Consider the following 107,030-nt stretch of genomic DNA (forward strand, 5'->3'; position numbering starts at 1 on the left):
AGAGAGAGAGAGAGAGAGAGAGAGAGAGAGAGAGAGAGAGAGAGAAAATTACATATACTACGTGTCCTCGTTAAGAACAGATGCTGTTGCTCTTGCACACCTGTATCACAGGTGTTCCCCACCTCGCGGATGCCATGTGATGCCCTACTCTTTTTAAATGTAAACATTTCCACTGACCCCTACATACGACCATTTTCTATGAAAGCTGCACTGACGTCATTCGATAAAGAGGAAAAGAAAATGAAATGCTGCTGAGGTTAGTGTAATTGCAGGGGCAAGGAAAGGGAATAATGGGTCAGGACATGACAGCACTTTGAGCCATCCAGCAGCAATACCTGTGGTAAACAGATGGTCTGGTGGCCATGCATCCAGTCATAGTCTTTCCCTAGTGGTGATCACAGTGGTTGGTGAGGGTTAGGTGTGTTGGTTGACGGGGTTGTTGGTCAGGATAGTAATGCTTGGTGTAGTGGTCTGTGCTGGGGTTTGTAGTGGTAGTGGTGGTGTGTGCTGGGGTTTGTAGTGGTAGTGGTGGTGTGTGCTGGGGTTTGTAGTGGTAGTGGTGGTGGTGCTGGGGTTTGTAGTGGTAGTGGTGGTGGTGCTGGGGTTTGTAGTGGTAGTGGTGGTGTGTGCTGGGGTTTGTAGTGGTAGTGGTGGTGTGTGCTGGGGTTTGTAGTGGTAGTGGTGGTGTGTGCTGGGGTTTGTAGTGGTAGTGGTGTGGTGCTGGGGTTTGTAGTGGTAGTGGTGGTGGTGCTGGGGTTTGTAGTGGTAGTGGTGGTGGTGCTGGGGTTTGTAGTGGTAGTGGTGGTGGTGCTGGGGTTTGTAGTGGTAGTGGTGGTGGTGCTGGGGTTTGTAGTGGTAGTGGTGGTGGTGCTGGGGTTTGTAGTGGTAGTGGTGGTGGTGCTGGGGTTTGTAGTGGTAGTGGTGGTGGTGCTGGGGTTTGTAGTGGTAGTGGTGGTGGTGCTGGGGTTTGTAGTGGTAGTGGTGGTGGTGCTGGGGTTTGTAGTGGTAGTGGTGGTGGTGCTGGGGTTTGTAGTGGTAGTGGTGGTGGTGCTGGGGTTTGTAGTGGTAGTGGTGGTGTGTGCTGGGGTTTGTAGTGGTAGTGGTGGTGTGTGCTGGGGTTTGTAGTGGTAGTGGTGGTGGTGCTGGGGTTTGTAGTGGTAGTGGTGGTGGTGCTGGGGTTTGTAGTGGTAGTGGTGGTGTGTGCTGGGGTTTGTAGTGGTAGTGGTGGTGGTGCTGGGTTTGTAGTGGTAGTGGTGGTGTGTGCTGGGTTTGTAGTGGTAGTGGTGGTGGTGCTGGGGTTTGTAGTGGTAGTGGTGGTGTGTGCTGGGGTTTGTAGTGGTAGTGGTGGTGTGTGCTGGGGTTTGTAGTGGTAGTGGTGGTGTGTGCTGGGGTTTGTAGTGGTAGTGGTGGTGTGTGCTGGGGTTTGTAGTGGTAGTGGTGGTGTGTGCTGGGGTTTGTAGTGGTAGTGGTGGTGTGTGCTGGGGTTTGTAGTGGTAGTGGTGGTGTGTGCTGGGGTTTGTAGTGGTAGTGGTGGTGTGTGCTGGGGTTTGTAGTGGTAGTGGTGGTGTGTGCTGGGGTTTGTAGTGGTAGTGGTGGTGTGTGCTGGGGTTTGTAGTGGTAGTGGTGGTGCTGGGGTTGTAGTGGTAGTGGTGTGGTGCTGGGGTTTGTAGTGGTAGTGGTGGTGTGTGCTGGGGTTTGTAGTGGTAGTGGTGGTGGTGCTGGGGTTTGTAGTGGTAGTGGTGGTGTGCTGGGTTTGTAGTGGTAGTGGTGTGGTGCTGGGGTTTGTAGTGGTAGTGGTGGTGTGTGCTGGGGTTTGTAGTGGTAGTGGTGGTGGTGCTGGGGTTTGTAGTGGTAGTGGTAGTGGGGTGTGTGCTGGGGTTTGTAGTGGTAGTGGTGGTGGTGCTGGGGTTTGTAGTGGTAGTGGTGGTGGTGCTGGGGTTTGTAGTGGTAGTGGTGGTGGTGCTGGGGTTTGTAGTGGTAGTGGTGGTGTGTGCTGGGGTTTGTAGTGGTAGTGGTGGTGTGTGCTGGGGTTTGTAGTGGTAGTGGTGGTGTGTGCTGGGTTTGTAGTGGTAGTGGTGGTGTGTGCTGGGGTTTGTAGTGGTAGTGGTGGTGTGTGCTGGGGTTTGTAGTGGTAGTGGTGGTGGTGCTGGGGTTTGTAGTGGTAGTGGTGGTGGTGCTGGGGTTTGTAGTGGTAGTGGTGGTGTGCTGGGGTTTGTAGTGGTAGTGGTGGTGTGTGCTGGGGTTTGTAGTGGTAGTGGTGGTGTGTGCTGGGGTTTGTAGTGGTAGTGGTGGTGGTGCTGGGTTTGTAGTGGTAGTGGTGGTGTGTGCTGGGGTTTGTAGTGGTAGTGGTGGTGTGTGCTGGGGTTTGTAGTGGTAGTGGTGGTGTGTGCTGGGGTTTGTAGTGGTAGTGGTGGTGGTGCTGGGGTTTGTAGTGGTAGTGGTGGGTGCTGGGGTTTGTAGTGGTAGTGGTGGTGTGTGCTGGGGTTTGTAGTGGTAGTGGTGGTGTGTGCTGGGGTTGTAGTGGTAGTGGTGGTGTGTGCTGGGGTTTGTAGTGGTAGTGGTGGTGTGTGCTGGGGTTTGTAGTGGTAGTGGTGGTGTGTGCTGGGGTTTGTAGTGGTAGTGGTGGTGTGTGCTGGGGTTTGTAGTGGTAGTGGTGGTGTGTGCTGGGGTTTGTAGTGGTAGTGGGGTGTGTGCTGGGGTTTGTAGTGGTAGTGGTGGTGTGTGCTGGGGTTTGTAGTGGTAGTGGTGGTGGTGCTGGGGTTTGTAGTGGTAGTGGTGGTGTGTGCTGGGGTTTGTAGTGGTAGGTGGTGGTGTGTGCTGGGGGTTGTAGTGTAAGTGGTGGTGTGTGCTGGGGTTTGTAGTGGTAGTGGTGGTGGTGCTGGGGTTTGTAGTTGTAGTGGTGGTGTGTGCTGGGGTTTGTAGTGGTAGTGGTGGTGGTGCTGGGGTTTGTAGTGGTAGTGGTGGTGGTGCTGGGGTTTGTAGTGGTAGTGGTGGTGTGTGCTGGGGTTTGTAGTGGTAGTGGTGTGTGCTGGGGTTTGTAGTGGTAGTGGTGGTGTGTGCTGGGGTTTGTAGTGGTAGTGGTGGTGTGTGCTGGGGTTTGTAGTGGTAGTGGTGGTGTGTGCTGGGGTTTGTAGTGGTAGTGAGGGTAGTGGTGGTGAAGGGAGAGATGGTAAGGATAGTGTTGAGAGTAGTGGTAGTGGTGGTGAGGTTAATGATGAGGGTAGTGGTTATGAGGATGGTTTTGGTGAGTGTGATGGTTGTTAGGGTAGTGGTGGTGGAGATGGCGAGTTGTAGTGGTGGGGGTATTGGTGTTGCCGGTACTGGTGGTGAGGGTAGTAGTGGCTATTGGTGGTGAGAGTAGTGGAAATGAGGGTAGTGGTAGTGAGAGTAGTGGCAGTGAGGGTAATGGTGTTCAGGGTAGTGGTGGCGAGGGGAGTGATGATGGTGATGGGGGCATTAATGGGAAGATCGCATGTGGTGAGGGGCATTAGTGAGGGGTAATGGTGGCGTGGTGTGGTGAGGGAGGGGTAGTGGCTGTCGTAGTAAAGGGTCGTGCAAACCTACGTTAAGACGCCATTACCCTCCCGTTTTCTGTGGATGCCGAGCTGAGGCGAGGGATAACTAAACAGAAAAATCCAATTTTTTTTTTTTTGCGACTCATAGTGAAGACGCAGCAGAAGGAGAAGAAGAAGGAGGAGCAGGACTCTCATCCTCCTGCGTCACGAGACATCCATGAATGCCGTCAACAAGTTCCTGCAGCTTGGGGACGCCAGCAGCGACGAACGCCGCCCCATCATGACGCCGCCCACGGAGATGGCGGAGCGGCAGACGCACGGCGCCATCAGCCAACACCACCACCAGAAGCCCCCAGCTGGGGACGGCTCAGCCCCAGCGATGATGACCTACGAGACGCTGTAGGTGTGCCTAGCCCCTCCCGGCTCTTCATAGCCCCTCCTGGGTCCTCTTGGGTCCTCCTGGATTCTCCTAGCCCCTCCTCGGTCCTCTTGGGTCCTCCTGGCTCCTCCAAGCCCCTCCTGGGTCCTAGGTCCTCCTAGGTCCTCCTGGCTTCTCCTAGCCCCTCTTGGGTCCTCCTGGGTCCTCCTAGCCCCTCCTGGGTCCTCTTGGGTCCTCCTGCCTCCTCCTATCCCCTCCTGGGTCATGGATCCTCCTAGGTCCTGGGTCCTCCTGGCTCCTCCTAGCCCCTCCTGGGTCCTGGGTCCTCTTGGGTCCTCCTGCCTCCTCCTATCCCCTCCTGGGTCCTGGGTCCTCCTAGGTCCTGGATCCTCCTGGCTCCTCCTAACCCCTCCTTGGTCCTGGGTCCTCCTAGGTCCTGGGTCCTCCTGGCTCCTCCTAGCCCCTCCTGGGTCCTGGGTCCTCCTAGGTCCTGGGTCCTCCTGGCTCCTCCTAGTTCCTGGGTCCTTCTGGCTCCTCCTAGCCCCTCCTGGATCCTGGGTCCTCCTGGCTCCTCCTAGCCCCTCCTGGATCCTGGGTCCTCCTGGCTCCTCTTATCCCCTCCTGGATCCTGGGTCCTCCTAGGTCCTGGGTCCTCCTGGCTCCTCCTAGCCCCTCCTGGATCCTGAATCCTCCTGGCTCCTCCTAGCCCCTCCTGGATCCTGGGTCCTCCTGGCTCCTCCTAGCCCCTCCTAGATCCTGGGTCCTCCTGGCTCCTCCTATCCCCTCCTGGATCCTGGGTCCTCCTAGGTCCTGGGTCCTCCTGGCTCCTCCTAGCCCCTCCTGGATCCTGAATCCTCCTGGCTCCTCCTAGCCCCTCCTGGATCCTGGGTCCTCCTGGCTCCTCCTAGCCCCTCCTGGATCCTGGGTCCTCCTGACTCCTCCTATCCCCTCCTGGGTCCTGGGTCCTCCTGGATCCTGGGTCCTCCTGCCTCCTCCTAGCCCCTCCTAGGTCTTGGGTCCTCCTGGTCATATGGCTGGCAGGGGCAGGTGCTGGTGTGCCTCTGCTCACATTACATACCCTTCTTATCACTACTGTATCTACTTCTACTTACACTACTACTACTACTACTACTACTACTACTACTACTACGACTACTACTACTACTGCTACTACTACCACTACTACTACTACCACTACTACTACTACTACCACTACTACTACCACTACTACTACCACTCCTAATGCTAAAATAGTACCCCAAAAGTATGATATATTTTTGATCTTGTTTACGACTGCTTGAATGAGCGACTCTCTCTCTCTCTCTCTCTCTCTCTCTCTCTCTCTCTCTCCTTGAGCTCCAGACTTTGGTGATGGTGGTGATGGAAGCCAGACTTTGGTGATGGTGGTGATGGAAGCCAGACTTTGGTGATGGTGGTGATGGAAGCCAGACTTTGGTGATGGTGGTGATGGAAGCCAGACTTTGGTGATGGTGGTGATGGAAGCCAGATATTGGTGATGGTGGTGATGGAAGCCAGATATTGGTGATGGTGGTGATGGAAGCCAGACTTTGGTGATGGTGGTGATGGAAGCCAGACTTTGGTGATGGTGGTGATGGTGGTGATGGTGGTGATGGTGGTGATGGAAGCCAGACTTTGGTGATGGTGGTGATGGAAGCCAGATATTGGTGATGGTGGTGATGGAAGCCAGACTTTGGTGATGGTGGTGATGGAAGCCAGACTTTGGTGATGGTGGTGATGGAAGCCAGATATTGGTGATGGTGGTGATGGTGGTGATGGTGGTGATGGTGGTGATGGAAGCTGATTTTTTCCTCCTGTTCCGCGTTCCTTGTTCCTCTCTTGCTGCCTCGTCATCATCTGAGGTATGGTCTCGACGATGGTCTCGACGATGGTCTCGACGATGGTCTCGATGATGGCCTCGACGATGGCCTCGACGATGGCCTCGACGATGGCCTCGATGATGGCCTCGACGATGGTCTCGATGATGGCCTCGACGATAGCTGTGGTGGAACCAGCTCCCGAAGGAGAGAGGACATTCAGGTGGTCTCAGGTGTGACTTCCACAATCAGGTGGCCTCAGGTGTGAATGGCACAATCAGGTGGCCTCAGATGTGAATGGCACAATCAGGTGGCCTCAGATGTGAATGGCACAATCAGGTGGCCTCAGGTGTGAGTGGTACAATTAGCCAGCCTCAGGTGTGTCTCACAATACCTGAACGTCTTACAGCTTCAGCTTAACATAGTATAGATAAGCACGACACTGATAAAGATGATAAGCCAAGCTTGGGTATAAATCCCTCTTGATCTACACGTCTTAATGATGATAAGGACTTAGGTGTAATAATAATGTCAGGAGCCAAGTAAGCATTGCAGAGGAGGAGGGGAAGCAAGAATGAAGTAAATGCTTGGAGTGAATTCATTAGTGTGTGTGTGTGTGTGTGTGTGTGTGTGTGTGTCCCCACCTTGAAAACTGTGTCAGTTCAGTTTTCAACTCAAGAATGGAGCTGGTGCAGCGGCGCGCAACGAAAATGATTCTCAAGCCGAGAAACATGAGAGCGGGACGACTCAAACTTTCCCCAGCTTACGAGGGAGAAGTTTAAAGAGTTGATCTAACGCAGGGATTCAAATATTCTATCACAGACTTGGATATTCCCACCGAATTACCTCACTAACTTCTAAGTTCCTGAGTTTCTGTTGATGTTCGAATTTCTTTGTGTTATTACCTTTGCCAAAGAGAGCTTCGACAGCGTCTGGCATGCTGATGGTGTACATGATGATGTCTGGCACAATAGGGGTAGCCCTGGTTCAGTCCACTGACGGCACGTCGACCCCAGTATACCACATCGTTCCAATTCACTCGATTCCATGCACGCCTCTCACCCTCCTGTATGTTCAAGGCCTCAATTGCTCACAGTCTTTTTCACTTCATCCTTCCACCTCCAATTTGGCCTCCCGCTTCTCCTCGTTCCCTTCCACCTCTGACACATATTATCCTCTTGGTCAATCTTTCCTCACTCATCCTCTCCATGTGACCAAACCATTTCAAAACACCCTGATCTGCCAACATCATTCTTTTCATGACCACACATCTCACCCTTTCATGGCTTACTGGATCAAACCACCTCACATCACGTCCTCAAACATCTCATTTCCAACACAGCCACCTTCCTCCTCCGCACAACCAGGATGATATACAGTGACAGAAGGCCAGGATGATGTCTGATATATTGTGGGAACGAGAGGGTCATATGTCTCACATGATGAAGAGGGTGGGAATCCTGGAATGATCAATGGTGTGATATCCTCTAGACACAAAATGTTAAGGCTTCTGTCGAGTTGTATTTGCACACATCCTCAACACTTGTGGGGAAAATAGCATCAAGTCTTTGAACCCTACGCGAGTTCAAACCCATTAGTATTTTGTAGACTTTTATGTATTTCTAACTGCTATCTAAGATTTTCAGCCAGTTTACCACCTCATATTAGTGCGTGTGTGTGTGTGTGTGTGTGTGTGTGTGTGTGTGTGTGAGTGTGTGTGTGAGTGTGAGTGTGTGTGTGTAAAGGGAGGGAGTTCTACACTCGTGGGTCCACCAGCTATTGGACGTCGTCCACTATCAAATGACTTTCTAAACTTCTATATATATTGTTTGCTCTCAACAGTTTCATCTGGCAGCTTATCTGTTCCACAACTCTTGAAACTTTACTCAAAACTTTTCTCATAATCTAAAGAAAGTTTCTCATAATCTGTAGAAAGTTTTTCATAATCTATAGAAAGTTTCTCAAACTGCTGTATGATCCATTACATTATGAATTCTCTCTGCTTTGGATTACAGTGTGAGAGTGATTGCAGCTTCTGCATAAGAACTAGGGGTCCTCACTGCCTTACATACAGACATTTCAGTTAGCAGCTAATTTCATGTTAGCGTAAACTTCACTGCGTCAATGAATATTTGTTGCCAGACTTGGCCAGGTCCGCTGGGATGGGGGTTCAGTTTCATACTGACAATTACAAGTGCCTGTATCACATCACCGGCCAAGATGGCCTACCCCGTCTCTCATGTTCTGCTTTCCAGATATCTACTAACCTTTTCCCGAGTCATTCATTTCATTCAGTTTTGTCCATTATTGTTCGTCCACGTCCTCCCTATAAGCTAGCGCAATCCTCCTTCCTCACTTATTCAATGACTTAAGCATCATCAGCGAACACGTTAAGGCAAGTGTTCACTCGTCAGGTGAATCACTTACAAATACACGAAGAATAGAAATAAACAGATGACACAAACTGGTTACCTCCTCCCCGGTCCATTTCGAAAATGCTTCCCTACACTAAGCTAATCTTCCATCTACTGAGGGAATGCATCCCTTATTCCTACCTGTGGCTCTACGTTCTCAGTGAACTTCCGATGGGGCACAGTGTCAAAGGCTTTCCATCGGTCCATCTTTCTGGTTTGAGCTGGAGGTCACCTTCCACAGATCACCTTCCGCAGGCAACTGTCCCAAGTGGAGGTCGACCTTGACCACTTAGTCTTCTCAATCACAAGTCGTTCTCCCAGCCTACCCAGGCCAGTGGAGGTCGTCAGTCCTCTTCCCTACATCTCTGTTCTACCTTCGTTCGAGCTACGCTTAGGAAAGTACCTTGCTGTAGGGGTAGACTTTCATTCAGATATATGTACATATTGACCCTAATGGTCATCCCAGTTTCCAACAGTCCTTTACACATCAATCACGAGCATTTTCTAATTCGATATATGATACAGAGGATTCTTGACCAATGGTAATTGTTGTGATTCACTTGTTTCTCCTAGTCTTTCTGTACGTCCATTTACACATTCCATTGCCGCACATCGCCGTAGGTAGTGGCTGTGTGTACCAGTGTGACTGGTGTATGTGGTCCTTGTTGAGGTACTGAGAGACTGTATATGTGTCACTATCTCTCCTTATCTCTCACTTGTTCACGACGATGCGGGTCTCTCCCCAGCTCCGAGGCGAGGCTCCAAGACCCCGGCGGAGGGTACGTGGGTCCCGCAGGGCTTCCAGAGGTGGCCTGTCACCCTGAGGACGGACCCAGTTCTACAGCTCACCATCCAGATGGCAGCCAGACAGGGCGCACCCCGGAGAACACGACAGCGAGGTGGTTCTGGTGAGTAGCGTATCCCGCGTCTCGTGTTGCGTCACGTGTTGCAACGCTCAGTGTTCAGGTGAAGTGTCGCAGTTACGACACAGCGTCGGTACGCATGTCTGGCCCAGCCACAACCCTTGGAACGTTACGACACAGCGTCGGTACGCATGTCTGGCCAGCCACAACCCTTGGAACGTTACGACATAGTGTCGGCACGCATGTCTGGCCCCCCTGGCCCCTGAAATGTGACTGCACCGAGTCACTATGCATGTCTGGACCAGCCACGACACCTGGGACCTGGCCCGGGACATTGTCCAGGGACATTGTCCAGGGCGGGTCATGACTCACACGTCACCTGTGGTCATTTGAGATGATCAGCTCATTATTAAAACGGGTCAAAAGAAACCTATTGACTTTCAACTTAAGTCTTGAGAAAAGAGTATTCACGTCCGTCCCCCATATAGCACACAGATTACTGCTCCCATATACATACCTATGCATTTCAACGTATACATATCTATACATACACAGACATATACATATATACACATGTACATGATTCATACTTGTTAACCTTATTAATTTCCGTCGCCATTCCGCCACACATGAAATAACAACCCCCTCCCCCCGCACGTGCGCGAGGTAGCGCTAGGAAAAGACAACAAAGGCCACATTCGCTCACACTCAGTCTTTAGCTGTCATGTAATAATGCACCGAAACCACAGTTCCCTTTCCACATCCAGGCCCCACAAAACTTTCCATGGTTTACCCCTGACGCTTCACATGCCCAGGTTCAATCCATTGACAGCACGTCGACCCCGGTATACCACATCGTTCCAATTCACTCTATTCCTTGCACGCCTTTCACCCTCCTGCATGTTCAGGCCCCGATCACTCAAAATCTTTTTCACTCCATCCTTCCACCTCCAATTTGGTCTCCCATTTCTTGTTTCCTCCACCTCTGACACATACATCCTCTTTGTCAATCTTTCCTCACTCATTCTCTCCATATGGGCAAACCATTTCAAAACACCCTCTTCTGCTCTCTCAACCACACTCTTTTTATTACCACACATCTCTCTTACCCTATTGTTACTTAATCGATCAAACCACCTCACACCACATGTTGTCCTCAAACATCTCATTTCCAAAACATCCACCCTCCTTCGCACAACCCTATCTATTGCCCATGCCTCGCAACCATATAACATTGTTGGAACTACTGTTCCTTCAAACATACCTATTTTTGCTTTCCGAGATAATGTTCTCACCTTCCACACATTTTTCAACACTCTTAGAACTTTCGTCCTCTCCCCCACCCTGTGACTCACTTCCGCTTCTATGGTTCCATCCGCAGCTAAATCCACTCCCAGATATCTAAAACACTTCACTTCCTCCAGTTTTTCTCCATTCAAACTTACCTCCCTATTGACTTGACCCTCAACCCCACTGAACCTAATAACCTTGCTCTTATTCACATTTACTCTCAGCTTTCTTCTTTGCACACACTTTACCAAACTCAGTCACCAGCTTCTGCAGTTTCTCACACGAATCAGCCACCAGCGCTGTATTATCGGTGAATAACAACTGACTCACTTCCCAAGCTCTCTCATCCACAACAGACTGCATACTTGCCTCTCTCTCCAAAACTCTTGCATTCACCTCCCTAATAACCCCATCCATAAACAAATTAAACAACCATGGAGACATCACACACCCCTGCAGCAAACCAACATTCACTGAGAGTCAATCACTTTCCTCTCTTCCTACACGTGCACATGCCTTACATCCTTGATAAAAACTTTTCACTGCTTCTAGCAACTTGCCTCCTACACCATATATTCTTAATACCTTCCACAGAGCATCTCTATCTACTCTATCATACGCCTTCTCCAGATCCATAAATGCTACATACAAATCCATTTGTTTTTCTAAGTATTTCTCACATACATTCTTCATAGCAAACACCTGATCCACACATCCCCGTTTCCCGCAGGAGGCAAGTGGGTGGCAGGTGTTGCGACAAGAGGACAGAACATGAGCCGGGGCTGCTGATGCTGCTGGCCCTCCTCCTGCTGCTGGTGGTGGCCGTCCTGTGCCTCATCGTCACGTCAGGTGGGTGCTCCAGCCCCTCATCGTCCCTCCCACGGCAGGGGCGGGGAGTCACTCAGTCGACCGTGGGGCGGAGTGTGTGTCTAGATGGAGGAGCAAGAAGTGTGTGTGTGTGTGTGTGTGTGTGTGTGTGTGTGTGTGTGTTTCATGAATATGCTCTAATATATCCTCTTTCACTATCAGTTAATCAATATTGCACTTGATATAACTCCACATCAAAGATTAGCAGCAAAATGTAAGTTCCTTGTTGTACATCAGCGGAAAGAAAACTGAATGAATGGCTTCAAACAAAGCCAAGCCTCAGGTCGGTTGGACGTGACAAGTGGCGTGTCACAGGGATCAGGCTTCACCGGGACCAGTTCTCTTAGAAATACGTCAAGGGTGTTGGCAATGGGCAATGCAGTGTCACCAGTGGCAGACGGTGCAACGCTGGGAAGCAGAGCTACATCGGAAGATGAAAGTTACAGGTACAAGTTGACATATTTGATAGATCGGGTTCACAAGTGGCGAATGGAATTATATATCGATTTGGAGACTCATACTCGTCCGTAGAGAGAAAACGGAAAGTCAAGCTACAGTATGAACTATGTTGTACTACATTACGTAACTGGGGATAAAATGCTCCAAGTTTTTACGTCTCCAATGACCTAATGCCACGTACGCCGTGTTGACAAGCAGTGAGAAAGGTGAACAGAATCTTAAGGAAGTCGAATATAAGTCTATTGAAATATTTCTGTGGTGTCATTTGATGCGTCCCCAGTTAACTGTTGAGGTAACTGTTTACTTTTGGTCGTGTTACTTGAAGACAAAAAGAAATGCAGTAACAAGTTACTTAGATGATTCTTGGATTCAGAAACAATATCTGTGAAAAGTCAGGTACTTGAAATTTGCTTATTCAACTTCGAAGAGAGGCTGGTTAAGAGGGGGATTTCGTACCAGTGTTCGGTTTACTAACGGCTCTGACAGTCTTGATTGCTCCAGCTGTCTAATTGTAGCTTAGTTTAATATCATTCATAGCAAAGGCCTCGTACGAAAAGGGAATGTAAATGTTTAGGAAAGTGAGAGTTAGGAAGAGTTTCGTAGACTTTGGAGTGATGGGGCGATAATGGGAGGGGGCTAGAGCAAACTTCTTTGTTAGAGATGGGTTTCATACAGCAGCCAGAGAACTGAAAAAAAAGGAGAGAGAGAGAGAGAGAGAGAGAGAGAGAGAGAGAGAGAGAGAGAGAGAGACTGTGATACGCAAAGCAGATAAAAATCAAACACCCACGTCATCGTCAACAAAGAAAGCTACAAACACACAAGCTTGACAACAAACTGGACGACGATACAAGACTCAAAGACATTCCCACGAGTCTCCCACACAACGACCCAGCTGAACAGGCTCAGAGGCTCCGCCAAGGTAGTCAGAGCGAACACCAACCTCACACCCGTCGCAGGACACCACACACACCTGGATACATATATGGCAACGTCAATACACACATACCTACGTTCTTACAGACGCCACCATCAGCACCCTCTGTGAGAAAGTACACCGCCACCCAGAACTACACCCGCTAAGTGTCCCCACACACCGCGCTACACCGACTTCTGAAAGCCTGCACCACACAGGCCTCACCCCGACACACAGACGGCACCATAGACTACCAGATGGAGGGAGCGGCCATGGGCTCGCCATTTAGGGGCACTTCTGCATTATTCTACATATGCCACCTTGACCATAACTACGCCCACCTACATACTGCAAATACGTCGATGGCATTTACACAGTCGCCAGAGATGAAATACACACCTCAACCATCTTGAGACAGCGAAGATGAAACACACACCTCAACCATCTTGAGACAGCGAAGATGAAACACGCACCTCAACCATCTTGAGACAGCGAAGATGAAACACACACCTCAACCATCTTGAGACAGCGAAGATGAAACACACACCTCAACCATCTTGAGACAGCGAAGATGAAACACACACCTCAACCATCTTGAGACAGCGAAGATGAAACACACACCTCAACCATCTTGAGACAGCGAAGATGTAACACACACCTCAGCCATCTTGAGACAGCGATGGAAGATAACTCTGTTCTGAAATTAATTCATGAACAGAGCGTCAACAACAAGATGCCATTCTTAGATGCCATGGTGAATGGCAACGGTGAATGGCAACTCTGGTGGCTGCTTAAAATCCATTCACAAGAAACCAGCAGACCTCAGCAGATGTATACACACAAGTTGTGATTGTCCTCAACATCCAAACCTGGAGTCACCAACGCAATGTGACACTAAGCTCACAAGACTGACATCGAACTGGCATGACTGACATCGAACTGGCACATCTTCCACAGAGAAACACAGTGCATCAAACAGACCGTCATCAACAGCAGCTACAAGAATACTTGACTTCGACAGAAAACTGAAATACGTCATGACAGACCAACTTAGAGCCACAGAAACTCCAAACAACACAATAACAACGCACAATATAAATAACACTGAAACCAGATGTCAACTGCCTACAAGACATGATCGTGTGCTACGAGGCTTCGTGACAACGTAGTATACAAACTGGTACGACAACAAGGAGACTATGGATACTACTACTACATGCTCTAGCATCACACAACAGCCAATGAGCACACAGCGCGACATAGTCATCCACATAATAGTTATTACCCAGCCTCATCCGGCTACCCGTAATCATTCCCACCCACTAGCCTTACCCCTCCACACGCCAGTGAGGATAATCTGATACATTCAAATTAACACGTCGAGAGAAACCTGTGGGTTGTCTTGCACAACTTCGCCCTAGTCATGTTAAGCGAGATACGAGAAAACTTGGAAAACATTAGAAAAAAGTTTATTTGATTATATATATATATATATATATATATATATATATATATATATATATATATATATATATATATATCATATTTTGTCGCTGTCTCCCGTGTTAGCGAGGTAGCGCAAGGAAACAGACGAAAGAGTGGCCCAACCCTCCCACATACACTACCACACACGCACATATACATACCTATACATTTCAACGTATACATATATATACATACACAGACATATGCATATATACACATGTACATAGTTCATACTTTCTGCCTTTATTCATTCCCGTCGCCACCCTGCCGCACATAAAAAGACAACCCCCTCCCCCCGTATGCGTGCGAGGTAGCGCTAGGAGAAGACAACAAAGGCCCCATTCGTTCACACTCAGTCTCTAGCTGTCATGTATAATGCACCAAAACCACAGCTCCCTTTCCACATCCAGGCCCCACAAAAACTTTCCATGGTTTACACCAGACGCTTCACATGCTCTGTTTCCGTCCATTGACAGCACGTCGACCCCGGTATACCACATCGATCCAATTCACTCTCTTCCTTGAACGCCTTTCATCCTCATGCATGTTCAGGCCCCGATCGCTCAAAATCTTTTTCACTACATATTTCCACCTATTTGGTCTCCCAATTCTCGTTCCCTCCAGCTCTGACACATATATCCTCTTTCTCAATCTTTCCGCACTCATTCTCTCCATGTGACCAAACCATTTCAAAACACCCTCTTCTGCTCTCTCAACCACACTCTTTTTACTACCAAACACCTCATACCCTATTATTACTTACCCGATCAAACCACCTCACACCACATATTGTCCTGAAACATCTCATTTCCAACACATCCACCCTCCTCCGCACAACTCTATCTATAGCCCACGCCTCGCAACCATATAACATTGTTGGAGCCACTATTCCTTCAAACGTACCCATTGTGCTTTCCGAGATAATGTTCTCGCCTTCCACACATTCTTCAACGCTCCCAGAACGTTTGCCCCCTCCCCCACCCTGTGACTCACTCCCGCTCCCATGGTTCCATCCGCTGCCAAATCCACTCCCAGATATCTAAAACACTTCACTTCCTCCAATTTTACTCCATTCATACTTACCTCCCAGTTGACTTGTCCCTCAACCTTGCTGTACTTAAATATCTTGCTCTTATTCACATTTACTCTCAGCTTTCTTCTTTCACACACTTCACCAAACTCAGGCACCAGTTTCTGCAGTTTCTCACCCGAAACAGCCAGCAGCGCTGTATCATCAGCGAACAACAACTGACTCACTTCCCAAGCTCTCTTATCCACAACAGACTGCATACTTGCCCCTCTCTCCAAAACTCTTGCATTCACCTCCCTAACCACCCCATCCATAAACAAATTAAACAACCATGAAGACCTCACGCACCCCTGCAGCAAACCGACATTTACTGAGAACCAATCACTGTCCTCTCTTCTTACTCGTACACATGCCTTACATCCCTGATAAAAACTTTTCACTGCATCTAACAACTTGCCTTCTACACCATATATTCTAAATGCCTTCCACAGAGCATCTCTATCAACTCTATCATATGCCTTCTCCAGATCCATAAATGCTACATACAAATCTATTTGCTTTTCTAAGTATTTCTCATATACATTCTTGATAGCAAACACCTGATCCACACATCCTCTACCACTTTTGGAACTATACTGCTCTTCCCCAATCTGATGCTCTGTACATGCCTTCACCCTCTCAATCAATACCCTCCCATACAATTTTCCAGGAATACTCACAAACTTATACCTCTGTAATTTGAGTACTCACCTTTATCCCCTTTGCCTTTGTACAATGGCACTATGCATGCATTCCGCCAATCCTCGGGCACCTCACCATGAGTCATACATACATTAAATATCCTTACCAACCAGTCAACAACACAGTCACCCCCTTTTTTAATAAATTCCACTGCAATACCATCCAAACTCGCTGCCTTGCCGGCTTTCATCTTCCGCAATGCTTTTCCTACCCCTTCTCTGTTTGCCAAATCATTCTCCCTAACCCTCTCACTTCGCACACCACCTCGACCAAAACACCCTATATCTGCCACTCTATCATCTAACACATTCAACAAACCTTCAAAATACTCACTCCATCTCCTCCTCACATTACCACTACTTGTTATCACCTCTCCATTAACCCCCTTCACTAAAGTTCTCATTTGTTCTCTTGTCTTACGCACTTTATTTACCTCCCTCCAAAACAACTTTTTATGCTCCCTAACATCTAATGATACTCTCTCACCCCAACTCTCATTTGCCCTCTTTTTCACCTCTTGCATCTTTCTCTTGACCTCCTGCCTCTTTCTTTTATACATCTCCGAAGTCATTTGCACTATTTCCCCGCAAAACTCGTCCAGATGCCTTTCTCTTCTCTTTCATTAATAATCTTACCTCTTCATCCCACCACTCGCTACCCTTTCTAATCTGCCCACCTCCCATGCTTCTCATGCCACAAGCATCTTTTGCACAAGCCATCACTGCTTCCCTAAATGCATCCCATTCCTCCCCAACTCCCCTTACGTCTTTTGCTCTTACCTTTTCTCGTTCTGCAATCACTCTCCTGGTCCCTTCTCACACAAGTCTCCTTCCCAAGCTCACTTACTCTCACCACTTTTTTCACTCCAACATTCTCTCTTCTTTTCTGAAAACCTCTACAAATCTTCACCTTCGCCTCCAGAAGATAATGATCAGACATCCCTCCAGTTGCACCTCTCAGCACATTAACATCCAAAAGTCTCTCTTTCGCGCGCCTATCAATTAACACATAATCCAATAACGCTCTCTGGCCATCTCTCCTACTTACATACGTATACTTATGTATATCTCTCTTTTTAAAGCAGGTATTCCCAATCACCAGCCCTTTTTCAGCACATAAATCTACAAGATCCTCACCATTTCCATTTACAACACTGAACACCGTGTCACATTATTCACCTTTGCATTCAAATCACCTGTCACCATAACCCGGTCTCGTGCATCAAAACTACTAACACACTCAGCTGCTCCCAAAACACTTGCCTCTCATGATCTTTCTTCTCATGCCCAGGTGCATATGCACCAATTATCACCCATTTCTCTCCATCCACTTTCAGTTTTACCCATATCAATCTAGAGTTTGCTTCCTTACATTCTATTACATACTCCTACCACTCCTGTTTCAGGAGTAGTGCTACCCCTTCTCTTGCTCTTGTCCTCTCACTAACCCCTGACTTTATTCCCAAAGCATTCCCAAACCACTCTTCCCCTTTACCCTTGAGCTTCGTTTCACTCAGAGCCAAAACACCCAGGTTACTTTCCTCAAACATACTACCTATCTCTCCTTTTTTCTCATCTTGGTTATATCCACACACGTTTAGACACCCCAATCTGAGCCTTCGAGGAGGATGAGCACTCCCCGCGTGACTCCTGTTTCCCCGTTTAGAAAGTTAAGATTCAAGGAGGGGAGGGTTTCCTGCCCCATGCTCCCGTCCCCTTTAGTCGCCTTCTACGACACGTGAGGAATGCACAGGTCAGAAAGTTTCTTCTTCTCAGGAAACAAAGCGAAGTATTGCACTTACCAGCTTGGATCACCGTTCCGGTATTTTCTATCCTAGCTGAACTTGTCATCGTCAGAGCTGAGTGGTCTGGCTGGATACACGGCTTTCCCTTGATTCTTCAAACCCACAAGGATAAGTTTGCTGGGTTATAGAGAGTATCTCAAAGACTAATTCTTGTCTCTCTTGTACATCTATGTTAGCGGTGGAGTTGTGAGCTGAATTCAGCTTTCAAATCGACAGTAAATCACAGATTGTCAACTCTACACTGTCACGAACCGAGCTGCGCAGAGAACTCGGTTCGTTGTTTACATCATGAGGGAGGGTCGGGGCTGATGGCAGGCAGCCTCCATCTTCTTGTCACACTGTCCAGTCACACACTACGGCCCCGCTGCCCACGACACCACTGGATGAACGTGTGGACGAGATGAGGCGCGTGATAAACTCCTCGTTAACTACTGAAACAGCGATTAACCTGGAGCGATAGGTGGACGTATGTCAGGCGATTTGAGGCCATTTCTGACGGTTTATTGTCATTCAAACGTAGATAAACACTCCATGAATATTGCAGGAGTAAATACAATGCTTCTAATACTCACTAGGAGAGTGCATGTTATTCATATAATACATACTTGATGAGTAGATGTATGTATACACTGTGGAGTATTATCATACGTATGGTATTGACTGGGGAGTGGAGATTATTGATGACAATGGTGCTATACGTGCAAAAAAAAGTTTATATGAAAAAGGTTTTAAATGACTGGAAAACAGAAATATTATTTCTTTAAACATACAGTTATCGAGCGTTCGTTTGATTCGATGCTAAAGTTACGGTTCTGAACATTCTATGGCCCAAGCGCACTCGACTAGGCTTTTAAAAAGACGGCTTATAATACTTAACATATCACATAAGACTAAACTGTTTACTTGCTTAGCTGTACACTGGTTCATGGATGGTTTACGTGGTCCACTATGGTAGGTATTGTTAAATCTGTCTTTACGACCACTAGTTGGTGCAAGGTGATTGTGGTACGGACAACAGTCCCTGGAGAGGTTTTTTAAGGGTAAGTAGGTCTTGGTGACGGGGGTGTATCAGCAGTTTACTGTCACGCTGCCGTGTGTGAGGTGCCGGAGTTGGTCGGAAAAGGTGGACAGGTTTAGTACGATGAAGGCCTCTTGGTAGGTGGTGTAAGGTGGGCCCAGGATGATCTGTACGGTTTTTTCTCCACTCTTTCCAGCCGGCATCTCTGTTCAGCCGTGAGGGAGAAGAGCCAGGCTGGGTAAGCGTAAGTGAGCTTAGTTAGAATGAAGATGGTACAGACATTCCTGGGCTCAGATGGTGGGCCGCCGAGTGATCTCACTCAGAAGAGAACGTAGAGACGGTATGAAAATTTGTTTACAGTGCTTACATGACTCTTCCACGTTAAACCGTCGTCTGCAGTAACGCCAGGAAGCTTGATGTCTCTGGCTACACTGGAAGACGTCAGGGCCTGGTCACGGGGCCAGGATGTCTACGCCCAAATTGATGTGCATCAACACGGTGTGTATGTGTGTGTGTGTGTGTGTGTGTGTGTAACCAGTACATAAGGTGTTTACAATGTGATCATCCCACACAGGTGTTTGGTCGGCCACAGATGTCACGTCCCAGACTACGTGCACCACCGCTGCGTGTGCTGAAGCAGGTGAGACCTCACACACACACATACCTCGTTGCCTACACAGAGGCAGGTCAGCCCAGTTATTGATGAACTTCCTCAGCAACATCCCTCACCCTCCCTCGTGTCACTCCTGCACCACCTCGTCATTCATAACACTCCGTCGTCTTCCACATCGGGTTCGCCTCGAGAGCTGTGGTTCATCCTCAGAAACTCGGTCACACAAAGTACTTAATCTTCAGTCACAAAAAGTTATCCACCACATCGCTGGGACACATCAACAACACCAGGACACTCCTTCCACACCAGGTCCTCCCCACAATACACCTTCTGCAGCACCAGGGCACGTATACAATGCTACGCCATCATTAAGTCATCTGCAACACATGGTCATCCATCAGAATGTCAGGTCACACTACAGGACACTAGGTTATTCCTAGAACATCAGGTTAACCCACATGACACGAGGTCACCCCCCACAATTCATGCCCTGAAGCACCAGGTCAAACTCATGCACAAGAGGTCACTTCTCATACCATCATGGGTTACCACACTGGACAGTCAAATCTCAGCACCTGACCGTACCACCATCGCGCCATCTCCATAGCACTAAGTCAACCCAAAGACCATGTCTTGCCCTAGCAACACAGGGCGACTAGCTAAACCCTGAACTTGAAGTCTCTCGGCAGCAAGTGACATCCTGAGGTCACTGAACGAGGAGGTGGAGCCGTGTGAGGACTTCGCAGAGTTCGCGTGTGGGGGCTGGAGGCGAGGACACTCCATCCCAGAAGGAAAGTTTCAGTGGACAGTCTTCAGCGCCCTTGATGAACACTTACGTCAGACTCTTAAGGGTAAGAGATGTCTCCTTGTTGTTCATCATGAACACCACTGTTCTGCGTACCACCATCACAACCACTACCACTATCTCGGCTACCACACCGTCTATAGCTGGTGTGGTAGCCGAGGTAGTCATCACTACTACCATTACCAACCACCAAAACCCTAGTCAATCACTAGTACCCTTACCGCCACATTCCTCCAACACAACTACCACTATTCCAGCTATTACTATCAACACTACCAGTCTCTCTCTCTCCCTCCTACCACCACTACCACTCTCTAGGCTTCATACATCTCCACCACCACCATCCCAACTACCACTTAGTGTACCTCAAAGAGCATCTTCGTTATCGTCAAGTCCCCTCCAGAACCCTCTGGCCAGACGTGAGTGGAGATGGAAATGTCTTCCGATTGGAGACTCTGCCCATTCCTGTGACGTGGACCACAAGCAACTCCCACAGGTGAATCAAAGTACCATTTACTGATTACCTGTTGGTCCCACCAGCTGTGCAGTAATTCACTGTTGACGACACACGTCTGTGGTGCTCCTCTACCATCAACTGTGGCAGTGTTGGTCCCACTCGTCTGTGGTGCTCCTCTACCATCAACTGTGGCAGTGTTGGTCCCACTCGTCTGTGGTGCTCCTCTACCATCAACTGTGGTAGTGTTGATCCCACTCGTCTGTGGTGCTCCTCTACCATCAACTGTGGCAGTGTTGGTCCCACTCGTCTGTGGTGCTCCTCTACCATCAACTGTGGCTTACAAAGCCTAAATTACCTGATCACATACTTACATGACAGGCTGGTGGAGAATTCGTCTCTTCACAATTACGATACTTCGAAGTAAACTAATGACGCATCAATAGCGGGAATACCCCAGTGAACCATGTGATGAAATGACGCGACATTCTCATCACCTGGTGATGGATTATAAAGCCTAGGTCACATACATCCACACAACTTCATATATATCTAAACCTACAGATGTCTGACGTTAAACTGGTTTAAGAGTTTACTTTAAAGCCCCTCTGGCGACATTACAGTGGCGTGGCGGCCTCGAAAAATCAGTCTTCCTCAGCCTCCACCGATTCTCTCAACACCTCTTCACAAACGAGCAAATCTTTTGGCCTCCTCCTTGTGTCGCAAGCCAATTTGAACTACTGAAGGTGTGGGCGACGGAGGACGTATACCTAATTTACTTCTCAAAGGAAGTACGAGGAGGTCCTGTGTCTACCTGTACTAAGGTAACAAGGAGGACTTAAGTCTCTTGCCGTGCAATGACTGGCGGTCCTGGTGACGGACAGCGCCTACGACTGTACCTTGAGCCACCTGATGTAGGGAATGACTTTACCTTATACAACGTCGTTCAGTACGTTGCCTTATACAACGTCGTCCATTACGTTGCCTTATACAACGTCGTCCAGTACGTTGCCTTATACAACGTCGTCCAGTACGTTGCCTTATACAACGTTATCCAGTACACTACCTTATACAACGTCGTCCAGTACGTTGCCTTATACAACGTTGTCCAGTACGTTGCCTTATGCCACGTCGTCCAGTACGTTGCCTTATACAAAGTCGTCCAGTACGTTGCCTTATACAACGTCGTCCAGTACGTTGCCTTATACAACGTCGTCCAGTACGTTGCCTTATACAACGTCGTCCAGTACGTTGCCTTATACAACGTCGTCCAGTACGTTGCCTTATACAACGTCGTCCAGTACGTTGCCTTATACAACGTTGTCCAGTACGCTGTCTTATACAACTTGTCCAGTACGCTGCCTTATACAACAATGTCTAGTACGTTGCCTTATACAAAGTCGTCTAGTACGTTGCCTTATACAAAGTCGTCTAGTACGTTGCCTTATACAAAGTCGTCTAGTACGTTGCCTTATACAAAGTCGTCTAGTACGTTGCCTTATGCAACGTTGTCGAGTACGTTGCCTTATACAACGTCGTCCAGTACGTTGCCTTATACCACGTTGTTCAGTACGCTGCCTTATACCATGTTGTACAGTACGCTGCCTTATACCACGTTGTTCAGTACGTTGCCTTATACCATGTTGTACAGAAAGTTGCCTTATACCACGTTTTACGGTCCACTGCTTATACCATGTCATACGATACCCTCCCTTATTACAAGCAATACAGGACACTGCCTTATACCACGTTTTGCAATCCACTGCCTTATACCACGCTACATAGTCCACTGCAATGACATAATGCCACTTGCTAAGGGCTGGCTAGCGCGTAGCGCTCACCGGCCTCTCTAAGCCCTGACCAATCACAGCGTTACCTAACTTCTGTGATCGTTTAAATATGAATAACTTATTTGTTTTTGTATATTGAACTTCCCTTCTTTAGGATCCATTAGAACGTATGATCATACATTAATCTCATGTCGTTATCGCCTTGAGTCTGGTCACATAACCCGTCGTAAGTCAGTGGCACAACGTTACACTTACGACACGAATTTCATTATTACAGAAATGCTAGAGACGCAGGAGACACCTGAGGAACCAAAAACCATCAGGACAGCCAAAATTTTCTACCAAGCCTGCGTTAACGACAGTAAGTGTAACGTCCAGGTAATCTGTGCTGTTTGGAACCGCATCAGATCCCGACCCTCACCACCCTGATGGTATGTGGGTCATGCCGACCCTCACCACCCTGATGGTATGTGGGTCACGCCGACCCTCACCTCCCTGATGGTATGTGGGTCATGCCGACCCTCACCTCCCTGATGGTGGGTGGGTCATGCCGACCCTCACCTCCCTGATGGTGGGTGGGTCATGCCGACCCTCACCTCCCTGATGGTATGTGGGTCATGCCGACCCTTACCTCCCTGATGGTGGGTCATGCCGACCCTCACCTCCCTGATGGTATGTGGGTCATGCAGACCCTCACCTCCCTGATGGTGGGTGGGTCATGCAGACCCTCACCTCCCTGATGGTATGTGGGTCATGCAGACCCTCACCTCCCTGATGGTATGTGGGTCATGCCGACCCTCACCTCCCTGACGGTATGTGGGTCATGCAGACCCTCACCTCCCTGATGGTATGTGGGTCATGCAGACCCTCACCTCCCTGATGGTATGTGGGTCATGCCGACACTCACCTCCCTGATGGTGGGTGGGTCATGTCGACCCTCACCTCCCTGATGGTATGTGGGTCATGCCGACCCTCACCTCCCTGATGGTGGGTGAGTCATGCAGACCCTCACCTCCCTGATGGTATGTGGGTCATGCCGACCCTCACCTCCCTGATGGTGGGTGGGTCATGCAGACCCTCACCTCCCTGATGGTATGTGGGTCACGCCGACCCTCACCTCCCTGATGGTGGGTGGGTCATGCCGACCCTCACCTCCCTGATGGTATGTGGGTCATGCCGACCCTCACCTCCCTGATGGTGGGTGGGTCATGCCGACCCTCACCTCCCTGATGGTGGGTGGGTCATGCCGACCCTCACCTCCCTGATGGTATGTGGGTCATGCCGACCCTCACCTCCCTGATGGTATGTGGGTCATGCCGAGGATGGGAAGAGAAAGGAAAATTTTTGTTATGTTGGAATTAAAAATAAAAATTATATATTGTTTGCACTTGTTGATGAGGCGGATTGTCTGCGTGAAACACGTAGTGCTGCATGTATATGATAATTACAGGTTGAATATAATCATCTGAAATCCGACTGAATTGCGATTTCACACACACACACACACACACACACACACACACACACACATATATATATATATATATATGCAAGAGTTTTGGAGAGAGGGGCAAGTATGCAGTCTGTTGTGGATGAGAGAGCTTGGGAAGTGAGTCAGTTGTTGTTCGCTGATGATACAGCGCTGGTGGCTGATTCATGTGAGAAACTGCAGAAGCTGGTGACTGAGTTTGGTAAAGTGTGTGAAAGAAGAAAGTTAAGAGTAAATGTGAATAAGAGCAAGGTTATTAGGTACAGTAGGGTTGAGGGTCAAGGAAATTGGGAGGTAAGTTTGAATGGAGAAAAACTGGAGAAAGTAAAGTGTTTTAGATATCTGGGAGTGGATATGGCAGCGGATGGAACCATGGAAGTGGAAGTGAATCATAGGTTGGGGGAGGGGGCGAAAATCCTGGGAGCCTTGAAGAATGTTTGGAAGTCGAGAACATTATCTCGGAAAGCAGAAATGGGTATGTTTGAAGGAATAGTGGTTCCAACAACGTTGTATGGTTGCGAGGCGTGGGCTATGGATAGAGATGTGCGCAGGAGGGTGGATGTGCTGGAAATGAGATGCAAATTTGAGGACAATATGTGGTGTGAGGTGGTTTGATCGAGTAAGTAATAATAGGGTGTGGTAATAAAAAGAGTGTGGTTGAGAGAACAGAAGAGGGTGTGTTGAAATGGTTTGGTCACATGGAGAGAATGAGTGAGGAAAGATTGACCAAGAGGATATATGTGTCAGAGGTGGAGGGAACGAGGAGAGGTGGGAGACCAAATTGGAGGTGGAAAGATGGAGTGAAGGGGATTCTGAGTGATCGGGGCCTGAACATGCAGGAGGGTGAAAGGCGTGCAAGGAACAGAGTGAATTGGAACGATGTGGTATACCGGGGTCGACGTGCTGTCAATGGATTGAGCCAGGGCATGTGAAGCGTCTGGGGTAAACCATGGAAAGTTCTGTGGGGCCTGGATGTGCAAAGCTAGCTGTGGTTTCTGTGCATTATTACATGACAGCTAGAGACTGAGTGTGAACGAATGTGGCCTTTGTTGTCTTTTCCTAGCGCTACCTCGCACACATGAGGGGGGAGGGGGTTGTTATTTCATGTGTGGCGAGGTGGCGATGGGAATGAATAAAGGCAGACAGTATGAATTCTGTACATGTGTATATATGTATATGTCTGTGTGTGTATATATATGTATACGTTGAGATGTATAGGTATGTATATTTGCGTGTGTGGACGTGTATGTATATACATGTGTATGGGGGTGGGTTGAGCCATTTCTTTCGTCTCTTTTCCTTGCGCTACCTCGCTAACGCGGGAGACAACGACAAAGCAAAATAGATAAGATATATATATATATATCTTTCGTAGTCCCTATTAACACATTTCAACCTGGTCTTCCCAAACAAACACTGGGAGCAGGGAGACCCAGCCTGGGTATATGGGCATTAGGACGCCCATTTAGGGTTGGCTGAGCCACAGCTCAAAGATACTGACAGTGATCCACTGAGACTCATCGAGGGGTCAGCTGAGATTTCTCACTCGTGCGCTGAGATCCGTGGGTTGGTGGAGAGAGAGAGAGAGAGAGAGAGAGAGAGAGAGAGAGAGAGAGAGAGAGAGAGAGAGAGAGAGAGAGACCCTTCCCCGCCACAACGCCTAACTTCATCTTTTTCTCTTTCTTTTCTCCGTGCGACGTTGAGGTGCCTGGGAGCAGGTGGGGCTGGCGCCACTCCTGCAGCTGCTGGACGAGGAGGGCGGCCTGCCCATGCTGGACCCGGACTGGGATGACAAGAACTTCCAGCTAACGAGGAGCCTCGCGAGGCTACAGAGGGGCTTCGTCACGAACTCCCTCGTCACCCTCACCGTCGAGCCAGACAGTCTTAACACCTCCGTCCGCGTCATATGCGTGAGTCATACGCATGATTCTCGGCTCCTCATGCGTGCCATGCGTTGCCATGCGGGGTCAGGTGTTGCCTGTGTGTTCCACCAGTGTTACGTGTGCTGTTTACGCCCGCCACACATGTTGTTGTTTAGTGCTTGTGAGGTCATCGCCCTGTGTGTATGCTTCGTCATGGGGGGTATGTGAACGTAGCTTGCTCAAGGTGGGAGACAGGTTTAAGCTCCTTATTTCTGTCTGGGGTTTTGAGATTAGTTATGGAGCCGTTTGGATCAGTGTTGTTGCAAGGTAATGTTTCCTGAGCATGTTAAAATGGGATTGAAACATGTTGAAAATGGGATTGTAACATGTTAAGAAGGGATTGTATCATGTTAAGATGGATTGTATCATGTTAAGATGGGATTGTATAAGGAGGATCTTTGTTTTCTTGTGCACTTGCGTGTCTGTGGTGGCTAGACAGCCACTGGCTGATGTGAATGTTTCATTCGGTGAGGTGTGCAGCTTTGGTGTAGCTGCCTTTTGAGAGGGAAGACAATCAGGAAGGTGAGGCTTAGTTCAGGGTAGAGCGGGTGAACCGTCTGTTGGGGATACTAAGTGATTCTTCTTGTCCAAATCCAATACCAGTTGATGTTCTGAGGGCATTAGCGATGTGGGGCGTACATATCATGTGTTTGTCGCATGTGATGGCCAGGAGTAGTCAGTGTTTTGGCGAGTGGGTGTTGGTCGTTCACTCAGGGTGACTCGAGGTGTACAAGATGGTTCATGTATGTTTGGGATGGAGAGGGTGATCGAAGACTCAAGATGGAGACATTCCGTTCTGGCAGAGCAATTGTTTCAGTTGTGTGGTGTGATGTTGCATGATTGACGTTGCTTCTGTTGTGTCAGGCTGACTGTGAGGTTATTGTGAGGTTGTCCACATATGAGAGGGTCTTCATAACATCGTTTGCTGGAGGTAGCGGGAGGTCGTATAGGAAGAGACTGAAGCGGGTGGAGAGAGAACCGCTCCTTGGGGAACTCCACTGCGGAGCTTGAAGTGAACGCGTTGAGCGACTTGCATGGCGGTCGGGTATACAGTCAGCCAACCACTTTTGGTCACTGTTGTCAAGGTTGATGTCGAGTATCGTTTGTGTGAGGATATGTCCCAAAAGTGTCCCATGCTTTGAGATGTCTATTTGTACCAAATATTGTGGGACGAGAGTTGTGGTGGGTTGGAGCCATCAAGGACATGTTGTGTGAGGTCGATGTATAATGTCATGTCAGTTTGGTTAGTTCTAAAGTATGTCGTACGTGAGAATGAGATCATTTGCTTATTTTGTTGTGCATCAGTTTTTCAAGCAATGTGGACACTGAGGAGAAAAGTGATATAGGGAGGCAGGAGGAAAGCGAGCGAGGTTGTCTGGAGAGTTTCAAGGTCTGTGTTACGAAGGCAAGTTTCCAGATGTTAGGGATTTGACCGTGTCACCAGGAGGGGTTGAGGGCATGGCTAAGTGCTCAGACTGCCACTGGATCATAGTGGTCAAGGTTCTGCCAAGAAATCCTTTAAGGATCTAACTGCGTTGCTCGCCTCAGTAGGAGAGATGGGCGGGTGAGCAGCTGTGTGTGTGTGTGTGTGTGTGTGTGTGGATTCTGTGTCGTCTTTCACGGCTCTCGTGTTTGAGTGTGAAGTTTGTTTGGCGCTGATTTCTGAGAGGTGTTGGGAGAAGGGATGTCTCTGTATTTAGTGTGAAGTTCTTCATGAGCGAGGGATGGGTTGGAGTGGGAGGTGTGGATCTTTAGAGTGGGTGCGCCAGAGGAGCTTGCTGTGGGTGCTTCTCTCTCTCTCTCTCTCTCCAGTGACTGACTCCTCGCTTTTACATTCTCAGATGTCGGAGGGCGCCCTCCCTGTCAAGAGGGAGTACCTGATCCATGATTCCCCCACCAGCAAGGCCCTGAAAGTCACCCACATCAGGCATATGACACTAACTGCACGGGAACTCCTGAAGGAAAGGAAGCAAAACCAGAACCGAACGCGGCTGAACACCCTGGACAAGGACATCGAAGACCTGTGGCATTTTTACGTCGAGGTGGCTAAGGTGAGGGTGTGGAGAGATGGAAACCTCCTGCCGGGGCAAGGATACGAAATCTGGGGTCCTCCCGCCCGGCAAGGGAAAGGGAGGGGGTGTGTCTCAAATCACTGACACCTTATGGGTATATCTTTATCATTCATTCCATGTGTCCCATACATATTCACGATAGATAGATAGATAGACAGATGATGTGTGTGTGTGTGTGTGTGTGAGAGAGAGAGAGAGAGAGAGAGAGAGAGAGAGAGAGAGAGAGAGAGAGAGAGAGAGAGAGAGAGAGAGAGAGAGAGAGAGAGAGCTCTTAACCTTAAAAACCTCTTCACCACCACCTGACTGGCACCTCCCTTCACCACCAGCTGTCTGGCACCTCCCTTCATCACCAGCTGACCAGCACCTCCCTTCATTACCAGCTGACTGACACCTCCCTTCACCACCAGCTGACCAGCACCTCCCTTCATCACCAGCTGACCAGCACCTCCCTTCCCCACCACTTAACTACCACACACTAACTACCACCCACTAACTACCACCCACTGCCCCACCGGGCACTTTCTCCCATCTCGCACCCAGATCACCAGCCCATCGCAGAAGCGCCACGACCCCTGGCTGATGTACAACCCCATGACGGTGGCGGAGCTGCAGGCCATCACCGACGCCGGACACTCCTCCCTCAGGGTGAGCAGTGAAGGGAGCGCACTCACATTCCTCAAAGTACGTAGTCGTCACTCAGTGAGTTGGTCGAGAGTGCTCATAATCATGGCCCTCCACAGCACCTCACACGATCCACCCTCCTCCTCATCCTCCTCCTGCAGGTGGACTGGCTGGAGTACCTGAGGGAGGTCTTCCGGGATACGAACATCACCATCACTGGCCAGGAGAGGATCATCGTGGACCGGCCGGCCTACTTCTGGCAGCTACGCCTCCTCCTGCAGGATACTCCAGCGCGAACTATCGGTAAGAGCCGTCGTCAGGAGGAGCTGCTGCTGGTGCCGCTGCGCTCCAGCAGACCCTAACCTCCTCCTCCTCCTCTGTGATCACTGTTGCCCTTCTGTCACTATTTCTGTGGCCTCTGTTGCCCTTCTGTCACTGTTTTTGTGGCATCTGTTGCTCATCTGACCCTATTTCCGTAGCCTCTGTTGCCCATCTGCCATTTTCATTTGTTTCTGTTCCCCATCTACCATTGTTTCTCTGATCTCTTGCTTCCTCACCCTTTATTTCATAGCCTATCAAAACCATTCCACTTCCCCTTGTGTATCTTTCGATATTTTTCTTTCAACACTACTATCTTCTTGTCGACAACCTGCATCTGCACTTTTGTACACACTTTTGAACATGTTCTAACCTTTGAACCGATTCCATTTTCTTTCTTGGACCACATCTCTGATGCGGACCCCACAACCAAGTATATCTCTGGCTCAAAACTTTTCTGTCTACTTTTTTCTTTCTTCTTTCCCGTCGCAGTGGATCAAAACAGTACTGTAATCCTTTTCAGAACAGACTCGATGAGTACTTCGCTTCAAGTTCACGTCTTTCATTCTTTGATCCTCCTCAGCCACAATGATAATATGCAAGTGATTATTCGTCTCTCTGAATTGTCTATATACCTTCCAGCCTCTTACCCCACCAATCTGTGAGTTTCTGATACATTCCACTGTCACAGCTTCGAAAGAACCCAGCGATCAATTGCTGTTCGAATGTCTTCATACATCTTTGCATCCCGTTGTGTTTGACTTGAACTATGATTGACCCTTAAAAACCCTCGTCTCACCTTTGACCTAAGGAGAGGAGGGGATCATGCAACCCCCCATTCCCTCCTCCTCTTTTTTTCTTAATCCCTGACTGACCTCTGACCTCCTTAACCCGCAGCCAACTACCTGCTCTTCCAGCTGGTGAAGGACGTAGGCGATGAGGCAACCTCGCGTCAGCTAACACATTTCCAGAGTGGACACATCCACGCGCCCTCCTCACCAGGTGAGGTGTGTGGTGTGAGGAGCTGGCAGTACGGTTCCTACGGTAGTGTGTGGTCATGAGCTGTGTGTTGCGGAGAGGGAGTTATACACTCTGTGTTGCCTCGTCTCTTAACCTGGTACATATGTACGATGTCTTTACACACACACACACACACACACACATCCCAGCCTAAGCCAGGGACCCATTTCTCGAAGACCCCGAGGGGAGGATGAACTGCCGCGTTCGGTATAGGCCGACTGCCACGCCAAAGATTCGAACCCATACCCGTCCAATCCCAGTGCTGACCCCCAACTGGCTCATCGTTAGTCACGCTGACCACTACACCACGGAGGCCCAATTTTCTCATCATCCCAATTTTCTTCCCCTTTGCCCCCTTTTTTCGTGTAGTTTGGGACTGAATGGAGAGAGGTGTTCGGGACCCAAACCTAACCTACCAATTTGGGAACTCGTAAGATCACGTCCACCTCTCGGTGGCGCCTCTCCGCTCCCTCGCCAACGCTCCCGCGCTCTACGCGAGGAAACGAAGATGATGAAGCATATACCGACTTGAGCTTAACACACGTTGTTCAACATACACTCTAGGCTGGGGTTCACAGTGTAGGCTGGAGTTCACAGTGTAGGCTGGAGTTCACAGTGTAGGCTGGAGTTCACAGTGTAGGCTGGGGTTCACAATGTAGGCTTATATACGTATCTGAGGCTATCATAATTTTCATTTCTTTCAGGTTCCTCGGGCGAACCACATCCCGGCCGTAAGTACTGCAAGTCGTATTACCGTATCATTAATGAATGGTTTTGTAGCCTTATCCCTATCACACACACACACACACACACACACACACACGAAGTGAAGGACATCGGGCGAGAATGGAGAATTCAGAGAGCTACTTGATGAGACGAAACTAATCACTGAAAGAGACACAAAACGAGCGCTCCTTCCCCAGCGCAAAGAACCACAAGGCCCACAGCAACCAAATCTGGCACAGGTTATACAAGACCCACACTCACCGTACTAATCTAGCCCCCTTCACCCTTGAAGCACTCCTGATCTATGCCAATGACGTCTCCCGTCTCCCAGAGAACACACGAACGTACTCATGAGACGCTATTCAAAGTGCAGCAATATACCAACCTCATCCCGAAACAGGAAAGTCATGAAAACCCAACATAAAACTATTTCAGAGACAACTGCTCACACACCCTACGTTCGCAATGATACAAACAATGCAATTAAAACCTTAAACAACTCCCGTGCTACAAATCACGTCAAACACTTTGGTCCATTTGCAATCCAGTCCCCTAACAGATATCTTCAAACACTCCTGATGACGCAATAAAATCCCTAACATCTGGAAACTTTCCAACATAATATCAATCCTTGACCCTTCCATACCACCCACCTCCCCCTCCTCCTACCTCCCTATTTCACTTCTTTCATTATCATCAAAACTGTCTAAAAAATAAATGATCCACAATGGAACACTCCACTGCCAAGCTACGCGCTGACCTCAAACATAACGTCCTAGGTAGTTTCAGCCACCCACAGTCCCCTCCCGCATAGTACGGGTTGCAATAGAGATCAACAAAGCATTCGTCACTGCCTCGCGACACATCCTCACAAAAAAAATACCTAACACCACACCCCATAACACTGACACCATATAGTCACTCACATTAGCTTTACCTCTCAAAAAACTCTACATTGGACTTCCCCCAAAGACAGTTCTCTCTCCAACACTGTCCAATTTCTTCTAACTCGATCTCCCATTACCTTTAGCAAACTACAACATGGAAGGTCCTTTCGTAGGCAGAGGACCTCACAATCACATCAGAGCACTGAGGCAAACATGCTTGTAACAAGGGTTCACCCACAACAGAATGTCTGCATCTCCACAGAAAATTTCAATCACTCTTTCATCCCCAGACACACACAAATCCACCTCACACACTCCACTCACTTTGAATGGACATTCACTCTCATGAACAGATCACCAATCATTCTAAGCGTCACATAAACACATGACAGTCACTCCCCACATCAATAACATCAAACATGAAAGCAACACACATACTAAATAACCTCAGAACACCAGCTGCCATCAAATATGAGAAAGAGAAAAATCACTCAACATTCTTTAAAGTCAATATATTCAGTCCACAATAAGCTCATCCACCTGGTCCTTTGTCCTCTCAAAAGCAAATCTAACAAAGCTGCAAACCGCACAAAAATTGTGAAATAAAGATCCACATCATGAAATAAAGATCCACCCAATAAGGTCAAAACTCATCATGCTCTGCACTTCAATTCTGTGCAACAGTGTTTGACTCCTCCCACTCCGTAACTAATCACAAACTCCGAATGGGAAATAAAAGCTTACCCTTGTCTTTCATTTCAGTAACCTCTACTCACAGACCCCATCACCCTCAGCAAACAAACCCCTGACAAAACATATACGTACTGAAACTTACCCACTAAGCACCAAACCATCGCCTCACCAACCCAGGTCTTAGACTTCAGTCCAACAGAAACCACACTCCCTAGACAAGCACGATTCACACCTTCCTACCTACTACATGCACGGCATCACCAATCACGACAAACAATGTTTCAAAATTATCCAAAGGTCCTTCATGCCCACAATGCACCTATCATAAGGAGGACACCGAGAGCACCGTCTGCACACACACACACACACACACACACACACACACACATATACTTTGATATGTGTATGCACTATTCTCTACATGTATATAGATGACTACAGTTTTAAGTTATCTTCGTATGTCGTGCTGATGCCCCAGATGGTACGACTGCAGCTGGGAGACGATGAAGGTTCTGCCTTTGGCGGTGGCCAGCTTATACGTCCGCCACCAACGCAACAACCCCAGTTCCATCACCATGGTGGGTGCTCACTTGACTAACAACTGACCTGGTCTGACCCCAACCCCCTAAGGACTGACGGTAATCTAACATTGGACTTAAAAATACTACTGCTGTTCTTTCCTAACTGTGCCTCATCCCCGATGTGGAAAATATATCAGATCGACTTTGGAAGATATAGAAAATCATAGGAAAAAAAAGAGAATATCAACATGAACAATGTGAACCCTCATTTGACTCTCGATCGACACCGATCATCGAACCATTTTACCCTAGCCTAACATCACTAACTCTTCCAATGTGTGTTAATATTAACCTATGATTATCATCTAACGAGTGAATGAATGGACAAAAATCATTAGACCAACATGACCTAAGCTGATTTCTTTCTCTCTTGACCTGACCCGACCCCCAAGGTCAGGGAGATGGTGGTGGCCGTGTCCAAGGCTTTCAGAGCCATGCTGGCCTCAACCACCTGGATGGATGAGCCCACGCGGGAGGCGGCGCTCAGGAAGCTGGACGAGATGAACCATCTGGTCGCCTTCCCCGACCTGGTCCTGGACGACGACCAGCTGGAGGACTACCACAAGGGGGTGAGTCAGATGGTGTACGGGTGAGTCAGATGGTGTACGGGGGAGTCAGATGGTGCGAGATGAGTCAGATGGTGCAGAATGAGGCAGAAGTAGCTAGGTGGGTCAGACGGTGTTAGGCGAGTCAGGTGGTACTGGATGAGTCAGACTGAGTAGGGTTAGTCGGTGCGGGGTGAGTCAGATGGTGAGTCAGATGGTGTAAGGTGAGTCAGATGGTGTAAGGTGAGTCAGATGGTGAATGAGAGCTTAAATGGACTGTTGATGTTGACAGTGTTGATGTAGTTGTTGTTGTCACTGCTGATGTTGTTGTCAATGTTGTCAATGCTGATACAAGTTGCTGTTGTCAATGCTGATACAAGTTGCTGTTGTCAATGCTGATACAGTTGTGGTTGTAAGTGCTGATACAGTTGTTGTTGTCAATGCTGATACAGTTGCTGTTGTCAGTGCTGATACAGCTGCTATTGTCAGTGCTGATACAGTTGTTGTTGTCAGTGCTGATACAGTTGCTGTTGTCAGTGCTGATACAGTTGTTGTTGTCAGTGCTGATACAGTAGTTGTTGTCAGTGCTGATACAGTTGTTGTTGTCAATGCTGATACAGTTGTTGTTGTCAGTGCTGATACAGTTGTTGTTGTCAGTGCTGATACAGTTGTTGTTGTCAGTGCTGATACAGTTGTTGTTGTCAATGCTGATACAGTTGTTGTTGTCAATGCTGATACAGTTGTTGTTGCCAATACTGATACATTTGTTGTTGTCAATGCTGATACAGTTGTTGTTGTCAGTGCTGATACAGTTGTTGTTGTCAGTGCTGATACAGTTGTTGTTGTCAGTGCTGATACAGTTGTTGTTGTCAGTGCTGATACAGTTGTTGTTGTCAGTGCTGATACAGTTGTTGTTGTCAGTGCTGATACAGTTGCTGTTGTCAGTGCTGATACAGTTGTTGTTGTCAATGCTGATACAGTTGCTGTTGTCAGTGCTGATACAGTTGTTGTTGTCAGTGCTGATACAGTTGTTGTTGTCAGTGCTGATACAGTTGTTGTTGTCAGTGCTGATACAGTTGTTGTCAGTGCTGATACAGTTGCTGTTGTCACTGCTGATACAGTTGTTGTTGTAAGTGCTGATATGATTGTTGTTGTCAATACTGTTGTGGTTAATGTTGCCCCTGAGAGTTACTGTTGTTACTCTTACTGTTGTAGTGAGTCCTGTTGCCGTTTCACTGAGTGTTGTCACTGCTGTCGACACTGTAAGGGTAGTGGCTGTGGCCACATCTGCAGTGTAATGTGGGGTAGTATGATGTGATGACATCTATTAATGTTGAAATGAGTATTGTCTCTGTTGTGGTGAGTATTGTCTCTGTTGTGATGAGTATTGTCCCTGTTGTGATGAGTATTGTCTCTGTTGTGGTGAGTATTGTCTCTGTTGTGGTGAGTATTGTCCCTGTTGTGGTGAGTATTGTCTCTGTTGTGGTGAGTATTGTCTCTGTTGTGGTGAGTATTGTCTCTGTTGTGGTGAGTATTGTCTCTGTTGTGGTGAGTATTGTCTCTGTTGTGGTGAGTATTGTCTCTGTTGTGGTGAGTATTGTCTCTGTTGTGGTGAGTATTGTCCCTGTTGTGGTGAGTATTGTCTCTGTTGTGGTGAGTATTGTCTCTGTTGTGGTGAGTATTGTCTCTGTTGTGATGAGTATTGTCCCTGTTGTGGTGAGTATTGTCCCTGTTGTGATGAGTATTGTCTCTGTTGTGGTGAGTATTGTCTCTGTTGTGGTGAGTATTGTCTCTGTTGTGGTGAGTATTGTCTCTGTTGTGGTGAGTATTGTCCCTGTTGTGGTGAGTATCACCTCTGTTGTGGTGAGTATTGTCCCTGTTGTGATGAGTATTGTCTCTGTTGTGGTGAGTATTGTCTCTGTTGTGGTGAGTATTGTCCCTGTTGTGGTGAGTATTGTCTCTGTTGTGGTGAGTATTGTCTCTGTTGTGGTGAGTATTGTCTCTGTTGTGGTGAGTATTGTCTCTGTTGTGGTGAGTATTGTCCCTGTTGTGGTGAGTATTGTCCCTGTTGTGGTGAGTATTGTCCCTGTTGTGGTGAGTATTGTCTCTGTTGTGGTGAGTATTGTCTCTGTTGTGGTGAGTATTGTCTCTGTTGTGGTGAGTATTGTCTCTGTTGTGGTGAGTATTGTCCTGTTGTGGTGAGTATTGTCCCTGTTGTGGTGAGTATTGTCCCCTTGTGTGTTGCTGTGTGTAGTATTGTCTCTGTTGTGGTGTATTGTCTTATGTGTATGTCTCTGTTGTGGTGAGTATTGTCCCGTGTTGTATTGTTGTTGTGGTGAGTATTGTCCCTGTTGTGGTGAGTATTGTCCCTGTGTGTGGGAGTGTTTGGAGTATTGTCCTGTTGTGGGTGAGTATTGTCTCTGTTGTGGTGAGTATTGTCCCTGTTGTGGTGAGTATTGTCCCTGTTGTGGTGAGTATTGTCCCTGTTGTGGTGAGTATTGTCTCTGTTTGTGGTTGTAGTATTGTCTCTGTTGTGGTGAGTATTGTCCCTGTTGTGGTGAGTATTGTCCCTGTTGTGGTGAGTATTGTCCTGTTGTGGTGAGTATTGTCTCTGTTGTGGTGAGTATTGTCCCTGTTGTGGTGAGTATTGTCCTGTTGTGGTGAGTATTGTCTCTGTTGTGGTGAGTATTGTCTCTGTTGTGGTGAGTATTGTCTCTGTTGTGGTGGTGAGTATTGTCCTGTTGTGGTGAGTATTGTCTCTGTTGTGGTGAGTATTGTCCCTGTTGTGGTGAGTATTGTCCCTGTTGTGGTGAGTATTGTCTCTGTTGTGGTGAGTATTGTCCCTGTTGTGGTGAGTATTGTCCCTGTTGTGGTGAGTATTGTCCCTGTTGTGGTGAGTATTGTCTCTGTTGTGGTGAGTATTGTCCCTGTTGTGGTGAGTATTGTCTCTGTTGTGGTGAGTATTGTCTCTGTTGTGGTGAGTATTGTCTCTGTTGTGGTGAGTATTGTCTCTGTTGTGGTGAGTATTGTCTCTGTTGTGGTGAGTATTGTCTCTGTTGTGGTGAGTATTGTCTCTGTTGTGGTGAGTATTGTCTCTGTTGTGGTGAGTATTGTCCCTGTTGTGGTGAGTATTGTCCCTGTTGTGGTGAGTATTGTCCCTGTTGTGTTGAGTATTGTCTCTGTTGTGGTGAGTATTGTCCCTGTTGTGGTGAGTATTGTCTCTGTTGTGGTGAGTATTGTCTGTTGTGGTGAGTATTGTCTCTGTTGTGGTGAGTATTGTCTCTGTTGTGGTGAGTATTGTCTCTGTTGTGGTGAGTATTGTCTCTGTTGTGGTGAGTATTGTCTCTGTTGTGGTGAGTATTGTCCCTGTTGTGGTGAGTATTGTCTCTGTTGTGGTGAGTATTGTCCCTGTTGTGGTGAGTATTGTCCCTGTTGTGGTGAGTATTGTCCCTGTTGTGGTGAGTATTGTCTCTGTTGTGGTGAGTATTGTCCCTGTTGTGGTGAGTATTGTCCCTGTTGTGGTGAGTATTGTCTCTGTTGTGGTGAGTATTGTCCTGTTGTGGTGAGTATTGTCTCTGTTGTGGTGAGTATTGTCTGTTGTGGTGAGTATTGTCTCTGTTGTGGTGAGTATTGTCCCTGTTGTGGTGAGTATTGTCCCTGTTGTGGTGAGTATTGTCTCTGTTGTGGTGAGTATTGTCCCTGTTGTGGTGAGTATTGTCCCTGTTGTGGTGAGTATTGTCCCTGTTGTGTTGAGTATTGTCTCTGTTGTGGTGAGTATTGTCCCTGTTGTGGTGAGTATTGTCTCTGTTGTGGTGAGTATTGTCTGTTGTGGTGAGTATTGTCTCTGTTGTGGTGAGTATTGTCTCTGTTGTGATGAGTATTGTCTCTGTTGTGGTGAGTATTGTCTCTGTTGTGGTGAGTATTGTCTGTTGTGGTAAGTATTGTCTCTGTTGTGGTGAGTATTGTCTGTTGTGGTGAGTATTGTCTGTTGTGGTGAGTATTGTCCCTGTTGTGGTGAGTATTGTCTCTGTTGTGGTGAGTATTGTCTCTGTTGTGGTGAGTATTGTCTGTTGTGGTGAGTATTGTCTCTGTTGTGGTGAGTATTGTCCCTGTTGTGGTGAGTATTGTCTCTGTTGTGGTGAGTATTGTCTCTGTTGTGGTGAGTATTGTCTGTTGTGGTGAGTATTGTCTCTGTTGTGGTGAGTATTGTCTCTGTTGTGGTGAGTATTGTCTCTGTTGTGGTGAGTATTGTCCCTGTTGTGGTGAGTATTGTCTCTGTTGTGGTGAGTATTGTCTCTGTTGTGGTGAGTATTGTCCCTGTTGTGGTGAGTATTGTCCCTGTTGTGGTGAGTATTGTTAGAGATCGTCTAGTAAGATGAGCCACTGCTGTGGGCGACGCCCTAACACTGTTGTTGATGACGTAAGTGATCGTCTAGTAGTAAGATGAGCCACAGCTGTGGTCGACGCCCTAACACTGTTGTTGATGACGTAAGTGATCGTCTAGTAGTAAGATGAGCCACTGCTGTGGTCGACGCACTAACACTGTTGTTGATGACGTAAGTGATCGTCTAGTAGTAAGATGAGCCACTGCTGTGGGCGACGCCCTAACACTGTTGTTGATGTTGCAGTTGCCAAGTGTCTCCAGGGGTGACCACTTCGGCAACGTAGTGGCGCTCATGGCCTGGCTCAGCCACCGTGTACTTGTCTCCCTGCGGCTCACGACCAACATGGACAGGTGCGTCGTGTGTGTGTCTCTCTGTCTTGTCCCATTTATTTACTCATATGTACACACACACACACCAGCTCGACCAGCCCCGAGGGGAGGATGAACACCAGCGTTGGATGGTCCCTTTGCCACGTCCAAGATTCGAACCCACGCGCGTCGCAAGCCGGGCAGGTCCGTGGTGACTCATTCTCTAACCACGACACCACTACGGCCCTTGTGTGTGTGTGTGTGTGTGTGTGTGTGTGTGTGTGTATGTGTAGTTTTACACTCGTAATATATGGAGTCTGCATTAACTATGTCCTCAGTCCTTCCCTTCCATTTAGCCACAGTTATTATCATACTATTAAGTACGTCTTTACAGTTTCTTTTTACAAATTTCTCGCTTAATTTCATGTATTCTCTGGTTGTTTTATCCCTCCGTCTCTCAAAGTATTGCTCAGTGTCTGTATCATCAGCTCAGTGTTTCTATCATCAGCTCAGTGTCTGTATCATCAGCTCAGTGTCTGTATCATCAGCTCAGTGTCTGTATCATCAGCTCAGTGTCTGTATCATCAATCCATTTTGTCTCTTCCAAAGTGGACAAATTTAAAGTCTTTTGCCTTTTCTTTTTTCTCTGAAGCTCTCGTCTCTTACTTCTGGCACCATCTTTGATGCTCTTCCTCTGGACCTTCTCTATTAGCTCTGTGTGCTTCTTTAGGAGAAATGGCCAAACTTTTAAGAATCATATTCTAGTTTTGGCCTTATGTAGGATAGGAACAGCTTGCTAAACATTTTCCTTTCCATAGAGTTGAAAGGTATTCTGATATTTGCCATTTAACTTTTCTCCTTTATGTGGTATGTCAGCGACAGGCTGTTATGTCGACTCCGTATGTCCTTCTCATACTCAAAACCTGACACCTTTTGTTTTTCATAGTGTCTCATCCCCCTAAATTTCCATTCGCTCGGGTTAAAATTTCGTCAACCAAGAATCGAACCTAAGTCTGTTTAGGGTCCACTTGTAAGTTACTACAATCTCCTACGCTTTCCACTTTTCCCTTATGACCTGAAGCATCATCTGCAAACATAATCTAGGAAGGTTTCTCTGACATGCGTCCTTTCTGCTTCCCTCCGCTGTTTCAGTCTCCTATCCATCGAAGGAGCTTCCTCTTCGCCATTACCAGATAATCCAGCTTCTTAATCAGCTCCCTTTCCCTCACCCCAACATACAGGACTGCGTCAAAGGCTTTCTAGCAGTCCAGATACAAATAAATCCACCCAGCCTCTTCTTTTGTCTAAGGCAGAGCTCACTCTCTCGTAGAAATCTAAAAGTTTCGTTACACATGATCTCCTTTCCCTATAACCTCGCTGTAAATGTCATCCATTGCTTTCTAAGTATCATATTCTGATCCTTACAGACCACACTCGTTAGTGGGGTGGGTCTTGTAGCTCATTCCCTGTTCCAAATCTTCTCTCTTATAAAACGGTATGATATCTGGACTTTCCAATTCCCCTGAAATTCTTCTACTCTTTATTGACATCTTGAATAACACTTAAGACGTGTGTGTGTGTGTGTGTGTGTGTGTGTGTGTGTGTGTGTGTGTGTGTGTGTGTTTGTAAAACATTGTCCAAATGTAAGCAACAGATTAAGTAACACAATAGCATTCCTAATGACAGTTATAACAAGGACCAATTTACCAGGGCACATGGTTACGTCCAGAGCTGAGGCAGTAACCCCTGGAATTACCTTTAACTACCCACCCAGCTAACGAGACACGTTTAGACTGAAGAATTAACTTCTAATTGGCCAATTACTACCTTCACCTAGCTAGTGCGTCAAAACCGCCTAGCCCCAGCAGCTAATTTCTTCGACGAGGTAGACGTGGCTGCCCAAAGTCATGCCCCTGCCGTCTCTCTCTCTCCCGCAGGTGGCTGAAGAGCCCGCTGGAACCCAACGCCTTCTACTCTGCCCTACAGAACGCCATATGTGAGTCTTGCCCACCTTATGGTCACTACCTGACGAAGCTGAGGTCAGACCTTCAACCTCGCCCGAGTTGTGACCTAATTTTCATTCTTTGACCTTATGACCTCTCGTGTCTTGTGTCATGACCTTATGACCTCTCGTATCTTCTTGTGTCATGACCTTATTACCTCTCGTATCTTCTTGTGTCATAACATTATGGCCTCTCGTGTCTTGTGTCATGACCTTATGGCCTCTCGTGTCTTGTGTCATGACCTTATGGCCTCTCGTGTCTTGTGTCATGACCTTATGGCCTCTCGTGTCTTGTGTTATGACCTTATGACCCGAGGTATTCTGTGCTGTTACCTTACGACTCGTGGTATCCTGTTTGATGACCTTATGATCCGTAGTATCCTATGTTATGACCTTTCTACCCATCATATCTATCATTATGACCCTATGACCCCATCCCTCCAGTGTTATGACCTTATGACCCCCATCACCTCCAGTGTTATGACCTTACGACCCCATCATCTCCAGTGTTATGACGTTATGACCCCATCACCTCCAGTGTTATGACCTTACGACCTAGGATTTTCTGTGTTATGACCTTATCACCCATCATCTTCAGTGTTGTGACCTTATGACCCCCATCACCTCCTGTGTTATGACCTTACAACCCCATCATCTCCATTATGATTTTTAGACCCCGGATCTGAAGTGATGCGATTTTACAACCCATCATATCCAGTGCTGTGACCCGAAATAGTGTTGTAAGGACACATTCTCTGATGTGATTTTATGGTCATCTCTCTAGTGTTGTGAGCCTACAACACCTTCTTCGGTGTTTTGACCTTACAACACGCTTATTAGTGTTGTGAATTTAAGACATATTGTCCAGTGTTCAAACGACACAACACGCTTTCTGGTGTTCTAACATCACAACACCCTCCAGTGTTGTGACTTTACAGCACCCTCTCTACTGTTTTGACTTAACAACACTTCACTATTGTGACCTTACTACGAAGTAGTGTGGCAACCTTACAACACCCTCTGCTATGTTGTGGTCTTGTAACACAGTCTTACAACTGTATGTCACCCCGTTTTGTGATATAACACATTCTCCAGTGTTGTGATCATACAACACATTCTCCAGTGTTGTGATCATACGACACACTCTCCAGTGTTGTGATCATACGACACACTCTCCAGTGTTGTGATCATACGACACACTCTCCAGTGTTGTGATCATACGACACACTCTCCAGTGTTGTGATCATACGACACACTCTCCAGTGTTGTGATCATACGACACACTCTCCAGTGTTGTGATCATATGACACACTCTCCAGTGCAGTGATCATACAACACACTCTCCAGTGTTGTGATCATACAACACATCTCCAGTTTTGTGATCATACAACATACTCTCCAGTGTTGTGATCATACAACACACTCTCCAGTGTTGTGATCTTACAACACACTCTCCAGTGTTGTGGTCTTATAACACATTCTCCAGTGTTGTGGTCTTATAACACATCCTCCAGTGTTGTGGTCTTATAACACATCCTCCAGTGTTGTGGTCTTATAACACATCCTCCAGTGTTGTGGTCTTATAACACATTCTCCAGTGTTGTGGTCTTATAACACATTCTCCAGTGTTGTGGTCTTATAACACATTCTCCAGTGTTGTGGTCTTATAACACATTCTCCAGTGTTGTGGTCTTATAACACATTCTCCAGTGTTGTGGTCTTATAACACATTCTCCAGTGTTGTGGTCTTATTACACACTTCCCAGTGGAATCCACTGTAAACATGCACTCCAGTGTCACTGGTGTGTCATATCTGTGTCTGGTATGTGTCAAGTGTCACTGGTGTGTCATATCTGTGGCTGGTATGTGTCAAGTGTCACTGGTGTGTCATACCTGTGTCTGGTATGTGTCAAGTGTCACTGTTGTGCGTTGTGTGTCAAGTGTCACTGTTGTGTGTCAAGTGTCACTGTTGTGTGTCAAGTGCCACGGTGTCGTATTGCCTGTGTAGGTCTTGTGCTGGTCACTGTCGGGCACCGGACAGTGACGTGCGAGTCACTGCGCCCACCTGGGTGACCCAGCGCAGGGGAGGGCACTGCTATCCACCTGACAGTGATTTTCTCTTCTTCAGTGATTCCTGTGGGCATGTTGCAGCCACCAGTCTCCTACAACCAGGATCTCACGTAGGTGCCTCACCCAGCCCACCCTCCCGCAGGTGCCCACCTTCACCTAGGTGCCTCGCCCAGCCCACCCTCCCGCAGGTGCCCACCTTCACCTAGGTGCCTCGCCCAGCCCACCCTCCCGCAGGTGCCCACCTTCACCTAGGTGCCTCGCCCAGCCCACCCTCCCGCAGGTGCCCACCTTCACCTAGGTGCCTCGCCCAGCCCACCCTCCCGCAGGTGGCCACCTTCACCTAGGTGCCTCACCTAGCCCACCCTCTCGCAGGTGGCCACCTTCACCTAGGTGCCTCACCCAGCCCACCATCCCACAGGTGGCCACCTTCACCTAGGTGCCTCACCCAGCCCACCCTCCCGCAGGTGGCCACCTTCACCTAGGTGCCTCAACCAGCCCACCCTCCCGCAGGTGGCCACCTTCACCTAGGTGCCTCACCCAGCCCACCCTCCCGCAGGTGGCCACCTTCACCTAAGTGCCTAAACCACTGTGGTGCTTCCTCCTGCAGGTGGCCACCTTCACCTAGGTGCCTCACCCACCGTGGTGCTCCCTCCTGCAGGTGGCCACCTTCACCTAGGTGCCTCACCCATAGTGGGCCTTCCTCCTGCAGGTGGCCACCTTCACCTAGGTGCCTCACCCATAGTGGGCCTTCCTCCTGCAGGTGGCCATCTTCACCTAGGTGCTTCACCCATCGTGGGCCTTCCTCCTGCAAGTGGCCACCTTCACCTAGGTGCCTCATCCATCGTGGGCCTTCCTACTGCAGGTGGCCACCTTCACCTAGGTGCCTCACCCACCGTGGTGCTTCCTCCTGCAGGTGGCCACCTTCACCTAGGTGCCTCACCCATCGTGGTGCTTCCTCCTGCAGGTGGCCACCTTCACCTAGGTGCCTCACCCATAGTGGGCCTTCCTCCTGCAGGTGGCCACCTTCACCTAGGTGCCTCACCCATAGTGGGCCTTCCTCCTGCAGGTGGCCACCTTCACCTAGGTGCCTCACCCATCGTAGTGCTTCCTCCTGCAGGTGGCCACCTTCACCTAGGTGCCTCACCCACCGTGGTGCTTCCTCCTGCAGGTGGCCACCTTCACTTAGGCGCCTCACCCACCGTGGGCCTTCCTCCTGCAGGTGGCCACCTTCACCTAGGTGCCTCACCCATCGTGGGCCTTCCTCCTGCAGGTGGCCACCTTCACCTAGGTGCCTCACGCACCGTGGGCCTTCCTCCTGCAGGTGGCCACCTTCACCTAGGTGCCTCACCCACCGTGGTGCTCCCTCCTGCAGGTGGCCACCTTCACCTAGGTGCCTCACCCACTCATTCACTTTAATATCTCTGCTATTCTGGTGCTTCACTCACCTAGGTGCTTCCCTCACACACACACACACACACACACACACACACACACACACACACACACACACACACACACACACACACACACACATGCACCTAGCTACAACGGTGTCACCTAAACGATAGCGCCACCTGACATCCTGACCTTAAATGACAGATGACCTTGCTTAGCCCAGGGGGCATTTGACCTTGCCTGACCCAACACTTGATCTTACATGACCAAAGATAGCAGATGACCTCGTGTGACCTGAAATAACACACGACATGGCCTTACCAAAGATAGTATTTGACCTTGCCCAAAACGAGATAGCGAATGACCTTCCCTGATCCTAGGCAGCAGTTGACCTTACCTGACTTAAGAGAACAGCTGACCTATCCTGACTTAAGATAGCAGTTGACCTTGCCTGACTTAAGATAACAGCTGACCTTGCCTGACTTAAGATAGCAGTTGACCTTTCCTGACTTAAGATAGCAGTTGACCTTGCCTGACTTAAGATTGCAGTTGACCTTGCCTGACTAAAGATAGCAGCTGACCTTACCTGACTTAAGATAACAGCTGACCTTGCCTGGCTTAAGATAGCAATTGACCTTGCCTGACTTAAGATAACAGCTGACCTTGCCTGACTTAAGATAACAGCTGACCTTGCCTGACTTAAGATAGCAGTTGAGCTAACCTCACTCAACCACGATAACTCAGTCGTAGCCTCAACCATGGACAGCTATCCTTGCGTTATCTATGATAACCTGTGACCTCTGATAACCTCTGACCTCTGATAACATGTGACCTCTGATAACCTCTGACCGACGATAACCTGTGAACGATGATAACCAGTGACCAATCATAACCCGTGACCTCTGATAACCCGTGATCTATGATATCCTGTGACCTATGATCACCTGTGACCTCTGAAAACTGTGACCTCTGATACCCGTGACCTTTGATAACCTGTGACCTATGATAACCTATGACCTATGATAACCTATGACCTATGATAACCTGTGACAACCTGTGACCTTTGACCTACGATGACCCTTGACCTCTGATAACCAGTGACCTATGATAACCCGTGACCTATGATAACCAGTGACCTATGATAACCCGTGACCTCTGATAACCAGTGACCTATGATAACCCGTGACCTCTGATAACCTATGACCTCTGATAACAATATCTCACCTCACGTCCCTCAGGCCTGTGATCTACGGCACACTGGGGTCAGCCATCGGACACGAAATCATGCACGGCTTCGACAACTACGGTGAGTAGTGATGACGCCCCCCGCTCGCTCGCTCACCTCTCATGACGCATACGAAGATGAAGATCTTCCCTTTTATCTCCTCTGTCTTTGCTAACCCCCTTTTTTCCTCCTCCCTTCATCGCCGTGCCCCCCCAAGGGCGTCAGCGGGACTGGCGGGGCAACCTGAGACGCTGGTGGACGAACCAGACGCTGGCCGCCTTCCACAACAAGACGCAGTGCTTCACGGACCAGTACTCCGACTACGACGCCACCCATCTGATCCTCCCCGAGCAGCGGGAGGGCCGGGAGTGGAAGGTAGGGGGCGCAGAGAGAGAGAGAGAGAGAGAGAGAGAGAGAGAGAGAGAGAGAGAGAGAGAGAGAGAGAGAGAGAGAGAGAGAGAGAGAGACTGAAAAAAAGATTTCCTTTTGCTCGATCGGCTCCCTCACCTGATCTCCTCCCTCCTCCCTAACACACAATTGTTCTCTTCACGACCACATCTTAAGATGCAATTTTCGCTACGATGTGTGTGCGTGTGTGTGTGTGTGTGTGTGTGTGTGTGTGTGTGTGTGTGTGTGTGTGTGTGTGTGTTTGAGCCTACAAAAAGAACCTCATGCTCTTGTAATCTCATTACCGTTTTTTCATATCACCAATACAGCTTTTACAGTATTGATGATCTCATCTGTGTTGTGAGTCATCTCTGGTCTTCCTTCCCTTTTGATTCTGATGAATCTAAAGCACTCGACAGGGAGTAGCATCAGCTTTCCCTAAAAACCCGTCAGTCCTTTAGCTTTTTCTCTTCCTTTGTTCCTTTTCTTGTCATTCCATCGCGTTACTCATCGATAGTGCAACTTTTCTCTATCTGTCAACACTGGTGTCCCTCAAGGTGGTGTCTTATCGCCTATACCATTACTTCTCTTCATAAACATTATTCTATCTTCAGTCTTAGATTCTATTTACTCCTATGCCGATGATTCTTCAGCTCGCTTTCCATTCCATGTTCACTCCGTCTCTCGTTCTTTTTCTCGCACTGAACATTTCTTCCCGTAGTTCAGATCTATGGAGCATCTCCGAACGAAGTTGTACTAAACTGATCAAATTCACCTGTGCAAAAACGCAGTTTCTCCTTGAAATTTCTTTTTCCAAATGTCACTCATTCTCTGCTTTTAAACATTTCAGGAAAGTACAATTCATCTTTGCAGAAACACAAACATGTTGGGTATAACCATATTGTCACTCCATTCAAAGGAGTCCTATATAATGAACATCATGAAAATCCGCCTCCCAAAAAGCTGGTAGTTTTGTTAAGGTCATCTGACCTTTCCAAATCAGCAAGGATCTCATTCACCTCAAAGACGCAGAACTTTGCAAATCTAAGTGGCATATCTGCCCCCTACCTCTCACTTAGCCACAGCAATATGGAAGGTTTCCCTCCTTATCAACCCTTCAGCTACTCGCTCTTTCTCGATTCGTCCCATGTCATGTGATGTTGCTAATTTCTTTACGTTATTGTACAGATATTACTTCGGCCACTGCTCCTACTCCAACCTCTGAGCCCTGGACCTGAGGCACACGACTGGCTGTCTCTTCGCCTAATTCTCGTGTGGAGACGAACCATACGAGAATTGACCGTTACAATGCCGCCTCCTTTCATCTTCCCGCCTTATAATCTTTCCACTTTTCAAGAGTCGGGGTCTACGAGCACCAAAGGAGTTCACATTAGTCCCCCCCATGTACTACGTTTTCTCTCTTTTAAAACATTTTCTTTTTATTTACCTTTTCAACTGGGGCACAGAACCACAGACAGTGGGGTTCTGGCACCACAGACAGTGGGCCGTAGAACCACAGACTATGGGCTCAAGCACCACAGGTTGTGGGTTCTAGCACCACAGACTGTGGGTTCTAGCACCACAGACTGTGGGTTCTAGCACCACAGGTTGTGGGTTCTAACACCACAGGTTGTGGGTTCTAGCACCACAGACTGTGGGTTCTAGCACCACAGGTTGTGGGTTCTAGCACCACAGACTGTGGGTTCTAGCACCACAGACTGTGGGTTCTAGCACCACAGGTAGAGGGTCCTAGCACCACAGACTGTGGGTTCTAGCACCACAGACTGTGGGTTCTAGCACCATAGACTGTGGGTTCTAGCACCACAGACTGTGGGCTGTAGAACCATAGACTGTGGGTTCTAGCACCACAGACTGTGGGTTCTAGCACCATAGACTGTGGGTTCTAGCACCACAGGTTGTGGGTTCTAGCACCACAGACTGTGGGTTCTAGCACCACAGACTGTGGGTTCTAGCACCACAGGTTGTGGGTTCTAGCACCACAGACTGTGGGTTCTAGCACCACAGACTGTGGGTTCTAGCACCACAGGTTGTGGGTTCTAACACCACAGGTTGTGGGTTCTAGCACCACAGACTGTGGGTTCTAGCACCACAGGTTGTGGGTTCTAGCACCACAGACTGTGGGTTCTAGCACCACAGACTGTGGGTTCTAGCACCACAGGAAGAGGGTCCTAGCACCACAGACTGTGGGTTCTAGCACCACAGACTGTGGGTTCTAGCACCATAGACTGTGGGTTCTAGCACCACAGACTGTGGGCTGTAGAACCATAGACTGTGGGTTCTAGCACCACAGACTGTGGGTTCTAGCACCATAGACTGTGGGTTCTAGCACCACAGGTTGTGGGTTCTAGCACCACAGACTGTGGGTTCTAGCACCACAGACTGTGGGTTCTAGCACCACAGGTTGTGGGTTCTAGCACCACAGACTGTGGGTTCTAGCACCACAGACTGTGGGTTCTAGCACCATAGACTGTGGGTTCTAGCACCACAGACTGTGGGCTGTAGAACCATAGACTGTGGGTTCTAGCACCACAGACTATGGGTTCTAGCACCATAGACTGTGGGTTCTAGCACCACAGGTTGTGGGTTCTAGCACCACAGACTATGGGTTCTAGCACCACAGACTGTGGGTTCTAGCACCACAGACTGTGGGTTCTAGCACCACAGACTGTGGGTTCTAGCACCATAGACTGTGGGTTCTAGCAAAGGATCAGCTAAGTTCTGAAATCGCATCCAACTCATTTCTAGTACAAGAACCATCTAGTTAAATCTAGATCACTAGAGCCTTCCCTTCCAGCACCGTCGTCCGCCACCCAGCGCCTGACGTACACAAAACTTTTCGAGCCCTCAAGTTTTCGTGAAGGCCTTTTAGGTCAACAAACTCGCCATTTAAAAGGCCATCTTTTTTCCAAGTTTGATTTCTCCCTTCACAGGTCAATGGCCTGACCACCCTGGGGGAGAATATAGCAGATAATGGTGGTAAGTGGCAGATTGCTGGGTGGCAAGTGGCTTGTTTAGTGGCGTGTGGGCTGACTTGCTCGTTTGCTTTGTGTTACGTGGAGAATTGTTTACTTGTTTGGTGTTACTTGGAGTCTTCTTTACTTGTTTGGTGTTACGTGGAGGCTTGTTTACCTGTTTGGTGTTACGTTGGACCTTGTTTACTTGCTTGGTGTTACGTGGAGGCTTGTTTACTTGTTTGGTGTTACGTTGGACCTTGTTTACTAGTTTGGTGTTACGTGGAGCCTTGTTTACTTGTTTGGTGTTATGTGGAGCCTTCTTTACTTGCTTGGTGTTACGTGGAGGCTTGTTTACTTGTTTGGTGTTACGAGGAGCCTTGTTTACTTGCTTGGTGTTATGTGGAGTCTTGTTTACTTGCTTGGTGTTACGTGGAGTCTTGTTTACTTGTTTGGTGTTACGTGGAGTCTTGTTTACTTGTTTGGTGTTACGTTGGGCCTTGTTTACGTGCTTGGTGTTATGTGGAGTCTTGTTTACTTGCTTGGCGTTATGTGGAGTCTTGTTTACTTGCTTGGTGTTACGTGGAGTCTTGTTTACTTGCTTGGTGTTACGTGGAGTCTTGTTTACTTGCTTGGTGTTACGTGGAGCCTTGTTTACATGCTTGCTGTTACGTGGAGTCTTGTTTACTTGCTTGGTGTTACGTGGAGCCTTGTTTACTTGATTGGTGTTACGTGGAGTCTTGTTTACTTGCTTGGTGTTACGTGGAGCCTTGTTTACTTGATTGGTGTTACGTGGAGCCTTGTGTATTTGTGTGGTGTTACGTGGAGCCTTGTTTACTTGATTGGTGTTACGTGGAGACTTGTGTACTTGTGTAGTGTTACGTGAAGCCTTGTGTACTTGTGTAGTGTTACGTGAAGCCTTGTGTACTTGTGTAGTGTTACGTGAAGCCTTGTGTACTTGTGTGGTAATGGTGGTAGTGGTGGTAGTGGTAATGGTTGTAGTGGTGGTGGTAGTGATGGTGGTAATGGTGGTGGTAGTGGTGGTAGTGGTGGTGGTAATGGTGGTGGTGGTGGTGGTGGTAATGGTGGTGGTGGTGGTAGTGGTGGGGTAGTGGTGGTAGTGGTGGTAGTGGTGGTAATGGTGGTGGTAATGGTGGTGGTGGTGGTGGTGGTAATGGTGGTGGTGGTGGTAGTGGTGGGGGTAGTGGTGGTAGTGGTGGTAGTGGTGGTGGTAATGGTGGTGGTGGTGGTGGTAGTGGTGGGGGTAGTGGTGGTAGTGGTGGTAATGGTGGTGGTAATGGTGGTGGTGGTGGTAATGGTGGTAGTGGTGGTAATGGTGGTAGTGGTGGTAATGGTGGTGGTAGTGGTGGTGGTGGTAATGGTGGTGGTGGTGGTAGTGGTGGGGGTAGTGGTGGTAGTGGTGGTAGTGGTGGTAAAGGTAGTGGTGGTGGTAATGGTAATGGTGGTGGTGGTGGTGGTTGTAGTGGTGGTAATGGTAGTGGTGGTGGTAGTGGTGATAGTGGTGGTGGTGGTAGTAGTGGTAGTAGTGGCGTTGGTGGTAATGGTAGTGGTGGTAATGGTGGTAGCGGTAGTGATGGTATTGGTGGTAATGGTGGTGGTGGTAATGGTGGTAGTGGTGGTGGTAGTGGTGGTGGTGGTAGTGGTGGTAATGGTGGTAGCGGTAGTGATGGTAATGGTGGTAATGGTGGTGGTGGTAATGGTGGTAGCGGTAGTGATGGTAATGGTGGTAATGGTGGTGGTGGTAATGGTGGTAGTGGTGGTGGTGGTAATGGTGGTGGTGGTAATGGTGGTGGTGGTAATGGTGGTGGTGGTAATGGTGGTAATGGTGGTAGCGGTAGTGATGGTATTGGTGGTAATGGTGGTTGTGGTAATGGTGGTAGTGGTGGTGGTAGTGGTGGTGGTGGTAGTGGTGGTAATGGTGGTAGCGGTAGTGATGGTAATGGTGGTAATGGTGGTGGTGGTAATGGTGGTGGTGGTAATGGTGGTGGTGGTAATGGTGGTAGTAGTGGTGGTAGTGGTAGTGGTGGTGGTAGTGGTGGTGGTGGTAATGGTGGTAGTGGTGGTGGTGATAAGGTGGTTGTGGTGGTGGTAGTGGTGGTAATGGTGGTAGTGGTAATCGTGGTAATGGTAGTAGTGGTGGTGGTGGTAATGGTGGTAGTGGTAATCGTGGTAGTGGTGGTAATGGTGGTAATGGTGGTGGTAGTGTGTGAGCCTAACTTTTGACTGGTAAATTGGTCTCCACTCTCTCCCGCCCACCTGGGTGGTGGTAGTTCAGCAGGCCTCCCACCTGGGTGGTGGTAGTTCGGCAGGCCGCCCACCTGGGTGGTGGTAGTTCAGCAAGCCGCCCACCTGGGTGGTGGTAGTTCAGCAGGCCGCCCACCTGGGTGGTGGTAGTTCAGCAGGCCGCCCACCTGGGTGGTGGTAGTTCAGCAAGCCGCCCACCTGGGTGGTGGTAGTTCAGCAGGCCGCCCACCTGGGTGGTGGTAGTTCAGCAGGCCGCCCACCTGGGTGGTGGTAGTTCAGCAAGCCGCCCACCTGGGTGGCGGGTGCTGGTGTGTTGTGGTGGCTGGACACCAGGTCATGTCATCCTCACCTGTGCCCAGTATGTCTTCTGTGTGGGCAATATGCCCTCAGCAAGCCCAGTATGTCTTCTGTATGGACAATATGCCCTTAGCATATTGCCCATACAGAAGCAAGCCCAGTATGTCTCCTGTATGGGCAATATGCCCTCAGCAAGCCCAGTATGTCTTCTGTATGGGCAATATGCCCTCAGCAAGCCCAGTATGTCTTCTGTATGGGCAATATGCCCTCAGCAAGCCCAGTGTGTCTTCTGTATGGGCAATATTCCCTCAGCAAGCCCAGTGTGTCTTCTGTATGGGCAATATGCCCTCAGCAAGCCCAGTATGTCTTCTGTATGGGCAATATGCCCTCAGCAAGCCCAGTATGTCTTCTGTATGGGCAATATGCCCTCAGCAAGCCCAGTATGTCTTCTGTATGGGCAATATGCCCTCAGCAAGCCCAGTATGTCTTCTGTATGGGCAATATGCCCTCAGCAAGCCCATTATGTCTTCTGTATGGGCAATATGCCCTCAGCAAGCCCAGTATGTCTTCTGTATGGGCAATATGCCCTCAGCAAGCCCAGTGTGTCTTCTGTATGGGCAATATGCCCTCAGCAAGCCCAGTGTGTCTTCTGTATGGGCAATATGCCCTCAGCAAGCCCAGTATGTCTTCTGTATGGGCAATATGCCCTCAGCAAGCCCAGTATGTCTTCTGTATGGGCAATATGCCCTCAGCAAGCTCAGTATGTCTTCTGTATGGGCAATATGCCCTCAGCAAGCCCAGTATGTCTTCTGTATGGGCAATATGCCCTCAGCAAGCCCAGTATGTCTTCTGTATGGACAATATGCCCTTAGCATATTGCCCATACAGAAGCAAGCCCAGTATGTCTTCTGTATGGGCAATATGCCCTCAGCAAGCCCAGTATGTCTTCTGTATGGGCAATATGCCCTCAGCAAGCCCAGTATGTCTTCTGTATGGGCAATATGCCCTCAGCAAGCCCAGTATGTCTTCTGTATGGGCAATATGCCCTCAGCAAGCCCAGTGTGTCTTCTGTATGGGCAATATGCCCTCAGCAAGCCCAGTATGTCTTCTGTATGGACAATATGCCCTTAGCATATTGCCCATACAGAAGCAAGCCCAGTATGTCTTCTGTATGGGCAAAATGCTCTCAGCAAGCCCAGTATGTCTTCTGTATGGGCAATATGCCCTCAGCAAGCTCAGTATGTCTTCTGTATGGGCAATATGCCCTCAGCAAGCCCAGTATGTCTTCTGTATGGGCAATATGCCCTCAGCAAGCCCAGTATGTCTTCTGTATGGGCAATATGCCCTTAGCAAGCCCAGTATGTCTTCTGTAAGGACAATATACCCTCAGCAAGCCCAGTAAGTCTTCTGTATGGGCAATATGCCCTCAGCAAGCCCAGTATGTCTTCTGTATGGACAAAATGCCCTCAGCAAGCCCAGTATGTCTTCTGTATGGGCAATATGCCTCTTACAGTCCCTTGTGTCCCTGGACAGCTCCTCTACCCCTACCCCATTCTTTTCTCTTTGGTTGTCTTCTCACAGCCCATGAGGCCAGAGACAACCCCGTACCACCCTTCGTCTTCCTAGACAACCCATCACAACTTTCACTTTCGTGTCCCTGGACAGCCCACCCACACAACCCTCACGTCCCTGGACAGCCCCCTCACAACCCTTGTGTCCCTAGACAGCCCCTCAGAAGCCCTCTCACAACCGCCCTCAGCATCACGGTCTCCCTCCACAGGGATGCGGGTGGCGTGGCTGGCGTATAAGGCGAAGGGCGGTGGCCAATGGAGCTTGCCGGGTTTGCAACACTACACCCATGACCAGCTCTTCTTTATCAGCTATGGCAAGGTGAGAGGGAGGGAGGGAGGGAGGGAGGGAGGGAGGAGAGAGAGGAGGGAGGGAGGTGTGTGGGAAGGGAGAGGCAGTATATGAGAAGGACTGATAACGTAATACTCGACAAGCTGTTGCCTCACATGATTACTGTGTGGCCGTTGGTAACTCAAGGGTGGGCCGTTTTGATAACCGTTTCCTTCCCTACACCTCAAAGCTTTGGAACTCCCTACCTTTACATGGCGTTCCTAATAACTATGATCTGCCACATTCTAAAAGACTTCATAAAGTGTAAATGCTTTTCCTTGTCTCTTTTTTCTCTCATTAACCTCCAATATGGAGCCTCCAATATGAAAAGAAAAAAGACCTGATGGTCCATGACTGGGTTATTCGTCGTCTTGTTCTTAACTCTACTAGAAACAAGAGGTTAGGCAGAGAGTTACTTACATTTAGCACACAACCTCACACACTCTCCATCTGTAACAACATTTGACAACGCATAATACACACTCTTCACTCCCCTCTCCAGCCTTCCCTTTTTACATGAGTACAAAGTCATGATCGTAGAACTTGTACCAGTTTCCCAAAGGCTGAGTGGGAACTGCACCACCTGTCGAGGTAGGCTGGTTGGTTCCCAGGGGCCCCTCTCAGTCGAGATCAAGCGACTGGAACCTCCTTCATTCTCCCGGACACAGCTCCTAGACCTAGCTCTTTCTGTATTCATTCTTGCAACAATCGAGGCCTCACCTCTAACCTTCCCTCTGTAGAACACCATCTCTCCACCTCACCCCCTGATTGTCTGATAACCCAGCTGTCCGAGGCTGCTTCCCCTGTACAGTATCAGTTCTCGCACTTCAGTCTCCATACCACCGTTCCCTCTCCAAGGATGGTGTTTGAGTCTACAGTAACATACAAACTCCTACTTGCCCTCGTCCTGCATCTTCATTCTCCAAACTTTGATGCCAACCTGCTCAAAATATATCTCCATCGTCGGTAACTTTGCTGTAATGTATCGTATGCATCTCTCTCCTCCCCAGCTTCCTCAAACTAAGTACAGTTCCTGAACTATGTGACTCACAGTCATGATACATTGCGGTCTTCACATCCACTTGCTGAAATCCACTTTGTAGGGGATTTCACTGTCCACCACAAGGGTAGGTGAGGATGATCCCGGTGGAGCAGAGGCCACTTCTTTTTCCCTCGTTAACGATGTGGAACAGATGATCAAACATCTAACACAAGTTCCCGACCTTCACGACCACTTATCCAACACACTCGACCTCTTTTTCTTTTTTAACTTTTATCACTTCTAACTAAGGCACACCCACCCTCAATTCTCCACCATTTTCCCACTTTGGGAGACTCCAGCAGTCATCCCTACGAGGGTACTTTTCTGACTCTCTCTGGGATAAGCGCTATCTCTCTTCCCGGGATGCCTCGTGCTGTGCTGAACGCATAGCAGAGGTTATCTAAGGTGGGAACGAGTCCTACATCCCGTCTTTTACTAAATCTCTCTCCCCAAAGTTATGTTTCGATTACTTCTACTCTGATGTCTGTCGCATCAGGGACGGAACGTCTACAGCTTGCTGCGGATGTGAGATGTGGGTGGGCCTGGGAGGTTAGTCGCTTGCTGTTTGCAGATAACACGGCTCTGATGGGATACTCGAGTGAGAAACTGCAGAAGCTGGTACATGAGTTTGGAAGAGTGTTTGAAAGGAGGACGTTCAGAGTTACTGTGAATATAGATATGGAGTTAAGCAGATGAGAAACTCGGTTGATTTGTGTGGGAGAGTATATAGAACCTAAAGGAAGTGGCAATGCAACGGAAGAAACTGTGGAAACTGAAGTGAGCCATAGGGTGGGTGAGGGGAAGACGAAGGCCATTGGTTCATTTAGGAGTGCATGGAAAGAGAAGTTGTCTGTAAGGGCTAAGATGGTCATGCATGACGGTACATTAATCTCAGCTTTCTTTGGTTGCGAGTCCTAAGCCCTAGATACAACGGACGAGGGTGGATGTGCTGGAAGTGGACTAATGAGGACAATATGTGGTGAGGGCCGAGTTAAAAAGTTGAAGCAACAAAGGTGTAAGAGAGACTGTTGTGTGGTGATACGGATTGGACAAAAGGAGAAGATGAGTGAAGAGCGAATGACTAAGAGGATTTATTCACCAGAAATAAGAGGTGTGCAAGAAGGCAAGGGAAAGTAATGGTAATGATGAAATGGAAGAGACTTTGAGTTATCAGGACCTGAACTTGCAAGAGGGTGAGAGGTGTGCCTGGGATATAGTGAACTGGAACGATATCGTATATGAGAGGAAACGTGCTCTATATAGACTAAACCAGGGCCTATGAAGTAGTCAGGGGAAGCCACGGGTAGGTTTGCGGATCTTTGGCTAAGGAGTGGATGTGAACAAATAAAGCTGTTTTAATCTGTTCCTTGCGCTATCTCTCTCTAGGCGGGAAACAGTATATTGATTTAAAAAAGAAACTTTCTCTTCTGTTGCGTTCTTGCTGATCTGATCACTCTGGCTCTGTATAGATGTTTTCAAGCTCAAGATGTTCTTTATCTAATAATTTCTTGTCATGCGTCTGTCATCCTAAGACTTTCTCTTCTTTCTTTCTGGACAATAAGTTCCATTTCTACCAGCCTTCCAGAGTTGGTTCACAAGTACCGTTCCCTCAAATCTGCTCGTGAAGAGCTTCGAAATTCACTCGATATTTTTTTTGTTTATCTTCATCCACTCTTTGGGAAATCAATCAGTCATTACTTCATGATATGCCAATGCTCTCAACGTGGTTGATAATTTTCTGGTTTCTTATGTATGATGACACTTGAGAGAGAGAGAGAGAGAGAGAGAGAGAGAGAGAGAGAGAGAGAGAGAGAGAGAGAGAGAGAGAGAGAGAGTGTATGTAGTGGTCAAGACTAACTGCATCGTGTCCCCCAGCTGTGGTGCACCAGACACTCGTCCGTCAGCATCAAGTTCATCCTTAGGTCCGACCCGCACTCCCCGAGCTACTACCGCATCCTGGGGCCACTCCAGAACTTCCCAGAGTTCGCCCAGGCCTTCAACTGCTCCCCGGACAGCCCCATGAACCCCAGGAAGAAGTGCCAGTTGTTCTGACGGTGGTTTCAGAGGCTTACCGACACCACACGAACGTTCGAGGACATACAGGCAATGTCAACTTAACCGGTGTTGGAGTGAATAGAAAAAGGATCACCAGTGAAGCAAGAATAGCAAAATAGGTTCAGATATATTGTATCTCTGACTGACACATACAAAGATTATGAACCAACAACTGTACAAGCTTTTCATGTCAATCCTGACACATCTATAAACAATTTCTTTAAGCAAGTTGAGGTAACTTGAGAGAGCCGGAAGAATGTGCACCACATCATAGGCCACTTCAGTGCTATAATGACCCCGAGCTGAAATAGCTCAAATTTATAGTTAGGGAAATAGGTAATGATTATAGACAACTTCGAACACCCAAAATGCTAAACTTATTTCAAGTATTTCTTGCAGAAGCGAACGAACGAATGACTGAACTCAAGACATTGACTGGGAACAGTGTGTCAGTGGACTGAATCAACACACACCTATAAGCCAAGCCTGGAAGGGCATTAACAGAATCCCTGGAAAGAAAAATAAACCAGTATCTCATCCCAACCCACTACAGAAGGCTAGGGATGTTGTGTACCACAAATTCAAAGAAAGAGAAGATCTTACCCGGTTCGTGCTATACACGCGACGCGATGAATGCGATGTGCCATTCACCAAGTCTGAGGTTGATGCAGCTGTAATCAAAGGCAAAGGACATTGCCCCTTTGGGAGGATGGTATCACTAGACTGCTAAGATGTGTACCTGGTAATCCATTATTCAAGCTTAATTGTACCAATACCTGAACACAATTAACCTGATGAATTTCGCCCCCCATCTCCCTGGCAAACACGGCAAAAGTGTATACAACTTTATCATTACTTTCTCCACAGCTCCCGGGGACAGAAGGCATAAGCACACCACTTCTCTTGACCTAAAAGCTGCATTTGATACTGCTAATTGGCAAGTTATCTTATATGGCTTAGTAAAAATGGATAAAGCTGGCCGGCTTTTGAATTGGATACTCGGTTATCTCTCTAATCGAAAGTCAGCCCTGTTGTTTCAAGGCTGCAAAAGTGAAGTCAAAGACATGGTACTTGACACTCTTCAAGGTGGAGTACTTAGCTCCCACTATGTTCACTGTACTAACCAATGTTTTGCTGAAATCGATTCCACAGTGTCCCAGAAATGTCACTATTAGTTGTGCTAATGACATTCTTGTACATACCAAAACATATCGTGAAATACAAACTATTCTTAACTTCATACACATAGCTTGTGAAAGCCTTGGTTTCATCATATCTGCAGATAGAACTAAGGTCTTCAATATACGAATTGGAAACGGCAGGAACGAACTATCTAAGTTGATGGTGGAAACCCGATTGACTATGTCTCCTCCGTGATATATCTTGGTGTCTCAGTCCCATGTACTGCAGCTAGTGTGCAAATATCAGAATTGTTGAAAATAATGTACTTAGCTTATATTAGGCCTCTAATGATTAGATTACCACGCTCCAGTTTTGGTCCTATACAACAGCATGTCGACAGACTTGAGAAAATGGGAAACGAAGACTTAAGAATCATACTTGGATGTTTGGACTGAAACTTGTGCGTGGTGATTCAAATAGTGTTGTCTCTAAGGAGCTGTTAAACCATATATGCCATCATGGCACGAGTGACTGTAAATGGATCCAAATAACAGCCAACCATATGACAATGTTTGGTGTACATAATTTGTATAAAATTAGGAAGCAGCAGCATTACCTGCTTCTAATCTTCACCTTCAACACTTAGCTAAGACCATAATGCTCGTGAACATATACAGAAACTCCAGACCGAAATAACACAGCTTAGTCCATCTATACAGATGGTTTTCGCGACTCTGCCACTGGGAGGGGAGGCAATGCTGCCATTGTGGTCTAACCCGATGGTAATAGGTTAGAGAAACATGTTATCACAAACAACTGAGTATCTCTTCTACAAACTGAATTGTTCGCTATCTTTATCGCCCTTGAGCAGGTAGATATCACTGCTTGCTCTCAACATCCCGAGACCAGAGTGTAACATGCTGGTCTCTGAAGCTAAGACAGATGACGAAGCTGATGCTTTAGCCAAACTTGCACTTGGTCAAGGTGATGTTGAAAACAACGTTGGGTTATCAATTAGAACCCTCAAAACTGCAAATAGAAAGGAGCTAATTGACCTCTTTGAAGCACGAAGACGAGTTCAGATAAGCGTGAGAACATATTCCATCAGAGTGAGATGTGTAAAGTAAACATATATATATGGAAAAAGTAATATGATCAGCATATTACATAATGTTGTAACTGCCAGACTAAGGCTAGCCTATGGGTACTTATTGGCGCTTTGGCCCTAACTAGAGATGTTAACTGTATGAATTGTAAAGTTTGTGTTCAAAGATTTGGACACAAACTAGAACACTATGTCTTAGAATGTGGAAAAATAAAACCTTTTAGTGATGAATCTAAACAAACCAAGCAAAATATGCCACAACACCTTATTGTTAACAACAAGATAACTGAAATCATAAGTTTGTATCCACTTTTTGCATCGAGTGGGTAAAAGTTACCATATGAAACTATGCATTTATGTACTGATGTACGAACTGTAACATCTTATATAACATCAACCCACTGTGAGGGTCGGAATAAAACCCTTTGTGACCCTCCTCTGTAATCCCTTTTGCGCTACCGCTCACAGGATGAGCATGGAAATGCACAATGAACCTGCTGGGGACACTGGCGCAAATTAAACTGGGGAGCCAGACCATCACGGACGGTGTGACCAGCAGCGACATCCATCTTGCTGCCTCCCGTCAACACGGCGGAAGACAGACGGACGCTTGGCACACTGAAGTGAGGTGTTGTGTGGTGCCCGTGTGACTGCGCCATGGCCCGTGTCTCCTCCATACCCCCGTATGTTACAGATGACTCGTAATGCACACCAGGTGATACATGTTACACATAAAGGCACGAGAAACGAGGGATAACAACCAGTGATGATTATCAGACATAATAGGACGCAATATCACCCGTAAGTAATGAACTAACTAGCTATAATTAACCATTTTTTTTCCTTCTTTACGAACAATGTCCCTAAGAACAAGAGGGTCAATACTATTGTGACAGGTTCAGCAAGTATACAATAATCACGAATTCAAATTCAGTCGTCAAAGCCATGTTGATGATAGTGAGAGTGTGAGACGACCATACGAATGCGATGTTACATCTTATCTCGACCACCTCAGCGTCAACCTAACAACCATCTGGTGGAGGACCACCTCTCTCTCTCTCTCTCTTCTCTCTCTCTCTCTCTCTCTCTCTCTCTCTCTCTCTCTCTCTCTCTCTCGCTGGTCTCGTGGTGTGTACACTCCTGCAGTGCTGGTCTCGTGGTGTGTACACTCCTGCAGTGCTGGTCTCGTGGTGTGTACACTCCTGCAGTGCTGGTCTCGTGGTGTGTACACTCCTGCAGTGCTGGTCTCGTGGTGTGTACACTCCTGCAGTGCTGGTCTCGTGGTGTGTACACTCCTGCAGTGCTGGTCTCGTGGTGTGTACACTCCTGCAGTGCTGGTCTCGTGGTGTGTACACTCCTGCAGTGCTGGTCTCGTGGTGTGTACACTCCTGCAGTGCTGGTCTCGTGGTGTGTACACTCCTGCAGTGCTGGTCTCGTGGTGTGTACACTCCTGCAGTGCTGGTCTCGTGGTGTGTACACTCCTGCAGTGCTGGTCTCGTGGTGTGTACACTCCTGCAGTGCTGGTCTCGTGGTGTGCACACTCCTGCAGTGCTGGTCTCGTGGTGTGTACACTCCTCCCTCCCTCACATCTACCTAACCTCCCTCCCTCCCTCACATCTACCTAACCTCCCTCCCTCCCTCCCTCACATTTACCTAACCTCCCTCCCTCACATCTACCTAACCTCCCTCCCTCCCTCACATCTACCTAACCTCCCTCCCTCCCTCCCTCACATTTACCTAACCTCCCTCCCTCACATTTACCTAACCTCCCTCCTCCCTCACATTTACCTAACCTCCCTCCCTCACATTTACCTAACCTCCCTCCTCCCTCACATTTACCTAACCTCCCTCCCTCCCTCACATCTACCTAACCTCCCTCCCTCCCTCCCTCACATTTACCTAACCTCCCTCCCTCACATTTACCTAACCTCCCTCTCTCCCTCCCTCACATCTACCTAACCTCCCTCCCTCCCTCCCTCACATTCACCTAACCTCCCTCCCTCACATTTACCTAACCTGCCTCCCTCCCTCCCTCACATCTACCTAACCTCCCTCCTCCCTCCCTCACCGTTAGTAAAACCTACTGTCATACATCAATAAACATGAATTTATAACACATATTACACCGACTTCCCAAATATTCTTACATCAACCAATCATACAACGAAGGGATTCGAACTTTAACAACATATTTACGAAGAGATTTTGGCCCTGAGGCTCGGCGGGCTAGCACGTAGCGCTCACCGCAGGAACAGCTAAGGTTTGGTGGAAAGATTCGCGTGTGAGTTGTGTGGTGTCATGTGTTATATGTATGAGGTCAAAGCTGTTATGTAAGTGGTATGAATACCTGTAAAATATACATGTGTGTACGTTTATAAGTCTGTTCATATGCCCTGGATATACATATGATTCAGGCGCGTACGTATACATATAAGTACTCATATATATACATGCTTATATATAAACATACACATACGTACATACATATATACATACATATGCAGCTTCGCCAACATAACTCATAATCTACTGCAGCTTCGCCAACATAACTCATAATCTACTGCAGCTTCGCCAACATAACTCATAATCTACTGCAGCTTCGCCAACATAACTCATAATCTACTGCAACTTCGCCAACTTAACTCATAATCTACTGCAGCTTCGCCAACATAACTCATAATCTACTGCAACTTCGCCAACTTAACTCATAATCTACTGCAGCTTCGCCAACATAACTCATAATCTACTGCAACTTCGCCAACATAACTCATAATCTACTGCAGCTTCGCCAACTCATAATCTACTGAAGCTTCGCCAACATAACTCATAATCTACTGCAACTTCGCCAACATAACTCATAATCTACTGCAGCTTCGCCAACTCATAATCTACTGCAGCTTCGCCAACATAACTCATAATGAGGAACAGGAATACAATTCTTACTTTCAAAGTTTGATTTTGTACAGTCATATTTTTACCTTTACCATCGGAGTATTGTCGTGAATTTTAGATATATTAAGCAGTGCAATATTTCTTCACCTAATTCTAATTCTAATTTCTTTTACTGTTATTAGCCCGCGTCACCAGAGGTCGTGTAAACCTTCACCCATCACTTAGCATCCAAAGTTTTAATACTGCAAACATAATTACGGTATAGAACTATAAAATCAAATAAACATTATGCTCAACTGAGACATTTTCCCCATAATACTTAACTTATAACTAAAGAGAATTCTTTACCACTCTCAAAAAGTCTTTCTCCAACACCCTGGATGCAAAAAAGTAACATATATAAATAAGATTAGAAAATTGAACTATCGTGTATAGTTTCCCCTCTAAATTGTACGTTTTCTTTGAACAAAAAAGAAGTCCGTTTTCTGTTACAGTGAGAAAAATGTCTGGAATGCAGACGTCTGGGGATGTAATAGTTGACGACACCAGAGATTTCTAGCCGAGGGAGGCATTTTCTTTTCTCTCTCTCTCTCTCTTTTTTTTGTAAGGCCAATGTGGCAGGTCGACAGCTCTTTTTTTTTCTCTTCTTAACCTCCGACAAACCTGTGTGACAACATTTTTGTGTCTGATCCTCTTGAAAAGCCAACCACAACAGCCTAGTGGGGTGAGAAGACCTCAGAGTTCTTAGATGGTCTCCATCTTACTATGATTATCTGGCATAGTCTGATTACCTTGATGTTCCAGTCAAATTATCTTAGTGCCTGAGTGAGTAATAATTAAGACAGATTTGAGGACTACGACTGTTTAAAATCTGGAGGCCAGGCTAGCCCCTGTCATGTGGAGGCCAGGCTAGCCCCTCACTGTCATGTGGAGGCCAGGATAGCTCCTGTCATGTGGAGGCCAGGATAGTCCCTCACTGTCATGTGGAGGCCAGGCTAGCTCCACACTCTCATCTGGAGGCCAGGCTAGCCCCTCACTCTCATGTGGAGGCCAGGCTAGCTCCACACTCTCATGTGGAGGCCAGGCTAGCTCCACACTCTCATGTGGAGGCCAGGCTAGCTCCACACTCTCATCTGGAGACCAGGCTAGCCCCTCGCTGTCACGTGGAGGCCAGGCTAGCTCCACACTCTCATGTGGAGGCCAGGCTAGCCCCTCGCTGTCACGTGGAGGCCAGGCTAGCTCCACACTCTCATGTGGAGGCCAGGCTAGCTCCACACTCTCATCTGGAGGCCAGGCTAGCCCCTCGCTGTCACGTGGAGGCCAGGCTAGCTCCACACTCTCATCTGGAGGCCAGGCTAGCCCCTCGCTGTCACGTGGAGGCCAGGCTAGCTCCACACTCTCATGTGGAGGCCAGGCTAGCCCTTCGCTGTCACGTGGAGGCCAGGCTAGCTCCACACTCTCATGTGGATGCCAGGCTAGCTCCACACTGTCATGTGGAGGCCAGGCTAGCTCCACACTGTCATGTGGAGGCCAGGCTAGCTCCTCACTCATGTGGAGGCCAGGCTAGCCCCTCACTGTCATGTGGAGGCCAGGCTAGCTCCACACTCTCATGTGGAGGCCAGGCTAGCCCCTCACTCTCATGTGGAGGCCAGACTAGCCCCTCACTGTCATGTGGAGGCCAGACTAGCCCCTCTCTCATGTGGAGGCCAGGCTAGCCCCTCACTCTCATGTGAAGGCCAGACTAGCCTCTCACTCTCATGTGGAGGCCAGGCTAGCCCCTCACCACTGCCTCATAGGCTGAACTAATCATCCACCAAGACCCAGGGAGGGCTGAGCCTCCCCTATACCCCATCATGGAGGGCTGAGCCTCCCATATACCCCATCATGGAGGGCTGAGCCACCCATATACCCCATCATGGAGGGCTGAGCCTCTCCTATACCCCATCATGGAGGGCTGAGCCTCCCCTATACCCCATCATGGAGGGCTGAGCCTCCCCTATACCCCGTCATGGAGGGCTGAGCCTCCCCTTCCTACACTTGCGAGGCAAACCTTGTTTCAAGATCATCTGGAGGGCAGACCATGGCGACCCCCTCCTCCCTTCCATGTCTGGGCCTTTCCTTACACCTCGCTCCATCCACCGACCGACCACCTCTCCTCCTCCCGCCTCACAACTCCTGCTGACCTCCTCTCTCTCCCTCTCCCTCCACCGACACCACGTCAACGGCGCAATACAACTTTCTCCGCCCGGAGGCACCCTGGCGCTGCTGGGGGCCTCACGCTCCTCCAGTAGTGAGGCCAGAAAGGGAGGCTGGGGTGGTGTTTGGCCCACCTGCTCCCGGCCGGACCCCTGTGGTCTACAGTGGCGAGGCGTGTGATGTGGTCTTCGTTGTCTTGTCCCATATATATATAGCGCCATCCGTAACTGGCCTATATATATATATATATATATATATATATATATATATATATATATATATATATATATATATACATATATATATATATATATATAGATAGATATGATATACAAATCTCCAACAGCCAGTATCGAACCCGGTACCTCTGTGCAACAGGCGGGAGCGCTACCGCTAGGCTATGATCGCCCCTATAATTACCAACATGAGACGAAAGGTATTCGAGTACATAGTATTCGAATAGTTATTTCCCTATTAGGGGCGATCATAGCCTCGCGGTAGCGTTCCCGCCTGTTGCAGAGGGGTCCCGGGTTCGATCCTGGCTGTTGGAGGTTTGTATATTCTATGAAGGTGCGCGTTCATATGCACTGTGTTCATATATATATATATATATATATATATATATATATATATCATACTTATATATATATATATATATATATATATATATATATATATATATATATATATATATATATATCATACTTTGTCGCTGTCTCCCGCGTCAGCGAGGTAGTGCAAGGAAACAGACGAAAGAATGGCCCAACCCACCCACATACACATGTGTATACATACACGTACATATTCATACGCATACATATATGTACATACATACACATGTGTATACGTACATATTCATACGTATACATATATGTACATACATACACAGACATATACATATATACACATGTACATAATTCATACTTGATGCCTTCATTCATTCGCGTCGCTACCTCGCCACACATGAAATGACAACCCCCTCCCCCCGCATGTGCGCGAGGTAGCGCTAGGAAAAGACAACAAAGGCCTCATTCGTTCACACTCAGTCTCTAGCTGTCATGTAATAATGCACCGAAATCACAGCTCCCTTTCCACATCCAGGCCCCACAAACTTTCCATGGTTTACCCCAGACGCTTCACATGACTGGTTCAATCCATTGACAGCACGTCGACCCCGGTATACCACATCGTTCCAATTCACTTTATTCCTTGCACGCCTTTCACCCTTCTGCATGTTCAGGCCCCGATCGCTCAAAATCTTTTTCACTCCATATTTCCACCTCCAATTTGGTCTCCCACTTCTCGTTCCTTACACCTCTGACACATATGTCCTTTGTCAATCTTTCCTTACTCATTCTCTCCATGTGACCAAACCATTTCAATACACCCTCTTCTGCTCTCTCAACCACACTCTTTTTATTATCACACATCTCTCTTACCATTTCATTACTTACTCGATCAAACTACCTCATACCACATATTGTTCTCAAACGTCTCATTTCCAACACCTCCACCCTCCTCCGCACAACCCTATCTATAGCCCATACCTCGCAAACATGCCCATTTTTGCTTTCCGAGATAATGTTCTCGCCTTCCACACATTCTTCAGCGCTCCCAGAACCTTCACCCCCTCCCCCACCCTGTGACTCTCTTCCGCTTCCATGGTTCCATCCGTTGTCAAATCCATTCCCAGATATCTAAGACACTTCACTTCCTCCAGTTTTTCTCCATTCAAACTTACCTCCCAAATGACTTGACCCACAACCCTACTGTACCTAATAACCTTGCTCTTATTTACATTTACTCTCAGCTTTCTTCTTTCACACGCTTTACCAAACTCAGTCACCAGCTTCTGCAGTTTCTCACATGAATCAGCCACCAGCTGACTCACTTCCCAAGCCCTCTCATCCACAAAAGACTGCATACTTGCCCCTCTTTCCAAAACTCTTGCATTTACCTCCCTAACAACCCCATCCATAAACAAATTAAACAACCATGGGGACATCACGCACCCCTGCCGCAAACCAACATTCACTGAGAACCAATCACTTTCCTCTCTTCCTACTCGTACACATGCCTTACATCTTCGATAAAACCTTTCACTGCTTCTAACAACTTGCCTCCCACACCATATATTCTTAATACCTTCCACAGAGCATCTCTATCAACTCTACCATATGCCTTCTCCAGATCCATAAATGCTACATACAAATCCATTTGCTTTTCTAAGTATTCCTCACATACATTCTTCAAAGCAAACACCTGATCCACACATCCTCTACCAACCCAAGGTTTTTGTGTGTCTGATTACTGAATATATGGTCCCTAGCTCGTCTGTGTGAATAGGTAGATCGATCAATCGATGGATAGACAGACAGATAGATAGATAGATAGATAGATAGATAGATATAGCTCCTTTTTGGCTGGCTGGTTATTTAGGCTATAGGCTTCTCAACTGCTAGGGTTCGATGCCATTATGGCTGTGAACCACATATAAGGCTCTTAACACCTTCACGAGTTGAAGGTCAATCTATGACCACATCCAGAGCGCTGCGCATGACCCTGTTGCACAGACCAATCCCTGAGCTGTGTCATGTCTGTGTACAGAACGCATGTGGCCGACCAACCCATCTGTATCACTTGCCTCACATCACTCAGTATCTATCGAGAAACATATGGATACACACACCTCGGGTGGGGTTCGAACACCGCGATAGATCATACTTTATGTCGTACTCACCCAGCTAAGAGTGAGACATAGAACCAACCGCCTACTGGTGGCTATGTCTTATTGGCCGAGGCAGCCTGACGCCCCTCCCAGGGTTCGAATCCTACTCGTGGTATATATACATATACATGTTTCCATGTGATCCAATACCTTCAGTGGTATCGGACGCCTCTGATATCTCGCCTTGTGGTAAAAGACGATGAATTCCTGGCTGAAGGAAAATTACTCCCCAGGTGAAGTCTGTCCTTCCCTGGGCAAGTCCCTGGTTCGTGGTAGTCCCCCGTGGGGAGGAGGACAGTGGGCGTGGGGGTGGGTCAGCAGTGGGGTGTGTGGTGGGTCACCAGGGAGGGTAACATGGCCAGCGAACAGGAAAGCTGATGGTCTGTGACGAGGTTGTCTCATCCAGGTGAAAAAAAAACTGCCTCACTCATAATCTATGTAAACAGACATGGGATAGTAAGCGAGATGGCTGCTCCTTACCCATCACTGCTACAGGCATATCAGATGACTGGGGTTAAGGGCACTGACAGAGCACCACGCAGAGAGAGAGAGAGAGAGAGAGAGAGAGAGAGAGAGAGAGAGAGAGAGAGAGAGAGAGAGAGAGAAGGCACGGGAGATGAGGGTGAAAAAGCGGGTAGAGTATTTAGGAAAAGAGAAAATGACGTAGGTGGGAAGAGAAGGGGGCGCTGTGAAAGCGAGTGAGTTCGTAAAACAAGCTTGGGTGAGGAGATGTCAGGAGAGATTGTGAGTGCAGTGTGGACGGTGGTGAGGAGCTGAGGAGGTGGGTGAAGAAGGGGAGGGAGGTGTTCAGCTTGGGGAGAGCTGACATGTGCGAGAGAAGTGCGCGTCTCATGACCAAAGTGGGAGGTGGTCAGACATCCATTTCGTCTCTCTTGCTTACATTCTATATTGCAGCCACAGCTCTGGTGTTGGTGTGAAGTAGCGCAATGCTGCACGGCAAATGAATGAGGAACTCGAGACGGAAATGATTTCTTTTCAGTCTCCTTCGTAAACCTTAAAGTAACCCCTGACCTGCACCGTATCTGACCTCCCCCTGACGTGACAGAAACCCCACCTGGTGGCCACACTCCTTCGGTCTACGACTTGAGTGGCGTCTGATGCACTGGGTCTTACCATGTCTCACCTGCTTGATACCTGTTTCGATTCGCTCACGTCGGACCTGGCTTAACCATACCCTTCTGACTTGCCTCAGATACGACCGTACCGTAGCAGGCTTCTATGACACCCACAGGGCTCCTTGCTGTATGCCACAGTTCCCTCCCTTCCCTCACCATTTCGTACGTAGCTCATCCTTTTCTTAACCCTGCATATTCTACATCGTCCACAGCCATCAGTCCTGCCAACACAGCCTTCCCATGTTGTCATTAAGCATCTTAATGAGAGCTCTATACCTCCGCCAGGGATCTCTTCCACTCTACCTGAAACCATGACTGTCTTACGTACGTATACAACGTCTGCACTCCATACAAACGCTCAATTCCATATCCTCGACAATGTTAAACATATACCTTGCTCCTGATTGATAGTCTCCTCCTATACCTGCTCCTACTGGCAAGAAGCACAGTTAAATGTGTAAATAAATCGTCCCTGTCACGAAGGAAGTTAACGTTCTCCTCCACATCTCTTCAAAGTCCTTGGAAAGTAATGCTTGTCACCCAGCCTCGTCATCCTCGCACCTTAAGCTTCATCCAGTGCAGAGGACTTGAGGACTGTCTCGTTTTCTTTCATTCTCACGTCTTGCTTAGCACTTAACTAGCCAAGTCCCTGAAGGGCCTCCCTTGGCTAGGACGTCTCTCTCTCTCTCTCTCTCTCTCTCTCTCTCTCTCTCTCTCTCTCTCTCTCTCTCTCTCTCTCTCTCTTCGTCAAAGCGCGCATCACATGCCATGAGCGCGTCCTGCGTCCCACCCCGACCCCCTCCAACCTCACGCACACTCAGTCGACCACCAGTTCTTTCTGCTCACACTCGTTCTTTTCCGTCACCGCTCACTTCAGTCCACTACAGAGACGACGAAGAAGAGAACGCTGGTCTCCAACGCAAACCTGACTCTCGTTAAAACACAAGGAGACTAGGGATGCGACCTGCATACAGTAGCTATGTGATGACAGAAGAGGCACAGTATTGATATACCACACAGTCATGACCTGGGTTAAGGTATGTGTGGCTCACGTTCCCCCACTCACGAAGGAGCATGTTGAGGCCCTCCTTCAGGAGGTGAGTGGCTGCGGTGGTCTACACAGGATGGGTCATTTGGAAGAGGTGGTAATGAAGGGGCGTGTCTCTGGCTGGGGGTGATCTCTGGGTAGGTAGGAGTCTGGTTCAGGGTAACTACTAGGGAAAAAGTGTCCACTAAAGAAATGGCATCAAATCTATCGAACTGTTAGGTGTCCACTGGAGAAGTTATCCACTAGGGAGGAATCTTTTGTATTCCTTTGTGTCCGACACAACACGGGGCCAAAATACTCCCCAGTCATGGCCATTTCTATGGAAAATGGATAAGAAAAATAAGAAGGTGACATAATGAATAGATCAGAAATCCTCGAGTGTCTGTCGACCTAATTCTTGAAGGTAGAAGTGCTATGTGGAGTGGAGAAGGACGAGCAAAGAAGTGAATTTCACAATCTCACTGTTCGAGGAGGAGGAGGAGTCACAACGACCAATCCTCGTGTGGTCAGCCACCACATGGAAACTATGAGAAGCAGCAGTAAGACGCGTGCTGTGGGTCCAGGCCTTGGTGGCAGGGACGCACACGCAGTCCGCACACGAGAGCAGTAGTGGATATGATACATGTAGAGCGGGGAGCGGGGTTCGAACACCACACGGGACAGGAAAAGTGATGATGGAAGAGAGGTGTAGTGACGATGCCAGGAGATCTGAGTCCACTCTGGTCAATAGAGAGGAGGAAGAGGATGAGCCTCGGTGGAGGGTGAGCGATTTTCTCATACTTGGGCGAAACTAGATGAAAATTGCTGTTCACAAGGAATGATGAATTTTGAATCACACAACATTTACGTTTAGCTTTTGTGGAACAGATATTGTGATATTGTATTGTCCCTGGGAGGAACACGTCCACTGGGGAGGCACCTAGTTCTGGTCATCCACTGGGGATGTCATCAGGGACCATGTAGCGCTGAGGGTGTCTATAAGCGAAGGTCTTCGCGGAGGTGCTTGGTGAGGCAAGTCGGTCACTTGCGAAGTGTGTGTGTGTGTGTGTGTGTGTGTGTGTGTGGCTGGGGTACGCTACTGGGGAGGTGACGAGAAGGGGGGGGGGGGTAGGATTGCCACTGGAGTGGCGCTCGTTTCGCCCGAACTGTCTTTGGGTTGGGATTATCCACTGGGGAGGAGCCCGAGGTTGTCCACTGGGAAGGTGTCTGAGGTTGTCCACTGGGAAGGTGTCTGGGGTTGTCCACTGGGAAGGTGTCTGAGGTTGTCCACTGGGAAGGTGTCTGAGGTTGTCCACTGGGAAAGTGTCTGAGGTTGTCCACTGGGAAGGTGTCTGAGGTTGTCCACTGGGAAGGTGTCTGGGGTTGTCCACTGGGAAGGTGTCTGAGGTTGTCCACTAAGGAAGTGTCTGAGGTTGTCCACTGGGAAGGTGTCTGAGGTTGTCCACTGGGAAGGTGTCTGAGGTTGTCCACTGGGAAGGTGTCTGAGGTTGTCCACTGGGAAGGTGTCTGAGGTTGTCCACTGGGAAGGTGTCTGAGGTTGTCCACTAAGGAAGTGTCTGAGGTTGTCCACTGGGAAGGTGTCTGAAGTTGTCCACTGGGAAGGTGTCTGAAGTTGTCCACTGGGAAGGTGTCTGAGGTTGTCCACTGGGAAGGCGTCTGAGGTTGTCCACTGGGAAGGTGTCTGAGGTTGTCCACTGGGAAGGTGTCTGAGGTTGTCCACTGGGAAGGTGTCTGAGGTTGTCCACTGGGAAGGTGTCTGAGGTTGTCCACTAAGGAAGTGTCTGAGGTTGTCCACTGGGAAGGTGTCTGAAGTTGTCCACTGGGAAGGTGTCTGAGGTTGTCCACTGGGAAGGTGTCTGAGGTTGTCCACTAAGGAAGTGTCTGAGGTTGTCCACTGGGAAGGTGTCTGAGGTTGTCCACTGGGAAGGTGTCTGAGGTTGTCCACTGGGAAGGTGTCTGAGGTTGTCCACTGGGAAGGTGTCTGAGGTTGTCCACTAGGAAGGTGTCTGAGGTTGTCCACTGGGAAGGTGTCTGAGGTTGTCCACTGGGAAGGTGTCTGAGGTTGTCCACTGGGAAGGTGTCTGAGGTTGTCCACTGGGAAGGTGTCTGAGGTTGTCCACTGGGAAGGTGTCTGAGGTTGTCCACTGGGAAGGTGTCTGAGGTTGTCCACTGGGAAGGTGTCTGAGGTTGTCCACTGGGAAGGTGTCTGAGGTTGTCCACTAGGAAGGTGTCTGAGGTTGTCCACTAGGAAGGTGTCTGAGGTTGTCCACTGGGAAGGTGTCTGAGGTTGTCCACTAGGAAGGTGTCTGAGGTTGTCCACTGGGAAGGTGTCTGAGGTTGTCCACTGGGAAGGTGTCTGAAGTTGTCCACTGGGAAGGTGTCTGAGGTTGTCCACTGGGAAGGTGTCTGAAGTTGTCCACTGGGAAGGTGTCTGAGGTTGTCCAGTGGGAAGGCGTCTGACGTTATCCACTTGGGAGGTACTAGGGGAGGTGTTTGATGCTATCCACTGCGAAAGTGCCGGGGGGGGGGGGGTTCTTGGCGGTTGTACACTGGGGAGAGGGCGGGAGGGGGGACCTGAATCTCCATAGTTGACGTCATCTGACTAACTGTTTTCTAAACCACATTTCTTCTTCTTTTTTTTGTTCTTGTTCTTCTCGTGTTCTCCTAACGCCACAACCTTCATAAGATTCTCAGAATCTCTGGATTCCTACCATAGAAGGGTGACACATCAAGCTGGTCTCCAACTGAGTTTCTTTGACCTACCGAGACTTGACCGTATGACCGACTGGGAATGGTTGCCTATATCCTCCCTCACGAATGATCAGAAGGTGAAATGGGAATGGTGTCTTGTTCGCAACCTCTCCCATACTTTGACATGCAGAGCAGATCAGCAGCTACAGACTATCATAGCTACGTTCTCAACTGTCTCAACTTGATCCTATCCCTTGTCTTCTGGCGAAGGATCCATAACTTCGCACCACCTCCCTACCCCTTCAAGTTGGGTCATCTAACCACACGCTTGTAAACCTGTCTTTACTCGCCGCACCTCCTTCTCCTCCTCCTCCTCCTCCTCCAAACAATTTCCTCTGGAATGGAATGCCCACCGTTCTCTCCATCGCCCCGTATATGCCCCTCCCAATTCTTTTTTTTTTTTGTGTGTGTTCATTCCAAAAGCCACTTTTCTCTCCGGACACAACCATCGTATGGCATACATCTTTGGATGATAAAGATGTTTTCCTCATAACTTGCACTCGAGATTGCCAGTCTGTTTCGCCGTTCCCAAGATAGCAAAACACTTCTTTCTTCACGAAAACACTGCACTGGTGCAGCCTCTGCTGGAGGAGGGGTGACTATTCTGACCTTCTTCAAAACAGCGTCCTATTGTTCGGACTTTTACGGTCCCATATGTCTTTGAATCTCTCCTCAACTCCCGTTTCTTTTTTTTTTTTCTGAAAATCGTGAATCTCGCTACTCATTATCAGTCTGGTTTTGACAGGGCGATATCCTCTCTGTTGATATAATGACCCACATGACGAGGGTAAGGTACGTTATGTCTTAGTCTGTGTGTTTAGCAGCGTCTGGTCATCCTCTCTCAGAGGACCCTAGGGTATCCATCCTGTGTCGTAGCCCCTACCATCGTGAAAGCCTTTGACACGGTGCAGCACTGGACGGTCTGAGCTACAAGCGATCCTCATTTCTCTTTTCTCGAACTTTTTTCCCCTGATACCTAACCTCCTCTCTGGCTCTTCTGTCTTCTAACTAGCGATGGCTCAGTTTCTCCTCCTCCTCCTCCTCCTCCTCCATCAACAGCGGCTTTCCTCTGGGTTCCTCTCTGCCCTCTACGCTCTTTTTTACATTACCAATAACTTCGTTTTTCTTTTTTTTCCACTACATGACCCAACGCTGCACGCCCCCCAGTTCTCAAATCTGTTTCACCGACTCTCGCTCGATCTGCGTCTTGCCTTATCAAAAGAAAAGAAAAAAATATTTCTATGAATTCAGGAATTGTTAAGGATTAGACCTAACCTAGTAAATGTTCACGCCCCTGAAGCCTAGTTCCTTCCTATTTTGCCCTTCTAAAAGTACTTTGAGTTTCCTAAAGCCTTCGGTGGCCTTATAATTGCACCAGCTAGCATAATAAACATACTTAACACCTCCATAACATCTGATCTGTCTTGAAAATTCCACCTCTTGTACAGTTTTGCCTCTAAGAAATTGGAAATTCCACATTCTACAAACCTCACTGTTGCTTTACGTGGCCCTTCTCTATAGATATCATTTCTGTTTCTGCTCCCGAGAAACCTCTGTGCTTGTGTGTGCCTCCATCATCAGCATTTCTGTTTCTGCTCCCGAGAAAACTCTGTGCTTGTGTGTGTGCCTCCATCATCAGCTACATCACATACTACAAGACAAGCTCCTGTGTCTCCATTACTGTTCGGCCTCTGGTAACTCATCGGTGTGCATATGCGACGTCTGTTTCTTTCCTTACACCTCTTGAGTTTTGGAACTCTTAGTTTCTCGTGTTCCTCTCCTCAAAAACGGTTCCTCTTTTATCTTTTCCTCTTTATGTCCTTGCCTCTGCTTCTCTTTCGTGTGATGGGTCTATGATAAGGTTGTGTTATGATGCAGTGGATGTTTAATTTCTTTTTTTATTTTTTGTTTGGATGGGATGTGGAGGAAGGTAAATGCAGGAGGAGTGAGTGGATTGGATCGTTTGAGGGATCTTGAAGGAGTTGTCCACACACACAATTTTCCAGAGGGAGAGATAGGGCTGTCCGTTCACTGGGTAGGTACGCAGTGGGGAAGTAGTCTGAAGGGAGAACGTCTAGTGGGTGAATTTCCCACTGTGATGTAATCATTGGCTACTTGTGCAAGTGGGGAGAACGTCTAGTGGGTGAATTTCCCACTGTGATGTAATCATTGACGACTTCTGCAAGTGGAGAGAACGTCTAGTGGGTGAATTTCCCACTGCGATGTAATCATTGACGACTTCTGCAAGTGGAGAGAACGTCTAGTGGGTGAATTTCCCACTGCCATGTAATTTATTGGCTACTTCTGCAAGTTTGGAGGTGTGTGGTGTCAGAAGTGTGGACTGGTCCGATGCTACAGTGGAGAGGTAACCACTAGGTAGACAGTCGCTCGCGAAGCTGCTCAGTGGGTAGTTCCCACTGTCTACCCCCTAGTGGTGACCTTTCCAACGAAGCAAGCGATTTTGTCCAGTGTGGAGTTGGTCTGGCGAGAGTGGTGCATGGTGGAGAAGACAGCGAGGTGAGTGGATGATGGCTGAGGGTTGATGGATGGAAGATGGACGTTCGACTGTTGCTCGGGTGTTGTGTTTGCGGTGTGCGAAGCCTCGGTTGTACGGGAACCGTCCGCAGACGGGTGACAGGTGGGAAGATGACGGGTGGGGAGTTCAGGTGTGGGGGAGCCACAGTGGTGGTGACCAAATGGAAATGGGTTTTGGACCCTTGGGGAGTTTGATGTCTCCCCACGTTCTGGTGGCGGAGGAGCTGGTCGGTCTGGGAGCTGGTCGGTTTGGGAGCTGGTCGGTATGGGAGCTGGTCGGTTCGGGAGCTGGTCGGTTTGGGAGCTGGTCGGTTCGGGAGCTGGTCGGTTGGGAGGAAGGGAGAGGTGGGGATGACGTATTGTTTGGGGAATTCTCAGGGGTCATGACATGATGTCTTGTGTGGTGTGAGGGCAGTGTGGTGGGGTTGGGGGTGTGAGGGCAGTGTGGTGGGGTTGGGGTGTAGGGGTAGTGTGGTGGGGTTGGGGTGTGGGTGCAGTACGGTGGGGTTAGGGATGTGGGGGTAGTATGGTGGGGTTGAGTTGTTGTGGCAGTACGATGGGGTTGGGGGTAGTGTAGTGGGGTTGGGGTGTGGGAGCAGTATGGTGGGGTTGGGGATTGAGGGCAGGCAGTATGGTGGGGTTGGGGATGTGAGGGCAGTATGATGGGGTTGAGGTGTTATGGCAGTACGGTGGGGTTGGGGGTGTGGGGGTAGTGTGGTGGGGCTGGGGATGTGAGGGCAGTATGGTGGGGTTGTGTGTCTGGGGGCAGTATGGTGGGGTTGGGGTGTGTGGGAGTAGTATGGTGGGGTTGTGTGTCTAGGGGCAGTATGGTGGGGTTGAGCTGTTGGAGCAGTATGGTGGGGTTGGGAATGTGGGAGCAGTATGGTGAGGTTAGGTGTGTGGGAGCAGTATGGTGGAGTTAAGAGTGTGGGAGCAGTATGGTAGGGTTGGGTGTGTGGGAGCAGTATGGTGGGGTTGGTGTGGGAGCAGTATGGTGGGGTTGGGTATGTGGGAGCAGTACGGTGGGTTAGAGTGTGGGAACAGTAGGTGGGGTTGGGAGTGTGGAGCAGTATGGTGGGGTTGGGTTTGTGGGAGCAGTATGGTGGGGTTAAGAGTGTTTGGGAGCAGTATGGTGGGGTTGGGGTGTAGGAGCAGTATGGTGGGGTTAGAGTGTGGGAAGCAGTATGGTGGGGTTGGGTGTGGGAGCAGTATGGTGGGGTTAAGAGTGTGGGAGCAGTAGGTGGGGTTGGGGGTGTAGGAGCAGTATGGTGGGGTTGGGAGTGTGGGAGCAGTATGGTGGGGGGGGGAGTGGGGGGGAAAGGGGGGGGGGGTTGGGTGGGGGGCAGGTTTGGGGGGGGTTAAGGGTGTTTTGGGGGGTTGGTGGGGTTGGGTTTTTGGGGGGGGCGTTGGGGGGGTTGGGTGGGGGGGCAGTTGGGTTTGGGGTTGGGAGGTGGGGGGGAGAAATTGGGGGGGGGGGTTTTTGGGGGGGGGGAGGAAGGGGGGGTGGGGTTGGGGGGGGTGGGGGTTTTGGGGGGGGGGTTGGGTTTTTGGGGGGGGGGAGTATGGGGGGGGGGGGTGTGGGGAAATTTGGTTGGGGGGGGGTGTGTGGGAGGGTAGGGGGGGGGTTGGGGGGGGGATTGGTTTGGGGGGTTGGTGGGGGCGGGGATTTTTGGGGGGGGTTGGGGTATTTGGGAGGGTAATGGGGGGGGGGTTAAGGGGGTGGGGGGGAGTATTTTGGGGGGTTTAAAGTTTTGGGGGAGTATTTTGGGGGGGGGGGGGAACAAATTTTTTTTTTGGTTTGGGGTTAAGAAATTTTTTGGGACATATTTTTGGGGTTGGGGTGGGGACAGGGGTTGGTGGGGTTTTGGTTTTGGGGGGGAGGGGTTTTTGGGGGGGTTGGGTTGGGGACAGTTGGTGGGGTTGTGTGGGGGGGGGCGGGATGGGGGGTTGGGGAATGTTGGAGGGGATATGTTTTTGGGGGAAGGTGTTGGGGGATATGGTGGGGGTTTTTTGGGTTTTGGGGGCCAGGGGGAAGGTGGGGTTGGGAGTGTGGGACAGGGTTGGGAGGGGGTTTGGGTTTTGTGGGAAGGGCGGGATGGGTAGGGGTGGGGGGGAAGGGGAGGGAGTGGGGAAGGTGGGGGAAGGGGGGTGGGGGGAAGGCGTGGGGAGGTGGGTAGGGGAAGGCGTGAGGGAAGGGCGGTAGTGGGTAGGGGTTAGGGGGGGGTGGGTAGGGGAGGGTGGGAAGTGAGGGAGGGGCCCGAGGCGGGGAAGGCGAAAAAGTGGTTGGGTGTGGGGAGGGTGGTATGGCCAGGGGTGAGGAAGGTGAGTGGTTTTTGGTTGGAGGCCCCTTGGAAAAAGGAAGGGGTTTGAGTATTTGGGAGGCGTTTGGGAGAGTTTAGTTTTGTGGCGGGGGCCCCTGAGGGAGGAGCCCCGGAAAAAAAGGGGGTAGGCGTGGGAAGGATGGGTGGGCCCCCCTAAAAGGGGTTGGGTAGTGGCGAGGCCCGGGGGGGGAAATGGGAGGTTAGGGGGGAGGGAGGAAGTATTTTAAAAAAAAAAAATGAGGAAAACGAGTAGTTTGGGGGAGGGGAGGAGAGTGAGGAGGGAGGGTAGGAGGGGGAGGAGAGGTGAGGTGGGGGAGGCGAGGGAGGGGGTGAGGGGGGAGGAGATGACGCTGTAGGAGGGAAGGTCGCACTGGGCGGGGGGGGTGGGGGGAGGGGGAGGAGGAGGGGGGAGCCTTTTAGGAGCGGAGGTCGCACTGGGGGGGAGGGGGGGTGGGGGAGGAGGGGGGATGGGCGCTGTTTGGGCGGAGGTCGCCTGGGCGGCGGGGGGGGGGAGGAGGAGGAGATGACGTGTAGGAGCGGAGGTCGCACTGGGCGGCGGGGGTGGGAGGAGGAGGAGGGGGAGGAAAGACGCTGTAGGAGCGGAGGTCGCACTGGGCGACGGGGAGGAGGAGGAGGAGGAGATGACGCTGGAGGAGCGGAGGTTGCACTGGGCGACGGGGGTGAGGAGGAGGTGGAGGAGATGACGCTGTAGGAGCGGAGGTCGCACTGGGCGACGGGGGTGAGGAGGAGGAGGTGGAGGAGATGACGCTGTAGGAGCGGAGGTCGCACTGGGCGACGGGGGTGAGGAGGAGGAGGTGGAGGAGGAGGAGGCGAGTGAGAGCGGTACCTGGGAGAGATGCGCTGGCGGCGGAGGGAGGTGGTGGCGGCGGAGGGAGGTGGTGTCGGCGGAGGGAGGTGGTGGCGGCGGAGGGAGGTGGTGTCGGCGGAGGGAGGTGGTGTTGTGGTACAGTGTGTGTAGGGAGGCATTATGAGGAACAAGATCCCTCATAATGATGAGAGAGGTATGGTAAAGTGTGAGGGTGGTGAGTGATGGTTGTCTCTGATCAATAGCGAGTTATGGTCAGGTGTGAGGACACTGAGTTACAGTGAGGTATGAGGAGAGGGAGCGGTGGTGAGGTGTGAGGACAGTTACTTATGGTGAGGTGTGAGGAGAGTGAGTAGTGGTGAGGTCTTAGGAGAGTGAGTTGTGGTGAGGTGTGAGGAGAGTGAGTAGTGGTGAGGCGTGAGGAGAGTGAGTAGTGGTGAGGCGTGAGGAGAGTGAGTAGTGGCGAGGCGTGAGGAGAGTGAGTAGTGGTGAGGTGTGAGGAGAGTGAGTAGTGGTGAGGCGTGAGGAGAGTGAGTAGTGGCGAGGCGTGAGGAGAGTGAGTAGTGGTGAGGCGTGAGGAGAGTGAGTAGTGGTGAGGTGTGAGGAGAGCGAGTAGTGGTGAGGCGTGAGGAGAGTGAGTAGTGGTGAGGCGTGAGGAGAGTGAGTAGTGGTGAGGCGTGAGGAGAGTGAGTTGTGGTGAGGTGTGAGGAGAGTGAGTAGAGGTGAGGTGTGAGGAGAGTGAGTAGTGGTGAGGTGTGAGGAGAGTGAGAAGTGGTGAGGTGTGAGGAGAGTGAGTAGTGGTGAGGTGTGAGGAGAGTGAGTAGTGGTGAGGTGTGAGGAGAGCGAGTAGTGGTGAGGCGTGAGGAGAGCGAGTAGTGGTGAGGCGTGAGGAGAGTGAGTAGTGGTGAGGTGTGAGGAGAGCGAGTAGTGGTGAGGCGTGAGGAGAGCGAGTAGTGGTGAGGTGTGAGGAGAGTGAGTAGTGGTGAGGCGTGAGGAGAGTGAGTAGTGGTGAGGCGTGAGGAGAGTGAGTAGTGGTGAGGCGTGAGGAGAGTGAGTAGTGGTGAGGTGTGAGGGGAGTGAGTAGTGAGGTGTGAGGAGAGTGAGTAGTGGTGAGGCGTGAGGAGAGCGAGTAGTGGTGAGGTGTGAGGAGAGTGTGTGGGGTCGGGAGGCTTCAGGAGGTAGGGAGGGAGTGAGGCCCCTCAGACGTGCATTGACCCAGCAGGTGTCTGAGTGAGGCTTCTGCAGCATGAGCTGGTCGCCTGCCTCATGTGTCCAGGCTTCACTCCACCCACACACACACACACACACACACACACGCTCATGCATGCACACACCCACCCGCAGGCGGACATGCACGTATGTGCATACCAACCCACAGGCGCACATACACCCACATGCACACATTCATGCACATACACACACACACACACACACACACACAGTGACTCATGCATGTATGCACACACCTATTGATATGTACACGGAAACACTTGCCTACACACACACACACACACACACACACACACACACATTCAGATAAGCTGTTCAGACTAAGGGGTTTCTAAGGAGGAAATGTAAGGGGCGATACAGGTTTAAGTAGGGAAACTGAAAACCTCAAAAGGATTTCCACAGTGGAAGACACTCTAGCCCCATCACCAGTGATGATGAAGTGGGGATGTGGTTTTTTTTTTTTAGAAAACGGCGAGACGTCTAGAAAAGACAAACAAAACACAAAATGATTTTGACCCATACAAGGTGAAATGTCATCATGTTTGCAGGTGATGTGTTCAGATACGCTCTGGAATTGCTGTTCAAAAAGTAGCTGGAGGGAGGCAGAGTGTCAAGGGAGCGGAACGTGGCAAATGTCGTACACATTTATATGAAAGGAGACAAGGAAAACTCGCTCATCTTCAAACCGGTTTCTTTGACGAGTGTGATCTATAACGTATTGGAAAAGATAATGAATCAGAGAGCAAATGGATGACTTTCTGCAGAGGAGAAATCATTTGAGAGACAAGTCGAGTTTAGGGAAAGGCAGTCATGTGTAGCAAACCTTAGACAGTTCTACGAGAGAGTGAGCTCCGTCTTGGAGGAAAGGGAAAGCTGGGTGGAAATGTTTGTATCACGACTGCCAGAAAGCATTTGACTGCACCACATGGGAGGCTGATTGATAAGCAGGGTCACCAAAGGCAATAAGAGACAGACTCCTTCGATAACTATAATATTATCCTACTGGAAAGGATCAATGGATACATGTTAGGGGATCACCAGTGGCGTGCTGCAAGGGCCGCTGTTACCCTTGATGTATACAAATGGCTTGCCAGAAGGTATGGACTCCTACCTGAATATGTTTGCAGATGATGCAGAGGTGATGGGAGAAGTGAAAAGTGAGGGAGATTGCATCATCTTACAAGGGGACCTTAACAAACCCCAAATTCGGTCTGAGACTTAGTTATGAAATTCAACGCGAGTGGAAGAAGGCCTCGATAGGATTATCATTTAGCAAGAGATATGCTGCAGGACTTTGTGTGTGTGTGTGTGTGTGTGTGTGTGTGTGTGTGTGTGTGTGTGTGTGTGTGAGGATCTTAAGAATCGACATCGCCCCTAACCTGTCGCCAGTGTCCCACCTCACGAAAATAATGAAGAACACCGATTGGTTGCTGGAAAATGTCATGATGACATTCAATTTCACAGATAAGGAAATGATCCACAAGCTGTTCACGTTATAAATAAGGCCAAAAGTAGACCATGCTTCTCAAAATTGGTCACCGCATCGTAAGAAGCACAAAGAAACGTTAGAGAAGGTCCAGAGGAGATCACCGGTAGACTAGAATTCAGAGAGGTGAGTTACAGGAATAGACTTTAGCTGTATTCACTTGACCTGATCACAGTATTTCAGTTTATTAAACAGGCTGATGACATAGATAGTGAGGTGTTCTTTGAGAGATGTTGAGGTAGAACACCAGACAAAATAAATTAAACCAAATAGAAACAATGTTTAATCAAGGGCATAAAGGGAAGGTACGTTTATGTTATAAGAGTGGATGTAATCTCCTTGTTAAAACACACAACACAACACACAACACACACAACACAACAAAACGGTACATGGGCCCCGTGGTGTAGTGGCCATCGTTACTGACCGTTCGCATGCAAGGCTCGCCTGGAATCAAAACCCGCATAGGTTCGAATCCTGGTTGGGCAGCGGTCCACTTACCCGGTTCTCCTCTCCTGAGAGCATTGATTAACTCGATGGCTGGTGGGTGGGGGGTGTGTGTGGGTGTGTAAAGGGGGACCGGGATGTAAACATTTGTACTTTAACCAAACACAAACTCCACCGGGGTGCTGTAAGGGACACAAACCCTTTGGTTCTCAAAACCCAACTGCCTACGGGCCAAGGGGTTTCATGCTGATATGGCGGGGTCAGGGTGACGGAGTTTGGTCACCACAGGGGGAAAGATGAAAATAATAGAACAAATGGGAAAAGTCTGGAGGAAGACATCATAGACTTAAAGAATGAAAGGAAAAGTTAGGGTTTAGATTTTTTTCCCCCAAAAAAGGAAAAAGACGAGGGTGCCCTGATCACAGCCTTTAGTTCCCAAAGCAGTTGCTTTCATAGCAACGGTGAGCGTTTTCAAAATTGCATAGACAGAAAGGCAGGGGCATGACAAGATAAACAAGAAATTCTCAAAAAGATTTCAATAGTTCCTTCACAGAAAGGGCGAGAAATGGAGCAATACAGTGGAAAATAGTGTTTGATGACGGAAAGATTTCAAATAGGGGGGTTAAACGAGTGTCGAACCCCCCCTTAGGGGCATCAACGGGTTTTACAAACGCAATCAAGAACAAGCTTGTTGTGCGTTTTTATATAATAAAAAATTATAATATAAAATATATTATATTTTAAAATTTTATATATAATCCCGGGAATAGGGGGAGAAAGAATTCTTCCCAGTTTTCCCTACGTGTGTAAAGGCGAAAAAGGGGGACGGGACGGGGGCCAAAAAACCCTCCCTCCGTATTTTAACTTTCTAAAAGGGGAAAAGAAGAAGGATCAGCGGGGATGCTCTTTCCCCCTCAAGGCTCAGATTGGGGTGCAAATGTGTGTATTAACCAAATGAAAAAAAAAGGAAGATAGGTAGTTTGTTGGGGAAAAAACCCGGATGTTTTGGCTTGAGTAAAAAAACAAACTAAAGGGAAAGGAAAAAGAGGGGTTTGGGGAATGTTTTGGGGAGAAAAGCAGGGTTAGTAGGGGGACAGAGCAAGGAAAGGAGTGCACTCTCCTAAAATGGGGTTTGTGGGAGTATGTGATAGAGTGAAAAAAAAAATTTTCTGTTTGGGAAGGGGTAAAAACTGAAATTTGAGGAAGAGATGGGTGTTTATTGGTATATGCACCGGGGAGGAAGAAAGATCATGAGAGGAAGTGTTTTGGGAGCAGTAATGAGGTGTTAGTGGTTTGATGCCAAACCGGGAAAAATGAGGGGGATTTTAATGCAAAGGTGAGAATTTGGGAGTTAGGGGAAAAATTGGGGATACATGGGGGGTTCCGTGTTGTAAATGGAAAGGTGAAGAGCTTTTAATTTATGTGTGAAAAAGGGCTGGGATTGGAATCCTGGTTTTTAAAAAAGAGAATTTTCAAAAGTATACTATGTAAGTAGGAAGATGGGCCCGGAAACGTTATTGGATTACGTGTTAATTGATAGGCGCGCGAAAAAGAGATTTTTGGATTTAAAGTGGGAAAGGGGCAACTGGAGGGATGTCTGTTTATTACTTGTGGGGCGAAGGTGAAGAATTTGTAGGGGTTTCCAGAAAAAAGAGAGAATTTGGGGAAGAGATGGGAGAGTAAATGAGTTTGGGAAAAGGGGACTTTTGTGAGGGTACCAGGGAGATAGTACAGAATGGAAAAAGGTGAAACAAAGGGGTAAAAGGGAGGGGGGGAGGAATGGGATGTATTTAGGGAGCGTGATGGCTTTCCAAAAAAAATGCGTGGCATGAAAAGCGTGGAGGGGGGTTGATTTGAAAAGGGGTGATGGTGGGTGAAAAAAGAAGATTATCAGTGAAAGAGAAGAGAGAGGCATTTGGACGATTTTTGAGGGAAAAAAAGCAAATGAGTGGCATATGTATAAAAAAAAGAGGGCAGAGGTCAAGAGAAAGGGGCAAGAGGGAAAAAAGAGGGCAATGAGAGTTGGGGTGAGAAGTATCATTTAAATTTTTGGGAGAATAAAAAGTTTTTTGGGAAAGGGGTAAATAAAGTGCGTAAACAAAGGGAGCAAATGGGAACTTTATAAGAGGAATGGGGGGGTGATAACAAGTAGTGGTGATGTGAGGAGATGGGGGTGAGTATTTTGAAAGGGTTTTTGAATGTGTTTGATTATAGAGGGCAGATATAGGGTTTTTGGTCGAGGTGGTGTGCAAAGTGAGAGGGTTAGGGGGAAAAAGATTGGAAAAAAAGAAAAGGGGTAAAAGCTTTGCGGAAGTGAAAACCCGGCAAGGCGCGGTTTTTGGTTTTTGCAGTGGAATTTATTTTAAAAAGGGGGGGACTGTATTGTTATGGTTGGTAAGGTTTTTAAGTATTATATTCATGGTGAGGTGTGAGGGTTTGGGGAATGCTTATAGTGCCATCTAAAGGGGAAAAGGGGATAAGAGTGGTGCTCAAATTACAGAGATAAAGTTTGTTGAGTATTCCTGGTAAATTTTTATGGGAGATTTGATGGGGGTAAAGGATGTACAGAGATCAGTTGGGGAAAAGCAGTGTGTTTTAAAGTGGTAGAGGAGGTGGGTCAGGGTTTTGCTTTGAAAATGTCGTAGAAATACTTAAAAAGCAAATGGAATTTTTATGTGCATTTATGGACTTGAGAAGGCATATGAAGAGTTGATAGAGAGCTCTGTGGAAGGGATTAAGAATATTTGGTGTGGGGGAAAGTTGCTAAACAATGAAAAAGTTTTTATCGAGGATGGAAAGCAGTGTAGGTAGGAAGAGAGGAAAAATGATTTGGGTTTTAGTGAATGTAGGTTTGCGGCGGGGTGTATGTTCCATGGTTGTTTAATTTGTTTATGGATGGGGGGTTTTTAGGGAGGTGAATGCAAGAGTTTTGGGAGGGGGAAGTATGCATCTGTTGGGAGAGAGAGTTGGGGAAATGAGTCGTTGTTGTTCCTGATGATACAGCACTGGGGTGATTCAGTGAGAAACGGAAGGGTACTGAGTTTGGTAAATTGTGAAAGAAAAAGTTAAGAATAAATTGAATAAGACAAGGAAAGTGGGTTGGGGGTCAAAAAATTTGGGAGGTAATTTGAAGGGAAAAAGCTGGAGGAATTTAATGTTTAAGATATTGGGAGTAAATTTTTGGCAGGGGAAAGGAAAGGGAAGCGGAAGGAATCATGGATGGGGAGGGGGGAAAATTCTGGGAGCTTTTGAAGAAGTGTGGAAGTCGAGACATTATCTCGGAAAGCAAAATGGGTATGTTAAAGGGAAAGGGGTTCCCTACAATTTTATATGGTTGCAAGACGGGGGCTATGGAAAAATTTTTGTGCGGGGGAAGGGTGGAGTGAGGAAATGAGAGTTTGGGACATAGTGGTGTGAGAGGGTTTTGTTGGAAGTAATAATGGGGAAAAAGGAGTTGGGTAAAAAAAAAAGTGTGGAGAGGCAAAAGGGTGTTTTGAAAGGGTTTTGGGCCCATGGAAAAATGATGAGGAAAGATTGACCAAGAGGATATATGTGTCAGAGATGGAGGGAACGGGGAAAAGTGGGAAACCCAAATTGGGGGGGAAATTGGAGTGAAAAAGATTTTGAGTGGGGGGCCCAAAACATGCAGGGGGGGTAAAGGGTGCAAGGAATAGAGTAAATTGGAACGATTGGTATCCCCGGGGTCGACGTGTGTTAAAAATTTGAACCAGGGCATGTAAAGGTTGGGGAAAAACCATAGAAAGTTGTGTGGGGCCGTTGGGAAAAGGGGAGGGGGGTTTTGGTGATTTTAATGAAGCTAGGCTGAGTGGAACAAATTTGGGGCCTTTGTTGTTTTTCCTAGCGCTATCCGCGCCTGAGGGGGAGGGGGTTTTTTATTTTCATGTGTGGCGGGGTGGGGTAATAATAAGGGCAGAAGTAGGGGTTATATTGGTATATATTTTAAAATTCGGGTTTTTATATATTTGTATATTGAGATGTTAGGTATGTATATTTGGTGTGTGGACTGTATGTATTTAAAAATGGTTTGTCGATGGGTTTGGGCCCTTTTTTTTTTTGATTTCCCTTTCGCTACCCCGCTAACGCGGGAGACAGCGACAAAGCAAAATAAAAGAAATATACCAACATTGCCCGAAAACGTATTGTAGGGAGGGGTTTCCAGGCGTCCTCCTTCCTGTGAGGCATGGTCTCCAGGCTGTTTGTGTGCCTCTCCACTCAGTTTAGGTCAGCCTACAAAAACGGGCGGTTGTGATCTCTCTAGGGCCTGGGTGGGTGGGCTAGATTCTCCCTCTCCCGTCTCTCAGGTGTCAGGGCCAACGGTGGGGGCGGAGAAAACCGCCCAGAACAAAAGGGGGAGGGGGGGGGTAAAATCCCGCCTGACCCTTCCTTAAAAAGGCACCCGCGCACGGCCAGCCGTCATTCAGAAAGTTTTCCCTCTCCTCACATGGCTCCTGCCCCGTCGGCCCTCCCCCTACCCAAAACCCCTCATGTATTTTTTCCACCTCGGAATGGCTCTGTTTGCTCATGTTTAGTGACATGATCCTGCGTCACGCCTCATGTTCTGCTCAGTTTACTGAACACGACCCTCGGGTCTCTGCCCCAAGAATTTTTTGTTCACTTAACAAGAAGACTAACTGAAATATATCATGAAAAGAAATCCATTAAAAGGGAAAATTATGTGGTGGTTGTTTGGGTGGTGTGGTGGTGGGTTGTGTGTTGGGCTGTGTGTTCTGGTGTGTGTGTGGTGTTGGTTGTGTGTGTGGGAGGTCATGCGAGGGTTGTTCACTTGGGGATTCTTGTGAGGTCGTCAGTGGGCGTAACCCCCCACTGCGGGTGAGGAGGTTTTGGGAACACGGACGAACCATTGTCCACCGGCCATTTTACCCTGTAGGGCCCGACGCCCCCGCCAGAGAACGTAATATTTTTGGTTTTTCCTCTTGTTAACCCTCTCCCCCAGGGGTTAAAATGTCTTCCTCGCCAACGGGAAAACCGCCCTATGACCCCCTTTGTTCCTTTTGATGTTTAATGAGACAAGCTGGGGGGGAGACAGAGCCCCCCGCCCCCCGGCTCCTTTCAAAAACCCCTTCATCAAACGCGAAGATGCCCTTCTCCCTGCCCCACGCCCGTAACCAAATACATCATTTTTACAACAATTTATAATCTGTTCCCCCTTACGTTCCCCCCCTCAGCCAAATTAGAGCAATTAATAGGCGTAAAGTTACGACGTGTGGTGCTGTGTCGCGATCTCATATTATCAACATGTCTTCGCTGGGTTGAGTTGCCGAGGGCGGCGAAGTCCCCGCGGGGAGGGGGAGGGGAGGTTTGAACACGCCTCGAGTAACGGTCAGCGGGTTCCACCCGTTCACCCGGGGAGACCACTCACAGGGAGCCACCCGGCCCGGCTTCATGTGTGTTTTTTTTTGTTGGTGTGGTGAATAATTCTCGCTGTTCAAAGGCATGAAAAACCCAAAAAGGGTAAATGTTTTACGAATTCTTTCACCAAAGCGATTGGAATTTATGAATGAGAGACGCGTGGGGGGGTAAGGGTGGGGTGTGCGGGCGTGTGTGTGTGTGTGTGTGTGTGAGAGGGACTTGGATGTCAACATTGTACTTAACCTAACACAAGAACTCCATTTCAGGGTGACTGTAAGGGACACGAACCGTTGGTTCTCAAATACCCAACTCGCCTACGCTGAGCCAAGTGGTCATGTCCTGATATGGCTGGGTCATGGTGACGGAGTTTGGTCACCACACGGGGAAAAGATGAAAATACATAGAACTAATAGAGAAAGTCTGGAGGAAGACATCATAGACGGTAAGAGAATGGAAGAGAAATAAGTTACGGTGAGATTTTGTTCCCCATGAAAGAGAGAAGAGCGTAGGGTGACCTGATCACAGCCTTCTACGTTCCCAGAAGCAGTTGCTTCATAGCAACGGTGAGCAGTTCTTCAAAAGTTGCATAGACAGAACAGGCAGAGGCCATGACGAAGAGTGAAGCAAGAATATTCTCAGAGAAGATTTCACATAGTTCCTTCACAGTATAAGGGTGCGAGATAGATGGAGCAATACCAGTGGACAAATAGTGTATGATGACGGAAAGAGTTCAAGATATGGGGGTCTTACGAGTGTCGAACCCTCTCTATGGCATCATACAGGTTATTACAAACAGCAACTCACAGAACAAGCTCTCGTTGTGCGTTTATATATATATATATATATATATATATATATATATATATATATATATATATATATATATATATATATCCCTGGGAATAGGGGAGAAAGAATTCTTCCCACGCATTCCCTACGTGTCGTAGAAGGCGACTAAAGGGGACGGGAGCGGGGGGCCAGAAACCCTCCCCTCCTTGTATTTTAACTTTCTAAAAGGGGAAACAGAAGAAGGAGTCACGCGGGGAGTGCTCATCCTCCTCGAAGGCTCAGATTGGGGTGTCTAAATGTGTGTGGATGTAACCAAGATGAGAAAAAAGGAGAGATAGGTAGTATGTTTGAGGAAAGGAACCTGGATGTTTTGGCTCTGAGTGAAACGAAACTCAAGGGTAAAGGAAAAGAGTGGTTTGGGAATGTCTTGGGAGTAAAGTCAGGGGTTAGTGAGAGGACAAGAGCAAGGAAAGGAGTAGCACTACTCCTGAAATAGGAGTTGTGGGAGTATGTGATAGAGTGCAAGAAAGTAAATTCTAGATTGATATGGGTAAAACTGAAAGTTGATGGAGAGAGATGGGTGATTATTGGTGCATATGCACCTGGGCATGAGAAGAAAGATCATGAGAGGCAAGTGTTTTGGGAGCAGCTGAATGAGTGTGTTAGTGGTTTTGATGCACAAGACCGGGTGATAGTGATGGGTGATTTGAATGCAAAGGTGAGTAATGTGGCAGTTGAGGGAATAATTGGTATACATGGGGTGTTCAGTGTTGTAAATGGAAATGGTGAAGAGCTTGTAGATTTATGTGCTGAAAAAGGACTGGTGATTGGGAATACCTGGTTTTAAAAGAGAGATATACATAAGTATACGTATGTAAGTAGGAGAGATGGCCAGAGAGCGTTATTGGATTACGTGTTAATTGATAGGCGCGCGAAAGAGAGACTTTTGGATGTTAAAGTGCTGAGAGGTGCAACTGGAGGGATGTCTGATCATTATCTTGTGGAGGCGAAGGTGAAGATTTGTAGGGGTTTCCAGAAAAGAAGAGAGAATGTTGGGGTGAAGAGAGTGGTGAGAGTAAGTGAGCTTGGGAAGGAGACTTGTGTGAGGAAGTACCAGGAGAGACTGAGTACAGAATGGAAAAAAGGTGAGAACAAAGGAGGTAAGGGGAGTGGGGGGAGGAATGGGATGTATTTAGGGAAGCAGTGATGGCTTGCGCAAAAGATGCTTGTGGCATGAGAAGCGTGGAGGGGGGTTGATTAGAAAGGGTAGTGAGTGGTGGGATGAAGAAGTAAGATTATCAGTGAAAGAGAAGAGAGAGGCATTTGGACGATTTTTGTAGGGAAAAAATGCAAATGAGTGGCATATGTATAAAAGAAAGAGGCAGGAGGTCAAGAGAAAGGTGCAAGAGGTAAAAAAGAGGGCAAATGAGAGTTGGGGTGAGAGAGTATCATTAAATTTTAGGGAGAATAAAAAGATGTTTTGGAAGGAGGTAAATAAAGTGCGTAAGACAAGGGAGCAAATGGGAACTTCACTGAAGAGGGCTAATGGGGAGGTGATAACAAGTAGTGGTGATGTGAGGAGATGGAGTGAGTATTTTGAAGGTTTGTTGAATGTGTTTGATTATAGAGTGGCAGATATAGGGTGTTTTGGTCGAGGTGGTGTGCAAAGTGAGAGGGTTAGGGAAAATGATTTGGTAAACAGAGAAGAGGGAGTAAAAGCTTTGCGGAAGATGAAAACCGGCAAGGCAGCAGGTTTGGATGTATTGCAGTGGAATTTATTTAAAAAGGGGGTGACTGTATTGTTGACTGGTTGGTAAGGTTATTTAATGTATGTATGATTCATGGTGAGGTGCCTGAGGATTGGCGGAATGCTTGCATAGTGCCATCGTACAAGGACAAAGGGGATAAGAGTGAGTGCTCAAATTACAGAGATATAAGTTTGTTGAGTATTCCTGGTAATTTATATGGGAGAGTATTGACTGAGAGGGTAAAGGCATGTACAGAGCATCAGATTGGGGAAGAGCAGTGTGGTTTCAGAAGTGGTAGAGGATGTGTGGATCAGGTGTTTGCTTTGAAGAATGTACGTGAGAAATACTTAGAAAAGCAAATGGATTTGTATGTAGCATTTATGGATCTTGAGAAGGCATATGATAGAGTTGATAGAGATGCTCTGTGGAAGGTATTAAGAATATATGGTGTGGGAGGAAAGTTGCTAGAAGCAATGAAAAGTTTTTATCGAGGATGGAAAGCATGTGTACGTGTAGGAAGAGAGGAAAGTGATTGGTTCTCAGTGAATGTAGGTTTGCGGCAGGGGTGTGTGATGTCTCCATGGTTGTTTAATTTGTTTATGGATGGGGTTGTTAGGGAGGTGAATGCAAGAGTTTTGGAGAGAGGGGCAAGTATGCAGTCTGTTGTGGATGAGAGAGCTTGGGAAGTGAGTCAGTTGTTGTTCGCTGATGATACAGCACTGGTGGCTGATTCATGTGAGAAACTGCAGAAGCTGGTGACTGAGTTTGGTAAAGTGTGTGAAAGAAGAAAGTTAAGAATAAATGTGAATAAGAGCAAGGTACAGTAGGGTTGAGGGTCAAGTCAATTGGGAGGTAAGTTTGAATGGAGAAAAGCTGGAGGAAGTGAAGTGTTTAAGATATCTGGGAGTGAATTTGGCAGCGGATGGAACCATGGAAGCGGAAGTGAATCATAGGATGGGGAGGGGGCGAAAGTTCTGGGAGCGTTGAAGAATGTGTGGAAGTCGAGATCATTATCTCGGAAAGCAAAAATGGGTATGTTTGAAGGAATAGTGGTTCCTACAATGTTATATGGTTGCAAGACGTGGGCTATGGATAGAGTTGTGCAGGGGAAGGTGGATGTGATGGAAATGAGATGTTTGAGGACAGTATGTGGTGTGAGATGGTTTGTTCGAGTAAGTAATAATAGGGTAAGAGAGATGTGTGGTAATAAAAAAAGTGTGGTTGAGAGAGCAGAAGAGGGTGTTTTGAAATGGTTTGGTCACATGGAGAGAATGAGTGAGGAAAGATTGACCAAGAGGATATATGTGTCAGAGATGGAGGGAACGAGGAGAAGTGGGAGACCAAATTGGAGGTGGAAAGATGGAGTGAAAAAGATTTTGAGTGATCGGGGCCTGAACATGCAGGAGGGTGAAAGGCGTGCAAGGAATAGAGTGAATTGGAACGATATGGTATACCGGGGTCGACGTGCTGTTAATGAATTGAACCAGGGCATGTGAAGTGTCTGGGGTAAACCATAGAAAGTTGTGTGGGGCCTGTATGTGGAAAGGGAGGTGTGGTTTTGGTGCATTATTACATGACAGCTAGAGACTGAGTGTGAACGAATGTGGCCTTTGTTGTCTTTTCCTAGCGCTATCTCGCGCACATGAGGGGGGAGGGGGTTGTTATTTCATGTGTGGCGGGGTGGCGATGGGAATGAATAAGGGCAGACAGTATGAATTATATACATGTGTATATATGTATATGTCTGTGTGTGTATATATATGTATACGTTGAGATGTATAGGTATGTATATTTGCGTGTGTGGACGTGTATGTATATACATGTGTATGTCGATGGGTTGGGCCATTTCTTTCGTCTGATTCCTTGCGCTACCTCGCTAACGCGGGAGACAGCGACAAAGCAAAATAAAAGTAAATATACGCAACTAGTTGCCCGAAGGCGTATTGTAGGCAGGGTTACGCAGGCGCTCCTCCTTCCTGTGAGGCATAGGTCTCCAGGCTGTTTGTGTGACCTGCTCCACATCAGTTTAGGTCAGCCTACAATAACGGTCGGTTGTGATCTCTCTAGGGCCTAGGGTGGACTGGGCTAGATATCTCCCTCCTCCTCGATCGTCGTCAGGTGTCAGGCCAACCTGGTGGGGGCAGGAGAACACCCAGCCCAGAACAAAAGGGGGAGGAGGGTGGTCATAGTCCAGCAGCTGACCGCTTCCTTAAGAAGAGCACCAGCGCACCGGCCAGCCAGTCATTCAGAAAGTCTTCCCTCTCCTCACATGGCTCCTGCCCACGTCGGCCCTCCGCCTACCCAAACCCCCTCATGTATTTTTTCCACACTCGGATCACTGGCTCATGTTCTGCTCATGTTTAGCTGAGCATGATCCTGCGATCACTGCCTCATGTTCTGCTCATGTTTAGCTGAACACGACCCTCGGATCTCTGCCTCAAGAACTTTTGTTGTTCACTTGAACAAGAAGACGTAACTGAAATATGATCATGAACAGAAGCTCGCATTAAGGGAATTCATGTGTGTGTGTGTGTGTGTGTGTGTGTGTGTGTGTGTGTGTCTGTGTGTGTCTGTGTGTGTCTGTGTGTGTGTGTGTGTGTGTGTGTGTGTGTGTCGTGGGAGCGTCAGTGCGAAGGTGTCGTTCACTTGGTGATTCTTGTGAGGTCGTCAGTGGGCGATAACCCGCCACTGACGAGGCTGAGGGAGGATTGGGAACACGGACGAACCATTGTCCGACCGGCCATTATACCGTGTAGGGCCTGACGCCCATGCCAGAGCAACGTAATATTTCTGGTTATTTCCTCTTGTTAACCCTCTCCCTCACGGGTAAACTGTCTTCCTACGCCAACAGGAAAACCGCCCTAGCTGATCCCCCTTCGTTCCTTTATGATAGTCTTAATGAGACAAGCTGGGGGGGAGACAGAGCCGCCCGCCCCTCGGCTCCTATCAAAAACCTCCTTCATCAAGCGCGAAGATGCCATTCTCCACTGCACCCACGCCAGTAACCAATACATCAATTTATATCAACATATTTATACATCTGTCTCCTTACGTTCCACCTCCTCAGCCAACATTACGAGCAATTAAGTAGGTCGTAAAGTTACGACGTGTGGTGCTGTGTCGCGCAGTACTTCAGTCACTTATACAACGATGTCTTCAGCTGGGTTGAGTTGCCAGAGGTCGGCGAAGCTCCCCGCGGGGAGGAGGAGGAGGAGGTTTGAACACGCCTCGAGTAACGGTCAGCTGGGTTCCACCTGTTGCACCTGGGGAGACCACATCACAGGGTAGCCACTCCCAGGCCCTGGCTTCTATCGTGTGTGTGTGTGTGTGTGTGTGTGTGTAATATATTCTCGCTGTTCAAACGGCCATGCAAATCCCAAAGGCATAAATGTTTTACGAATGCTTCTCACCAAAGCGATTGGAATTTATGAATGAGAGACGCGTGGGGGGGTGAAGGGTGGCGTGTGCGGGCGAAATTCCTTTTGTTTGTTGTGGTAGTGAGGCTGAACCTGGCCATGTTGTTATTTTACTTAGTTTGTTATAAAAGCTATTTTCGTGTCCCGTTCGGCGACATCAATCGTAACGAAAATCATACACAGAGGGATTCCATTACATGGAGCGAGGCTTTGTGTGTGTGTGTGTGTGTGTGTGTGTGTGTGTGTTATCAGTCAGCACTTGTCTACACTACGGTTCAGTGTGGTTCCGCCCACGGGCCACAGACCTCGGCAGCCAGTCGGTGTGCGTGTTGTGGGGTGCCGGACGCGCTGCCTCTTTCGCCGTGGCTGAGCGGATCCAGAAACCCCCCCTCCAGGGGTTTCTGGTTCGAAGCCCTCTGATGTACAGAGGTCTTTCTAACTCAAGACTCTCCATCCATCAAAGAACTGAGATACGAAACCTTGAATTTCGTCAATGTCCTCCAGTTCAGTCAAGTCCCCGGATACCAAAGGCCAGATACCAAGAGGCCCTTAAAGCAAACTCCAGTTCACCAGGGTTACTTTATGGAACCCTCCACCTATTCCAGTTCACCAGGGTTACTTTATGTAACCCTCCACCTCTTCCAGTTCACATGGCCACTTTACTGAACCTTGCACCACTCTCTACGCTCCAGAATCCTCCTGTGCTCCCATGGTGCCCGAACACCTCCCTCCCTCGCTCCCTCCCTCTCACAGTTCGCCTCAAAGAGGCGGGTTGCTGACCGTAGCGGCGGCTACACCCACTGCGACACCAGTTGTGTGGTTCTACGGACAAATGTAGACTACATGAGCGGAGGATTAGGGAGAGGGACGTGGTCGCCGCTCGCATCCACGAGCGAGCTGACGTCCAGCTGGCGTTGCTCAGTTTGTGTTGCGTCCGACAGTTCACTCCCTCCACCCGTGTGTTGCCGAGTGGCCCCAGTAAGGAGCTACGTACGTGGCCAGTTGATTCACGACCCTAACCACTCCGTGTCTACGGCCACCACACTGACGGCTCTCCCGGCCATATCTGATGACCGACCCATACTGTAATGTATGCCACGCCAGTACAGTTAGGCTGGCTACACGTATGTGGTGGAGACCAGCACAGTGCGCGCCAAGACGCAGTGATACAACCTTCCTACAACCATACCATGGGTCACTATTGTAACCTTTCCGCTACCACACCATGGTTGCCTATTGCAACCTTACTCCAACCACACCATGGTTCCGTATTACAACCTTACTCCAACCATACCGTGGTTGCCTATTCAAACCTTACCCCAACCATACCATGGTTGCCTATTACAACCTTACCCCAACCACACCATGGTTACCTATTACAACCTCACAGCATCCCATACACATCACCCAATCTCCCATCTACAACCTCCCCCCCTCCCACACACACACACACACACACACATAGACACACACGGTCCAGCAACCTCCCCCACACCCTCACCTCCGTGTCTCTTGCTTGGCCACCCTGTTATTTCCCACAATTAAGATCATGACAACAGATAAGCCTCATGATGAGCCATCGGGTCTCCTGTCATCTGCCCCTCCCATGTTCTCTCAGCTCTGGGGGCAACACACACGTCAGTCCTGGCGGGAGACACCGAGTGTTGGCCACGGTCTCCCGTGGTCTTCGCCTCTTTAGGAGACAACGTCCACCTCGCATGGAAGCTGTCACTCCTTATCGTTATCAATTATCGCTGATAATCGTTATCACGTACGATGAAGGGCGAGGAGAAGGGGAAGAGGGTGGGGGGCGTGTCTCACCACTGCCGAAGGGCGTAGGAGACGACGCTGCCACCCTCCCTCCCTTCCCCGTGACACATATACCTGCAGCCGCCCAAAAGGACTGGGTCTTTACTCTCCCGAAGACAGTGGTCCTCCCTGGCCTACTGGTGACCCAGACATCTCCCAAGTTGGCCGGGCCAAACCCCACCCGACCACCGATCCTCCGTCTGTCATCACCACCCACCCAGCATCATCCACCTCCAGTCCAAGGGCTTCTGCTACTCCCCCTTCACCACCCCCTACACACAGTGACCAAGATATTCACTTAAAACTCATCATCTAATGTTCCATGATGCTGGCGTGTGACGTGTTCTGTCTACACAGGAAGAAACGTTAAAGACTGAACAGTTCGTTTAAGAGTTCCTTGATTCCCCCAAGAAACAAAAGAAAGCACTTACATGTGTTTACATCCAGCACGCACTTCACACACACACATATGACGATTATGAGTTATATTTTTTTTTCAGACATACTCACAGTTTCCCTCGTTAGCTGGGTAACATCAGGAACAGATGAAGAAATGGTGTCATTCGCGCACATCCACTCTCTAGCTGTTATGTGTAATGCACCGAAACCACAGTTCCCTATCTACAACCAGGCCCCAGAGACCTTGTCGCGGTTTCCTCTAACCGCTGTATATGCTCTGGTTCGGTACACTGACAGCACGTCGCCCCCTTTATACCACTTCATCCCAATTCACTCTATCCCGTGCACGCTTTACACCCTCATACATGTCCAGGTTCCGAGCACTCATTTCCTTTTTCACACCATCCTTCCATTTCCAATACGGTCTCCCCTCTTCCTTGACCCCTCCGCTTCTGACACATACATCCTCTTTTTCAAATTATTTCATCTCATCTTCACTGTATGCCCAAATCATTTCAGCATACCCTCCTAAGTTCTCACAACCATATTCTTCTTATTACCACACCTCTCTCTTGCCTTACCATTTCTTACTAGATCAACACTCCTCACACCGCATGTTTCATTTTCAGCACATCCACCCTCTTCCGTACTCTGTCATGTAGAGCCCACGTCTCGCATCCATACAACACGGCCATCTTCGCTGCCACGGATAGTGATCTAATCATTCCACATATTCCTCAGTGTACTCAAGCCTTCGCCCCCTCACCCACCCTATGACTCGCTACAGTTCCCATGCTTTCATTAGCCACCAAGTCCAATGCCATGGATCTAAACCACTTCATTTCCTCCAAGTTCTCTCAATTCAAACTCGCTTCCTAGCTAACCTGTCTCTCACTACTGTTAAACTTTGCTTCTGTTCACATGAACCCTCAACTTTATCCTTTCAACGCTCTCTCCCAAATTCAAATAATAAAATTCTGCAATTCTGCACCCGAATCTGCCACCAAAACCGTGTCATCAGCAAACAATAAGTGACTCACCTTCCTGGCTTCCCCATCCCTGACAGACTACAAGCCTGCCTCTTTTCCCAAAGCCCTTACATGTCTCCTCCCTCACCACCCCAACCATATACAGCTTGAACAGCTATGGTGACATTATGCACCCTTGCTAACTTCACCTGAACCACTCAACTGCCTCTCTTCCTACTCGCACAGACGCCTTACACTTTTGTTGAATACGTCTCTGTTTCTAACAGCTTTCCTCCCTACACCAATTATTCGTAACAAAACACCTCTATCACATCTATCATATGCTTCTTTCTCCAGATCTATGAATGCCAAATATAAATCCCTCTCTTTCTCTTGGAAGTTCTCACACAAATTCCCCGAAGCAAACACCAGACCCAAACATCCTCTACTACTCCTGGTAACACATTGTTCATCCACAGTGTGATGCTCTGCACATGCCACCGCTCTCTCAATCACAACCTTCCCAAGCAACTTACCATGTACACTCAATAAATCTACTTATCTGTAATTCAAACATTCCCCTTTGTCCCTCTTGTCTTCATACGTTGGCACTATAAAGGCATTCCGACAATCCTCAGACACCTCACCACGATCCATACATGCACTGAAAACCCTAAATGTAATCCCATCTACTCTAGCGGCCATAACCACATTTCATCTTACGCAAGGCTTTCAACACCTCTTCCCTTTTCACCAAACCAATTGCCATGACTCTCTTACCTCGCATACCTCCATTTTCCAGCTGTTATGCGTAAATCACGGCTCCTATACACAACCAGGCCAGAATGGCAAAAGATGAGGGCAAATGAAGTGAGGAGAGCGAGTCAGAAATGGAATGTATTTAGGGAAACAGTGATGGTATGTGCAAGAGGCGTATGCGGCATGAGAAAGGTGGGGGGTAGGCAGATTAGAAAGGGTGGTGAGTGGTAGGATGAAGAAGTAAAATTGTTACTGAAAGAGAAAAGAAAGGCGTTTGGGCGATACTTACAAGTAGCAGGGAGTGCAAATGAATAGGAGATGTATAAGAGAAAGCAGCAGGAGGTCAATACGAAGGTGCAGGGGTTGAAGAAGAGGGCCAATGAGAGTTGGGGTGAGAGAGTATCATTAAACTTTAGGGAGAATTATAAGATGTTTTGGAAGGAAATACATAATGTGCGAAAGACATGAGCCAGAACATCCAAATTTCTTTCCTTATATAAACTATCTTACAACTTTTTAATTATACATACACAGTCTTCATCAAACACGTCCTCAGTCATTCTATTCCATTCGTCCACCACTCTTATACTAATCAGAGGACTTCTTTACATCCTTTTAGACAAGTTTGCCTAATTCTGTGTTATGTTCTCTAGTTGCTCTAACCCTAGATCTCTCGAAGAACCACCCACCGTCCAGGTTATCGATGTTTCAAAAACTTGAAGGTTGTGATCAGGTCACCCTAGCCTTCCCCTAACTCACTCAGCTTCGTGAATCTGTTTCCCTCCTCCATACCTTCTCTATTCGCTCTTGTTGCACCTTTAGGTCAAGTGACCAAACCTGAGGAGCGTGTTCAAGTTTTGGCCTTGTGCAGGATATTAACAGCTTGTTAAATATTCCTTCTCTATATAAACAGCTTGTTAAATATTCCTTCTCCATATAAACAGCTTGTTGAATATTCCTTCTCCATATCCTTGCAAACGCTTCTGAAATCTGCCAGTAGACAGTTTGTCTCCTTCGTAATTCTGCTGATGTGGAACTGTGGCAACAGGTTACGAACGCCACCGAGTGCCAAGTGTGTGTGTGTGTGTGTGTGTGTGTGTGTGTGTTCTCTTATCTAAAGGCATTGCTGAATCAGCACATAACTTTCTAAGCTCACTGCTACTACACTTACGATTTCTCAAGAGTCATATAGCTGTTAGCTTGCGGTGGCACATAAAGACAGATTGCCCACGCCCACCAAGCGCCACCTGCAGTAGCAGCATCAGTCATGTTCCTCCGTCGTCACTAGAACCAACATATGGGTCGACTGGTCGACTGGTCGACGGCTCGTTTGTCACATGCGTCATGTCGATTCTCAAAGTTACTCGTGCGTGCTGCCGCTCGACCAGTGATCACCAGTGAGAAGTTGCCTCATTTCCCTCACCAATGAGTCTCGTAGAAGGACTGTGATCTACAAGTCTGATGATCTACGAGGCTTATAGGACGAGCTGACCTAATGATTTAGCCTGGCGGGTCGTGGTACGAGAAACGCTATGACCTGCAGAAGGTGCGACCAGAGCTGACGTTGAGATGGTGGTTACGTTGCTTGTGGAGTGAAGTTATTGAGGTGCCCGGGCCAGGGTACGCCATGCCCGGGCCAGGGTACGCCATGCCCGGGCCAGGGTACGCCATGCCCGGGCCAGGGTACGCCATGTCCGGGCCAGGGTACGCCATGCCCGGGCCAGGGTACGCCATGCCCGGGTACGCCATGCCCGGGCCAGGGTACGCCAGTCCCACTGCCTGTAACGTGACTGAAAAAAGTACCCTGGGTACGGCGTATTGTGGGGCCCGGCAGGTGCCCCTCGCAATGGGTGCTCTGGGATGGGAACTAGGGAGGTACGGCAAAGACGATATATTGGATAGTCTCTAGTTAGAACTCAATCGTGACTGGTGACCAAATTGTTCGGTGATCGCGACAACGATTCTCAGTCAAGTTAGGGGAAGACGAGCAACTGAAGCCTAGTGTACACATTTCTAGCTGTACCCTCATAATGTCGTTCAGTAAACCTATATTAATGTTGATTAGGTGGACTGCTGAGTTCTTTTCCTATTTTCAAGTGATGCAAGGAAGAGAAATTTAGATATTATTTACTGATACGACTTCGTAAAATCAAGTTACATGCCACAGGTGAATGTCGAAAACTGCCTGGTGTTTGTAGAAGTGTTTGGTGTCTTTCCTTTCAAACTAGAATATGAACAATAATAGCCCTCATGGTTTATGCAGGGAGGACTTAGAAAATCTCTTTTGCTATTCTACTCGCCTCACACACGACTCACACGCCATGTGTGTGTTTGTCGAAACTTCAAGTGGCCTGGCAAGACACACGGTGAGCGTTTGAAAATAATCACAACAATTATGTTAACGTGCAAAGATGGGTGGAGAAACTCCGTGGGCAAGCGTCAAGCCTGGGTGACGAGACTGAGTTAGTTCACATATGGTTAAGAGTAAAGATGTGTGTTCATGTGTCATACGTACAGTACCTGTATTTTCGTCCTATGTCAAGTGAGACTGCACGGGTAACTGAATCCCCTTATCAAGGCCATCTGGTACAGGACATCCCAGTTATGTCTCTCCCTCCTATATCATCTGACTGTTCAACGTCTTCTATATAATTCTTGGATCTCTAGCTCTCATGTGCAATGCACCGAAATCACAGTCCCTATTCACATCCAGGCCCTACAGACCTTTCCATGGTTTACCCCAGACGTTTCACATGCCCTGGTTCAATCCATCGACAGCAAGTCGACCCCGTTATACCACATCGTTCCAATTCACTCTATTCCATGCACGCCTCTCACCCTCCTGTATGTTCAGGCTCCGATCACTCAAAATCTTTTCCACTACATCCTTCCACCTCCAATTTGGTCTCCCACTTCTCCTCGTTCCCTCCACCTCTGACACATATATCCTCTTTGTCAATTCGCCCTCTCCCCCACCCTACAACTCACTTCCACTTATATGGTTCCATCCGCTGCCAAATCCACTCTCAGATATCTAAAACACTTCACTTCCTCCAGTTTTTCTCCATTCAAACTTACATCCCAATTGACTTGACCCTCAACCTTACTGTGCCTAATAACTTTGCTCTTATTCACATTTACTCTCAACTTTCTCCTTTCACACACTTTACCAAACTCAGTCACCAGCTTCTGCAGTTTCTCACCCGAATCAGCCACTAGTGCTGTATCATCGGCAAACAACTGACTCTCATCCCCAACAGACTGCATACTCACCCCTCTCTCCAAAACTCTAGAATTTACCTCCCTAACCACCCAATCCATAAACAAATTAAACAACCATGGTGACATTACACACCCCCACCGCAAATCGACATTCACTGGGAACCAATCACTCTCCTCTCTTCCTACTCATACACATGCCTTACACCCTTGAAAAAAAAACTTCTCACAGCTTCTAGCAACTTACCTCCCACACCGTATACTCTTAATACCTTCCACAGAGCATCTCTATCAACTCTATCGTATGCCTTCTCCAGATCCATAAATGTTACATACAAATCCATCTGTTTTTTAAGTATTTCTTGGATACATTCTTCAAAGGAAACATCTGGTCCACACATCCAATACCACTTCTGAAACCACACTGCTCTTCCCCAATCTGATGCTCTGTACATGCCTTCACCCTCTCAATCAATACCCTCCCATATAATTTACCAGGAATACTCACCTTTATCCCCTCTGCCTTTGTACAATGGCACTATGCATGTATTCCTCCGATCCTCAGGCACCTCACCGTGATCCATACATTCACTGAATATCTTTACTAACCAATCAACAACACAAATCACCTCCTTCCTTAATAAACTTAACTGCAATACCATCCAATCCTACCGCCTTGCCGGCTTTCATTTTCCTCAAGGCTTTCACCACCTGTTCTCTTCACCAAACCACTCTCCGTGACTCTCTCACTTTGCATACCATCCTGACAAAAGCACTCTACATCTGCCACTCTATTATGAAACACATCTAAAAGATTTTTCTATAAATCCTCACTCCATCTCCTCCTCATTTCATCAGTACCTGTTATCACGTTTCCCCTTGCCCTCTTCACTGATGTTCCCATTTGTTCTCTTATCTTACGCACGTTATTCACCTTCCAAAGCATCGTTTTATATTCCCTAAAGTTCAGTGATGTTCTCTCATCCTAACTCTCATTTGCCCTCTTTTTCAACCCTTGCACCTTCCTATTTACATCCTGCCGCTTTCTCTTATACATTTCCCAGTCATTTGCACTACTTCCTTGCAAACATCGTTCCAAACGCCTCTCTTTTCCCTCTCACTAACAACTTTACTTCTTCATCCCACCACTCACTACCCTTTCTAATCTGCCCATTTCAGCACATTTCGCATGCCACATGCACCATCTTGCACATGCCATCGCTGTTTCCCTAAATACACCCCATTCCTCACCCATTCCCCTCAATTCATTTGATTTCACCTTTTGCCAGTTTACACTCTATCTTTCCAAGTATTCCTTTACACAAGTCTCCTTTCCAAGCTCACTTTCTCTCACCACTCTCTTTCCCCCAACATTCTCTCCTCTTTATTGAAAACCTCTACAAATCTTCACCTTCGCCTCCACAAGATAGTGATCAAACATCCCTCCAGCTGACCCCCTCAGCGCATTACAATCCAAAGGTCTCTCCAATACACGTATACTTTTGTGTAACTCTTTTTAAACCAGGTATTTCCAATCACCAGTCTTCCTTCAGCACACAAATCCACAAGCTTTTCACCATTTCCATTCACATCACTGACTACCCAATGCACACCAATTATACCCTCAACTGCCATTTCAATACATTTAAATCACCCATCACTAATACCCGGTCACGAGCATCAGAACTACTGACACACTCACTCAGCTGTTCCTAAAACACTTGCCTCTCAAGATCTTTCTTCTTATGCCCAGGTGCATAGGCACCAATAATCACCCATCTCTCTCTCTCCATCCACTTTCAGCTCTATCCACATCAATCTAGAATTTACTTCCTTACACTCTATCACACACTCCTACAACTCCTGCTTCAGGAGTAGGGCTATTCCTTCCTTTGCTCTTGTCCTCTCACCAATGCCATGACTTTACTCCCAAGACTTTACCAAACCATTCTTCCCCTTTAACCATGAGCTTCGTTTCACTCAGAGCCAAAACATCCTGGTTTCTTTCCTCAAACATACTACCTATTTCTCCTTTCTTCTCATCTTGGTTACATCCACACACATTCAGACACCTAAGTCTGAGCCTTCGAGAAGAATGAGCACACCCCGCATGACTCCTTCTTCTGTGTCCTCTTTTAGAAATTGGATTACAAGAAGTGAAGAGTTTCTAGCCCCCGCTCCCGCCCCATCTAGTCGCCTACGACACGCGGGGAATATGTGGGAAGTATTCTTTCTTCCCTCTTCCCAAGGATATATATATATATATATATATATATATATATATATATATATATATATATATATATATATTCTTTTCTTTTTCTTTCAAACTATTCGCCATTTCCCGCATTAGCGAGGTAGCGTTAAGAACAGAGGACTAGGCCTTTGAGGGGATACCCTCACCTGGCCCAATTCTCTGTTCCTTCTTTTAGAAAATTAAAAAAAAAAAAAAACCGAGAGGGGAGGATTTCCAGCCCCCCGCTCCCTCCCCTTTTAGTCGCCTTCTACGACACGCAGGGAATACGTGGGAAGTACTCTTAATCCCCTATCCCCAGGGATAAATATATATATATATATATATATATATATTAGCCTCAACCGAGTATCCACTTTAGCGGCCAGCCACCGGGGGAGGATGAACAGCTGGGTTGATTGTGGGTCGGCTGCCGCGACCAGGATTCGAGCCTATGCTGGCTCGACCCCAGGTGGCCCTTGAATGTACCATGGTATATCTGATAAGGTAAACTTTTGCAGAGACCCTACACATAAACATATACCACATTCCTCTATCACCCATCACAGCATCCAACAGCCAGCATTTCCACAGTGTACGAGATCAGTGATCAAGTATATCACGATAGTGAAGATGGAATAGGACTCCGTCAAGTGCACTGTGGACGAGGCAAAAGAAAATCCAAAGCTTTTCCATGAAATGATCAGGAGCAAATTGTCTCCTAAAAGACATCTAATCGGGCTAAGGGGATTGAGAGGGAAGAGTTGGAGAGAATGGTGTCAGGACGTCTGAGGAAGTGAAGGACAAGTTCAAAATGTCTCTGTAGTGGAAGACACCCAGCGCCCGTGCGATGTTGTAGGGAGGAAGTCTTATGAAGAACTGGGCTTCTTCTACATAAGACATTATCAGAACACAAAAGGGTCTTAGACCCAGACACGGTTCATGGAGTTGATGACATTTCTCCTTTTGAGCTGAAGATGTGTGCAGATACGCTCCATCACCCTCACGAAATTCGCTCAAGATGTCGTTGGAAGGAGGCAAAGTGACCAGGGAGTGGAAATGGGCAAAAGACATACTAAAGACAAAAGGGAGCAGGGAAGCGACGCCGAACTACAAACTCGTCTCCCTGACTAAGGTGGTGTATAGGGTGCTGGAAAAGATAATCAGAAGGCCAGTGGATAACTTCCTACATGGAGGAGAAATGACTAAAGTTACGCTTTCAGTGAAAGCTGTAACTGACCTCAGAATTCTACGAGAAAGTGAGCTCTGTTTTGGACAAAATGGAAGGCATGGTGGATTACTTGTATCTAGACACTCTGGGAGGCTGACTGAGAAGTTGGATCCCAGGGCAGGAATAATGGGGATATTTCCTCGATGGAAAAAATCATTACCTTAGTGGAAGGGGACCAAAGAACGCACATCAGAGGAGCTTTCTCGAATTGCCTTGAGGTCACCACTGAAGTGCCATGGGGTTCTATTCTGAGACCATTACACTTCTTGATCTACGTTCATGATCTACCAGAAGGTATGGACCTCCTGCCACGATTATGTTTGCTGATGACCCAAAGGTCATGAGGTTAGTCAAAAGCATGGAGGACTGCATCGACTTACAAGGGGATCTAGACAGATGATACCAAAGTTGATCTGACACTTGGTCGATGAAATTCAATCCAAGTGAACATAAGGCCATGAAAACAGGACACAGCGAAAGAAGGTCTTAGATATGAATATCATCCACCAAGATATGCTACAGGAATCTATGTGTGAGAGAGACTTAAGGGTCGATATCGTCCCTAGTCTGTTGCCAAAATCATACCTGAGAAGGAGAGTCAGGGACACTGTCTGCTAGCAAATATCAGAATTGCATTAGAGTTCGTAAATAAGGAAATATCGACCAATTGTTCACGTCCTCATAACACATACAACATCAAAACTTAAATCTACTTCTCAAGTTTGGTCACCGCACGTAAGGAAAGTCATATCGTAATGGTTAGCCGTCAGTGACCATGATTTACGCACGGGCCCAACCATGTTCGAACACTGGGCGGGGCAGTTGGCCCACACCCAACGCAGCTGGGTCGATGATAGGTACCTGGCTTAGGCTGGAGTGTTTGTATGTAACGACATGGTACTAAGGGTCTGGGTTACGTCCACCCGAAAACACGACATATAAGGAATACTGTCATTAGCTTAATATACGTTCCTGGCACGTCCAGAGACGCCTTACTTACATCTATGTACCTTCTATGCACCGAAAACCCACATTAAGAGTGTCTGTGTAACACAACAATAACAAGAAATTCGTAAATAAATACAAATATTTCATCATTCTTACTTTGGAGGTAGACGAGGTAGATGGCAGGCCTTCCCGTATCGTCTGTGGTTCGCTTTCGCCATGATCTGGTCGGCGTACATGACGACGGTATGGCACGGTGGTCGGAAGCAAGCCAAGATGGCTTGCAAAATCGACACCCGGCTCTCCATTTCTACTGAGCTTTGTCACGTAGCTTTCACGTCGAGAGCAACACTGTATTACGTCTCCTCTTGCGAACACTAGAATAACTCTTCACTGACGCTAGATTATACAGTCAGGGTTGTAAGATTACGTGGATACAACACGATATAATACGTCGGATCACGCAACACTCTTGTCAATACAGTCACACGCTGGAGTCGGGCGCTTAAACCCCGTCAACACCAGTGACCGCTGGTGGTTCCCTCTGTCGGTCAGGCGACCAAACAATTACCGACGTCGCTATCAACGTCGGAAATCAGATCCGGTTAACGTTATGGGTTCGACCTCACCTGCTGCAGGAGGCGTGAAATGCTCCATCAAACTGTTCTGTCGTGCTGAGAGTATACGAAATAATTGAGAAACTTGTGAGAATTATCTGGTCACATTCGACAAGCAACAGGACTTAGTAAACAAATATATCACAACACCTGTGGTATAGAAGATGAGAATAGTGATAGCCACTGCTAATTTTACGTTCACTTCTATAATGAACTTCAATGTTGATGGATACATTAACCTCCGGGGGTGATGGCAGACGAAGGAACTGCTTATAGAACGACCATCCCACAATCAGTGGTTGTTACCTGTGATTCCACTGTTTCGCAGTCGGAACCTGGTATATCTGAGATCTATAATGATTTATCAAGTGGTGAGAAAAACACCACTTAATATTACGCCACTACACCCGCCACTACACCCCACATAAGTGGCACGCCACTTAATGTTACGACACTATACCCCACATAAGTGGAACACCACTTAATGTTACGACACTATACCCCACGTAAGTGGAACACCACTTAATGTTACGCCACTACACCCCACATAAGTGGCACACCACTTAATATTACGCCACTACACCCCACATAAGTGGCACACCACTTAATATTACGCCACTACACCCCACATAAGTGGAACACCACTTAATATTACGCCACTACACCCCACATAAGTGGAACACCACTTAATATTACGCCACTACACCCCACATAAGTGGAACACCACTTAATATTACGCCACTACACCCCACGTAAGTGGAACACCACTTAATATTACGCCACTACACCCCACATAAGTGGAACACCACTTAATATTACGCCACTACACCCCACATAAGTGGAACACCACTTAATGTTACGACACTATACCCCACGTAAGTGGAACACCACTTAATGTCACGACATTACACCCCACATAAGTGGTGCTCCACTTACAAGACTGTCTGTCTCTCTGTAGTGAGAAGTTCTACATGTGTCTGTCTCTCTGTAGTGAGAAGTTCTACATGTGTCTGTCTCTCTGTAGTGAAAAGTTCTACATGTGTCTCTCTGTCTGTAGCGAGAAGTTCTACATGTGACTGACTGTCTGTAGCGAGAAGTTCTACATGTGTCTGACTGTCTGTAGCGAGAAGTTCTACATGTGACTGTCTCTCTGTAGTGAGAAGTTCTACATGTGTCTGTCTGTCTGTAGCGAGAAGTTCTACATGTGTCTGTCTGTCTGTAGCGAGAAGTTCTACATGTGTCTGTCTGTCTGTAGCGAGAAGTTCTACATGTGCCCTGTGGTAGGAAAACACACGGTCAGGAAGTGTTCCTTCATCACAGTCTTCTGCTCAGCCTCGCTGTATTACGTAAACTCAGAGCTCTTTCATAGCTTTCACAGTGGTTGCTTAAAACGATTCTAAACCATCGACTTTGAATGCGTTCCAGTGTGTGTTGTGTATGTGTGTGTGTGTTGTGCGTGTGTGTGTGTGTTGTGTGTGTGTTGTGTGTGTGTGTGGGTTCATCCTGGATGTCACATAGGGGCTGCGGGCGCACACCAGCGTCGTTCTTATGAAGCAAACATACCATGTGATCACTCCATCTACGCTGAAGCCAAATTCACGTGCTGTAGAGAGGTAGAGTGTAGGTGACCTGGTCGTGTGAGGTGGGGAAGAAACGAAAGGTCTTTTGTGAGTACTACCACTCCCTCACACACTTGAGGACAGACCCACAGTCGCTTGCATGGTTGGTAAGTGTGGATTGCATCGTGAAAGTCAACTCATCATCCAATACATTTAAGTCATCCATGTATTCTGCATCACGTTGCTCTATGCGAAGTTCCGTCACACTCCGAGTTGTGTGTTTTTGAGACATCTGTGTGATTGTGCTCAGCACAGCCACCTTCTGTAGCTCAGATGTGGCACAGAATGCTGTGTGATGTGGCAGAATGCTGTGTGTTGTGGCAGAATGCTGTGTTGAGGCAGAATGCTGTGTTGTGGCAGAATGCTGTGGCACAGAATGTTGTGTGTTGTGGCAGAATGCTGTGTGATGTGGCACAGAATGCTGTGTGATGTGGCACAGAATGCTGTGTGATGTGGCAGAATGCTGTGTGATGTTGCAGAATGCTGTGTGATGTGGCACAGAATGCTGTGTGATGTGGCAGAATGCTGTGTGATGTGGCACAGAATGCTGTGTGATGTGGCACAGAATGCTGTGTGATGCGGCACAGAATGCTGTGATGTTGCAGAATGCTGTGTGATGTGGCACAGAATGCTGTGTGATGTGGCACAGAATGCTGTGATGTTGCAGAATGCTGTGTGATGTGGCACAGAATGCTGTGTGATGTGGCTCAGAATGCTGTGTGATGTGGCACAGAATGCTGTGTGATGTGGCACAGAATGCTGTGTGATGTGGCAGAATGCTGTGTGATGTGGCACAGAATGCTGTGTGATGTGGCACAGAATGCTGTGTGATGTGGCAGAATGCTGTGTGATGTGGCACAGAATGCTGTGTGATGTGGCACAGAATGATGTGTGTGTGTGGCACAGAATGCTGTGTGATGTGGCACAGAATGCTGTGTGATGTGGCACAGAATGCTGTGTGATGTGGCACAGAATGCTGTGTGATGTGGCACAGAATGCTGTGTGTGTGTGGCACAGAATGCTGTGTGATGTGGCACAGAATGCTGTGTGATGTGGCACAGAATGCTGTGTGATGTGGCACAGAATGCTGTGTGATGTGGCACAGACCACTTGAGTGGCACTGTCCTCACCCATCCAGCACCCACCTAACGTGGAAGGTTAGATTAGGTCGATCTTCTCTCTCTGTTTCCGTTGGAACAAGACCTTAGTGTGAAACATTTCGCTCAGCGTTCTCCACCCTAGGCGTCCACCATAGTCCACTACCCTTCAGCTCACCACATTCCACCATTCTCCACCTGGCCATTCACCACAGTCCACCACTATCCCGGCATCCACCACACTCCACCCTGTCCTCCATGATGATCCACTAACCCCCCCCCCACACACACACACGCCCTGGCGTGCACCACAGTCCACCACCTCCTACCCCATCATCCACCACACTCCATCCTGTCCTCCATCATGATCCACTAATCCCCTACACACCCTGGTGTGCACCACAGTCCACCACACTCCACCTTGTCCTCTATCATGATCCACTAACCACCCCGCCACACACACGCCCTGGCGTGCACCACAGTCCACCACCTTCTACCCTATCATCCACCACACTCCACCCTGTCCTCCATCATGATCCACTAACCACCCCACCACTCACACGCCCTGGCGTGCACCACAGTCCACCTCCCACTTTCCACCCTGGCATGCGCCCCTTCCCCTGTACCTCTATAACCTGTCTCTCTCTCGATCCATTTTTTTTTCTCTCTCTCTCTCTCCAATACCACCCAACCATCTAAGTGTTCGTCAAACTTAACGCATTCTTCACGTCACATCTACACTCCCACATACCACCCGTTGTGTTTTTTTTTACCACATTCTGACCTCGTATGAAGAGAAAGGAAGAATAAATAAGTAGCAGCAGCTTTTCAAATTATGCCAGAGTGTGGCTCATCCACCTCAGGGTTCTAACTACAGTGAGTCACAGTTCGCCAGCCAACATGCCCTAACTTTCACTGCAGCTCACCTTTACGGCAGTCGCTGCTTTCTGACGCCCAGGTAATCCATGTACACGTCCACGTATCTGTCCCACCAAACATTGTGACGATGGTCGTGTTGTACACACACACACACACACAGGGACACACACCCACCCACTCGCCACTCGCTCGTACGAACTGTTTTTCAGCTTCCGTGTTAAAAGATATATCCCATACGAGTCTACCCTTGAACAGACCTCCTCTCTCTCTCTCTCTCTCTCTCTCTCTCTCTCTCTCTCTCTCTCTCTCTCTCTCTCTCTTCTGATCGTTTTCTCGGTCGTTTGCTTGTTACAAATGAGGCATTTGAGCCACGCAACGAGTCGAGAGGGGTCCAGCTGACCAGTGTATACAGCTTATGCAAAACCGATGAATTTTTACCTTCACTCGCTCCACCAAACAGGGAATGTTACTCAGCTAGAAACAGCCCTGTGGTTAGTGCCATTGAGAGAGAGTGACGGGGTAATGATGAACGCGCGTCACACTGGGGCTGTGTTACGGAGAGAGAGAGAGAGAGAGAGAGAGAGAGAGAGAGAGAGAGAGAGAGAGAGAGAGAGAGAGAGAGAGAGAGAGAGAGAGA

The 107,030-nt window shown here is 48.2% G+C and overlaps 1 protein-coding gene across 1 annotated transcript; it reads left to right on the forward strand.

Moving 5' to 3' along the window:
- The first annotated feature begins 369 nt into the window (after nt 1-369).
- LOC139745987 (endothelin-converting enzyme 1-like) lies at nt 370-57,919 on the forward strand. The gene is made up of 23 exons (XM_071656748.1): nt 370-418; nt 3,664-3,914; nt 8,890-9,051; nt 11,027-11,145; nt 19,188-19,253; nt 19,916-20,077; nt 22,553-22,636; nt 25,469-25,674; nt 27,528-27,737; nt 28,299-28,403; nt 28,541-28,682; nt 29,595-29,699; nt 30,422-30,452; nt 32,502-32,601; nt 32,997-33,173; nt 37,778-37,884; nt 39,780-39,838; nt 41,973-42,024; nt 44,548-44,615; nt 44,752-44,909; nt 47,873-47,918; nt 52,236-52,345; nt 55,272-57,919. Exons 2-23 carry the CDS (start codon nt 3,733-3,735, stop codon nt 55,446-55,448), a joined length of 2,628 nt encoding a protein of 875 aa, XP_071512849.1. The 5' UTR covers nt 370-418; nt 3,664-3,732; the 3' UTR covers nt 55,449-57,919.
- The last annotated feature ends 49,111 nt before the right edge of the window (nt 57,920-107,030 follow it).

Source organism: Panulirus ornatus, chromosome 63, assembly GCF_036320965.1.
Source record: "Panulirus ornatus isolate Po-2019 chromosome 63, ASM3632096v1, whole genome shotgun sequence".
Classification (NCBI taxonomy): domain Eukaryota; kingdom Metazoa; phylum Arthropoda; class Malacostraca; order Decapoda; family Palinuridae; genus Panulirus; species Panulirus ornatus.

What these genes read in the sequence shown, in the direction of transcription:
- LOC139745987 (XM_071656748.1), top strand. Translation starts at nt 3,733, where the DNA reads ATGAATGCCGTCAACAAGTTCCTGCAGCTTGGGGACGCCAGCAGCGAC. An exon ending in GAACCACATCCCGGCCGTAA is followed by an intron (nt 30,453 to 32,501) that starts GTACTGCAAGTC and finishes CTGATGCCCCAG; the next exon opens with ATGGTACGACTGCAGCTGGG. An exon ending in TGCCCTACAGAACGCCATAT is followed by an intron (nt 39,839 to 41,972) that starts GTGAGTCTTGCC and finishes TCTCTTCTTCAG; the next exon opens with TGATTCCTGTGGGCATGTTG.